The sequence below is a fragment of the Leucopleurus acutus genome, assembly GCF_964270905.1.
Source record: "Leucopleurus acutus genome assembly, chromosome: 13".
Classification (NCBI taxonomy): domain Eukaryota; kingdom Metazoa; phylum Chordata; class Mammalia; order Artiodactyla; family Delphinidae; genus Leucopleurus; species Leucopleurus acutus.
The window spans coordinates 39,954,909-40,099,087 of NC_139155.1; the positions used below are offsets into that span (position 1 = coordinate 39,954,909).

Genomic DNA, 144,179 nt, shown 5'->3' on the forward strand with positions numbered 1-144,179 from the left:
GAGCAGTTCTCCTGGGTTCCCTTACCCTGCTGCTCTCCACCCGGGCACCCGTTCCCAATAAAGTGGACATATGAATTATATATATTCTCTCCACAGCTAGATTTTGCTCTCAGTGACATATATGTTGATATGTATAATTATAAATAACATAGACTAGTGGTGTAAGTACTAAATAAGTCATTCAAGTCAGTTAATGACATAGAAAGGAAATTCTCACATGTATTGGACTGGTTGGGAAAGAAAAGAAGGTAGAATTCAAGGTGGTCTTTAAAGTTAAGGTAGACTTGGGGCTTCCCTGGTGGTGCAGTGTTTAAGAATCTGCTTGCCAATGCAGAGGACACAGGTTCGAGCCCTGGTCCAGGAGGATTCCACATGCCGCAGAGTGGCTGGGCCCGTGTGCCACAACTATGGAGCCTGCACACCACAACTGCTGAAGCCTGTGTGCCACAACTACTGAAGCCTGTGTGCCACAGCCGCTGGGGCCCACGCACCTGGAGCCCATGCTCCGAAACAGAGAGAGGCCACCACAGTGAGAAGCCCATACACCACAACAGAGAGTAGCCTCCACTTGCTGCAACTAGAGAAGGCCCACACACAGCAACAGAGACCCAATGCAGCCAAAAATAAAATAAATTAATTTAAAAAATAAAGTTAATGTAGATGAGATAGAGAAGGAGGGAGTGGGAAGAGTTGGAATCTCAGGTGAAGACAATTTGGGAGAAGATATGAAGCAATTTTGGTGGCTTCAGGGCTCAAGGAATAGTGTTGAAGATACTGTTAGGTCTTGGGAGACAGGTTAAAGTTGGACTAAGTTAAGGCTTAGAACTAGACTAAGCAGATAGGATAAAGAAAAGGATGTAAAATGAGGGAAAGAGAAGAATGTAGAGATAGGAATTGATATTGGAGTGAGAGGAAGAGGAAGGAGAGTTACCTCACCTCTTGAGGTACCTCTGAACCTCAAGCTGTAGTGACATTAAAAATGGGAAAGAGAAGCTATACTTATAATCAAACAAACAAATAAATAGGCAAAGTTCTTGAACAGTGTTTCCCAAAAGATGGCTTAGGAATTCCTGTGGTTTCTTATATACCTTTCTTGAAATTTCTTGTATTAATATTTAGAACATGACAGCATCTGTCTTCTGTTTCTTTTGTGAATTATCATAGTTAAGACAAGTGCTATGTCCAAATGTGCTGAATTAATTATGAGATTTCTGAAATTAATTTTTAACTATGGAATATATGAATATGTTCTTGTAAAAAATGAAAACAATTCAGACACAGCTTAAGGGCACCAATTCTTATCCTCTCTTATTTGCATACTTATGAATTCTTATAAAATATATACTTTTATAAAACAAACATTATACTGTACTTATTTTTTGCAACTTAAAATAAAAACAATCCACCATTGGATTTATGAATCTTTTAAACTGCTGCATGTATTCTGTAAGATGAAGTATCACAATTGATTTAGCCATTTACATGAAGAAAGTCCCAACTCTTCACTGTTACTGAGCTGGACCACGCAACTAGCATTTGGCGCCTTGTGCAAACACGCTGGTGTTTAAGGGATTTTTAATTACCCCTTGGTAAATACAGTTTCTCCCAGGAGGAGGGTTCTAAGCCTGGCAAACCCCGCCCCGCCTCCGGCCCAGACACAGGCGGCACGCCCCCCGACCGCCTCTCCAGGGCGCGTCTCTTCCCCGCCCCTTCCGCTCGGCCTCGGCAGAGCCTGTTCGGTGGGCGGGGCGTGGGTAGGCCGTGACGTCACTGCCGGCTGGTCGCCATCTTGCTGGTTTGCGGCCGATCTTAGAAGTGGCGGCAGCGGTGGTGAGGGCGTGGGGAAGGGTGGGGTGAGGGGGCGAGGCCGCGGCGGGGGCGGCGAAACTCTCCTCCCCCTCAGCCTCACCGCGTGGGACGGCGTGAGCACGGTATCGGAGGGATGTCCGCCTTCTCTGAGGCGGCGCTGGAGAAGAAGCTGTCGGAGTTGAGCAACTCGCAGCAGAGCGTGCAGACCCTGTCCCTGTGGCTAATCCACCACCGCAAGCACTCGCGGCCCATCGTCACAGTGTGGGAGCGGGAGCTGCGGAAAGGTGAGTCGGCCGCGCCTCTCGGCCTCTCCCCGCCGCTCCCTGCCGCTCCCCGCCACCCGGCCAGTTCCCTGGCATCCCTGGGACCACCCCTCTCCTTAGGAGCCCCACTCCCCTAGCCACCCCAACTCCCGACTGCCCCGCACGCCGCCTCCCCAGGGCCCCGGGCTTCCTGGCGTCGGTGGTATGCGGGCCAGGAGGAGCGGCGTGTACTGCGTTTCCTGCAAAGTCTACATTTAGTAGGTGTTGTTGAAGAAGGTATTGTATAAAGAATTAACATTTCTATTGGTTTAACGCGGAAACAGTAGCCAGGGGCTCAGCACTCCGCACCTAATTACAGTCAGAAATTTAGGCAGTCAGGTTTTTTCATTGGGTACATTATAATGGAGGATAGAGGAGGGGAAGGATTGGTATGGGGAGATACTTCCATTATTTCTATAACACATCAACTCAAACTTGTGAAATTAAGGGGAAACATAGTTTTAGAGCTGGGGAGTGTAAAATAAGATGCGTGATGCAATGGAAAGAACTCTGAATTTGTAGATTTCAGAGGAGATGGATTAGGGAGATTTCTTAATTTCTGGATTGCAAGTGCCTCACCTGAAAATGAGGGAATTAGATTAAGTTGATCTAAGGTCCTTTCTTGCTCTATGATTACATGCCTCTGGGGCAGCGTCTTTATTTTGCAAAGCATTCTATAGTGCTCCTGTAAATGAAGTTAACTTTTTTTCAGCTGTAGTCTGCTGTCACTAAAATATCTAGAAGAATCATTTCACTGCTGCAGAGCAGATTTATCCGTAAGAACTGATTGTATGATGGTACGACTGAAAATTAAAATATTTCATTTGCTTGGTCTGAATTTGTACCTTAATTCTTATTTCATTCGGTAAAGAGAATGGGCACTCTTAATTGTTGTTTCAGACATCCTAATGTACCTGATACGATGGTTATTATTAATTGTTTTAACAAGCCGTTATTAATCAAGTAGATGCTTGTGTACTGATCCGTATGAAAGCCACATGATGATTAATATCAGAGCCAAAATGTGGCATTGGCTATATAGAGTGGAGACATTCTGTATGTTTTCTTGTGTATTTGCTTGTGGTTAATCCCTTAGAACAGTGGTCTCCAACCTTTTTGACACCAGAGACTGGTTTCATGGAAGACAATTTTTCCACGGACCTGGGAGGGAGCAGGATGGTTTGGGGATGATGCAAGAGCATTACGTTTATTGTGCACTTTATTTCTATTATTATTACGTTGTAATACATAATGAAATAATTGTACAACTCACCATAATGCAGAATCAGTGGGAGCCCTGAGCTTGTTTTCCTGCAACTAGATGGTCCCATGTAGGGGTGATGGGAGACAGTGATACCCTAAGTGTGTTGCTTATGTCCAGTCTACTCCGTAAGATGCAGCTTAATTGTCACTTGCCACTCACTGATAGGGTTTTGATATGAGTCTGCAGGCAGTTGATTTATTATAGTCTCTGTGCAGTCAAACCTCTCTGCTAATGATAATCTGCATTTGCAGCCGCTCCCCAGCGCTAGCATCACCGCCTCAGCTCCACCTCAGATCACCAGGCATTAGATTCTCCTAAGGAGCATGCAACCTAGATCCCTGGCATGCGCAGTTCACAGTAGGGTTCGTGCTCCTATGAGAATTTAATGCTGCTGCTGATCTGACACGAGGTGGAGCTCAGGTGGTAATGCGAGTGACGGGGAGCAGCTGAGCTTCGCTCACTTGCCCACTGCTCACCTTCTGCTGTGCAGCCCAGTTCCTTAACATGCCATGGACCAGTACCGGTCTGTGGCCCAGCAGTTGGGGACCCCTGCCTTAGAATAAGTTGATGTAGAGCCCTGTTTTTCACTTCATGTGTAAGGGTATGTGTATTGGCTGTCATGGAGGAATTCACCTGTGAGTGGCCGAAAAGGTTTGAGAAACACAGATATAAATGTCTGGCAAATAGCTGTGAACTTTGAGAAGGCAGGAATTGTCTTTGCTTTTCTACCTTACTAGATATGAAAATCAGCAACAGGTTTATATTTGGGGGTGGGGTGGGGAGGGAAGAAAGAGCTTAAGGATTGGTACCCAAATTGTTCTTAAGAACTACCACAAATCAGTAGAAAAATGGCCGTACTGTTAAAGGCATTTTACGTAAGCGGAAACCTGAAAGGCCAATAAATGATACTCAATCTTACTAATCAAGAAAAAATAAATCAATGAAGTACCACTTTAGACCCTTTGGTTTGCAAAATTAAAATTATGATAGGAAATGCCCTGCCAGTCCAGTGGTTAGGACCCGGCGTTTTCACTGCCTGGGGCCCCAGTTCGATTTCTGGTTGGAGAAGTAAGCTCCCGTGGGGTACAGCTAAAAAAAAAAAAAAAAAGAAAAACAGGTGTGACAGTACCTAGGATTGTGAGGATGACAGGAAACAAGAACTCTCTTACACTGCTGACTGTAGTGTAAAAAAGGAGATGTGTTTCCATTTGTTTCCGTTTGTTTCCATTTGTTTCCAACTCTAAAGAAGTTGGAAACAAAGATATGTTTCCATTTGTTTCCATTTGTTTCCAGCTCTAAAGAAGTTGAAGGTATATGTCCTTTGGCCTACCAGTTCCATGAATATATCCTGGAAACTCAAGAAATTATGTTTATTGTAGCCTCTTAATAACAAAATTAGATAAACACTTTAAACATCTCATTAGTTAGAGTATGGACAAATATATTTTGTCTTTCATACAGTATAATATAATACTGTCCAACAGTTTTTGTGAATGAACTAGAGCTGCATGAAACAACATGACATGAATGTTGGGCTATTTGAAAGCAAGGTGCAGACCAATATGCTATATAGTGAAAGTTTGAAAACATGCAGAACAATACTCTATATTGTTTACAGGTATCTGTAGCTAGAACATGCATAGAAATGATTAACACCATAGTCCAAGATAGTGGCTACCATAAGGAAGAGAGGGAATGAAAATGGATCTGTGTTAGCTTATAGTACATATATATGAAACATTTTTTGAAACAAATGGAAAATGATAAGATGTTCTATTAGCTGAGTTTGGGGATGTTTTCATATGTTAAAATGTTTCATAAATAGAAAGAGTTAAAGGCATATAAATAGATGCTTTAGGAGGAGAGTAGTGTTGGGTGATGATGGTGATGATAGAAATGGTAGTAATAGTGGAGGTGATGATCATGCTGCTGCTGCTGCTGCTGCTGCTGCAGCTGCAGTTCTCAGTGTGCTCTAGGCTTTTCTGCCAAGGGTTTCCTTTCCTTGACACACGATTGTGCCTTTGTAGGGTGTAGCCATTATGTCCTCCCCATTCTCTGCAGTTTTGCTCATCAACTTTAGGATCCTCTCTTTCCTTTAGCATAATGATAGTGACAGTAATTTACTGAGTACAAGGCATTGTTTTAGACATCTTACTGTGATATCTTGACTCCTCACATTATCTCTGCAAAGTAAGTATTTTTGAAAGGAATTGATCAAATTTGAAACGTCAAGAAATTAAGGAAAATTAGTTGAACATTTTGTATTAAGCTAGGCATTCTTTAGTTTCTTGAAGTGTTTAAAGAAGACAAAAATGTGACATCGGTAGGAAAAATTACTGCTCAAAATATGAGAATGAGTAGGTAAAATGATACGTCAGATATGGTAATCATGCAGTTGTGAAGATTTCCCCTTTGTCCACTTTTCTTATTTTTGTCTCCTTTAAAGAAAGATAATTTCTTTTTGGAGGAATATACCCCGTGGCCCTTATGAAGACCAAAGTAGCTATAATTTCCCTGATAAATGCAATAGAGTGTAACCAAAAACATAAGTGACCATTTTGTTGTTTTGTAACAGCTCTATTGAGTTTTAATTAAGATACCATACAATTTACCCATTTGGTTTTTAGTATATCATATATTGTAAAACCATCACCACAATAAATTTTAGAACATTTTCATAACCCATGCCTTTTAGCTGTCATTCCCGCTTCCCCACCTCTAGGCAACCACTAATTTACTTTGTTTCTATAGATTTACCTTAAATGGAATCATATGATATATAGTCTTTTGTGACTAGGCTTCCTTTGGTTAGGATAATATCCTCTAGGCTCATTCTTGTTGTAGCATGTATTTAGTACTTCATCCCTTTTTATGGCCAAATAATCCATTGTATGCATTTATCCATTCATCAGTTGATAGACATTTGGGTTGATTCCACTTTTTGGCTATTATGAACAATACTGCTATGAATATTTGTGTACAAGTTTTTGTGTGGATGTGTTTTAATTTTTCTTGGATATATACCTAGGAATAGAATTGCTAGGTCATATATGAACTCTACATTTAATGTTTTGGGGAGTTGCCAGACTGTTTTCCACAGTGACTGCATCATTATACATTCCTGCCTGCAGTGTATGAGGGTCCAATTTCTCCACATCTTTAACAACACTTATTATTATCTGTCTTTTTGATTATAGACACCCTGTTGGGTGTAAAGTGTCTTGTGGTTTTGATTTGTGTTTCCCTGATGACTAATGCTGTTGAGCATATTTTCATTTGCTTATTGGCCATTTGTATGTCATCTTTGGAGAACTGTCTATTCAGATCCTTGCCCATTTTAAAATTGCATTGTCTTTTTTTTTTAATTTTAGAATTTTATTTTTTTTATACAGCAGGTTCTTATTGTCTTTTATTATTAAGTGTTCTTTTATTTTTTAAATTTATTTTTTAAAATTTATTTTTACATCTTTATTGAAGTATAATTGCTTTACAATGGTGTGTTAGTTTCTGCTTTATAACAAAGTGAATCAGCTATCCATATACATATATCTTTATGTATTTTACATACAAGTCTGTTATCAGATCCATGACTTGCAAATATTTTCTCCCATTCATTGGGTTGTCTTTTCACTTTCTTAATACTGTCTTTTGAAGGTGATTGTTTTAAACTCTGAACTTCTCAGTAGTGGGCTAAATTATAAATTAGCCCACTAATTAAATTATATGTTGCATTAATTGCTGTAGAAATATCATCCATGAATGTACCAGAATTTACGAAACAACACTGACAGGCTCTTTCCTACATGCAAACACTAGGCTCTTTCCTACATGCAAGTACAAGAACAACAAGTCTCTGCAAGAGTTGTAGAAAGAGAATAGATAGGAGGAAGTTCTTTGCAGTTGATTAGAGTTGCTGCTTTCAGTAGTCTAGTTGATTGAGTCGTTTACACTTGCCTCTTGTATATTATTCATATTTGAGTCTTAACAAAATCATAATTGTCTCAACCCTTTAGAGTATGTTAATTCACCCTGTATTTATTATCTTATATATGTCTAGCATTGGATATATTCCAGTCATAAAACAACATGTTTTTTTGGTTTTGTTTTGGCCATGCCGCGTGGCTTGCGGGATCTTAGTTCCCTGACCAGGGATTGAACCTGGGCCACAGCAGTGAAAGTGCCAGGTCCTAACCACTGGACCGGCAGGGATATATTTATATGTCAAATATATTTCAATTAAAAAAATAAATAAAAAGAAAGAAAGTTAGTCCCTGCCCTCATAGAATTTGTAGTCTCGTGGGGAGGGCAAACAATGAACAAGAAAATTGTAAATATAAATTTTGTATTAAGTGCATTTAAGGGAGGAGAACCTTAAGTAGTTAGATGGTGAGGGAAATGATCTCTGTAAGGTGACCTTCAATTAAAGACCTCTCTGAACCAGCTATGCCATAAATGGGGAGGAGGTATTCAGCTACTGGGATATGTGAAGATGCTGAGGCAAGAAATAGCTTGGAATGCAAAGAGCCAAACCTGGGAATGTTCAGCCCTTGAGTGCTCGTTACTGTTTTTCCCCAGCTGGCAACAATTAAAATATTAAAATGCCTAAAGTTTAGATTTTCCTTCTATTTGTAATCACTTGTTAAAATCAGTACTTTGTTATCAATAAACTGTATTAGACATCTTTCAGGGAACTAATTATCACTTTATATTGTATTATAGACTGGGGGGTTATGTGTTGGTTATGAAGTAGATAGTGGGTTCCTATAGGTGGTTGTTTTCCAAGTTTTAGCCTGCATAATCTCAACATATTGCCTTTGATAAAGGTTCTTAAATATGTCGAATTAACATTTATATTCATGAATATGGCTTTAGGTTTGTAAGTGGTGCTAAAATAAGTATATTCTTAGATACTCTATTTGGTTTTAGAAAAATACAAAAGGTTAAAGAACATTTTTCATCCTCTTTAAAAACATGTAGCCATATAAATCCTTAAAACGAAGAGATTCTGTTTTTGAATTGACAATTCAGTGGCTTTTATATTGTCTAATACTGTTGTTTTGGAAATACTATACTTTTTTGTAGTTAGAATTAAACAAGTAAGTTAGACAGTGTTTATATTTTGTTAATTACACTAAGAATTTGTTTTTCTCAAATCTGTATGACTTTTATGTACCTCAGTGTAGTCATCATCCAGCTGTAACAGTTATATTCTTTGTTAACAACTTTAAAAAAGTTAATTTCTTAAAATATCATCAAATATCCAGCTAGTATTTGTTTCCTTGATTGTCTCACATTTTTAAAATTTTAGCCAGTTATTTGAATCAGGATGCAAGTAAAGTTTCTTCATTGCATTTGATTATTATATTTAAGTTCCTTTACATCTATGGATTCCCTCTTTTATTTTAAATTTATTGTTTGAAAAAATCACATTGGTTGTTACATAGATATTCTCAGGGTCTAGACCAGGGATTATCGACTGTATAATTAAAGGATCCCTTTATTTTTGTAAAAATTATTAAAGGCCCCTGATCTTTCATTTATGTGGTTTATATTTACTGGGAGTTATATTAGAAAGTGAAACCTTGAAAAATATTTATTTAATAATTATTATTTTAAAACTGTGGTACTAAATTGATTTTATGTTAACATAAAATGACATTTTTAATGAAAAATAACTGTTAAAAATATTAGAGAAAGGAGTGATTGTTTTACATTTTTGCAAATCTTTGTCTGTCTTAATTAAAGACAGCTGAATTCTCACGTCAGCTTTTCCATTCAGTCTTCTTGTGATGTATATCACATAACCGCAGGAATATAACACTGTACACAGGTGAGAGGATGAGAGCGAAAAAGACAAATAATGTCTTAGTATTATTGTGAAAATAGTTTTGAGTTCATGGACTCCATGAAAGGGTTTTGAGGACCCGCCAACAATTCACAAACCAGATACTAAGAGCTAGGCCATTTCCTATTATTGGTAGTTAGATCAAGAGGCTAGCACCCATTGCTTTGCCTTAAGCAGACATATTCCCTCCAAAATGTTAATTCCTACTCAGTGTGAACTTAAACCAAATTTATGAAATTTCCCTTTGGGTTATAATTTTCTTTAGGTTCTCTTTCCTATAACATACAGCTTTTTAAAAAATCGGTGATTTGATGTTGTTTTTATGGCTCCAGAATTTAAGGAAATTATCCTTAAATTTCTAATAAAAATAAAGGTGTGCGCCTGCATTAAACAAACATAATTATAGTTCATAATTTTACAAGTGTATTTTTGAATAGAACGAAATTTTCATTTGATATGTAAAAGTTTCTCCTGTTGGTTTCCTTTACTCAGCAAATACCTATTGAGCTCCTGCTCTGTTGCTAGACCAAGGATGATTCAGTGGATAAGGGAGACATAGCTTACATATCAGTCAGGGCAACAGACTCTGCTAAATTAGTAACTTCATAGTGATACAAAGAGAAATATCAATATAATTGGGAAACTAGCTTAGTCTAGGCAATTGATTTGAGATTTGAATTTACTAGGAGCTGTACAAAGTATGTAGACATAGTTTTTACTGTTGCTTTAATCGTTTGAATGTCGTTTTATGTCAAACAAAGGTTATTTGACATTTTAAATGTAACATTTCAGTTCACAACTCCTTTTTGGAACTAGACAGGATAATAAAGTAAATATTTTAGGTAGACTTTTAATGTTTTATGTCTGCAAAGAACTTTAAGTGATTTAAGATTTTTAAAATCCTTTTGTTTGTAAAAATGTATGAAGAGGATTATAATAATGAATTATTTATGTAGTCACCTTGCAGTCATCTAGGTTATTTGGTCATTTTTGGTTCTCTTGGCTTTTATCAGGTACCTGTTAGTCTTGTTCTTCTTCTTCTTTTTTTTTTTTTTTTTTTTTGCGGTACGCAGGCCTCTCCCTGTTGTGGCCTCTCCCATTGCGGAGCACAGGCTCTGGACGCGCAGGCTCAGCGGCCATGGCTCACCGGGGCACGAACCCGTGTCCCCTGCATCGGCAGGCAGACTCTCAACCACTGCGCCACCAGGGAAGCCCTCTTGTTCTTCTTTTTATAGCTTTTCCTTAGTCCCTTTTATATCTATAATAACTGAGAAACTAAGAAAAAAATTACCATTCTATATACTTTCCAGGTGTATTTTTTAAAATACAGTATATTTTAGTAGGTAGTAACATGCATGTAATACGAAATTGAAAAGTCACAAAGGCTCCTTTCCACTCTTCTCCCCCTGCCATCCATTTTCCTTACCCAGAATCAATCTGTTAAGTTTATTCTTCCAGAATTTTCTATGCATATATAGTCATCTACATATGTTACAGTTTCTTTCTCTCTTTCATGTTTAGACAGATGGTTGGATATTATATAGATTTCTCTGTGCTTTTGCTTTTCTTTTTAATATATCTTTCAGATTATGATGTATTTATATATATGATGTTGCCTCAATTAAAAAAATGACTGTACTGTATTCCATTTTATGGATGCACCAAAATTTATATAACTGTTACTCTGTTGATGAACATTTAGGATGTGTCAGTTTATCTTATAGTTTATAAGTATTAATTTATGTTACTAAATATTCTTATTTTCTTAACGGTTTCAGCTGATAGAAGTGGTAGGCATTGGTTTATCACACCATTTTTTTTAAGTTCTTTTTACCTCCACCCATTTGAAATGCCTCCTTTAACATACACTCATTTTTCATATATATTTGGCATATTTGTAGACTGTCATTCTGCTCCATTCATCGGACTACTCATGTATCACTGTCACACTCTTTATTATGTTTTCACATCTAGTAGGACATCCCGCTCCAACCCCCCGCCAGCCTGCAAATTGCTCCTCTTTTTTTTTTTCCCAGAGTTTTCTTGTGTCTTCTTGTTTTGTTTTTCCATATAAACGCTAGAATCAACTTGTCATTTGCAAGAAAAAAATTATTTTGGTATTTTATTAGCTCAAAGAGAATTCACATCTTTTTTTTTTTTTTTTTTTCTTCATGGCATGTGGGATCTTAGTTCCCTGACCAGGGATTGAACCTGTGCCCCCTGCAGTGGAAGCTCAGAGTCTTAACCACTGGACTGCCAGGAAATTCCCGAGAATTTACATCTTTATGATGGCTAATCTTCTTAGGCTGAGAACCGTGCAGTCTTATTCTAAATGTATTTGTTGTAATTGTTTAAGTAAGTGGTTCTCAAACTTGTTCAGGTATTCGTTCATGATGCCTTGTAAAGCCCTGTGAAGACCATCACAAAATGCACATTTAAGTTTACAGTAACTGTATAACTTTGCACTAAATGTATCTCATTTAATTCTAGTACAGGCTAATAGAAGAAGGTGTCAGAGGATTGTCATGTTATGCGAAAGCACTTAAAACTGAAAACGTTTACATTCATTAAGGTTTTGTTTTTTGTTTTTTTCTTTGTAAATTGGGAAAATGGTTTGCATTGGTTGATTTTTGTGATGACATTTTGGTCCAGTTCAAGGAATATTCTTCTTCAAGAGCATGGTTTAAAAACCTTATCTATTTATGAATGGATGAACAAGATGTACGTATATGCAAGGAATACTACTCAGCCATAAAAAAGAATGAAATAATGCCATTTGCAGCAACGTGGATGGACTTAGAGATTGTCATACTAAGTGAAGTAAGTCAGAAAGAGAATGAAAAATGCCATATGATATCACTTGTATGTGGAATCTAAAACATAACACAAATGAACCAATCTATGAAACAGACTCACAGACCTAGAGAATAGACTTGTGGTTGCTAAGGGGGGCGGGGGAGGGATGGACTGGGAGTTGAGGGTTAGTAGATGCAAACTATTATATATGGAATGGATAAACAACAAGGTCCTACTGTATGGCACAGGGAACTATATGTGATAAACCATAATGGCAAAGAATATAAAAAAGAATGTATATATATGTATAACTGAATCACCTTGCTGTATAGCAAAAATTAACACAACATTGCAAATCAACTACACGACAATTAAAAAAAACCTTTGTCTATTTAATTCAACATGCTGTTTTCATCTCTTTAGTATTGGAATAAATCATAATGTGTATGGTATTCTATTTTATAGATTATTCTTTTAAACAAGGAGGTTTGGGTAGTTAAGGACCATATTTTTCCTGAACTATCAAAAAATTCAGTTTTCTTCGTAGAAAATCATGAGTTATCTTGAAGAGCACTTGTGATGGTTAATTTTATGTGTCAAATTGACTGGGCCACAGGTGGCTTTAGATATTTGGTCAAACAGTATTTTGGGTATGTCTGTGAAGATGTTTCTGGCTGAGATAAAACATTTTAATCTGTAGAGTGAGTAAAGCAGGTTGTCTTTAATGTTGATGGGCCTCTTTCAGTCAGTTGAAGGCTGGAATAGAACAAAAAGGCTGATGCTTCTGTGAGTAAGAGGAAACTTGTCCTGCCTGACTGCCTTCTTTCCTTCCTTTGGACTTAAAGCGAAACATGGGCTCTTCCCGGATCTTGAGTCTGCTTTCTGACAAGTGCTGTGCCATCAGCTCTCCTGGGTCTCCAGTTTGCTGACTGCAGATCTTGGGACTTGACAGCCTCTATAATCACATGAACCAGTTCCTTATAATGTCTTTCTGTGTATGCACACACACCTTATTAGTTCTGTTTCTCTGGAAAACCCTGAGTAATGTATACATAATCCAGATTTACAACAATTTAATTAGTAAATCAACTAATACTTAATGTGGATTTAATCAAGTTTATTGTTTTAGAATTTTAAAAATGCAGTTGATGTGCTATAACTAGCACATAGAAAACGCTTAATGATTAAGAATAATTTCACTTTATATATTTATTTTTTAAATTTTTAAAAATTTATTTTTATTTATTTTTTTGGCGGCGTTGGGTGTTCATTGCTGTGCACGGGCTTTCTCTAGTTGCAGCGAGTGGGGGCTACTCTTCGTTGCAGTGCACAGGCTTCTCATTGCAGTGGCTTCTCTTGTTGAGGAGCACGGGCTCTAGGCGCGTGGGCTTCAGTAGTTGTGGCACGCGGGCTTCAGTAGTTGTGGCTCACAGGCTCTAGAGTGCAGGCTCAGTAGTTGTGGCACATGGGCTTGGTTGCTCTGCAGCATGTGGGATCTTCCCGGATCAGGGATTGAACCCATGTCCCCAGCATTGGCAGGTGGATTCTTAACCACTGTGCCGCCAGGGAAGTCCCACTTTATATATTTATAATTGACACTTTAGGTGTAATTTTTGCTTTCTTCCATCAATATGCTGATGATTCAATATTCTTTTTTTTTTTTTTAGCAGTCTCAATGTCACTGTATTTCTTGAGCACCTCAAACTCAGCATGTACAATGCAACACTTTGTCATCTTTCCCCACTCTTGTCCCACTTCCCTGTTATTCTTCCTGTATTTCCTATTTGAGTGAAAGGGATTACCGTCTACCAGTTGCCTAATTTCAGAACTTCAAGATTATCTTGACCCCTCTCTTTATACATACCTCACCTGCAGCTTTTTTATTGCTATTTTAGCAGTATTCTGTTTGTCTCTGCTATCCCATCCCACTGCCTAGCTCCTCATCTCTTACTAGCACTCTTGCAGTAATCCTACTCCTAGGTATATATTCAGAAGAATTGAAAGTAGGTATTCAAGCAAATACTATACAAGAATGCTCATAGCAGTGTTATTCACAGGACTCAAAAGGTGGAAACAACCTGAACGTCCATTAGTGGATGAATAGATTTATGTGGTATATCCATGCAGTGAAATATTATTCAGCCATAGAAAGGAATGAAATACTGATTCATGGTACAATGTGGATAAATCTCAAAAACATATGAAGTGAGGACTTACCTGGTGGTCCAGGGGTTAAGAATCCTCCTGCCAGTGCAGGAGACATGGGTTCGATCCCTGCTCCAGGAAGATCCCATGTGCTGCGGGACAGCTAAGCCATTGCGCCACAACTACTGAGCCCATGCTCTAGAGCCCATGAGCTGTAACTACTGAGCCCACGCGCCACAACTACTGAAGCCTGCACGCCTAGAGCCTGTGCTCTGCAACAAGAGAAGCCAATGCAATGAGGAGCCTGAGCACCACAATGAAGAGTAGCCCCTGCTTGCTGTAACTAGAGGAAGCCTGTGTGCAGCAACGAAGGCCCAACAGCAGCCAAAAAAAAAAAACCAGAAAAGAAAGGAAAAATGAAGAGCAAGAAGCCAGACACAAAAGGTCGCATATCGTAGGATTTCATTTTATATGAAATATCTGTTGAATACCAATAGAATAGATGATTCCACAAAGGGAGAAAGTCGTTGCCAGAGACTGGGGGGGAGAAGAGTAATGGGAAATGAATGACTGTTTAATGGGTATGAGGTTGTCTTTGGGGGTGACAAATGTGTTTTGGAAATAGATGTAGGTGATAGTTGCACAACTATATGGTAAATGCTCCTGGATTATACACTTTAACATGGTTAATTTAATGTAATGTGAACTTTCTCTCAATTAAAAAAAAGATGATATAGGGAATTACCCAGCGGTCCAGTGGTTGAGAATCCGGGCTTTCATTGCCAAGGGCACAGGTTCGATCCCTCGTTGGGGAACTAAAATCCCACAAGCATTACAGTGTGGCCAAAAAAATAAATAAATAAAAATATAAAAATAAAAAAACGTGGGGCTTCCCTGGTGGCGCAGTGGTTGAGAATCCGCCTGCCGATGCAGGGGACACGGGTTTGTGCCCCGGTCCGGGAAGATCCTACATGCTGCGGAGCGGCTGGGCCCGTGAGCCATGGCTGCTGAGCCTGCGCGTCGGGAGCCTGTGCACCGCAACGGGAGAGGCCACAGCAGTGGGAGGCCCGCGTGCTGCAAAAAAAAAAAAAAAAAGTGATATAAACACATTGCACTTTTATGTGTCTTTTTTGTTGTCACAAACTACATTTTTTTTTTTTTTTTTGGCTGCGCAGTACACCATGTGCGGTATGCAGCATGCGGGGTCTTAGTTCCCTGACCAGAGATTGAACCTGGGCCTCCTGCATTGGGATCGTGGAGTCTTAACCACTGGACCACCAGGGAAGTCCCACAAACTGCATCTTATATATGTTGTGTGCCCATCATCAGACTTATTATTATTTTATACATTTCTATTTTAATTCACATAGGAAACAAAAAGAGAAGTTACCAACCAAAAAATAAAGTAATACTGGCTTTTATATTTACTTACGTAGATACTTTACTGATGTTCGTTATTTCTTTATATGGCTTCTAGTTATGATCTAGTGTCCTTTCATGTCAGTCTGAAGGACTCTCTTTAGCATTTCTTGTAGGAGACATCTACTTCCAATAAAGTCCTTCAGGTTTTGTTTACCTTGAAATGTCTTAATTTCTTCTTCAGTATTGAAGGGTAGTTTTGCCAGATTTAAAATTCTTGGTCGACATTCCCCACCTCACCCCCACCCCCTTTAAATATGACATCTCATAGCCTTCTGGCCTCCACAGTTTGATGAGAAATTGTTAATTTTATTGAGGCTCCCTTGTGTTTACATGACAATGAGTCGCCAATTGCTGTTTTCAAAAATTCTTTGTCTTTGGACAGTTTGATTATAATGTTTCTCAGTGTGGGTCTCTGAGTTATTCCTACCTGGAGTTCATTGAGCTTCTTAGATTCGTAGATTCATGCCTTTTTTAAAATTTGGGGAGTTTGGGGCCATTATTTCTCCATATATTCTTTATGCACCCTCTTCTCTTTCTCAGACTCCTATAATGTGTGTTTGTTAGCTTGGTGGTGTCCCACAGGTACATTTCACTCTGTTCTCTTGCCTTTATTCTTCTTCTTTCTGCTCCCCAGACTCCATTTCAATGGTCTTATCTTCATATTTGTCAGTTCTCTTTATTCTTGACATTTTCTCTGGTGTCGCCTCCATGTACTTTTTATTGCTATTATTATAGCATTTAACATATAGTATTTTAGTGGTTCTGTGTTGAGTTTCTTATTACTGGAGGACTGAGCCTATTCCTTTGTTTCCTCAACGTAGCATACAGTAGATACACAGTAAGTATGTGTTGAGTGAGCTACTGAATGAATGTTGCAAAGTATATAGAATCTGAGACTTTTAGAGCTAGAAGGAGTATTACAGAATGTTTTGCTGTTTTTTTTTAAGAGTAGTGCCTGAATTTGGAACTTCTGACATCTTAAGGCAAATATTGAACTCCATTTATAAACATTTACCTGATTGAGAGAAAGACTTGAAAAATTTCCAGCTTTTTCAGTCTATCATATTGTTCTGCTCTTGCCATATTTATCCATCTTTAGAGAAGTGGTTCTTAAAGTGTGTTAACTGGATCGCCCTTGGTGGATCACCAAGACCCTTTTAAGAGGCATATGGGACAAGGTAAAAAATGTTTTCATAGTACTACTGAGATGTTCTTTCTCCTCTGGCCCTTTTCACTGTGTTGGCATGTTCTTTGGTGGTGTAAAAGCAAAGGTGGGTGAAAACTGGTAGTGTCTAATCAGTAGTCAAGGCAGAGACACCAGACTGTACCAGTAATCATTGTATTTTTCACACCACACGTTCACAGCTTAAAAAATACATCACTTACCTGACAGTGCTCATCAGCGTAGCTCAGATTACTAATTTGGTTAAATCTTGACCCTTGATTGCATGTGTCTGTGTGTGTGTGTGTGCGTGTGCACTTTTTTCGTTGTGTAAAATATACATAACATAAAATTTAACGTTTTAACCTTTTTTTCTTTCTCTTTATTGTGGTAAAATATACATAATATAAATTTACTATTTTAACCATTTTTTAAGTGTACAGTTCAGTGCAGTTAAGTCCATTCACATTGTTTTGCAGCTGTCATCACCATCCACCTCCAGAACTTTTTTCATTTTCCCAAACTGAAACTCCCTTCCCATTAAACAATAATTCCCTTTTCTCTCCCAGCACCTGGCAACCACCCGTCTACTTCCTGTCAGTTTGAATTCAGCTACTCTAGTTGCCTCATTTAAGTGAAATCATACAGTTTATTCTTTTGTGACTGGCTTATTTAACTTAGCATAATATCTTCAAGGTTCATCCACGCTGTAGCATGTGTCAGAACTTCTTTCCTTTTAAAAGGCTGAATAATACTCTTGTATGTATATACCACATTTTATTTATTTGTTGATGACATTAGGGTTGCTTCCACTTTTTGGCTATTTTGAATAATGCTGGTATGAACATGGTTGTACAAGTATCTGTTTGAGTCCCTTCTTATTTTGAGTATGTACCGAGAAGTGGAGTTGGTAAATCATATGGTAATTCGATGCTAATTTTTTTTAAAAATAAATTTATTTTACTTATTTATTTTTGGCTGCATTGGGTCTTCCGTTGCTGCACGCAGGCTTTCTCTAGTTGCAGCGAACGGGGGCTACTCTTCGTTGTGGTGCTCGGGCTCCTCATTGTAGTGGCTTCTCTTGTTGCAGAGCACGGGCTCTAGGTGCGTGGGCTTCAGTAGTTGCTACACATGGGCTCAGTAGTTGTGGCTCACAGGCTCTAGAACACAGGCAGGCTCAGTAGTTGTGGCGCATGGGCTTAGTTGCTCTGCGGCATGTGGGATCTTCCTGGACCAGGGCTCAAACCCATGTCCCCTGCATAGGCAGGAAGATTCTTAACCACTTTGCCACCAGGAAAGCTCTCTGTGTTTAATTTTTTGAGGAACAACTGTACTGTTTTCCATACTAGCTGTGCCATTTTTCATTCCTACTTGCAGTGCACCAGGATTCCAATTTCTGCACGTTTTCATCAGTGCCTGTTATTTTCTGTGTTTTTTTTTTTGTTTTGAAAAAAGACATTCTAATCGGAATGGAGTGGTATCTGTGGTTTTAATTTGCGGTTCCATAATGACTAGTGATGACTATATATGCAAGAGTTTTTTGCTATGCTCGCTCTTCCATTTTATTGGTCTATATGTCTGTCCTTATGCCTATACTACACTATTCTGATTACGATAGTTTTCTAGTAAGTATTGAAATCAGTAAGTAGGAGTCTTTCAATTTTAATTTTCTTTTAAAATATTGTTTTGGCTATTTGGGACCATTTGGGAATCTATATGAATTTTAAGATGAGTTTTTTGATTTCTACCAAAATGCCATTGGGAGTTTGATAAGGATTGCATTTAATTTGTAGGTTGCTTTGAGCAGTGTTATCTTAGCAATATTAAGTCTTCCAATCCGTGAAAATGGGATGTATTTCAATTTATTTGTATCTTCTTTTATTTCTTATTATAGTTTTCAGTGTACAAATCTTACACCTCTTTGGTTAAACTTATTCCTAAGTATTTTATTCTTTTTGATATAATGGTAAGTAGAATTCTTAATTTCTTTTTTGGATCATTCATTGTTAATCTATAGAAATGCAATTCATTTTTGAATGTTTTGTATTCTGCAACTTTGCTGAATTCATTTATTAGCTCTAACAGTTTTTTTGGACTCATTAGGATTTTATACAAGTAACATCTGTGAACAGAGATAATTTTACCTCTTCCTTTCTAATTTGGATGTCTTATTTCTTTTTCTTACCTAATTGCTATGGCTGGAAGTTCCAATACTGTGTTGAATTAAAGTGGTAAAAGTGAACATCCTTCTCTTTTTCCTGATCTTAGGGGAAAAGCTGTCAGTCTTTGACTATTGAGTATTGCATTAGAGGTAATTAAATATCTTTTTAATAATCTGTGTGACAAAATGGGAAGTCTACATAAAGTACCGTATACTGAACATTCTGGAGGAAATACGCCTGTCTGATTGAGTTGTGAGCTAAACCAGTTGCTTTTTTCATGGAGCACCATTTTATTTGAAAAAATGACAAGAGAAACTGTGATTATTCAGACACGGATATTTGGCAGATGTTTTCTCAAAAAAATGAATATAATGAACCTGTTTATCAAGGAAGACAACTGACAGTATTTGTTGTCCATTATAAAATTCAAGTTTTCAAGCAAAAATTAGAATTTTGAAAAACTCAAATGTGCCATCATGAGCCTGACAACTTCCCAATGCTTTTAAACACTTTTCCAGTGAAATCAATAGTGATACTTACAAATGTGATTTTTTTTATATTGCCTAATAAAATGTTTCAGCAGTTGGAATGTTTGTGTAACTCAGCAAACCAGTATTTTTCAAAAGACTTATGCATGATGTTACAAAATTATACAGGAGTCAAAGATCCATTTAAAGAGCATGGTAGCTTAAAGTATTTTAATGTAAGAGGGTTTTAGCCATTCATTGATATGTTTTCAGATTCCATATTACAATTTAGAATCTTCTTAAAAACTACAACTTGTTGGATTTTGGTGTAGTTTCAAAGAATGTCCACAATTATCTGTAAAGACTGTTAAAACATTTTTCTCTTACCAAGTTTATATTTGGATGTGGTCTGCTTTATTTTTAACTTTACTTTTACTAAAACAATATATTGTGGTATGTTTAATAGGAAGCACATATGAGAATCCAGCTGTATTCTGTTGAACTGGAGATTTGCAAAAACGTAAAACAATATGATTCCTCTCACTTAAAATTTTTTTGGTGGAAATATATTTTTTAAACAAATGTTATTTATGTTAACATATAATTTTAAAAATTGTTTTTAAATGAACTAGCACATGTCTTAAGAATTCCTCTGTTTTAATTTTTAATAAGGTAAGTATTGGTGGATAAACAAAAGTTTTTTGGGGTTCTCAAGAATTTGTAAGAGTATGAAGGGGTCCTGAAACCAGAAAGTTTGAGAGTTGTTCTCAGATTAACAGAGACCATGGGTGCTTTGCATTAATTTTCTTTTAGTTCATCTCTATCTTGCCTAGTTTAATGTAGTAATTGTTTTCATTTTTAAAGCTTTAGCTTTCAGATTCTTTTGGAGTTAAGTCACTGAAATTGATATTAATGTTTATAAATAAATATGTAGAGTGAACACTGGATTTTGTTTCAACCACCCTCTTCTGGGACTGCTTTTGTAGTGATTTTTTAGCTTCAAAACTAGAGGACTTAAAATGAAATTTTTGAAAATACTGTTTATTTTTCTGTAACTACAGATTCACATTCATTTGTAAGAAATAATACAGAGGGGTCCTGTTTACCCATTTCCAGCTTCCCCCAATGATAGTATCATGGAAAACTAGTTTAAAATAAAATCTCTATAATTATAGATATTGCAAAACATCATAACTGTAATATTGACATTGATATAGTCAAAATATGGAACATTTCCATCACCACGAGGAACCCTCATGTTGCCTTTTAATAGCCACATCCACCTCAATCCCGGCACACCCTTATTTAACCCTAGTTTATTGAATTTTTCTTTTATGCGTTATACTTTTAGTGTCAAGTTTAAGAATTCTGCTTAGCCCTGGATTCCAAAGATTTTTTTCCCTGTGTTTTGTTCTAAAATACTTATAGTTTTGCATTTAAGTCCATGATCCATTTTGAGTTAATTTTTATATAATGCGTGAAATTTAGGTCAAGGTTCAAATGCTCCAGCACCATTTGTTGAAAAGGCAGGCTGTCTTTCCTTTATTGAATTGCTTTGCGCCTTTGTCAAAATTGACTTGAGTGTATTTGTGTGAGTCTGTTTCTGGGTTCTCTGTCCTATTCCATTGATCCATGTGTGTCTCCCTCCACCAATGCCACAGGTAATCTTGATAGCTATATGATAAGTCTTGAAATTGGGTAGATTGATTCCTTCCACTGTATTCCTTTGCAGAATTGTTTTAGCTACTCTGGTTCTTTTGCCTTTGTCTATAGACTTTAGAATATAATCTGGTCTATATCAATAAAAATTATTTTGCTGGGATTTTGATAAGAATTGCATTAATCCTGCATATCAGTTTAGGGGAAATTGACCTCTTTATTATGTAACATCTTCTAATCCATGAACATGGTATATTTCTCTATTTATTTAGATCTTCTTTGACTTTTTTTATCAGTATTATGTAGCTTTCAGCATACAAGTCCTGTACTTGTTTTATTTACACTTAAGTATTTCAATTATTTTGAGCAATTTAAAGGGGTATTTTATTTTTAATTTTATTTTTCTCATATTTATTCCTAATATATTGAAATACAACTGATATAATAGCCAAGACATGGAAACAACCTGAGTGTCTATCAAGAGATGAATGGATAAAGAAGTTGTGAGATATGCACACACAAACACACACACACCACACACAGCAGAATATCATTCAGCCTTAAAGAAGTGAGGAAATGCTGCCATTTTTAACAATGTGGATGGACCTTGAGGACGTAATGCTATGTGAAATAAATCAGAGAAGGAAATACTGTACAATCTCACTTATATGTTGAATCTTTAAAAAAAAAAAAAAGCCACAAACCCAAACTCAGAAAAAGAAATCAGATTTGTGGTTGCTAGAGGTCGAGGTGTAGGAGGGGGAATTGGAAGAAGGTGGTCAAAAGGTACAAACTAACAGTTCTAAGATAAATAAGTAGTAGGGATGTAACGTACAACAGGATGACTATAATTAACACTGTTGTATGATATGTATGACAGTGTTAAGAAAATAAAGCCTAAGAGGTGTCATCACAAGGAGAAGAAAATTTTTTTATCTTTTTGTTTTTGCGCCTATACGAGATGATAGTTAACTTACTGTGGTAATCAGTTCACAGTATATGTAAACCAAACCGTTATGCTGTACACCTTAAACTGATATAGTGCTGTATGTCAATTATATCTCAAAAAACTGGGGTGGGGGAAGCAGCTTTTTCTTTATTTTTATGTGTCAATTTCATTTTTTCTTTTTTTTTACTTTTATTATTTCCTCATGCTTCCTTGTGTTTATTTTGTTCTTCTTATTCTAGGTTTTTGAGGTGGGAGCTTAGATTATTGATTTTAGACTTGTTCATCTTTTCTAGTGTGTGCATTTAGTGCTGCAAGTTTCTCTCAGCACTGCTTCAGCTTTATCCCACAAATTTTGTATTTTCAACATATTTGCATATGCTAGTTGAAGCATTTTTATGATGGCTGCCTTAAAATCTTTGTCAATAATTCTCAAATCTCTGTCATCTTAGTGTTGGCATCTACTGACTGACTTTTTTCGTTCAGTTTGAGAGCCTCCTGGTACTTGGTATGATGGAAATTTTGCTGATCCATAGATTTTTTTGTATTATATTATGTTATGAGACTCTGGACCTTACTTAATCCTGTTTAAGCTGGGTTTCTCTGACACTACCCCATCAGGGGAAGGAGGTGTTCTTTGTTACTGTTGGGTGTGAGTGGGAGTTCTGGCTCCCCACGAGACTTCCACTGATACCACAGAGTTGCTGGGCCACGGTGGAGGTGCTGACTTTCCACTAGGCCTTCTGTGACACCACCCCAGTGAGTGCCTCCTTACTGCTGAGTGGGGTGGAAGTCCAGGCTCCCTCCTTTGCCTTCTCTGACACTACTCTGGAGAGGTGTTGGGCTTCCACATTACAGCCTTTGCTGGTGTGGATGTGAGTGGGGTCACAGATTTTTCTTTTTTCTCTTTTCTTTTCCTTTCTGCGGTGTGTTTGGTTGGAGTAGATAGGGTATTTTCTAAAAGTTTTTCTGTCTTGCTAGGCTGCCCTTTTCCTGCTCCTTTGACGAGAGTGAGAAGGCTTTCGTTGGAACTTTTTATATCTGCACCTGTTAGGATCTCTGGGGTGCTCGCCTCTTCAAATTTGAATCTGAGATATATGAGGCAAAATGAAAACTCTGGGAACTCACCTTGTGTTGAACTCCCAAGTTCCCTAGCCAGTCTTCTGCCTTTTCTTTTCCTGTGTTTGGTTTATTTATAATGTCTAGGATTTGTATTTGTGCTTTGCAGGAGGAATAGGGAAAAGTATGTCTGCTCTATCTTCTCAGAAGCAGAAGTCCTCTACAAATTGGGCTTTCTATTGGAATTGGTACACATCATTTGGAACTCTGAGGCTAGTGTGTTCTACCAGTATTTTCTTGTCTTTGATATTATAAGATATTTTCAGGCTTGCCTGTTGTGTTAGTATTTTAACAAGCTTATTTTAATGTAACTGTATGCTAAACACTAAATTTTACTTTTTTATCGGTTTAAAACATACATTTGTTGTATGTGTTTTAAAGTACAGTAGTATGTAAAATTGCTAAGTAAAAATTGATTGCAGAGAGGTCAGATATTCCCAGATTAATCTGTAAATTCAGGGCAGTCTGTAAGAAATGTAAAACTAATTCTATAGATCATTGGGAAAAGTGAATGTGGAGGAAGAGCCAAGGCAATCTTTGTCTTGTGAATTTTGACAGTTTTGAAGGGAAAACAATAATGAAAGTAGTGTGCCCTTTTAGGTATCCACGTAGACTGTAAAGACATTGAAATTAGAAGAGTATGATGTTGGTAGAAGAAGAGAAATATATATATGAAAGGAACAGAGTAGAGATTTGTGAGAAGACCTATTTTATGTGGGCATTTGGTAAATTAGACACTTGAAACTCATGTGATAAGAGATGGAATATTAATAAATGATTCTTAGATTCCTAACTAATATCATATGAAATTAATCCAGTTGAATTAAAGATATAACATTGAAAAGAATCAACTATGGAGTCATGTAAGAAAAATACATATTTATAATCATTTCTAGTTTTGGATCATGAAAGGACTTTCTAAATACAATATAGGCCATGAGTCATATAGGAAATAGATTTGGCTACATAAAGTTACAAAATCCCTGAATGCAGAAAATATCAAATTTTAATTTAAGCAACAGATTTGGAGAAAATATTTGCACTACCTAAAACAGGAAAAAGCTAATATGCATAACATATAAAATGCTCCTGTGAGTTGATAAAAAAAAACAAACAGCTCAGTAGGAAAATGGGGAAAATGATGTGAGTGGGGAACTTGAATTGAATTCCTACAATTTACAAAAGAAGGAATATAAATGACTGAGAAATCAGCTTTAGTAATATATAGGGAATTGCAAATAAAAACAGGATCATTTTACTCCCGAGAGATTGGCAAAGATCTTAAATATTAATAGTATTATGTTGATGTTGGGAAATGAGCATTTTCACGTGGGAGGAGTTCAAACAGTTGGCCTTTTTGATGGGCAACTTGACAATATCTGTCAAAATTTAAACTGCATACCTTTTAACCTATCACCTCTGCCTGTCAAAATCTATCCTATAGAAATACTTGCTCAGGTTTACAAACATAAAAGATATTAAAGATTTGAAACAACTTTTATATATATATATATATATATTTATCATGTGACTAAGTAGTTATTAAAAGGAATGAGGCTCTTAAAGAGAGTTTGTAACAGATCTGTTTATGAACACAAAAATGCTTTGGATATGTGAAGTGTGAAGAAAACTGTAAAGCATTATGTGTAACATGATCTTACTGAAGAAAAAATTCTGTGTATGTGTGTATCTGTGAATAAGTATATAGTATTTGCAAAGGCACATTAAATGGTATGAAAAGGATACGCATACTAAATAATTAACTCATTCATGGTGAGGGTGTGGAGATGAAAGGAGATTTCACTTTTTATGCTCAATTTTTATTTAATTTTTAAATTAACTGTTTATCATAGACTTAAAATTATATACAAAAGTAAGTAAAGACAATAAGATTTTGAACTTCCATGAACCCATCACCCAGCTGCATTGTTACTAACGTTATACCTTTCTGGTTTCATCTACCTAAATCTTTCCTACCCTGATACCTACTTATTTCCCTGTTTTTTTGTTTTTTTAAAGCAAAACCCAGACTTCAAACCATTTAAAACACATATGTCAGGATATATTTATAATAGATAAATTAAGCCTTATATTAAAATTTTAATGTAATGGTAAGAGCTCTGTCACACCTAACGAAGTTAACTTTGATTTTTGTTGAACCTAGTCCATGTTCAGTATCCTAGATTCCTTGAAAAATGTCTCTTTATAGTTAATGTTCAAAGTAGAATCCAAAAAGTTCCACTCATAACATTTGGTTAACAGTTCTCTTTAATTTGTGTCCCCTCTCCCCCTACATTTTTTTCATGTAGTTTACTTGTTGAGGAGACTATGTCACATGGACTATAGAATTTCCCTCCTTAGGCATTTGGGTATTCCATCCTTATGGTGTCATTCCCAAAGAATAATGCATTGCCCTGTGTTATGCACTTCCTGCTGCATCACATTAAGAGATACCTAATGTCAAGTTGTTCTATATTTAGGGATGAGATTGATCAGTGGATTCAGTTGTTATCATTATGAATCCATTATGAAGTTCCTCATCGCCTTTCACCCAGTGATTTTAGCAGCTTCTGATGGTGGTTGGTTAGACTCCTTATTTTATCAGGAGTTGCAAAATTATGAATTTCTAGTTCTTTTATTCTTTCTGTGTTTATTATGCAGAATTCTTTTCTAACAGTGGCTCTCAAAAAGTATAGGCCTCTGCAGCATCAGTATCACCTGGGAATTTGTTGGAAATGCAAATTCTTGGGTCCTATCCCAGACCTACATCAGAAACTATTGGTAGGAACCAGTTATCTGCGTATTAACAAGCCCTCTAAGTGGTTCTGAGGCATGCTGCAGTTTGAGCATTTGTTGCATAATAACTTTCTTCATCAGCCATTGTTGACTCTGAAATTCAGTTCATCCAGGAAAAGGAGGATAAATGGCTTATTTTTTCCCCCTTGTCAGCTAAATTAGTTCTTTAGCAACCTTTTTTTTTAAGTATTTTTTATGAACTTATGGATTTTTAGCTATTTGTGTTTCAGACCATTGTAGTCGTTCTTTTTGATACTCTTTTGCCAGTGGCAGCATCTTGGGGCATTGCTTGTGTCCTTTGGATACAACCTTGGTAGTTTTTAAAATAATTTTCTTACTTTCTATCACGACGAGATGTTACAGGCTCATCTTATGTAGTTCCTGCTTTTATTAACAAAATGTTATTTAGGGACCATAGTATGTGTTGATTGATTTCAGTGCATTTCTTTGAGTGCGTTTAATTACTTTAGTACTTCTTTCATTGGTAAATGGGGATAATAACTTATTCTGTAGGGTTGTTTTGAAGACTAAATGAGATACGTAATAAACTTTTAGAACAGTGCCTAGGTCATAAGAAACTAGTCAGTATTATTTTAAAGATATTCTTAATAGGCCAAAAAAGTTTCAGTTTCAGTTCCACTCTATAAGCATAATGCGAATATACAATGTGATGTGTATTCTTTAGAACTCTTCCAGTTCACAGTGTCTTTTATAGTGGTGTAATGGTCCAGGATGAAGTTTGTGCTTTTCAAGATTTTAAGAATTCATTTGTTGTGTATACCAAAATGAAGGTTTTTAAAATTTGAGGAAGCAGAATTGCCTTGGGCCTTTTAGAATGGGAAAGATGTCCATTTGTCTGGGCCTAGGTGGAGTTTTTTTTAAACCAGACATTGAGACAGGAGAGATCATGGGTAAATGCCCTTGCAGGACAAAGTCAGTTGGTGGAGCACCAAGTCAGTACTACCCAGAAGCCCTTTCAGCATGGAGGCTCAAGTTAATCATTTAATATATAGCTCATATGTTTCCATGTTATGACTTCTTTGTTGGTAACTCTTGATCCCCCTCAAATTCTTTCTTGATCTTCCTCCAGAGTAAAGCTATCTACTATGTGTGTGTTTGTTTGGATGTGTGTAATTCAATACTATTAGATATCTTTCTATATTTGTATATAAATCTATCTCATTTTTTAACAGCTATAGAGTATTGGATTGTATGAATGTACCATGATTTAATTAGTTCTATCTTTTGTGTTTTATCATTAATATGCTTAGTGATTTCTTTGTGCATTTATGAGAAGATACCCATAGGATAAATTCCTAGAAGTGAAATTTGCAGGGTCAAGGGATTTGTGCATTACATTTTTCATAGATATTGCCAAATTATTTTTCTAAGAAGTCACACTAATTTATATTTTAATTACAATGTCTGAAGGTATCTAAAGGTGATAATCTTACCCATATTCTTGCCAACTTTAGTTAGTGTCAGACGTTCATCTTGATCAGTCTAACAGGTAGAAAATGATAGTTGGTTTTAATTGCTTAACATTTGTACTTTTTGACCTTCCCCTTCACACTACTTGCATATTTTTCAATGGGGTTATGATTTGTGAGAACTCTAGAATGGAGGAGGGGAAAAGAAGATATTTGAACTCAATACACTGAAAATAAGAAAGAGTGCTAGATCTGTAAGAAAGTAAAGTTTGTCTTCCATAATCAGAATTTGAAGTTGAGGTTTCTGAAAGTAGTGTAATTTTACATGTGTTCCTCTTTCAGCTGCTGGGTGAGGTTAAGACCAGAAGCTAAGCTAGTAGAACAAATAATTAAAGACATAAGTTTAGGGCAAAATTGATTGATTTAGTAAATGTTGAGCAAATTATGAATCAGCTGCTAGCCTTGATTCCATAGATTGGTAGATGAGACTGACAATTGTTGCTTTAGATGGAATTTAGTTGGGAAGCACCAGATTAAATTAAAACAATTATAGTTGGAGTAAATGCTCCATAGGAAAAGTATGAGGTGGTATGAGAGCATATCAGGGCTGCCTAACCTATGTGTAGTGGGTGGTCAGGGAAAAATTAGAGGAAACCATTTAACTGAGGTCTAAAGCATGGGTAGGAGTTGGGGAAATTGGAGGAGGAGTAGTGTTGGGCATGAAGAGAGAGTAGTGTAGAGGTGGAGACAGACCTTTTTGGGCCTTTGGTTCATGTTAAGGATTTAAAATGTTATCTGGAGAACAGTAGAAAATCTTTGAAGGATTTTAAGCAAGGGATGGGCTACCAAAAGTGTGAGGCATCCTGGCAGTGATACAGGAGTATGCCAGCTCTATCCATTTTTCACCCACCTCAGCCATTAAGAAGCAGCCGTCTGTGTCTGACTGAACTGTTTGTCCTGTCTGGGATTGATAGGATCCATTCAAGAACCATCTGTTGATTATGCATTTTCTGTGGCAAAGAATATTACTAAGTTAAAGCAGTTTCTGCCTTACAGCCACCTATCCATCCATATGAACATGTTTTCTAGTCTGTGATTCAGTTTATCAGGGAAATAAATAAATAGGGCTGTCCAACAGTTGTTAATAAATCCTTAATAGGTTTTTGTTTCAAGATAATGGCTTTTCTTCTGATGTCCTTCTATAAGAACTGCAGTAATGCTCATTGGTGCGTGTGTGTACGTGCATGTGTGTATATACATATATATATTTGTTTATTAAATTTTTTTGCTGCTTCTCTATATAGAATGCTTCCCTTGGAAAGAAGGTTCCTGTATTTACAGATAAAGCAACATTTTTTAAGCTATTTTTTATGTTTATGAGCATTATCATCTACTGTGGTTATAAATTTCAATCTACATAAAAACACAGTGATTAAATTAGATTATGATATTCTGTATCATATCAAAACAAGTAGGCATATGGTCTGAACAGTGTAAGAAAATAAGTAATGATCCTATCACTTTCTGATTATGAAGAAATAAAACTAGATTATGAACTCAGTATGAATTAGTGAGACTAGATGGCATTTCTGTAATCCTTTGAATAAGTTTGTTTCCTATTGTTTACTAGTCTGGATTCTTCTTTCTGAAGCTTTGTAATTGATCCTTATTTGAATTGTTTGTGAATTATTGTGAATCCATTTCTTACTTGTGTGATGAACTAAACTTGTATCGCCCTTTTTGGGGAGTATGCTCAACTTTTCAGGTAATACTATGTTCTCTTATATTAGCCAGCCAGACTTTATTATTATTATTATTTGTTTTGATGTACCTATTCATATACAAGGCCCCTGGAAAAGGGCTATACTTAGTACCTACAGGAGCTTAAGATTTAGTTCAGTGAGGTGAGATATAAGAAAATGGTTTCTCACAATACGTTGACTAGTCCTTACTTGGCTTATATTGGTACAAACATAGCAGTATACACAGACTAATGGGGATATAATATTGAATTTATGGTTGCTTTCTCTGGTGGTGTCATATATTAGTGAAGACAAAGAATTAAAAAAAGAGAACTAACATACTTAGTCATGTCACCTATCATGTGCCAGTTTGTGTGGTGCTTGCAAACTCCTGATTGAACAGGAAAGGTTATTTTTGGTCTGTGCCCAGCATGGTCCCTGGCACATAGCAAACATTAAATAAACACTAGTTAAATTGAATGGAAGATTGAGAAAGTAGGTGTCTTTATAAGGAAACTGTGAACTGTAAAAACGTAGAAGTTGATTACATCAGACCCATTATTTAGCCTTATATTCTGTTGCCAATAGAGTTATTTCCTTAAGAAATTATGAAATGGCTTGTTTGCCCTTTCTGTTAACTTTGCATGTCTTTGTAACAATTTATGGCTCTGTTATATATAACTTATAAAAATTTATTTGAAAATCATTTTTGTGATTTTCTTCTGGAATTGCTTGTTGTGATTTGTTGCATTAGTTTATTATTTGTTCTACATAAAGTTTTAAATGGAAGTAAACTTTTCTCTGAAAATTTGGAGAAGGGTATAATTTATGGCAATTTCTAGTTTTTCTCATATTTTAGCCTGGGTTCCACAAGGAAAGAAATGAAAATTATGTTTTGGTATTTGGATTCCATACTAAAGCCATGCTGCTGGTACAGAGTTCGTTCTTTGGAATATACTGGGAAATGTGTGTTGAAATCTTGAAAATTTTTACTTTAGTGTACATTGCAGAAATGATTCTGAATTATTTTCAAGAGATTAGTAGCTCACAAATTTTAAAAAACAGTGTAAAATGTATACTTTTAAATGTTTGTGGTAAAATAAACATAACAAAAAATTGACCGCTTTAATCATTTTTAAGTGTGAAGTTTAATGGTATTAAGTACATTTATCCTGTTATGCAACTATCATTAGCATCCATTTCCAGAACTCTTTTCCTATTATAAAACTGGAACTCTATACCCATTAAACAGTAACTCTCCATATCTCCCTCACCCTAGCCCCTGGCAATCACCATTCTACTTTTTCTTTGAATTTGACTATTCTAGGCACCTGATATAAATGGAATCACACAGTATATGTCTTTCTGTGACTGGCTTGTTTCATTTAACTTGATGTCCTCTGGGTTCATTCATATTGTAGCATGTGTCAGAATGTCCTTTCTTTTTAAGGCTGAGTAGTATTCTATTTGTATGTATATACCACCTTTTGCTTATCCATTCATCTTTCGACAGACACTTGGATTGCTTCCACTTTTTGGCTGTTGTGAATAATACTGCTAACATTCTAAAATATTTTTGTTGAGTTGCTACTAAATCTTCTCTAAAGGTAGTATCCTCTTTCATTTATGACAGTAGGCATAGTCCAGTTGTAAAGAGGGAATGCTTTGGAGTTGGACTTTTAAGATCAAATCATGGCTGATCCCTTCCTGTCTGTTTCACTGTGGGCAGATAACCTTTTTGACGTCTATTTTTATTCAACTGCCAAATGCAGATAATAATGGTACCTTACATTATATGGATAAATTAGGTTTTATATATATATTTATCTATATATATATAAAGTGCTTAGAACAGATTTGAGTATTTAAACTCATTTTGATGCTAAGAAGGCAAATACTTGGATTAAATAATACTTCTAATACTTGGATTAAATAAGGCCTTTTTTTTGTGTGAGGTGTTTTGTGGGCAGAGGCAGAGGTAGGTACAAAAAAAAAAAAAAAAGATAGGGTTGAATACTGGGAAAGTTACCATTATTATCATTTTCATGGGAAAGGGTCCTGGTATCTTAACCAGTTATACTCTATGGCTTGACTAACCAGACAAGCCATAAGAATCAGAAATTGGTCTTTGTTATTGCCATCTCTCCCTTATCTTTATTCTATGCCAGCAACTTTCAAAAGCATGAAAATTGGTGGGCTGCAACTTTAGACAGGCAAACCAGATTATGCAGTGGGTGGCACAGGTTTGTAAGGTCCGATCAGTTGTGACTCAGTATTTTACAGTTTCTTATGAGAAGGTTGGGATGCTAGTTTCCCCTAAAAGAAAAATGTGAACTCAAAAGTGGGTTAAATTTTAAATTGAATACTCAAATCTTGAGGACCAAGTGCACCTGGCCCAAATATTTGTCTTAAATCCAATAAACTGGCCCACATGAATAGTGCACTGGATTATCAGTCCTGATCATAAGTCCCCTACACCATCGTAATGTGGATGCCACAAAGTATGTTGTTTCTGAATATAATTGTACAACTTTGAATGATTCAATTTTAATTCTAGTAAAATTGAATTATGAAAATAGTCAATATAAAAGATTGTGTTCAACTAATAGGTTTTCCTTTTATATATGAATCTTAAGTCATATTTAATACTACTATGCCACTTAACATTGTAACCAGTAAAAAATGGATTCTGGTCAGCAATTAGTGAAATCTTATCTGCTCTTTTGGGAGGATGACTATACCCACAGAATATAGTGAGTAGGGGCATATTTTTGTCAAGATGAATCAGTTATTTAAGGCCATGTAATCCAAAGGGGGGAAAAAATCTAAACTTTGTCCATTTGGTTTCCCTAACATTTACTCTATTAGCTTGGCAAATATTTCTTTCATAAATAAAAATATGTAATTGACTGAAGTGATATCTCTTTCAACCTATTTTACGTTTTGTATTCTTTTATTTGACAATAATATTGAGTTTTAAATCAACATGGGTATTAAAATAGTCATAAATTCAGTTAAGATTTAGGGTACCATTTTAATAACATGACCAATCATCATCTTAAGTGGCTGTATTTCATGTAGTGTTTAATAGTTTTAATAAAATTTAGTACAGGATAGTCAGATGTGAGGATTTCTGTGTATAAAACTATTAGTTTGGAAATAATTAAGACTAGCAATCAAGGATCGCTCAGCCAAGATGGATTCTAGTGAGAAGGATTCTGGGAGGTTGGCAGGATGTATGGACTGGCATCTCCTCTCTCTTTTGACCTTTCCCAAATTCTTCTGGTTTGTGGTAACTTGTTAGTTCCACGTTCTGAACCAGGACCTTCTGTTGTGAGATAACTCATGCAAGTGGTTACTATCTTGCCTGAACAGGGCGGGCGGTTTTGGTCAGTGTTTCCCTTAACAGTCTCTTCGTCTCACACTGGCTCTGCCAGACACAGGCGAGGAGGGGCCAGGGCCTTCCTCAAGCTGCGGCCTTGGCTTCCTCCCCGCCCGCCTGCCCACCTGACAGCTGGTCCATCCCTGGCCCTATGGTGCTCGTGTCCACGACACGAGGTGGTAGTATTTTTATTTTTAAGGTTTGATTTTTTTTTTTAATATAGAATTAGGCTTTTTATCTTGTGTCATGTAACAGTCTATTTCCTTACCACCAATATCTTTTTAATTTTGGATTAAATAAATAATTTGGAATAAATAAATAATTTTGTTTTGGGAAAAAAAAGACTAATCAAGGATAAGTGGTTTGGGCGACTTAGAACTGTAAGGAAACAGATATTTCATTGACTATCTCTGCCTCTTTAGTTCTCTTTTTTCCTCATATGAGTGACCTTCAGAAACCAGAGTAGTTATCTTTTAAAGAATAATGACTTGCTAAGTTTGGTAGTAGAATGAGAAGTTAGGGTTGAACATAATACAAAAAGGTTAGTAAGTTTGTCGTAGTTCTCAAACTGCTTAATTCAGGTATTGAGAAAGTTTGTCTAAATTAAGTGAGGATATTTTAATTAGGTTAAATTTTTTTTTTTTTTTTCAGCCAAACCAAACAGGAAGCTTACTTTTCTCTACCTAGCTAATGATGTCATTCAGAACAGCAAAAGGAAGGGGCCAGAGTTTACAAAAGATTTTGCACCAGTTATAGTGGAGGCTTTTAAGCATGTTTCAAGGTATGATAATTGTTTTGGGTACTAGGTAACCTGTTGTAAATGCCTAATGTGTCCTTTTGCTAAAACTTGCCTTAAGACATTAAAATAAAACAAAGTATATATTTCTTTGAAGTTTTCACTTGAAAAGACTTACCTGTAATGGCATTTGTAAACGTGTTAAATACTTGCTGTGAAGGAAACATTTTTTGAGCTGTTACTAAGGTGGGCATTTGGAGTACCTGAATTTCACCTTTTCCTTAAGTAACCAAAAGCAACTGCCATTTTGGAATGAAATTCATTGAGAATGAATGAATGTGTTGAATTGAAAATTTGTGTGCTTATAAAACTATCAATCTTCCAACTAATATTTCTGGAAAAACTTAGTACCCCTTTCATGTTGCTTATAATGATTTTAAGGTTTTCTAGTGTGTGGGTGTATGTCATAACATTTTTTAATGCTTTGGAAATATAGAATATTTAAAATAATCGTAAGCCTGTTGAAAATTTTGCTACAGAAAAATTCTGAAGGTAGAAATCTGTACTTTTAAAATGCTTATTTCCAAACATTATATGCAAATATTTGGTAGATTACTGGGTAAACATTATTGGGGTAGGCGATTAAATCAATCTAAAGTATAGAATTCAGTGGTGAATGATGATCTGTGTTGAATGATTTAAGGATGAAAATATACTTACCACATGCCCTGCAGGTTCAGTCACAGTAGAAGCATTTTTTAAACAAATTATAGAGTGTGGAAAAAAAAATTACAGAGTGTGAAACGCTGCAGTATATTGCTTTCTTAAATTAATATTATTTATCCTTCAATTTAGATACTCTTACCATCTTTTCAGGTGCTGGTATTTCTTAGAGTTTAGTCCTGGGCCTTCTTCTGGTGTCATATTCTTTACTAGCCCTCTGGGTGATTTCATACATTACATGTATTTATTTATTATCCATACCGTAAAAACTGGCAATCTTATGCTTCAGTCCAGATGTTTTTCCTTTTAGTCCTGTATATCCAATTGCCTTTTGATTTCTAGTTGTATGCCTCCAAACATCTCAGACTCACTGTGTCTGTTATTGAACTCACTATGTCCTTCCTCCCTGTCAAACTTGCTTCCTCTCTGGGTTCACTCTGTTGATGAATGGCAACTCCATCTATCCAGATGCCCATGTGAGAAACTAGGTGTTATCTTGAACTCTCTGTGATATAGTGATTTATAATATATCAACTGTCCTTTCTCCTTCACGCCCCTTATCCCTTATAGTACATATAGTTCCCTCGGTTCTTTAGATTTCTTTCCATTCCAATTACCATAATGTCATTTCTGTATAATTACAGTAGCCTCCAGTATTGTTTAATCCACTTAGGAAACTGTAGCCAGAGTTGCAGAGCTGATACAACACTCTCTTGCCTTTGAGTGGTTCTCGTTTGTCCTAGACATCAAGTCTCAGGTCCTGAGTAAGACTTCAGGTGTTCCTTCATGGCCCAGGCTACCTGTTCAGTCTCCTGTCTCACATTCCCCCTGGCCATCCCCCCCCACCACACTCTCTCACACACACTCTATACACTATACAGTTTAAGCTAACTGAATCTCTTTTAGTTCTTTCTGCCTTAGGCCTTTTAATATATGTTGCTTCTCCCTAGAATTCAATAAAATATTTATTGACCGCCTACTATGTGCTAGTCAGTGAGGATACAGTAGTGAAAGACAAAGTTCTGTTCTAGTAGAGCTTACATTTTAGTGGATGACAAAGTAATAGACAAGTGAATATATATTAAAATGTCAAAAGATAAGTACTGTGAAGAAACTTAAAGCAGGGAAGGAGCTAGAGAGTGTGATGGTGCTCAGTTGTTTTATGAGATAAAGATTGACTGTTTTGGGGAGGTAGCATTTGAACAGAGACTAAAGGGAGGGATGAAACGAGCCATTTGACTCTAGGAGGAAAGGATCCTAGGTAGAGAAAAAACTTGGCAGAAACAGTGAGATAGCCATGTGCTGGGCATGTTTGAAGATCAGCAAGGAGATTTATATTTAGGAAATGTGGACTGAGAGGTAGCCAGGAAGCAGAATATGTCCACTTTGTGGCCCAGGATAAGAATTTCGCTTTTATTCTTGGTATGATTGGTGGTTCTTAGAGAACTGAGAGCAGTATGATATGATTTACTTTAGTAGGGAATAGAATGAAGGAGATAATTGTGGCTCATTCTATAGTGGTAGTGACGAAGGCGGTGGGAAGTGGTTGGAAGTAGTCTGTTTCCCACTTCCCTGTATATCCAGTCTTTAGAACTCAGATTAAATACATCATTTCCTCAAATACCCCTCCTCACATATCCTTCCTGATCTCTCTTGAAGTGGACTGTGTCTCTCTGTTAAGCCTGTTTTTAACACCCTGTTCTCTTTTGTGGCACTTATAAAAATACAGCTGCCATAAAGCTCCATTTGTATCTCCAGTGTCAGAGATAGTACCTTGATCAATAAATATTTGTTAAATAAGTTTAAAAATTACCCATTAGAAATCTTCCTTAGCTTTATGTTCATCCCCCATTAGGTTAGGGGTATCTTCTTGATAACCCCTAGTCACCAGTACTAACACTTTCATCATTTTTTGTTTAATAATATGTCTCTAAGCTCTTTAAGGGAAGCAGGGAATATGTCTATCTTAGTCACTTCACCCCTGAACTGCTGGTCACATAGTGGAACTCAGTAAACATTTGAGCAGCTTTTTTCAGGGAATGAGTGTCATTGTATTTAAAATCACCATTTTCTTTGCACTATAGCACTATGCATTTTACTGTTAATATTTTTATCTTTCTTTAGTGAAACTGATGAAAGTTGTAAGAAGCACCTTGGAAGAGTGTTATCTATTTGGGAAGAAAGGTCTGTTTATGAAAATGATGTATTAGAACAACTTAAGCAAGCTCTGTGTAAGTATATAATCTTTTATCATTATCTCTTCATTAAAATGTATTCTCTGATTAAAACTTAAATGTTCTTTCAATTCAGATGGCGATAAGAAGCCTAGGAAGCGAACATATGAACAGATAAAGGTGGATGAGAATGAAAACTGTTCCTCTCTAGGATCTCCAAGTGAACCACCACAGGTAGTGGCTTTTCTCTGTTAAGGGAGTTAATTGCTAGTACTTCATGTAGCCATCAAGCTTTACTAATTTCAGTGTTTTACTTCTGTAAATTGACTTTTATTATAATTCTGGGTACAGGAAAGAAGCTATGTAAATAAGTCTTATTTTCTGATTAATACATTGCTTATGTTTAATGTAGTGTGCTGTATATTGTATATTAGGCACTTACATTTTGCGTAGAAAGAGTATTTGATTGCTAAGTATGATTAGGTCTGATGAGATATCTACCATTTAAACAGTTTCCTTTTAAATAAATAAAACATTATATGATAAGACTATTTTGTTGTTTGATTTAAGTATGCTAAAAATTCCATGCCTAGAGATAAGCACCACTCTTTTAAGTATTTTTGCTTTTAAACATGTAAAAATGCATGTTAGAGTTAACGAGTATGTATTCATACAGTTCTATGTAACTATATAAAACCATGTAGTTCCATGGTAATAAAATAAGATGAATCAGAATCATTATCTTAATACTCCATGTCCTCCCAGGTTGATACAATATAGCATTTTCTAACCATCAGATGATTCCAAAAAGACATTTTTACCTTAATTATGTGGGCATTGAGTCTTAAAGCTTCCTGCTTCTATGTTTCAAACATATAGGAGGGATAGATAAAATTTTAAAGGAGAAAATGAAGACATAACCATAGTCTTAAAACAAGGTAAATATTGCCATGGGCTACAAATGGTACAGAAACATAACTCAAAATGTGAGCCAGAGTATGGTTCCTGCTGAGCTTTTGTCTGGAAGCAGACATGGTTTGCATAAATTAGTATCCTGTAGAGTAACAAGAACTTAAGGAGTTGGAGACCTGGACCAGAACTCACTGCGTGAAACCTGAAGGTGGATGGAGCTCTTTCCACCATGAAAAGAGCTTGAAATAAAGATACAACCAATTACTGCCTGGAATTGTGGATTTATATCAGTGTTAGTACTTAGGAGGCAGAAAGATTTTGACTGAGGGTCTCAGCTAGTACCTGAGTCAAGCCCCTGTTGGGGCTTAATGACAGGAATGCTGAAGCCCATATGGTCACCATGGATAAGAGCTTGAATAGAAATGTAATAGGAACATAACATTTGGAACAACCAAACGCTAAGGCTTATATTTCTCTCTGTTTGGTAATAATTCAAGACAAGGAATCACTTTTTGCTAAGAGCCCCGTAATGACTCCATGAACAGTATTTTATCCCAGTTCTAAATATAGGGTCTTACCCTCTCGTATTCTGCCTCATGAAAGAGTAACCTAAGTTGTACTTCCTGGAGTTTCTGAGTAACCACCTGACTCTTCTCTAGTACTTGTTGTGTAAAATGCTATCACGTTTTGTTTTGTAATGACCATTTTCAGATTAGTTGTACTGCTTAATTCTCAGTGGTTCAGCTTTATAGTTACCATTTTATATATGTCATTCTTTATAAGAATGGCTAAAATTTCTCTTTATAGAATGTAGTTGAACTCATTTCATTCTCCTCTATCAGGAAGTCCTAGGCTAGTGTTGTTTCAGACAACTTTGCTTTCTTATCTGGATCCTTGACTGAGCATTGGGAGAATTAGCTCATGTAGGAGTGTGAAGGTGCGATGAGAGTAGGTTGTAATTAAAGCATGCGTACATCGTCAAAACCGTAAAGCCAGGTTTCTTCTTAGAACTCCAGAAAATTTTAGAACTTTCTAAGACTGATTAAAAAATAAAAATATATAAGTTATTTGGGGTACCATGAGAAACAAGCTTCCCGGTAATTGTCATTGCTCTTAAGCTCACTTTCATTGTAGAGGGGAAATATAACAAAATTATTTTTTTAAATATTGGGATTTTAAACATGTAGTGGTGAATTAAAAGCACACTTGGGATAGTATATTTCTTATTAGGTTCCACTCATTCTTATCATGTTTGATCATTTGCTATGTGCTAGACCCCAGTGATAGCATTTTTTATAAGGGAATAACTTAAAGAAAAATCAGTTACTGGCTGTCAGTGTCATCTAAATATATACACAGAATTTGAATATCCTATATGTGTCCTATATCCTATCATGTATGTGTGTAATTTCCTAGTGTTCTAGAATCTAGGCTTAGAGATGAAAAAAAGAAGGAAAAAAGAAAAAGGGAGGTGGGATGGGAATGGAGACTAGCAAAAAAAAATTTACTCCATTTTCTTTGGAATAACTTTAGATATATTATGAATTGTGAAATCATCAGCAGAGACTTGCCCTTCCCTCCTAGTTATAGCTGGTATGAAAACAGTGCAACTAAAATATTCTGATGATAAAATACTGGTTAAGCATTATATAAATATTAGTCACCAGATATATGGAACTTTGTAATATTTTAATGATCTTAGTAACAAACCATAGGATAGTTAAGGTGCCATATTTGAACATACATATTCCAAAATTACATTTCTCTTATGCTTTAACTACTTTATTGAGAAATGGAATTTGGGGGGCTCTTGTATGTTGTGGTAGATGATGATTTGTATCCCCCATCCCCGATATCCAATTTAATACAAAAAATTCTTATGTATAATGATAATACAGTGACTATAGCATATATAAACTTGTATTCTCCAGGTTGAAATTATAGCCTACCTTTTACCACTGTATGTATTTGGCTTATAAATGAATCACATTTTAATAGTCAGATAATTATTTTTACACTATCTGTCTCCACCACTAGAAATATCTATATGTTCCCAATTTATATATTTCCAATACCTAATATAGTGTAGCTTTTTTCTTAATATATGAAAGAAATGGACTCTGAAAGCAGTTTAAACTAATAAATAGCCCATAAGGATTAAGGAATATGAAATAAATTTCAAGCCTTTTATATTTGTTTAAGCTTCACTAATTTTGGTTCTAAAGTTGTATAACTTTTTAGACTCTAGATCTCGTTAGAGCATTACAAGATCTAGAAAATGCAGCTTCTGGTGATGCAGCAGTTCATCAAAGGATAGCTTCTTTGCCTGTTGAAGTTCAAGAAGTATCCCTACTAGATAAAATAACAGGTAAGAAAAGAAAATGTGATCTGGAACTTTTTTGGGAGTTGGAGTAAGGAAACCACATATGGCATTGGTTTTGTTGTGTAATAATTTTGTTATTCTGTGCCTTTCTTAGATAAAGAATCTGGAGAAAGACTTTCTAAAATGGTAGAGGACGCTTGTATGTTGCTGGCAGATTACAATGGAAGATTGGCAGCTGAAATAGATGATAGGAAGCAACTCACTCGAATGTTAGCAGATTTTCTTCGTTGTCAAAAGGAAGCCCTTGCAGAGAAAGAGCATAAATTGGAAGTGCGTAACCTTTTCCTTATTTAGTGCTTATTTATTTAATTTATTTTTGATAGGAATTTTAAAATAGCTTAATATTCCTGAACATTTTGCATTTTTTGGACATAGATCTTTTTAAACAATGGCCCAGGTAAGCTACTCCTTGCATTAATTGGTTTCTTTTTATTTGAACCAAATCAATCTGCCTAAGTAAATTTAGAAATTTGGAATTCGCAAAATTAGTTGCATTTTAAAATTATTCACGTGAAATTCCAGTAATAGTATTTCGTCTTCTGAGCTTAAACCTTTATCTTCAAGAACAAAAATAATGGGAAAATAACAGTTGGTATAAAGTCTGGTGTCAATACAGTAAATTATGGTTGGACTTAATTTCTGTCTGACTACATACAGTCTTTTGGGTATACAGTTATGAAATAAAGACTTTTTGCTATGAGTATCCCCAGTCTCCCTGTTCCTGAACATCATTTTTGTTTGGGAAGGTAGTCTTCAAGTTACTCCTTTATTCCTGTCCCTGATTCTGATGCTTAACATTCCTACCCGACTCTTGGCTCAGACACACCCTTAGGTAGAAAGTTATTATTGCTTCTTTAAATTGAATGATGATTGATACTGTTGATGAGAAGTCTGGACACCCCTGGAAGGTGCAGGGGTTAAAAGAAGAAACACTCAAATTTCCTTTGAGCAGAGTAGCCATTGTCAGGGGTGGATGAACCAGATTGGTTTTATTTAAAAGAATCTTTCATTTGATTAGTTCTTGTTTAAATTATTTGCTGCTGTAGCAATTTCTTTTTCAAATAATATGTAGGAGAATTTCTCATATGTCCGGATCCCTTTTTTAAGACAGTTCTCTTTAAATTTGTAGGTATGTTATGATGCTGCCTCTGTTAAGTTGCTTTTATTTATTAGAGTTTAGTTCTTGTTTCAGCAGTCTCTAATTGTGCCAAAGATGATTGCCATCTCTACCTGTGAAAGCAGTTAATTAGTATCAGCAGCAGAGCTCTCCCACCCCAAATTGTAGCACTGTTTAGCATTGCACCTTTTCAGTCTGCCCCTCCTCTGCTCACATATACACACTCATAGTTGTTGGCATTGTACTCTACCTTTAGAGAGGCTGCCCAATTTTACATAGAAAGGAAAAGATAGAATTTTTCAAAAAAGTACATTTCATAGTTAACTTGCCAGTTTTTGATCTTGTGATGGAACTTCAATCCTAAACATACTGTTACTTGTTTTATTGTTAGCAGAATTAAGGGTAAGTAATGTCATACAATTTTTGTCTTTAGTCTTTGGTATGGTTTCTTTAACTTCTATTGAGCTTCTGTTGCAGGTATTGGACATGGGCGCATCTTCTAACGATGTCATCATCATTAGCATATTCTTCCTGCTAAAAATAAATATCAAAATCCAAAGCCTGAATTGTCTCATGTTTTTGAAAATTGAAGACTGAAGCTTTGTTATTCTACTGCATACTGCTTTCTCACTTAAACTGGTTATATATCACTCGTTACAAAAATAGCATTTATGTTTGAAACGTGTAGAAAAAAGACCAGATACAATCCCACTTTAACTCCCTCTTTTCCCAGTGCCTTCCAGCCAGAGTTCATGATTGATAATTATAGGTGGTGAGGCTGATGATAATAATGGCAGTAAAATTTACCATGTGTCAGGTACCAGCTGGATTTCATGATTGATAATTATAGGTGGTGAGGCTGATGATAATAATGGCAGTAAAATTTACCATGTGTCAGGTACTTTTCTAAGCACTTCACATATATCAACTCATTTAATCCTATGTAGCAGGAAATGTTATTATCCAGATTTTACAGATAAAGGAAACTGAGGTACTGGGAGATTAAATAACTTGCTAAAGGTCACAAAGAGGTAGTGAGTTGTTTAGAACCTAGGGAGTCTACCTGCAAAATGACAATTTTGCTTTCAGTTTTTGCTTAAATGTAAGATTACAGCAACAGCTAAAGCCCTCTCTCCAACTCTGTTTCCTCCCTCCTCGGAGGTAATCACTTTCTTAAAATAAAGTGTTCTAGGAACTTTTTTGTTGTTTTTTAGCATGACTGGATTTTCATATTATAAATAAACCACCTAAATTATGTCAAACGTTTCTTACAAGTAAAAAATATTTAGATTTCTAATAAATTAGGAAGTTATTCCATATAACTCTTTGTAAATTATCATTTATAACTATGTGATTCTTGTGTCAGAAGATGTGAAAATGATTTGAGTTATTTAGATACTTTTTTGTACCAAGTAGGTGGTATCCCTTTGAAGTTGAGGCTGAGAGGTCAGGATTTATACTTACCATATCAGCTGTGATAGCATCACATAGTTTTCACTTATCAGACATCTTTGAACATCAACTGTGATTGACTAGGTATTGACATGTCATTAATTGCTCTTTAAAAAAAGAGATAAATTTAAAGTATCAGCTCAGGAATTGGCTATTTCATATTTCTTAAGGAAGCCACTGTTAAAGAATTTGTAATGAAAACATGAAGTGTTTTCAAAATTTTTGAAAATTATGAATCATTTTTTAAACTTGTAACTACCTTCAGCTGGTTATTAAAGCAGATAACTTAAAATAGACTAATAAACCTAATTAATAAACCTAATTTATGTTTAAAAATCTATTTCATAGATTGCTATGGGAATCATTCGCCATGATAACATCTTTGTTGCTCAATTTTTAATACTTTTTTCATGATTCAATTGGTATAAGAAAACATGCTTTTATAAAATCCCAATTTAGACTTCCATAGAAAATTGGAAATCAAAGTTTGATGGCTCTTAAAAGGAGAAATCAAATCATAGTTCCAAGTTCTAGAAGTCAGGATGGGAAAGCTGTCAGAAAGGATAGTGTTTATCTTTTGTAGTCTTACATCAGTATATTCAGAGTTACCTCATTTTAAAAAAAATGAGGGGGGCTTCCCTGGTGGTGCAGTGGTTGAGAGTCCACCTGCCGATGCAGGGGACACGGGTTCGTATCCTGGTCCGGGAGGATCCCACATGCCGCAGAGCGGCTAGGCCCGTGAGCCATGGCCGCTGCGCCTGCGCATCCGGAGCCTGTGCTCTGCAACGGGAGAGGCCACAGCAGTGAGAGGCCCGCGTACCGCAAAAAAAACCCAAACCAAAAAAATGAGGGCATAATCATTTTATGAATGTTGTTTGTTTATGTCAGTCCCTTCTCATGGTGTCAGATTGCATCCATTGAGTTGCTTTAAGTTTTGTGCATTATAGGTAGTACCAGAGAGAACATCCTGGTGATGCAGGTTTGTACAGCTGTGCTAGTATATCTGTTAGATTGATTCTCAGAAGTAGAATAAAATAGGTGGGTCAAAAAGAATGTCTGTTTAAATGTTGATAATGTACTCAAGCCCTCCAAAAGGTTTTGCCTTTTTAAACTCCTTGAAGTATAAGAGCATCTTTTCCTGCACAACCTCACCCAACACTGAATGTCAGTGATCTTTAAAATTTTTGCATATCTAATAGGTTAAAAAAATTTTTTTTTATTCACTCAGATTGGTCATTTAAAAATATTTATTAGCCTTTTTATTTCTGCTGCAAATTTCCTATATCCTTTGGCTACTTTTCTGTTTGGTTCTAAGTTTATGGTTCTAAGGCAAATTAATATTTGTCTTTGCCTTTATAGATTCTAGGTTTTTTGGATATAGTTAAGATCGCCTTCTCAATTCATAAATACAAGTTTTCTATAGTTTTTTTCCTAATAATTTTATCCATTAGGATTTTTTTGTTCATGGTATATATGATGTAGGGATATAACTAATTGTCTGAAAGTGATAGTAAATGTCCCATCATTTATTGATTAAAGATTAGTCAATTAATGACAGTCTATATTTTACTATATTGTAAAATGCCATTTCTGTCATTTATTTCTATATATACATGTGTATACATGAATGTGGTCAGTTTTCTGTTCTACTGGCTCATTTGTTTTACCCTCATTTAGCTGCTTGGTAGATTTTTGTTTTTATTTTCGGTATTTTTCATGTCTGTAATTTTAGCTAATCATGATTGTGCATATGAATTATATTTTCTTCCCACTTATTATCATATATATTTGCCTTCATAATTAATATTTTAAATGACATTTTGCTAAGTAGACTTTTTTTTTTTTTGCGGTACACGGGCCTCTCACTGTTGTGGCCTCTCCCGTTGCGGAGCACAGGCTCCGGACGCGCAGGCTCAGCGGCCATGGCTCACGGGCCCAGCCGCTCCGCGGCATGTGGGATCTTCCCGGACCGGAGCACGAACCGGCGTCCCCTGCATCGGCAGGCAGACTCTCAACCACTGCGCCACCAGGGAAGCCCAGTAGACATTTCTTAATTGGTCTTTGCAAGAGGGCTTGCTTTTATAAAATTTTGTTTTCCAAAATGTTCAATTTCCATTTTTTAAAAATGCTTAAAGATCAATTTTGTTTTGCCTGAGACATTTAGTGATTAGAAATGCTTAATGTCATCTCCCAGTATATGATATAAGAATGTTTGAAATATATAGCACTGAAAATGCAAATTTAAAAGTCGGTTGCTGAAGGTGGTGTTTCCATGTAGCTTTTTTGATGGTTATTGATTTATCAAATTACAAATACCATTCAAGGGGATAGTAGGAAGAATATGGAGAACTGCTTATGGAATCTTTCATCTGTGGTTCAGTTATTTCTTTATATTTTACTTTGTTTTTCCATTGAAATCATATTGATTTCATTTAAATATAAAATTAATTTGATAAGATGGAGCTATATGGATTTTTTAAAGGAGCAAATGTTACTAGTTTCTTAATGATTTCTTAGATAATTTTTCGAGATCGAAATATCATTAAGTCTAAAAACTTTTTATGGTTAATTTATCCATTAGTCAAGAATCATGTAATCTTGTAATTATTTTTATTAATTATGCAAATAAGCTGTTTTCATCATAGGAAAACTACATACGCAAAAGGCTTAGCGCCATGTATTGGGTCCATGTATTATTTTGCATATTGTCCTTTTCATGTAATATTTTATGTTCATCTTATCATGTCGGTGTTTTCCTTTTTAAGGTATGGATATATCATAGCTATCTGTTCTTTATGACCAGTTGCTTTCATTGGTTTGATATTATAAACAGTATTGCAGTGAACATCTTTTTTTTTTTTTTTTTTTTTTGGCCATACCACGTGGCTTGTGGGATCTTAGTTCCCCGACCGGGGATTGAACCCAGGCCCTCAGCAGTGAAAGCACCGAGTCCTAACCACTGGACCGCCAGGGAATTCCCAGTGAACGTCTCTTTTATTAACCCTTTACTCACTTATTTTTTTAAAATAAATAAATTCATTTATTTATGGCTGTATTGGGTCTTCATTGCTGAGCGCAGGCTTTCTCTAGTTGTGGCGAGTGGAGGCTTCTCGTCGTGGCTTCTCTTGTTGCGGAGCATGGGCTTTAGGTGTGCAGGCTTCACTAGTTGTGGCACGTGGGCTCATTAGTTGTGGCTTGTGGGCTCTAGAGCTCAGGCTCAATAGTTGTGGCGCACGGGCTTAGTTGCTCCGTGGCATGTGGGGTCTTCCCAGGCCAGGGATCAAACCTGTGTCCCTTGCATTGGCAGGCAGATTCTTAACCACTGTGTCACCAGGGAAGCCCCCTTTACTCACTTATATCATCTCTTGTGATAAATCCCTAAAGGTGAAATTGCTGATTCATGTTAAAGACTTTCAGTAAGATTATACTAGATCATTGTCTTCATGATTCCCAGATAATCATTATCTATATAGGTCTTCTCTTCTGAGCCATTCCTTTTCTCTAGAGAAAATGTTTTAAGTTTGCTGGGTAGCTAACATAGGGCATCTGTATTCAGAACCTCTTATCTGTGTGATTTGGATCTCCAAATGCAGATCTTTGGCTTAGTTTCTTATCCCTCATTTTTTGGCTCTATGGGATGAGTTTGAACAGATGGATGTAAAGATATCTATTTGATCTTCATTGTCAACCTTAAGACTCACCGTTATATTTCAAGGAGGTTGATGCCCCAAAGTCCTGAGACTTTCAGAATTACTCAGGGTGAATTACATTATTTTTGGTCATTATCCCTGTTTCAGTTTTTTCCATCTTTCAAAAATTTCAGAACATTTGTGTACTGTGGTTCCCTCTTCTCTGTCTTGGAGGGTTTCTGCCCTTATAAATTGTTTTATTATTTTAGTGACTTTTTGGGAGGAGTGGAGATAAACATGAGTTCACTTTGTTATATAAATGGAAGACCTTTTGTGTCTAGTTAAATAGAACTAATAATATGTTTCATAACTCCTGCCAAATTACTCTTGTCTGTTGCCTGGTTAACAACTGATATTCCTATTCCCTCTCTTAACTGTCTACATCACTGCAGCCAGATCTTTTAAGAAAACAGGTCTCATCATTCCCCTATGTAAAACTCTCCAATGCTTCCCATTACACTTCTGGATATTAAACTCCATATAAGGCCTATGAGATGACTAGTCTTGAGTCTCCATTTAACCTCATCTTGTAACCATCTCAAAGGCATCCATTTTGCTCTTTAAGCAGATGAAGCAAGTTCTCACACCAGAGCTTTTGCTTTGCTGATTGCTAACAAGGTGGCTGGAGTGCTCTTTCCTAATCTTTACTTAGCTGGTTCCTGTTTTCATTCAGGTTTAAGTTCCTCTGTCACCTCTTTAGAGCCCTTCTGTATCCATTTCATTTGATTCCACCTACTCTTCTCCTGTATTACATTGCTGATTCATGCCAATACATTGCTCCCTACCACTGTTATTACATTGTCATTTTTGGTTTTTTAATTTTTTCTTCATGGAACTTACCACTGCTTGAAATTTAAAACTTTGTATACTTAGTTATCATCTGTACCTGCCTGGAATGTGAGCACCATGAGAAGAAGAACTTTGTTTTGTTTTTCATGTTTATTGCTATATCCTAAGTGCTTGGAGCAGTCCTTTTCTCCTGGTAGGCAGTCAGGTGTTTTTGTTGAGTGAGTAAATGATAGTTGGCCATCGAATGATGCATGAATGAATGAATGCTAGTACAAATGTAGTTTGCAAGGAGTATGTAATGTTTATACTTTAAATTGGTGATTTCTTTTGTAGTTAAATTACAAAAGAATGATGCTTTGATAAAATGATTAAAGATACTTGAGGTTTTTGAAGAAAGTCGTATCCAGCACAAAATAGGTTAACTAATTTTTTTTTTTTTTTTTTGGTGGTACGCGGGCCTCTCACTGTTGGGGCCTCTCCCGTTGCTGAGCACAGGCTCCGGACGCGCAGGCTCTGTGGCCATGGCTCACGGACCCAGTCGCTCCGCGGCATGTGGGATCCTCCCGGACCGGGGCACGAAGCCATGTCCCCTGCATCGGCAGGCGGACTCTCAACCACTGCGCCACCAGGGAAGCCCGGTTAACTAATTTTAAGTCATGTTAGTATAGCCCAGTACTTTAAAAAAAAAGTGGTAGTGTGTTCAAGGACTGTGAATTCTAGAACTGCAGCTGAGCATTTTGAACAAAAGAATGAATGACCATTTTGAAATTTTAAAATTATTTTACCAGTTTGCCCTTTTTTCCCTTTAGTAGAGTAACACATTAACAACATGTTAGAAAACATGAATGACAAATGAACAGTAGTACTCATGAGTCCATAAGTGCAGAATTTGTAAGCGTCACAGTGCTACCTGGTGGAAGAACTGGAGCTACAAATGAAATCAGTCCTTAATCCTGTGTTTGTTCATTAGGCTCTAATTGCTCTCTGCTTGTTAACTCCTTCGTGGAATAGAACTCAATAGTAATATCCTTCAAGAGGGGCATTGCTCTCTCAGCTTGCTGTAGCAGCTGAGAATTACTAGGAATGAGATGAGATTGATAAGTAGGTTGGAACCAAATTGTGAAGGGCAGTGAATGGCTGGCCGAGCAGGTGGTTATAGTAGTCCAGAGGACAGAGAGGACTGGTAGTAGTAGTGTTTGGAGACCTGGTTATAGTTGCTAAGTGGATTAGAATGGCGAGAGATTTACAATAGGGAGACCAAGATATGACTTGATTGGAAAATTTTATATTGTGGGTAATGAAGGCCTGAACCATAGTTGATGATAGCAGTGAGAAAATAAAGGAATGGGCAGGTATGGGGAACAATTAAATCACCATAATTTGTTAATTGGGTCTGAGAAGTAGGAGGAATCGGTGATAAATGAGATATTGAAAATGATGGGGCACATAATTCTGGCACTGACTAAGAGGATATGGAACTAGGGAGCTAGTTTGGGGGGGGAAAGGATGATTTTGGTTTTAAGTAGATCAATAAATTTTAGTTCTCTAAAAAAAATTATAGAAGTAGTATGTGCTCCTCATGGTTTAGAAACCATTGGTAAGCACAGAGGCCCCCTAAAGTCTCATTACCCCTTAAATAACCCTTGACAAGATTTGGAAGATGGAATCGATTATTACGTTAGCATCTAATGACATTTTTACACATTGTCCTTTTTACACATTTACTGTAAATGTTTTCCCATGATTACAGATATTCTCATTTTAATAGCTAGATCATATTCTGCTTTAAAGAAGTATTTCTTTAGCCAGCTACCTGTTTAGCATTTGTATTTTCCAGTTTCTTGCCATTGAAAAACATTGTTTTGAATCACCTTTTAGCTAAAAATCTTCGCTTATCTGTGATAATTTTCTCAAATTCCTAGTAGGGGAAAACAAGAAAAAGTAATAAGCGATGTGATTTTCATGCTCAAGTCAGGTGGTTTAAGAAAATGAAATGAACATCCTCTGCAATGGCAAGGGAAGGTGGAAGTGGGGACTCTTACATTGTGGGTATAAATTCGTATATCACCCATTCTATGTGAAGGACAGTTGGCAATAAGTACCAGAGCCCTTATTTTACATGATTTTTTCCTGCTTTTGGCCTTCTACCAGATCATTTTAGATTGCATAGTACTCTAAAAGTAGTGGGACAAATTCTGGGAGCACTTAAAGTGATGGTATAGTTTTTTTTTCTTTTACATTAAAAAAAAATTGTAGTTAAGATAGACATACAGTTGATCATATTAACCATTTTTAAAAGTGTACAGTTCAGTTGTGTTAAGTATATTCATGTTCTTGTGTAACCAGTCTCCAGAACTCTTTTCATGTTGCAAAACTGAAACTATACCCATTAATCAACTCCCCATTCCCTACTGCCCCGGCTACCTGTCTCTATGAATTTGTCTATGCTAGGTATCTAATAAATGTGGAATCATACAGTATTTGTCCTTTTGTGACTGGCTTATTTCACTTAGCATTATGTTCTCTAGCTTCGTCCATGTCATACCATCTGCCAGAATTTTCTTTTTTAAGGCTGAATATTTCATAATATATATAATACCACATTTTGTTTTCCCACTTATCCATCAGTGGACACTTGAGTAGCTTCCACCTTTTGGCTATTGTGAATAATGCTGCTGTGAACATGGGTTCATAGCAGATATCTCTTTGAGTCCTTGCTTCACATCTTTTGGGTGTATACCCAAAGGGATTGTTGGATCATATGGTAATTCTGTTTTCCATTTTTCTGGGAAAATGTTATTACCATACTATACCATCTATAATGACAACTATTTTAGATTCCCACCAACAATGCACAGGGTTCCAATTTCTCCACATCCTTGCCAACACTTGTTTCTGTTTTTGTTGGTCAGTAGCCATCCTAATGGATGTGAGGTGGTATATCACTGTGGTTTTGCTTTGCATTTTCCTAATAGTGATATTGAGCATCTTTTCATATACTTGTTGGCCATTTGTTTACCACCTTTGGAGAAATCCTTTGTCCATTTTTTAAATGAGTGTTTTGTTTTTTCATTGAAAAGTGATGGTTATAGTCTTAGATTGATATTTGTTACTCGAAATAGTTTGGAGATCATCTAACCTACCCAGTGCTGGAAATTATTTTAGCACACTTCCTGAAAGATAGATAAATCTTTCTTCCCAAAAGATAGATTAATCTATCTGCTTGAATGTTTCTGATGTGAAGGGAGCATACGGTTTTGAGAGTAGTCTTCTCCATTTTCTGGGCAGTTGCTAGAAATTTATTATATACTTTTATTTATGAAATTTCACAAAAGTATTTGTTCACCTATATATGTGTGTGTGTGTGTGTGTGTGGTGTGTGTGTACATTCACATTTATTCGTTGGGGAAAACGTGGAATATACCAGAAATCCAGAATGGTAGATAAAAACCACAACCTACTATTGATATTGAAATTGCATAATTTGAAATAGTAGCCCTCTTTTAGTTTCTCCCTCTCTTTTTCTTCCTTACCAACCAGTTTTATTTATAGAATCCTAGATCCTTTTAGTGGTCTGTAGAGAATCATATTTTTCTTATTTTTAGATTTTATTACATTATTCATATATTATTTGTCATTAAAAAATTTACTTGAGGGCTTCCCTGGTGGCGCAGTGGTTGAGAGTCCGCCTGCCGATGCAGGGGACACTGGTTTGTGCCCCGGTCCGGGAAGATCCCACATGCCACGGAGCAGCTAGGCCCGTGAGCCATGGCTGCTGAGCCTGCGCATCTGAAACCTGTGCTCCGCAACGGGAGAGGCCACAGAGAGGCCTGCGTACCACACACACACACACAAATTTACTTGTAAAGCTATTCCAGTCAACTATGTCAAAATAAAGGACAGAGATGTGGAAGTCATGAAGAATAAGTGCAAGTCCTGGTGTGTCTGAGAGTGCCTTTCCTTTCTGCTCACCTGTGAATGTCTGCTTGGCTGAATATAGAATTCTTGGGTCACTTTTTTCTTTTGGCCTAATTACTGTATTTTTTCCTTTCTCATACACATTTAACAGTTTGACTATCATATGTCTAGGATATTGGCCTTTCATTAATTTGGCTTGATGTTGATATGCCCTTTTATCGGAAAAATGCATGTTGCCTTTTATTTTTGTTAATTTTTTATAGTTTCTCTTTAAATTCCTATTACATATATATTGAATCTTTTGAATCTTTATTCCACATTGCTTATCTTTTTTCATCATTTTTTCTCCTTTCTGTTATTTTCCTTCAGTTTTTCCCATGAGTTTTTGTTGATGTTGCTGTTGTTTTTGTTGTAGTTGTCCTTCCTCTCAGCATGCTTGTCTAATGGTGGGAGTGGAGAGTTTTGTCAGTTTTTTTATCAGTCTCTATTGAAAAAAAGAGATTTATTACAGCTTTTACTTGGCCAGTTCACAGATTCTGCGACTCTGAGGCAAGTGCATAGGAAACCAGAGTCAGAGGAGGTGTTAGGGCCAGAGTTTTGTGAGTTTGCCCAGTCAGCCCAGACCTCACTGGAGCTTTGCCTCTCTTTTGCCAGCCCACCAGCCACACCATACAGTACTCCTTTAGTCATTGTGGTGCTTGGACCCTCTCCGTGCTGCTGGGAGTCCCCACGGGCACAGGTTGCTTTTTTAAAGTGACACATACGAGAGTCTGCAGTATAAATATCTGTAACGACTGTAAAATAGTCCTGCATCCAGAGCTTGGTGAAGTCTATAGGAGTGTTGGGACCTATTCAATGTAAATGTAAAATACTGCTTAATTTGCTACTGTCTACTTTTTATAAACCTTAATATATGTTTCTTTGTAGGTTATCTTCTTATATTTTTTATTACTAGCAATGAGTGCTTAAAGCATTTTCTCTCCTTTTATTTTTGTAGCAAAATTCATTTTTTATTTGAATTTATTTATTTATTTTAAAATTTATTTATTTTTGGCTGTGTTGGGTCTTCGTTGCCGCGCACAGGATTTCTCTGGTTGCAGTGAGTGGGGGCTACTCTTCGTTGTGGTGTGCGGGCTTCTCATTGCGGTAGCTTCTCTTGTTGCGGAGCATGGACTCTAGGTGCGCGGGCTTCAGTACTTGTGGCTCGCGGGCTCTAGAGTGCAGGGTCAGTAGTGGCTCACTGAGCCACCAGTGGCTCACTGGCTTAGTTGCTCCGCGGCATGTGGGATCGTCCCAGACCAGGGCTGGAACCTGTGTCCCCTGCATTGGCAGGTGGATTCTTAACCAATGTGCCACCAGGGGAGTCCCTATTTATTTATTTTTTTATACAGCAGCTTCTTATTAGTTATCTATTTTATACATATTAGTGTATATATGTCAATCCCAATCTCCCAATTCATCCCACCACCACTGGCCCCTCACTTTTCCCCTTTGGTGTCCATACGTTTGTTCTCTACATCTGTGTCTCTATTTCTGCCCTGCAAACCAGTTCATCTGTACCATTTTTCTAGATTCCACATATATGTGTTAATATACTATATTTGTTTTTCTCTTTCTGACTTACTTTACTCATATGACAGTCTCTAGGTCCATCCATGTCTCTACAAATGACCCAATTTCATTCCTGTTTATGGCTGAGTAATACTCCATTGTATATATGTACCACATCTTCTTTATCCATTCGTCTGTTGATGGGCATTTAAGTTGCTTTCATGACCTTGCTATTGTAAATAGTGCTGCAGTGAACATTGGGGTGCATGTGTCTTTTTGAATTATGGTTTCCTCTGGGTATATGCCCAGTAGTGAGGTTGCTGGGTCGTATGGTAATTCTATTTTTAGTTTTTTTGGTTTTTTTTTTTTTGTGGTACACGGGCCTCTCACTGTTGTGGCCTCTCCCGTTGCAGAGAACAGGCTCTGGACGCGCAGGCTCAGTGGCCATGGCTCACGGGCTTAGCCGCTCCGCGGCATGTGAGATCTTCCCGGACTGGGGCACGAACCTGTGTCCCCTGCATCGGCAGGCGGACTCTCAACCACTGCGCCACCAGGGAAGCCCTAGTTTTAGATTTTTAAGGCACCTCCATACTGTTCTCCATAGTGGCTGTATCAATTTACATTCCCAGCACAGTGCAGGAGGGTTCCCTTTTCTCCACACCCTCTCCAGCATTTGTTGTTGGTAGATTTCTGATGATGCCCATTCTAACCAGTGTGAGGTGATACCTGATTGTAGTTTTGATTTGCATTTCTCTAATAATCAGTAATGTTGAGCAGCTTTTTACGTGCCTCTTGGCCATCTGTATGTCTTCTTTGGAGAAAAGTCTGTTTAGGTCTTCTGCCCATCTTTTGATTGGGTTGTTTTTTTAATATTGAGCTGCATGAGCTGTTTATATATTTTGGAGATTAATCCTTTGTCCGTTGATTTGTTTGCAAATGTTTTCTCCCATTCTGAGGGTTGTGTTTTCGTCGTTTATAGTTTCCTTTGCTGTGCAAAAGCTTTTAAATTTCATTGGGTCCCATTTGTTTATTTTTGTTTTTATTTCCGTTATTCTAGGAGGTGGGTCAATCTCTCCCAGCTTTTAGATTACTTTTCCTAATCCATGGGTTTAGGAAATGTGCAAGTAAATAGGTATTTGAAAGTATATGTTTGGTGAAAATAATGGGCTCTGAGAAAGGATCTTAAGGATCATTTCAGTAAGCAAAGTAAATATATAATGAGTCTTTATACTTTTTATTCTTTAAGTAAAGAATATTTAAATTATTTCCTGTAAATAAAATATTTATTACAACATAAATAATGTAGAGCTTTTTTGGCTGCATATAAACTTTTTTCTAGGCTCTGAGGGGTCTTTTTTTTTTTTTTTGGTGGCGTATAGTTTTGACAATGTAGCACTGGCATTTTTTTGCTCATGCTAATTTTGGGACTACCTCTAACTTTTTAAACGTCAGCCATTCTTTTTTATTTTTTTTAAATTTTTTAAAAAAATTAATTAATTTATTTTGGGCTGCATTGGGACTTTGTTGCTGAGTGCCGGCCGGCTTTCTCTAGTTGCAGCAAGCAAGGGCTGCTCTTTGTTGTGGTGCACGGGCTTCTCATTGTGGTAGCTTTTTTTGTTGTGGAGCACAGGCTCTAGGCCCGTGGGCCTCAGTAGTTGTGGCACACGGGGTCAGTGGTTGTGACCCGCAGGCTCTAGAGCACAGGCTCAGTAGTTGTGGCCCATGGGCTTAGTTGCTCCACAGCATGTGGGATCTTCCTGGAGCAGGGCTCAAACCCGTGTCCCCTGCATTGGCAGGCTGATTCTTAACCAACTGCGCCACCAGGGAAGTCCACGTCAGCCATTCTTAATCTTGGAGTTGTTTGTCAGATTCTTATGTAATTAGTTTTTAAAATATATATATGTCTATGTTAATTAATTGAGTCAATGTTTAAGCCTGTAGAGTTTTTTTGAAAACTTGACTTTTGTTATTTCTTGTTTTGGTTCTCTTGGCTTTGTTTCTTCTTCAGATTTCTTAAGGATATATTCTAAATTATAGATAAAAATCATTTTATGTGTTCAAGAGATAAGGCTAAAAACATGCCTGTGGTTAGAAATTTTTCTCCGTTAATTGACTTGGTCTTGGATTCGTGAACACATCGAGAGGCAGTTTAGCCTTGTGCTGAAGAGTAGGGACTCTGGAACTGGATTACCTGAGATTAGATTCTGGCTTCACCACTTACTAGCTGAGTGACATTCGGCAAAGTGTTTGACCTCTCTGTACCTCAGTTTCCTTGTCTGTAAAATAGAGATAATAATTACACCTGCTTTATATGGTTATTATGAGATTTAAATGATTTGGGTGCTAAACTGCCCAGCATATAGGAAGTACCTCAGAAGTTGCAGCCCAAAACGAAAAGACTTGGAGGTTTTCTAACTAGTTTATATCTGTTCTCTCATTTAACCAGTGAATTTATGTTTTATTTATAGGGATACTCTAAAAAGAGTATAAGATATCTGCAATGTTTTTATAGCTGTAGTCCTCTCAAAAAGCGTTTACAGTCCTCTCAAGAAGTGTTTATATTCCTAGTTATATTCTTAGCATCTCAGTGATTGCAGCTGGATTCCTAAGTTCTTTTAAACAATATGTTGAATCATTTTCTAAGATTCTGACTTAATCTGCACCAGGCCTACCTCTCTTGTTTATAGAGTCTACCTCTTTTCAGAATTAGGTACAGTATTTGCTGGTGTGTACCTTCTTGGTAGTTCTTCATGACATCTGAGATGTAATTGTCTCAGGAATCAAGTTGGTCTGAAGTGTTTTTTACCTTTTACCCCAGCATTCTGGAATGTAATTGATTCTGTTAAGAGACTTGGACTTAATTAAAGTGTGGTGTTCACATTATTTCCTTGCCTGATTTAGATTTTCACTCGATTCTGTAGAGAAAACAAAAGCAGAATAGATTTCTTTTTACGATGTTAGACCGAGTGGCAGCTTTTCCCACCTCCTAGAACTTATAGAAAAGATAATATATATTAAAATAAATTATAAAACCTAGTGTAGTCTGTCTTTATCATATAATTATATAATAAAGATGTATACATCTTATGTTACATATATATTACCTAAATATAAAATATAAAGATATAATGAAGAGAGGGAGATGAAACAGGAAGAGAAATGAAATGGAAGGAGAGAGATGAAATGAGAGGGTTGAGGTGAAATGTAGAGAGATAAGGAGCTGCACTGTTCAATAGGTGGCCACTAGCCACAGTGATATTTAAATTAATTACAATTAAATAAAATTTAAATTATCAGCACTAGCCATATTTCAGATGCTTAGTAGCCACATGTGGCTCTTGGCTACTCTGTTGGATAGTGCAGATGTAGAACATTTCCATTGTCACAGAAAGTTCTATTCATAATGATTGATAAAGATTGCTTAAAAGATAGATGTAGATAAAGTGGGGAAATTATATTTATTACATATGAGGTATGTAATAACTCCACTCTAATAAGAGAAGGAATGCTGTAGGTGCCCCCCCTCCCTCAAGTGGCAGTCTTCTTAGAAGGTGGATTACTGACAGGAATTGAATTGAAGAAATAAACCACATCCTGGCATGTGCCCTCTTAAAGGTGGGAGCATCTCATTTACACAAATGCTCTATGCTCAGAAGTGGAACACCGGGAAGAAGGAGGTTGGAACAACACAGTAACTAAGGGTGTTGCAGTGGAAACAATCAGGAAGGTCGACTCCTGTGCATTCCCCCCTTCCTGGGCCAGGTACCAGTGGTGAGGTGTCTGTGTCTTTGTAGGAGCTTGGAACAGGGGAAACGGGTAGTGTCTCCTCCAGGCTGGTGAAACCCAGGAGTGATGGGGATCATCTGTATCTGGAAAACCATTCCCTGGGATAATTCATGTTGGATCTTGTCCACTTTACTGACATCCCAAGTAGGTTGTACATACAGTCTAATTACATAAAGATAGTAACATCACTGGAACCATCAAACATTTTTGAAAGGACAGTGCGTAAGACAGCAGATTCAAGGGGGAAGAACTTTTCCCCTAGGAAATAGTTGATAGAGGATTCAGCACAGTAATGTAAACTACTGAAAATGCCTAAACACCTCGAGATCCTGTCCCATCCCTAATTAGTATTCATCAGAAAACAGGGTGTCCTCACAGCCATGTTATGAAAAGCTCTGTACTGTTTTGTTCTGATCAACAAAGGAATGTTTGGGAATTCTAGGCAAGTAAGCAAGGAAACAATGTAAGCAATGACATAAAAACCTCAATGGCTATGAAATGAGAGTAGGTGAGAGTGGAACAGTCGAACAAGTGAGATACTTTGTGAGATTTTGCAAAACTAAATTTGTGCTGATGAAGTTTAAACATAGTGTAGTAAGTCAGTGCTCCATTGTTGGCACATGATGCATTCCTAAAAATGTGAATAAAAATAAATTATACTAAATTTTAGCAACAAAAGCATATATTAAGAGGGACAATTTTTGCCCAGAGAGATTTTTTTAAATTACAAACTTCCTTGCTGTAGTTATTGATGTTTTTTAAGCCCCCATGTATTATTTGAGATATAAAGTTAGTAAGGACATAAATTAATTATTAAATATAGACAATGCAATTTAAAAATAATATAGTCAGGAAGAACTGATCTTCAAGTTGAAGGATTTAGTTTTTATTGAACTGGATATTGCAGTGCTGATTTTGACAGCAGTCTCATCAACTTCTATCTGTCACTCAGAAGATGTGTAACAATTTGTCATCTTCTCTTGCTTTCTTATGAAATGTAAAGAAGCATTATCGTCCTCTCTTTGGATTTGTGAAATTCCCTTTACTTTTGGATTACTGGAGTTTTTGATGTTGAATCCCAATTCAGAATAGTAAAATTCTGTTTTCATTATCTTTTAGCATGGAACACACAGCAAGCCAGCCAAAGTCCAGGGAGTGTCTGTGTGGCAAGTATTCGCCACTCTTAGCATGTCTGATTTTTATCCTTGTATTTTTGTTGTTGTTTGTTTGTTTGTTTTTATCACAAGTATCAGCACCCACGTACCTCCTCAGACTTCTGTACAAAACTGAAATGTTGACAGTAGTATCATGATAGGGTAGCTTTGACCTGTTTGCTAACGAATGTGTGAAAATCTGAATTTGGTGTCACAAAAGCTGTTTAGGATTATCTGTATATAGTGTATATACGTAGGGAGTATTAGGTATACTGGTATATAGTATATATACAGTTCACACAAAATGAACTTTGTGTTGTAAATGATAACAGAGTTAAGAGTTTCCTTTGACAGTAGAACTCAGCATGAGGCAAAGGAACAAAAACAGAGGAGAGAAAAAAAGATGGAAAGAAGGAAAACTGGGAGAAAGAAAGAAGATAGGAACAAAGAGTACAGCTTTCTTCACACCTGCCAGAATTTAATGTTGGTTCCTATCCAGCAGCTGCTATTGCCAGATGACTCTTCTTCTTCAGCTCGCTACCTAGACCTGTCCGAGAATTTATCTGTAGGAAGGAGTGGAGCATCTGGATGACTAGTGCTAGTGAGGTAGATTGACTTTTAGGACGTCAGCTCGGGCTCTGCCTGCTAGATTTCATTCTCTCTGCAATCCCATGTTGTTACTCCTTCCTGACTCATCAGTGAGCACCATTTTCCGTCATTTGAGTGTCTACACTCATAATGAAAACAACAAAAACTCCTATTCATCAAGAAACCCTGCTCTTGGAGCCTCTAAGAGATTATTAGTTTTTAGATTCCCAGAATTTTTTGGCCTCTTGAATGCAATATCCCAATCCTGCATAAGGGAAACATTTCCATAAATTATGTGGGTGAAAAATTACCAGTGCCTAACCTCATACCTGCTATTGCACTTAAACTCCATTGTAAGGGAGATCATTTAAATTTTTATCATAAAATAATAACTGATACTTAGCATTTACTCTGTGTGAAGGTACCATTCTAGGTACTGATCGTATTTTTATTTGTGACTATATGAGGTGGATTACTATTATTATACCTGTTTTATGAATGAGAACACTGAGTCACAGAAGTATTAACATTATCTTCAAAGGAAATTTGAAAAATACATTAATTACATTAAAATGAATACATTAAAACCACTTAGCTCCTGATAACACTTCAGTGTATTTCCTTAATCTTATAAAAATCATAGATTAAAAACACCATTGTAAGCGTAATTATAAAAATGTTAAACAGTTGTAACCATACTGTATGTACAAATTTACATCCAACTCAGGTATTTATCTTGGTTAGTCTTCAGTGAGTATGGAGTATGGATTAGAATAATGAACTGAGAGTTATGGGTTTTAGAACTTACTGTGTGAACTTGAAGAAATTGTGCAATATCAAGCCCTTTTTTTCAAAATGTAGATATCAAACCTAATGATTTGTGAGATCTATTTAAGTTCTAAAATTCAGTGCTTTTGACTTTTCTCCTATTCCCTTCTTATAGTTAGAAACTTCTGAATACTTCAGAAATTCATCTCTTGAAAGCAATATGCAGAGTTTAAATTTTTTTCCTTGCCTTTTATTCCTAAAACACTTTCCCATCATAAAAACAATACATGCTTATTATAGAAAATTTGGAAAATACTGAAAAAAAAAAACAACTCAAAAGTTTACACGAACCTCTGAAAACACTTATTAATATTTTAATGTGTTTCACTCCACTCTGGGTTTTTTGTTTGTTTTAAATAATTGTGTATATTCAGTCTCATCTTTTAAAAAATGTTTGTGAAAGTGATTTTTTAAAAACATTATAGGTGGCTAGCATTTATTGTATCTTTTGTTTCCTTTATTTCAAACAGGGGTGGAACTTTAAAAAAGGTCCATTTATCCACATCAGGATAAATAAGTTGTACTTACTGGATTTACTGAAAGAACTAGGTCCATGTGACAGATTGGGGTGGGGGGGGATATTTACTATCAAGAATATTGGAAGTTATCTATTTACTACAAGTCATTTCCTCTCTAAGTTCAGTCCTTCAGTACACCATTGTAATTTATTGGGGGAGTGGTATTTTTGTTAGCTATACCTTCTAATTTATTCACTCCTTACTTTTGAAGTAAGATTCATGTTAGAACTAGAATTTATCTTGTAATTTTCATATCATTGCACACATAAGATTTGATAAAGTAAAATGTGAACCTCTTAGATAGTTAAATCAATCAAAATTTTAAGGAGAGCCTTATGTCATTCACACCAACAGTCTCGCAGAAAGAATTCTGTCAGGCATAACTTCCTAAAGCAAAAATTCTTTGTAAAGCATCTGCCAAATTTGGTCATGCTTAGATCAGGTTATGGAGAAAGGCACTGCTTCAAAGTAAAGCCAGTTCCATTCTTGGGATCTTTCTAATATCAGTGATCGTATTCCAATATAAAGTAATAGTCTTGGGTGTTTTTTAGGATTAATAAACTTAGTACATTTTAAAATTGAGGTAATTTGCATACAGTGAAAATGTACATATATTAACTAGGCAGGTCATTATCAGTAAATTTGATAAATTCTGATAACTTATTAGATGCTAAACACATTTTGCTACAGTAATGTGCTTTATATTCTAATTCCTAATGAGATTGTAGTTACCTTTTGACTTTCGGGACCATAGCTAAATGTGTTCAGTTTTCTTTGATTAAAAAGGTGTATTCATGAAACACCAGAAAGATTGCAGAAATATGAGAACATGGCCCTTTTTAACCTTTTTTGAGTTGCCAACAGGTTTGAAAAATGCACACGCGCACAAATTTGCTTACAACTTCAGTTGAATTAGGGCTGCCTCTAATATGCGTCTTTGGCTCACAGTTTAATAACCGTTGGTCCATAACTAGTGCAAATTGAATGGGAATCAATGTGAATCTTGCATTGCTTTCATTATCACTTTTCGCTGCTTAAAAATTTCTACTGTCAGTTCCTACATTTAGATTCCTCTAAGCTAACTGCATCAACATGATCAGGACCTGGCTTGGCATCACTTCATGGAAGAAAGCAGTGGTCATGTAGCTGTTAGTCAGCATGGTGATATAGCTATGGTAACATAAACAGTGTTAAGCTACACTAAGTGTTCAGAATATGGAAAGTACGTTCTGTTTTATTGGATGCTGGTTAAACAACAGCCGGATTCATGTATTGAACTCAGGCTGAATTCTGCGTTAGCAAAGGGAATTAACTTAGCACAGTGTTTATTCAGAGGCAGAGGCCAGGATGGCAAAGGAAATGGAAACAAAATACATTGGAGAACAGTTGAACAAATGGGGATATCAGAGATCAGACTTGAGGACAGGCATAATTTATGTGCTACCTGTCTTCAGATGCTTTGAAAGCTATCAGAAGAGAAGAGTTGGGTTTACATAAGAAGGCAGAACCTAGGACCAGTGGATATGTTCCAGGTGACAAGCAAGACCATTCTGGCAATTAGAACTGGCCTAATGTGAAAGGATTACTTAATAAATGTTTCAGCCTCAGCTATCTACATCTACAGCAAACCGTAAATACAGCCCCAATCCTGGCCAGATTAATGTAAAACCTCTCAATAAAGATTTATTTACCTCAGTTTTTATTGCCTGGTAATCACGTTCAGCTTTTGAAAAAATTACAAAGCATGCCAAAAGGCAAGAAACAGCCTGAAGAGACAAAACAAGGATCAGCAACAAATTCTTGTATGACACAAATTCTGGAATCACCAGTTCAGGAATTTAAAATAACTGATTAATATGTTAACAGCTCTAATGAAAAGTAGACACCATTCAAGAACAGATCTAAGTAGAGGTGAACATGCTTAAGAAAGAATCAAAAGCAAATTTTAAATGTTAGAAATAAACACTGACAAATGAAAAGTGCCTTTGATGATCACCTCAGTAGACTGGACACTGCTGAGGAAAAAATCAATGAGCTTGATAGTGGAAACTTTCCAAACTGAAATGCAAAAAGAAAATAGAACAAGCAACAACCTCCCCTCCCAAACAAAACAAAAACCAAACACAGAGCATTCAAGAATTGTGGGACAGTTTGGAAAAGTGTAACATACATGTGCTTGGAATACCAGAAGAACAAATGAAGCAGAAGAAATATTTGAAGTAATAATGGCCAAGAAATTCCAGAGTTAATGACAGACATCAAACCACTGACCCAGGAAACGCAGAACAAACACCCGACAGGATATCAAAAAATCTAGTCTGCACTTAGGTGTGTCATATTCAAACTGCAGAAAATGAAAGGCAAAGAGAAAACCTTGAAAAAAGCCAGAGGGAAAAAACATCTTACTTGTAGGCTAAGAATTACAGTGCACTTCTCAGTAGAATCACACAAGCAAGAAGGGAGTGGGGTGAAAACTGTTCAAGGAAAAACAACCTAAAATTCTATATCCAGTGAAACTGTTCTTTAAAAGTGAAGGATAAAGTATTGTTTGCTGTTACTGGAGTTGGTCAAGAAGAGGTTGAATGACAAGGACAAGAGAAATGTTGGGTCTAATGTTTGCCTCACTGTATTCTATATATAAACAACTGGCTCTGGGAGATGGTAGTATATATTCAGCAAACATGTATTTCAGGTTTTTGAGGAATGTTACAAACCAGATTCCCTTCTTGGAGCTTCACTCTGGACATGAGCATATTGGAGATTGGAGCAGGGATGTAGCAGAGAAACTATGTGTGCTCCCAAACAGCCCAGAACCTCTGATTTATGGCCTGCCTGTTAAAGCCTTGTGTAACAGTGTTCCATGGGACACCCAATTTGGGAAATATCAAATTGGCTGACCTCCATGACCCTGAAATAGTGTGATTCTTTAGAAACTGGGTAATACATACTAAGGGAGTGAGACCAGAAGGTCACACAGAAAATGAAAATAATTTAGGCTAAAAGGTCACACAAAATGAAAATTTACAGAAAGCATAATCAAGTCTACTTCCTAACTTAAATATCAGACAAGTAGAAAAATTAATTTGTTATAGCTCACTTCCTTAAATTCCTTCTTCCCACTTGATTTTGAAGTTGCTTACAAATAAATGACCTCAGTTATATGCTGCCTATCAGCTCCTGGCTCCCCCTCCCCCTCCAAGGTCACAACTGATGATTAGTGATAGGTTCAACTTTCCTGGAATATTGGTCATCGTTCCTGATTGGACTAGCCCCTTGCCTTTTCTTGTTTCTTTTCCCTTGTGTCTTCTGTATGTTGCTGCTATTATTATTAGTCCTTCTTTTGTTTGTTTGTTTGTTTTTAAGTCTCTAGGCCCATATGCTATTATTCATGAGAAAATGACGGCTCCTCTCCATTACTGGGGATTCCAGAGATGTTTTTGGCAGAATTAGACTACCTAATACAAGTCACAGTTTGTTTCCTAAACATGTTGAATTTTGAGTTTTAGGGACATAACCGTTAGTCCTGTGACTGTGGTGGTCCTATATTTCATGTAAGGTAGATTTCAGTTGGATAACACACTTCTAAAGAATACCCATCCCAATAACAATTCCAAGATACGAGAGGCAGGATAGCATAATGGTTAAGCATGAGGACTCTGAAGCCAGACTGTCTGGGTTTCAAGCTTTTTTGACCTTGTCTGTTGATTTAAGAGGAAGTTTCTTAATTAGTGGTTAATTGTGCTTTAGTTTTATTATCTGTAATGCATAGATAATAAGAGTCTCTACCTATGAAGATTAAATGGACCACTTAGAACAGCATTTGGCATTTAGTAAGCACATCAAAATCTTGGTTAGGGTCACACTCAATCTAGAAATTTATAAAGCTTATTTATAACAGTATCTACTCTCATTACAATTTAGCATTTTTGATTTTTTAAAACCCATTCGATAGCCAGGTAGGCATTGGGTTCCTTGCAGAAAACTAATTCCCTGAGAAAATATTAAATCTTTTTTCTACTTGTTAATCCAGAAGGCTAATGAGCCTTCATGGTAATAGAATTATAATTTACTAACAGGTGGGAATTACCTATTCCAAGAATATTTTAGAAGTAAAATCTGCTTTTATTGTAGAATACTTATTTAAGAGAATGATAGTAAGCCCTCAAAGGAACTGCAAGATATAAGACAGTCTGTTAGATGACATTCATTTACACTAAAGTATTTCCCACTAAAAGGTAACTTTTCTGCAGATGGACAAGGAAAAATGGTTCCATCAGAGATGTGTGGGATAATGTGAAAAGAAATGAGAAAGGATTTGATATTTTACTTTTAAAATACTTTAATTATATATACAATAGTTTTTAACAATTGCAGGACTAGATCCCAAGCTAAGTTTGGGTATTTGTTTTCTAGAAGACAAGTTAGGGCAAATCACTGAGATCTTTACCTGCTTTACACTCTGTTACCTGGAGATGGCAACAGACTTGACTAATCTCCCCGACATCATGGAATTTCTTGGCCGCCTTTAAGAAAATAAGTGGTATTTTTAAAATATTGATTGATACTTCAATTAACTTTTCCTGTCTAATCTAGCAAAGAGCCCCAACCCCAGGGTAAGCAAAATGAAGTAAATTATGGTGGATCCTGAAAAATGAGAATCAGAGCTTCTAAATAGTTACATTGAAGAAAGTCACTTAAGGAAGACTTGTTAACATTTAAAGAGAAGCAGAAGACGTAATGAAATACATATCAAAGAACAAAACCATTTAGAGGTCTGCAGAAGAACCAATAAAATGAACCAGGATTATGAAGATTACCATCAACCTAAGGGGTTCTATAATATGTTCTGAAGATTATGTCTTGATACTATTTTGAATGAAGATAACTAGCTCCACCTTCAACGTTAATTTGTGCTTTTGTGACCCAAGGACCAACTTATTTTATTCTCAAACATGTAGTTACTATGACGACTGATTAAAAATGATGTAACAGGTAAATTTTAAGTAGCCAAAACTGAATCAACCAGATTTCAGACTAAGAATACATATAGTGAGATATAAAGGGAGAAATTAAATTGCTTAGGTGTTTGCATAGATACAGCTTGTGGAATACTATAGAAATAGATGTCGTATGGAAATACTACATCACTCCATCTTTAAGAAATGCTATTGTGGAGAAAGTTTGTTTTTTTTTTTTTTTTGGTGCGGTACGCGGGCCTCTCACTGTTGTGGCCTCTCCCTTTGCGGAGCACAGGCTCCAGACGCGCAGGCTCAGCGGCCATGACTCACGGGCCCAGCCGCTCCGCGGCATGTGGGATCTTCCCGGACCGGGGCACGAACCCGTGTCCCCTGCATCGGCAGGCGGACTATCAACTACTGCGCCACCAGGGAAGCCCGGAAAAAGTCTTTAATACTAGGATGTCCATGTTTTTTTGGCTGAAAAAAATATCCTCATATGTCTTTTAAAACTGGGGGTTGTCCAGCCCATATTGTTATACTTGAAAGGCACCCTAAACATTGATTTCACAAATGAAAAGTGAGAGAGAATGCATTATCAAAGCCTTGTTTTCAGAGCATTCCGGAATCTGGATTACACTCAAACTTGATTCCTACAAAAGCTACACAGCTTGCTCACTAGAATCAGGATTGGGCTTCCTAACTTGATATAATCCTCTTTCTGCTGCAGCAGCTGTCTCTCAGGAAGTGGGTAGGAAGGAAGGGGCAATAATATGGTAGGCATGATGCTTGAAATTGTTGACCACAGCCCTTAATGGCCACTAAAGATGCACATGTGGGTATAGTTGAATTTCTCCCAGTTTTTTTTTTTTAATTCAGAGTCATGTATGAAAGAAGAGAGCAGAATTATTAGTAGCATGTGCAAGGTAATGGCAGCCCCTATATATATATATATATATATATTTAAATTCAGAAATAGTTAAGCTATTTATTTTAAGCAACTGAAATATTAGAACAACTGTATCTGGATCAGCCCTAAAATGAATAAGAACTCCAAATTTTAGGAAATTTATCCTCTTAGCTGTTTTTGGTGCAAGATGGTTCTGATACCATCCCCGAATGATAACTGCAGTTCTGTGGCACTTCATAATTTGAAAACTTCCACATTAACTTATTTAAGCCTCACAGCCCAATGAAATAGATACCCATATTTTACAAAGGAAGCAGCTGAGGCTTAGATAATCTTAGGGTGCCCTTGCCTAAGATTACAGGTAGTAAATTGAGGAGGTGGTACTTGTATCCAGATCTTTTGACCTAATGCCCAGGAGAATCGACTGGGGACCTCTTCACACCCAGTGTTCTGCTGAACACTGTAAGGAATATAGATACACACAAAGTGTGTTTCCCCCTAATTATGAAAACTAGAAAACAGTATAGTAGTATTTAAGTTCAGAAATAACTTGAATAGTAGCAGATCATAGGAAGTTAGTATGAAACTAAAGTAGGAAAAGTTTCTATGGCAAAGTTTGGTCTTAAAATAGGTCTTGTAAAATGGAGATTTGGACACAATGTATACTCAACATTAGCTGTAAAGAAAAGCATTTCTAGTGGTGGTTCAGATTTCAACCTAGCTCTAACCCACTCTAACTGCACACAAGATAGATAACACCTCCTGATTCATTGATGTTGAAATATAGTCAGACGAGGGTTTGCAGTTTTAGGGTGGTGGTGGTGGTGATACTGGCAAGTAAACAAAAATACAGACCTTGTTGAATGAGGGGGGAATAGTGAGGGAGAAGTAAAATGACTCATGTAAACAGTCAACAGGAAATGAGGTGAAGCATTGGTTCCCCAAGTGGCAGCTGATCTTTCAGCAGAAATTCCGCAGGCCAGAAAGGAGTGGCATGATGCATTTAAAGTGACAAAAGGGAAGAACCTACAACCAAGAATACTCTACCCAGCAAAACTCTCATTCAGATTTGATGGAGAAATCGAAAGCTTTACAGACAAGTAACAGGTAAAAGATTTCAGCACCAGCTTTACGGCTGTTCATGGAACTTTTCTGGGTAAAAAAGAAAAGGCCACAACTAGAAACAAAATTACAGAATGAAAAAGCTCACAGATAAAGGCGAACATACAGTAAAGGTAGGAAATCATCCATACACAAAGCTAGTAGGGAAGTTAGACAAAAGTAGTAAAATTATCCGTCCACAATAAGGAGGTAAGGGATGCACAAAACAAGATGTAAAATATATCAAAAACAGTAATTGTGAGGGGAGGAGAGTACAAATGCAGGGTATTTTTAAATGCATTTGAAATTAAGAGATCAGCAACTTAGAGCAATCACGTATATATATAGACTTCTATTCCAAAACCTCAAGGTAACCGCAAACCAGAACATCTATAATACATATGAACACAAAAAGGAAGGGATCCAAACAACACTAAAAATAGTCATCAGATCACAGGAGAAGAGAACAAAAGAAGAAAGAGACCAAAGGGGACAGGGCGGGAGGGATAAATTTGGAATTTGAGATTAACAGATACTACTATATATAAAATAGATAACAAGGACCTACTGTATGGCACAGGGAGCTATTCAATATCTTGTAATAACCTATAATGGAAAAGAATCTAAAAGAATATATATAGATATATTCTTTAAATATATATTATATATAACTGAACCACTTTTGCTGTACATCTGAAACATTGTAAATCAACTATACTTCAATTAAAAAATTTTAAAAAAGACTTTTAAATACACAGACTAGACAGAGCATGATACCTTTGCAGTAGAAGCAGTTCAGTATTTATTGCTGAGGGAAGGGGCTTAATTTTTTAATGCTTTGGCTTTTCAGCAGTTTTTTTTTTAAACTTAAAATTAGGTCCTTCCCCTTCTTTGGGACTGGAACAGAGCTAAATTCTTTTAGGAAAAAAAAAAAGGTTATTTAGGTTAAAACACAAAATAAGTCTTTTGAAAGCTGTTTTTGCAAAATGCAGGTTTAGTTAGAAAAGAATGAGAACACTGAAAGAGACTTATGTAGTGGCCTTACCTATTGATGTGTTTATCAGATTAGACTATCATACCTTTGACTTTCCCTGATACATGCATGCCACTGGGTCCACGTTTGTGTTTTCTCTTTCATGCTTAGGGTAATTTTTCTGGTTTACTGAGAATAAAAAGATATTTCTTTTCTCCCACTCCAGCTTTATTGAAGTAAAATTGGCACATAAAATTGTATATATTTAAAGTCTACGATGGGATGATTTAACACATGTATTTGTGAAATTACCACAACCAGGTTAATTAATATATTCATCACATGGCTACTTTGGTGATGAGAACACAAGGTCTACTCTCTTAGCAGTGTATCAAGTGTACAACAAGTGTACAACACAGTATTATTAACTATAATCACCATCTGTACATTAGATCCCCAGAGCATATTCATTTTATAACTGAAGGCTTGTACCTTTTGACCAGTACCCATCTCCCACCCCCGCTCCACCCCAGTCCCTGGTCACCATCATTTTCTGTTTCTGTGAGTTCATCTTTTTTTTAAGGGTCCACATATAAGTGAGATTATATAGTATTTGTCTTTCTCTGTCTGGCTAATTTCAGTTAACATAATGTCTTATAGGTTTGTGCAGGTTGTTGCAAATGACAGAATTTCCTCATTCTCATAGCTGAATGTTCCATTGTATATATGTACCATGTCTTTATCCATTCACCTGTTGACAAAGAGTTGGGTTTTTTCCATATCTTGGCTATTGTGAATAATGCTGCGATGAACATGGGAGTGCAGGTATCTCTTCCAGACACTGATTTTGTTTTGAGGTCAGTGTTAGATATTTGTTCTGACACCAGGAGGGCGCTATCTGTTTTATTACATGTTTCTCATGCAAAATCTTTGAGTCAGGTCTGTGGAACTAGGAGTGGGACAAATGGCAAGCTTTTCTTTAAGTGATGCTCCTGCTATAGGAGCTTAGCTGTTGGTGAAGGGAAGGGGTGCAGGAGCCTGTGTTCCTCTTGGCTTGCCTCTTCTCGTGAAGACCACCACCTCCTGAATCGGGGGCAAGGGTTATCCGTGCCCCAGTATTCTCAGCTTCTGCATCTAAGGTAGAGCCTGTGTTTCACGGAGTGGGGCTGAGCAGAAGGGCGCCCTCAGGCTCTTAAACTTAAAATTTTTGAACCCTTAATCCTCTCTTTTTTTGTTTACTTGTAAAGTAGCCTTGACTTCCCCGCCCCCCCCACATGGCTGTATTTTATTCTCCTATTGCTCAACTTTATTTTCTTCATTTATACCTGAAATAATATTGATATTTATGTTTTTTTATGCCTCCTTCCCCCTGAAATGTTAGCTTTGTAAAGGCAAGAGACCTCATCTGTTTTGTTTAACACTGTTATCTCCAGCGCTTAATAAATATATACTAGCCATATGCTGGGGACTGCCGTCACAACACTCCCAGTCTTGTAGGGCAGAGAGGAGGATTGTAAATAGACAGTCAACAACATTTTTCTAAAGGTGTGCATTCATGGTGCTGTGATGATTCTGACCTAAGAGAATTACTATCATTATTGTACATCAGAATCAAAACAATATACATATCTTATTGTAAGCATTGTTGCCATAGGAAGCCAACTTGTGGAATCTTGGAGCCTCTTTCTAGACCACCAGTGAGGCAAGTGAAAAGTTTTGGGACTATGGCCTGGATCATAGTAGATCGTCAGGTTTCATCTGGTTTTTTCTTCAGGCTAACATCAAATAGTTAACCAGGGCTACTTAAATCTTTTGTCTTTCAGATGAAAGTCTGCCTGTGACAGTAGCAGAAAGCTTTTGATTACTACTTTTGTTCCTAATATAGTAAAGCACGATTTTACTTGCTTATGAAGGATAATCACTCTTCTCACAGGATTATTGAAAGGATTAAATGAGTTTGTATTTTAATGTGTGGCATATTATGGACATTCAATAAATGGCAGCTTTTGATTATGTTTACCAAATTTCTTGTATGCAGTGTTGCCAATTGGTAGAAGGCTTTTATCAATAATTGCCACAGATCCTTTGAATCAAAGGATTAATATAAACCTTAATAATTGAAGTACAGCCTATCTGGATGCTAGAAACTAGAAATTAGGGTGAGCAGTAATGACCACTAAAGGCACATAAGACATTTCTCAAAACATCTAGCCTCGAGAGGAGCAGAGAGTAATTACTTCTGAGCATGTTTGAACAGCATCTGGATATGTCATGCTGACCCCAGAGTACTTTAGGTGTTACTTATTAGAGAATGATTTAGTAAGAACAGAAGGACAGATGGAGATATGTGTTTGCCCCCCTATCAGCATGTGCTGAGGAAGACACGTATGCTAAATGAGGTGTGTGGAGATCCGACTGAAAAGTATGCATCTAGAATGAAATACTCTGGTGCTTCTCTTTTGTTTGCCACTCCAAGCTGTTATGCTGAAACCTACCTGATGTTCCAGTGTGTCACTGGCAAAGGGGAAAAGGGAACAGGAAAATCTTACCTTGAGGTTATAGACCCCAATTAAACTCTCTTTTACTCAACCTTGATCTTCGTGATGGATTAGAAATTCAGGAACAGGCAGACATGGCAAAGATTGACCCCTCTCTTGTGTGCCCAAAGCTCTCCTAGAACATGTCCAGCTTTCAACCTTGTCTTCTTTGTCTGCCATTGTGCCCAGTTCCCCATGCTTCAGAAATCTTCTCCTTTCCCTTAGAGCAGTTGCGATATAGTAATTCTGACAAACTCCTTTCCCCAGGTGTAGTTATTCTTTAAAAGAGGAGGCTCAGTAACACAAAGTTTGCTAACTGATTTCATTTTAGACAGAAAAACCTTAGAGAAGTAGCTCACGAGTTGGCTGTGTATTAGCATCCTTTGGGGGAGCTTTTACAAAATTTGAGAGCTCTGGATCCACTGCCAGAGATTCTCATTTAATTGATAGATAGTGAGGCTGGAGTTCTCTTGAAAATTCTGAGTTTCTTCAAAAATTTCCTAGGTGATTCAGTCAGAGTTGAGAAACAGCTAAAGAAGAAGGGCTCTTTGTGGAGAGACCCTCGACCCCAGATGAAAGCTTATCACTCACCTGGTCTGTCTTGAGATCACCCTTGGTCAGAGGGAAGGAGAGGGCTGTAGGCTTTATAGAGGGAATAATACCCACTTTCTAGGTTCCCCTCTTCACATCCCACCTCTGCTAAGTGATGGAGTAAAGAAGGGTCCTCTCTCCTTGTTAAAGTCTGGAAACTTCAGTTAAAAGATATTTCCACTACAGAGAATGGGCTGTTTCCCCCTAAGCCAAACATGATCTTAATTAGTTTCCAGTCTCTGACTCCTTAGGCTGCTGTTTGCAGGGTTTCCTAACCTTCTTTTTGTGGCATTGTAATCCTTTGGTGATCTGGCAAAGCCTTGGACCCCTTCTCAAGTTAAATATTTTAAATATAGAAAATAAAATGCATAGCATTACAATGGAAACAAGTTATATTGAAGTAGAGCTTATTGAAATAATAAAAGTACAGTAATATATGCTTCTTTACTGATACATTAAATTACATGTAGCAGTTGGTCTAATAATTTCAAAGTAGTCATAAATGTAAACAATATTTTAAGATAGATGTGAAAAACTGTAAAGTAATATTGAAGCAACTGGTTTCTATTAAACTCACAGATACTGATAATGCTCCTGTGGTCTGCTGCCAACATTCAGAATTGAAAACAGTGCTAAATTTCAGTTTAAGTTTGTGAAAATAAATATATACTTTTTCTTATCCAAGCTCCTGTATCCCTGAAAATCTTATATGCTGTGGTTAAGTATATTAATATTTTAGTCTTCTCTTTACAAGTGTGAAACAAGAGCTTACGATTGTGATTTTTCATAATAATGAGTTTACCTACTTGAGTATTTCCCAAGTCCCTCTTTTGATCCTAAAGCTCACATTATAATCTCGTTATTCAGCATAAACTGAATGTTTAATGTAGATTTAATGTAGAGCATTAGCTAGATAAGATTTAATGTAGAGCATTAGCTAGATAAGCTAGATAGCTCTTCTCTGAACTCCCAGAAATGCTAATGAGAGTGGTTTGATGTTACAGGAATACAAGCGCAAGTTAGCCAGAGTTTCCCTGGTGCGAAAAGAACTCAGGTCCCGGATCCAGAGCCTGCCGGACTTATCTCGATTGCCCAATGTTACTGGCAGCCACATGCACCTGCCCTTTGCGGGGGACATCTACAGTGAAGATTGATGACCAGTCTCTTTCCAGGGCCCAGGACTTTGCAAGAGATGGAGACAGGTTAGGTGGATAGTCCTGTAGTGTTATTTTTGTATATTGTTGAGAGAGTGACATTAACAAAAAGAAATAAGTAATTTATAAAATTGTTTAAAATGTTGGTTTGTTTACTATTTTATTGGTAAGTTAACATGACTTAGTTTAAACAACGTGAATCTCTGTGTATTAATAAGCTCACAAATAGTGATTATTTTCAAAAGATCTTTTTGTAAATTTTTTTGATTCAGGGCCTTGTGAGAAATTCCATGTTTCTATTTCTTCATGTATTTTCAAATGATTTTCTTTATTTTCTTCAGTATCTAATCACTGTATAGTATGTAATTCCTAAAGAGTAAGAACTAATGAGGAGTTTGTTGAGAATTTATTATGGTATAGTTAGGACTTGATTGTAGAAGGGACTAAGTGTTCCAACTTAATTTTCACCCTTCTCCCCAACCAAAATATCAGTTCTGTGCCTCTCAATGCCTTTGATTCCTATTTCCTAGAGGTCAGTAATTTAACAGTAAATATGGATGTCATTTTGAGAGTCAGATCAGAACCTAGAGAACTTTTCCACTATAGTACTATAGGGGTTCCATTCCAACTGCCACAGTGTAGAATAAAAGGAGTGTTAAATAGGGACCCCCTTGAATAAACTGTTTATTATTATTTGGATAGATTAATATGAAAATGCTTTGGAAATGTTATGAATTTTGACATTGTACCAAGAGAACAACTCTGATTCTAGAACTGATTTCTAGTTGTCAAATCAGGCTCCTTTTAACATAATTGATCCCTTTAACACAAAGCCATCTGTGGGATTAAAAGAAGTGTAAAATAATGATACTTTATTATTCTCTTAGCCATTTAACTTTAAAAACAATAGTATTTTTAGCTTTAATATCTCAAGAACACAATATTCATTAATGTTCAGTAAAGTAGCCTGGAACATTATTAATGTTTCCTTAAGGTTTTTGAATGACTGTATATTTGGAAATTAAGCAGTGCTACACTACAGGGTAGATCTGGTAAATATTATATTTGTATATTTAGAATTACCAAAACAAATGTACTTTTTTTTACCTTTTATTTCTAACCCTGTGTGTTAGAGCAGTTGCATGCTCTCCTGCTTTCTCTTTAAATCACATTGTTAAGCTGTGGATTTTGTACTCAGTGATGACTTAGGATGAACGTTTTTTTCATTCATTACTTTACATATTAGAAATTTTTCTTTTCGTTGTAAGAAGATTCAACTGAGATAGTCAATAAAACATCTTTTAGATCCCACAAGCCAGTTATGTCTCACGAGTCTGAATGGCTTCACTCTTTCTCAGTATTAGAGATTATAGCTAAAATGAATTTATATGTGAAGGAGAAGACAAATATTTATTTTTAGTAGCCAGTAGTTTTGGGAACAGTGCTTTTAACAGTTTGACCTCTCAGAAACAGACACACAGAGAAGTAGTTCCCACATATGGCTTATATTCCAAAGTTTTTTAGTCAACTTTTGGGACTCGGGGCACATTTTTTCACAGGAACGGTAGTAATTAGATTCCCTGTGAACACTACCACAGAAAGCTCACCCAGGAATCTAATCCACTTAACCATGAATGTACTTAACTTGTAATGTGGTTGATAAATTACTGGTAGTAGATCCTGACCAACATTTGTAACGTCACTAAGAAAATGGTGTGTAGCAGCCAGACTTACACATTGGGGTGTATGTCTGTCTCGTGTACTTCTGTCCCTAGGTGTAGGATATGTAAGAAAAAGATTCAGCATGATGGTGGAGGGTGTAACCAATGCACAATTATTAAAACCTGGTTATACCTGTTGTAAAAGTATGCCACATAAGTTAATTTTTGTTAAAGTGAAAGCAAAAGCTTGTGTATTAATTTATTTTCAGCATCTTGACCTTATTTATGATCTGAAGTGTTGATTTATCTATTCAAAATACATTTTTTCCATTTAAAACTAATTTATAAACTATGTACTCCTGGGAAGATTTGAAACCTATTAGAAGTTTGTTGAAATATTTTCACCATTAAAGACAGACTTCTGACATAGATACTGATTTTAATGCCAGTATCTGCTCTAAATATTTATGATAAAAATGCATTATTTTTTAAAGAGCTTGATGCGATTTGTGATAAGTGATAGTACTCAACCTGAATCCTACTCCCAATTTCACCCTTTGACCAATCCTCCACAAACGTTCAGTTGTTGGTTGATTTACTGACTGTAAACACAAATGATATGGTCTGGTTTAGAAGTTATGTTTTCAGCCTTATGATAATTAACATGGTAAGCCTTAGCAGTAAATAGCTTTCCTTCCTAAAAGGGAGACTACATTTTCTCAAGAAATGGGGCTAGCTGGGGGTACTATAATACCAGATTCTGAATCATGAGCATTTTCTTCACTGTGTACGTGAGGCAAATCATGCATTTTTGAGTGCAGCTTGGCCTGGCCCCTCAGGAGAAAAGCATGTCACCATACTTGCAGTAGGGGTATTTTGGTTTGAATGGATACCATCACTCTTTTCTCCACAAACAGTGCAGAGAGCTGTCTGGAGTGGCAGTTTGAACAGATTCCCTGGCGTTCCCTCTGCTCCTTCCATCATTACAGTAAGTAAAAGAACCACATGGGGGAACCCGGGAGTCTGAGAAAATGAGCTGTGCTTAATAGCCAACCTCCCTTTCTAGGAAAACCAGTCCAGGTGCAGCTATTTTGGTACCTCTTCTCACATGCACTCTGCGTCAGGGTTTTTCTGTAAGAACTCCTTCAGGGTCAGCAACAGCCAGGATGACCTTGTCATCTTGACTTGCAAAATTAAAATAACAAACCTAGGTTGTCAATTGTCACTGTAGATGAGCAACTCATCTATTATCATTATTGAACAGGTTCTGAGAAATCTTTAGAAAGAAAACACTCAAAAGTACAAATTAATAAGGAAAGTTAGAATGTCCTTTCTGAATTTTCCATTCAAAAAATTTATATTATATGAAATAACATAAAGCTCTATACTGCTTTGATTTCTATTAAGAAGTAGCTCCTAAGATGTAGTCTTGTTTAATAGTTGTTGCACTGTATCAAAGCTTTTTAAAGTGTAAATCCAATTCTTCTCTGTATAGAAAGGGAGCATTGTGTTACTTACTGAATTTATTTATACAGAGCATTTGTTGCCATCTGTAATTCCAGCCATCCACACATGAGTCTGTTCTGAGGTGGCAGTAGCACACGGGAAGATGAAGTTTCCCTATTTCTTTACCCCTTTTTCTTTGGTGGTATCTGATGAAAATATAAGATGTTCTTAATAAAGTTTTACGTTCTTTTTGAGATGTGTAGATTATTTTTGTGAATTTGTTTAATTGGATATGGGGTGGGGAGGGAGACATTGATGGACTGGGAGGGAAACAAAGTACTAGAAGTGTCCAGCAATATTACCGTGGAGAAACTGCCAAAGGAGATTCTATTTGCATGGTCAATGGGAACCAAACTTGAGCGAACATCCGAATCACCTGGAGGGCTTATTAAACTATAGGTTGCTGGGCCCCACCCCCAGAGGTTCTGGGATAAGGCCTGATAGTTTACATTTCTAACAATTTGATGCTAATGCCACTGAGTTTAGGGACCACATTTTGACAACCGCTGCTCTAGAGTAACTTTCAAGTCCGTGACTTGCTTCATGATTTAAAATTCCAGGTAATTTCAGGCAATTCCAAGTAATAAGATAATAAAGTATGGGTTTTACAGTTCCGTATATAGCAGGTTCCTTTGGGCAGAGAACGAGACCATATCTTGTTTTGTGACCTACTGCACAGAAATAAATAGTGCTTTCTTTTTTTTTTTTTTTTTTTTTTTTTTTTTTTTTGCGGTACGCGGGCCTCTCACTGTTGTGGCCTCTCCCGTTACAGAGCACAGGCTCTGGACGCACAGGCTCAGTGGCCATGGCTCACGGGCCCAGCTGCTCCGCGTCATGTGCAATCTTCCTGGACCGGGGCACGAACCCGTGTCCTCTGCATCGGCAGGCGGACTCTCAACCACTGCGCCACCAGGGAAGCCCAGTAGTGCTTTTGAGTGAACAAATTCACTTGGTACCTTGAAATCCCTGGAGTACAGGTCCTCTCACCTCATCTTGAATTTAAAGCAGAATTGGAAAATACTAGAAATCTGAGGGAATCTCTAGGGCAGTGTTTGCCAAACTCCTTTTATAAGACTCACTTGGGACATGTGCAAAAAGGGCACATACCTCCTGAATCAGAATTCTCTGTGATTCTTATCTAGAAAGTCTGGGAGGTCTAGTCCTTAGGCTAGTGCCCCTGGTTTTCCATTCCTGGATGGCCTCTGGTCACTTTATCTGTATCCGGGTGCTTCCCATTCCCATTCCCATTCCAATCTTCCCCCCTTGCAGCAGTAGGTTTTATACAGTGGGACCTGCATCCAGAGATTCTGTTTCTGAAGATTTGGGATAGATTTGGAAATTTGCATTTTAAACAAGCTACCAAGATGATTCTGATGCAGGTAATTCTTGACTGTACTTTGAGAAACAATGCCTTGCAAAGCAAATTATGGTCTATAACATACAATGATGGTAGGTCATGCATTTATGGTACTTACCGTACACCAGGGCTGCTCTAAGCACTTCACATATCCTTTACGATAGATGCTCTGATTATTCTAGTTTTACATATGGGGAAGCTAAGACACAGTGTAAATTCTGTGTGACCCTGAGCAAGTCAAATGGTGAAGCTGGGATTCAGACCCAGCTCCAAGTCTGACTCTGAGCCTGCGCTTCTGAACCACTACATAGTGCTGCCTGTTATACTGATATGTTGTGTAGCAGCTCCATCATCACCACATCCACATTTTGCATAATGTGAAGTTATAGTGAAATTATAACATGCAAATATTCAAATTAAAAAGTAACATCTTAGCTAGAAGTGTGGTGAAGGAGGGGGGCTTTTGAAAAGATATTATACGCAGTTGTCTTGTGTGTTGTTTTTATTGAGGTAAAATGTATGTAACATAAAATTCACCATTTTAAAGTGTACTCTGGCATTCAATACATTGATGATTAACACTGTTGTGCAACCATCACCACCATTCATCTTTAGAACATTTTCATCTTCCCCATTTAAAACTCTACCCATTAAACTATAACTCCCTATCTCTCCAGCCCCTTGCAACCATTTTACTTTCTGTCTCTATGAATTTGACTTCTCCAGGTACCTCATATAAGTGGAATTATGAAATATTTGTTCTTTTGTGTTTGGCTTATTAAACTTAGCATAATCTCCTCTAGGTTCGTTCATGTTGTATAATGTGTCAGGATTTCCTTTTTTTTTTTGTGCGGTACGCGGGCCTCACTGTTGTGGCCTCCCCGGTTGCGGAGCACAGGCTCCAGACGCGCAGGCTCAGCGGCCATGGCTCACGGGCCCAGCCGCTCCGCGGTATGTGGGATCTTCCCGGGCCGGGGCACGAACTCGTGTCCCCTGCATCGGCAGGCGGACTCTCAACCACTGCGCCACCAGGGAAGCCCAGGATTTCCTTTTTTTTTTTTTTTTTTATAAAGTTTCTCACCACAGACATTCTTTTAAAATTAATTTATTTATTTTTGGCTGCGTTGGGTCTTTGTTGCTGTTCGGGCTTTCTTTAGCTGCATCGAGCGGGGCTACTCTTCGTGGCAGTGCGCGGGCCTCTCATTGAGGTGGCTTCTCTTGTTGCGGAGCACGGGCTCTAGGTGCACGGGCTTCAGTAGTTGAGACACACGGGCTCAGTAGTTGTGGCACGTGGGCTCTAGAGCGCAGACTCAGTAGTTGTGACTCACGGGCTTAGTTGCTCCGCGGTATGTGGGATCTTCCCAGACCAGGGCTTGAACCCGTGTCCCCTACACTGGCAGGCGAATTCTTAACCGCTGCGCCACCAGGGAAGCCCTTGAATTTCCCTTTTTAAGGCTCAGTAGTATTCCATTGTATAGATATAGAATGGAATATTTTGTTTATCCAATGGATATTTTGTTTATCCACATTTTGTTTATCCACATTTTGTTTATCCATTCGTCTGTTGATGGACCCTGGATTGCTTCCACCTTTTGACTATTGTGAATAATACGACTATAAACATGGGTGTACAAATATCTGTGCAAGTCCCTGCTTTGATTTCCAATTGGTTTTTTCAAAGCAATTATTTATATTAGTATCAATGAAGTAGAGTTAGAATGAACTATTGATCTGGATAGTCTAGACAACATTTTAATGAATACCTATGTTTAAGGCTTGGTGTTAAATCTTGTGAGATATACAGAGATTATTCAACTGCATGGCTGCTCTCAAAAAACTTACAATCTAGTGGGAATGGATACAGTAACAATTTTTAGAATTGACCAAAGCTTGCTTTTATTTTTAAACTAGCATATTTTTTCCAAGCCAGTGGTTCCATAGGCCAGCATTAGCCTCAGCTGGGAACTTCTTTGAAGTGCTGAAGTCTCAGGCTCCAGACCTACTGAATTAGAAAATCTAAGGCTGGGGACCAGCAATGTATCTTTTAAACAAGCCCTGTAGGTAATTCTAATGCACACTCAAGTTCCAGGTTTGTTTTGTGTACCACTGTTCTAGGCATCCAACACCTTACCTCAACACTTTATTCTCAAGTATGGGAAAACTTTAGAGGGAATAAAAGGACTTGGTCCAACAAAAGCAATTGTAAAAAAGTGTGCTTTTCCTGACAAGCCAAGGAATGCTTTTTATCTGCCTTATTTCTACTCTTAGGAGCCCCACTCTGTCTGCCCTGGCAAATTTCTCCATATTTTCTTATTTCATTTCTCTGTCTAGTGCATCTCTTGTCATTCTTCTGAGGCGGGTAGAGTGAAGGAGAAACAGTAATGCAGTCTGGGCTCTGACCATTATCTGCCTTATCTAAAAGACTGATTAGCCCTTGGTATAATTACACCACCACAGGTTTAGCCATTTTAATTGCTGAAGTCCCTGTGATTTTATTTCCAACTTATTGGATGCCATCAAAAATGAAAACTGTATTTTACTGCCCTTTTTGTAAATGAATTACTGACTAAAATGGAATGACTAAAGTGAATTTTAGAATTACACATTTCACATTTGAATTTATGCATCATGGAAAAGGTAAAAAATTGAAATTTTGAATTAATTTAAGTGAAATTGTTATGCAGAGCCATTAGCTTATTCAGATGTATCTAGAAAAAATCAGTTGTATCAGTATTGTTTAGTTTGGTTGATTGTCTTAAAGTCATATTTCAAATATACAAAGAAATATTTTTTAAAAATGTGTTTATTTATGGAAATACAAGTTAAACAAGAAATTCTGAGGTTTAAGTCATATTAATACATTATTACATTAGTATTTAGTGTCTCCTTTTTCCAGCTCTTGATATTTATGTTATAAAATCTTGTAATACTCATGGGATTGAGTTACTAGCAGAGAGCTCACAATGCTATTTGATTCTTAAGGGTCTTTGCATAATTTAGTGATAACTGCCATAAGGTGCTTGTGGTTTTGGTTGTGGTTTTGTGATTTGAACTGTTAGACCGCTTAACAGAGGGAAATTCAGTTTTCATTCTTCTTTTTGAGCTGGTATTTGAGCTCTGCAGGACCTCTGGCACACTTCATGTCCATGTCCAGTTCCTTGTGCCTTTACCTAATTGATAGTTCTTGATACCCTATCCTAGTCATTAGTGCTTAGCATTCTCCCTGTTAGAGTTGCTAGTTCCTCCCTACCTTGGCTAGCATGAGGAAGAAAGACTAACTTCTTTCTATTTCCTTTGTCTTTTCTTCCTTGCTTTTATGTCCATTGATGGACAGAGCAATTACAATTGTGGTAAAGTTTTACATCAATAGAATAAATCTCTTTTACTAGTTGGGTGTAATTTTCCCACCAGGAACCAATAAAAAGCAAACTACTAATGATGGAGCTTATTGATTGGTTAAAATATAATTTTTCCTTAACCAGCAGGTTTTGCAACATGGCTTAGAGCTTTTTTTTTTTAAGGCTAGTATGTTTTTCAAAATGTATGACTTAGAAATAATATTTAAACAGAAAACCTAATTATTTTAATATAGTGGAAGTGTTTTAGAAATAATATGTAAACAGAAAACCTAAGTATTTTAATATAGTGGAAGTGTTTTTAAGGGCGTTTTGTTTTGTTTTGTTTTGTTTTGCGGTACGCGGGCCTGTCACTGTTGTGGCCTCTCCCGTTGCGGAGCACAGGCTCGGACGCGCAGGCTCAGCGGCCATGGCTCACGGGCCCAGCCACTCCGCGGCATGTGGGATCTTCCCGGACCGGGGCACGAACCCGTGTCCCCTGCATCGGCAGGCGGACTCTCAACCACTGTGCCACCAGGGAAGCCCCTAGGGCGTTTTTAAAAAGCTCCATATTATTTAAATTAGTTTTAAAATCCTTGTAGTTATACAATGTAATAATTGGTAATTCAAATAACCCAGGGCAATAGGTATGCAATTTTATTTTTAGATGTTACTTAATCATAGTCATATATGAAATTTAATCTTTACTAGATATATATTTTGCAGCTTAATAATTACCTTTGAATACTTTGATGAGGTTAGATATAATGAAGAGATTTCCCAAGTGCTTGTTTGCTGTCATTTTAGAAATTCTAAACAGTTACTTTTATCATAAAAAGTTAGAGGGAGTGTTAAGCATCATTTGGTTAAAATATTCCTCTATTTCATATTTGTTTTTGAACATTGATTTGGTTTCCATTTTTGTTATATTACTGAGTGCATTACATGGATATGATAGCATTCTGTAGGCACTTTATAATTTCTTGGTACTGTAGTAGAAATCTCATTTGTTGTTAAAGTATAGTATTAAGGATATATAGACTTGTTTCATTGTATGCCACTTAGTGAAATTGTAATTTGTATTTTATGTCCTCTAAGAATGCACAGTGTACTTTTCTAAAGGATGAAAACTGTCAGTAGTTGTTTGCAGAGGTCTTCAGATTAAAAAAATTAAGCAGTCTTCTATTTCAAAAGACATACTATCAAGAGCCAACAAAATTCAGCTGGAGTTGGAACAGCAATTGAAATATATTTCTTTGCTGTCTAGGAAGAAGTTTAATGAGTTCTTTACAGTTTCAAAAATGGCGCCAACTAAACTGTAGTGACTAGTAAGAGGAAGGTGGTCTCAGAGTTTGTAGATTCCCAAGAAAACAGTAGTTTCCCAGTCCAAAATTCCCAGTCCAGCTTTTCAAGATTTCATTGACCTAAGTTGTCAGAAGCCCAATTAATAGGGATGTATAGTGTCTAAATAAATCCCTCCTTTCCATTTAATACAGCAAATGTAGTTTCTATGGTTTTTGAATGAATGTGTTGAGCCTTTAATATATGGAAGTTACCATACCAGAAGCTGAGAGAATTCAAACATGAGTAAGATGCAGCTCTGCCCTTACAGAGCTCAGAATCTAATGTGGGAAACAGATACTGACTATATTATAATGTATTAAATTCTACACAAGTGGTATGAAAAATGTGGAACACTGAGAAAAGAATGGTTGATGTCTCTGGGGAACCGTTGCCTAGAGCTTTATAGAAAAGATGAAGGACATTTGAATTCATCTCTGTTAACTAACCATGCGTCAAATAAGCAATGAAAAAGATTTTTTTAAATGTGTTCTGTACCTGAACACAACAATACTGATGAATTAAATGAAAATTAAGCTAAATGAAATAATATATATAAACATACCTTTTGCTCAGTGGAAATCTGAAGGCATTAGATCTTACTCATGTTGAATAACATGGCTAGGTTTAGAGTAAGTCTACTGGAAAGAAGGGTAAGATTTTAAGGAAGAACGTAGTTACCTGATTTCAGCCATGTGCTGCATGGGCCAAATGACAGAAGCTGTCTTCAGGATTGTTCCTTGCCCCCCCAGCCCCTACCCCAAGCCACAGCTATATGTGTAAGTACACGTATGTGTGTATGTATATATACACACACACATTTCTCTGTGGCTAAAAAGGTGATGCAGTTTTTTTTATTCTATTCATGTTGTTGGAAATTCTGTGATAGATAGAACATGATGTTTAGTTTCATAGAACCCAACTCTGTGTCTGAAGTGTATTGCAACAATTGTTAAAGTATAGACCAGTAAAATAAAGACTCTAGCATATAGAAATGAAACATGATGTGCAGTCTGATTTCTTTCACTATATTGTCATGACTGGGATTGACTATCTGACAGGGAGAGTGGAACAGATTGCAGCTATCTGTCTGAACTGTAGACCAAGGAGCATGCCACTTGTTCTTGCTGCTAACTAGCTAGATTTACTCTTGGGTAAATGCAGCAGCTCGTTTGTTTAACCACATAGTTTGAGGAATGCCGTTTCTGACTGTGTAAAGGATCTGAGGCAACAGCCAGGACTACGTACTGGCTGAGGTAAAATATTTGAATTCTCCTTGGAGGAGCATCCCTCACCCAGCTTTGGCTGTGTCGCTCAGACCTGGACCTTTAAGTTCAAGACTCAAGTGAGGGTTCTGTTCACCGATTAATCTAAGGACTGATTTGTTAGAATCTACTATATTTTCCTGCTTTTATTGAATTAATAATTCCCCTGCATGAGCCTAAAGGCTTACATATTTAATTGAGGTTATGAAACTCCCCCAGGTTTCATAGCCTCAGGTTTCATCAGGCTTACTGATCTGAGTAAGTAAGTGTTTTTCTCTTGTCAGAATTTAGGTACTATAGTTTTCAAGGAAGTGCCTAGAGAGAGTATTATCATATTTGATGTGTGTATATAAGACTGTGGTAAGAAAGTTTGTAAATTCTTTAGAATAGAATTGGTACGCCAGAAATAGTTTAGGTAGACCATTCTCTCTGAGCACTTTTATCCTAGACGAGATGCTGTACCTTAGAGAGAGAGATACTTGAAGCTCAGGGGATAGTGAAATTCTTACTGAATTGATGTGAGGGAGCAACACAGCACTGATTGGAACCTTACCGGTGGAGTGTGCTCTCCCCAAACCCAAAAGTCAAGTTAGATTTTTATTTTTTGGCCACACTGTACGGTTTGCAGGATCCCAGTTCCCCGACCAGGGATTGAACCCAGGCCACAGCAGTGAAAGCCTGGAATCCCAACCACTAGGCCACCAGGAACTCCCCCAAGTTAGATTTTTAAACAGAAGTTTGAAGTCAGCCACCCAACTGCTCCTTTATATTCCATTTGTCAAACAGTCGTGTCTTTCATCAATACAACAGCAGAAGTTTAGGAGATATTTAAAATTCAGAAGCATTGCCTGTATTGACTTGGGAGTTCAACAAAAACTGCTTTAAACCTCCCCAAAACAGTCACTATTAAATAAATAGTCCTGCTTTTGGCCACAAAATTAAAAAGTTAAATTTTACCTACCTAAAAAACTTTTGTCTCTTTTCATTAATCATATAATTATCAATTATATTTAAATACCAGGTATCCTGCCTGGTGTGCCCCTGAGCGTATATGAAAAAAAGTAGCTGGTACTATAGCTAGCTAGTAATACAGGGAGAATTATTTAGATCTATACACTGTAAATGTAATTCCAAGATACTGAAACGAAAATCCCAAATACAGATATTTAAGACCACTACCCAATCTTTGTGCAAAGTTTCCCTAAATTCAGAGTGAAATTTTGGAATAACTAATCTGAAATGAATTAGATCTAATGCTATGACTGGTGATTTTACATTTTTAAAAGTTAAGGATTCAAAGACATACTTTAAATAGTGTAAATCATATGTATATTTGATGTGTGTGTGTGATTGCATATTAAATTTAGTAAGAAAATATTCTCTAAAAAGCCAATAGTTCTAAAAAGATAAATTTTAAATATTTCATATCAAGAAAAGGTTAAAAAGACGTAGGTTGAATTGAATATATCAAAAACTATATACTTTAAACACCTGTACCATTGCGTTCTCTTTTGTCTGTTAACTTTAATGACAATTGATAATTGACCTCAAGATTTTTAACCAACATTTTGGGGTGCACAATATATAAGAGAATATGTTGATTCCACAAGTGTTGCTACAATTTCTGTCCTTGAGAAAAGTAAAAGATGATTTGGAATTATTCTAAGCAGACATGTATATAAATCTTGTATTTACAAATTGTAGAGCCATTACAGGAAGACCCAGTTGAGGCTGTAAGGGCCTCTTGTACATAATTCTGGAGGTTGAACTACTTGGAGTTTCTGCATTTCATGAAATGAATTCATAGGTCAGACTTCCATTAACCTCCACTACCTACATGCCACCTCAAGAAAGCAGTCACCAAAGTAAATCTGTCACTTGTTAGAACACCAAATTGCCTTTAATTGAACCTGAACTTAGACTGAAGATATATTAGACAAGTGTTGATATTGTTAAAGAAAAAAACAATCTAACACTTGTTAAAAGACTTTATTCAGGACCTTTGTGATAGGTATCAAGACTATTCCAATAGGGGAGAAAGTTTGAGCTCAACTCTGTGCTAAAGACAGCTGGGGATTTATGGCCAAGGAGCAGAGTAAGAGGATCGGTGGATGGAAAATTACTAAAAGGAGATGTTGAGGGTGGGGAAATTCTTGCTAAACTGACTTAGCAGGATTTTGGCTAAAACTGGGCTAGGCAGGCCAAATACAAAGCCCAAGGATGAGGCCTAGTCAAAAAGAGGGCTCAGAGAAGCTTGTCTAAAGTTTGGTCAAGAAGAGGGTCTTTGTCCATATAATTAAAACCAAAAAATGTTTACAAATACCTCAAAACAATTTGCCTACATCATTAACGAGATGCTTTCAAAGGACAACCACCACAGGGCAATGCTAGATCTTGTTATTCATCTAGTGGTTTTATTGTTGGTGTTCATAGTTTTTCATTTTTTTTTGATCAATTATGATAATACCACAAATTTCTTGAGCACTTTCAACATGCCATCCACTCTTTTAGGTGTTTTTCACGTACCATCTCATGGAGTCCTCACAGCACCTTTATGTGGTAAGTACTATCGTTACCCTCATTTTACATATTAGGAAACAGACTCAGAGAAACTAAGAATTTGCCAAAGATTACACAGTTAATAAATGGCACAGCCAGGTTCTGAAAGGCAGGACCACAAAGACTACAGTCTTAACCAGAAGGTTGTACTTGTTTTTAAGAACAAACAAGTAATTCTTAGAATTAATTTTATTTAAATGAACAATATATGGCTTATCAGATTATAAAAGAAAAGATACTTATATTTGGTTGCAGGGTTAAAACATTCAAATAGGCATTTGGTAATATTAGAATTAAATTTTAAGTATAAGAACTCAGGATTTTTAAGAATTTATCTTTTCCAGCTCTGCCTCTGCAGTGGTCTAGGTACTATTACTATTCCTCAGTAGAAATATCACCAACATCCTATTTCTGGCATCACTACTAATTTGTGCTCAAAAGTAGTAGGGTTTCTTGGAGAGGGGCTGCTTCCACATCTTATGACTGAGAGAATGAAGATAGTCTGGAACTTTTCTTTGCGAGAAAGCAAGGCAGATGCTTTCAAAGTTCTGATGGGGTTGAAAGAAAAAAGAAGGCAGCTTAAAAGGGCCTCTCATTGGCCAAGATGTAACAATTTAAACATCAAAATACAAAATAGAGACTAAATTAAAACAAGTAGTCTATAGAAAAATTGGGATTTTCTTTTCAAATAACTAGTATTATATGCAATTGATTTTTATTCAGAAAAATTCCTATTTATATTTAATTGTACGTTTAGTCCCAGGACAGATGGAAGCATACTGAACACTTTCTGGCTGAGTTACACCCAGGGGTTACAGCCCGCACAGTTCAGACTGGGAGGCACACAGGCACAAGTCTCACCAGGCTCCTGTGTGGGAAGAGCTGTGCAAAGGCTTGTGATCAGGGCTTTGAGCATTTCTCTGTGTGTTATACATCAATAAATGGCTTACTAAAAGCAAATTAAAAAGGCTGAGAGTAAGGATCCAGTAGAGGGAGAAGATGAAGAAGGCAGGGCTATTCCACTGGCCAACTGCCCTGGGTCAGAGAAGGGGCAAAATCCAGGATCGATGGCCAGACTGGCCTTGCTGGGGAGGAGGAAGGCTGCCTCTTCTGGAACAGGAGGGAAGCAAGAGAGACACTGGTGAGAAAGTGAGAGAACTCAGCTTAAAAGTAGAGCAATGTGGGCTTCCCTGGTGGCGCAGTGGTTGAGAGTCCACCTGCCGATGCAGGGGACTCGGGTTCGTGCCCCAGTCCAGGAAGATCCCACATGCCACGGAGGGGCTGGGCCCGTGAGCCATGGCCGCTGAGCCTGCGCGTCCGAGCCTGTGCTCCGCAACGGGAGAGGCCACAACAGTGAGAGGCCCACGTACCGCAAAAAAAAAAAAAAAAAGTAGAGCAATGTCTCAAATGTGCAATTGTACTTTGACTGACCCACCTAGGAACATTACTCAGAGTCCTAAAATCTGAGTAGGGATCACATTAAAAGTCACCATTGTGCTTTTGCAGTTGCGGCCCAGGGGCTGTGCTGAGGGAGACAATAGTGGACAGCATGGAACCAGGGTATATTGAAGATGATTTTGGTCTACAGATTGTCAACTATCTGGTGCCAACGTTCTTTGTGGACGCAAATGAGGCAATATTAGATCTTTGTCTCCCCTTGCCCCTTTCCCACCCATTCCTGTTGGTTTGATTTTCCCTCTCAGGGTTCTGCCCACCCCATCCCTCTCTGGCTGGTGAGGGCCTCCAATTAGGCTTGCTGCAGTCCACAGGATCAGTGGTTCTCTGGTCACATGTTCCAGTCTCCACATCCAATGACTAGACAAGTAGCCCAGAGCTAAGCGAGCTGTGTTCAGGAAGCACTGTGGTAGCTGGGAGGATTCATCAGCATATGAACAAGTGCCATGGCAACGAGATGGAGGTCCAGGAATCAGAACTGCTCGTAGTCTGAGCCCTACATTGCACATGTGCTGCTTCTCTTTATAAGACTATCATTTTCACTTATCTACACTGTAATATTTAAAATATTTTATTGAAGTATACTTGATTTACAATATTGTGTTAGTTTCAGATGTACAGCATAGTGATTCAGTACTTTTGCAGATTACACTCCATTATAGGTTATTACAAGACTCATGGTATAATTCCCTGTGCTGTACAGTATATCCTTGTTGCTTATCTATTTTATATAGAGTAATTTGTGTCTGTTAATCCCATACCCCTAATTTGTCCCTTTCCCCTTTCCTCTCCCCTTTGGTAAGCACAAGTTTGTTTTCTGTATCTGTGAGTCTGTTTTGCATATACATTCATTTATATTATTTTTTAGATTCTACATATAAGTGATATCATACATTATTTGTCTTTCTGTGACTTATTTTACAAAGCATAATATTCTCTAGGTCTATCCACGTTGCTGTAAATAGCAGTATTTCATTCTTTTTATGACTAATATTCCATTGTATGTATATGTATGTGTATATATGTCTTATTAATCCAGTAATCTGTTGATGGGCACTTGGATTACTTCCATGTCTTGGCTATTGTAAATAGTGCTGCTATGAGCATTGGGATGATGTATCTTTTTGAATTAGTGTTTTCATTTTTTCCAGAAGATACCCAGGAGTGGAATTGCTGGATCATATGGTAGCTCTGTTTTTAGGTTTTTAAGGAACCTACATACCCTTTTCTATACTGGCTGCACCAATTTACATTGCCGTCAACATACGCTGTAATATTTTTAGGTAATTTTTAATTTTCATTTTTAAAATAACAGCTTTACCACATCTTTTTTTATCTTCATCTGTTGATGGGCACCTAGGTTGTTTCCATATCTTGGCTATTGTAAATAATGCTGCGATGAACATGGGATACAGGTATCTTTTCAGATCAGTGTTTTTGTATTCTTTGGATAAATACCAAGAAGTGGGATAGGTAGATCTTGTGGTAATTTTATTCTTAATTTTTGGAGAAATCTCTATACTGTCTTCCACAGTGTCTACACCAATTTACATTCCTACTAACCAACAGTGTACAAGTCTTTCCTTTTCTCCACATCCTTGCCAACACATTGTTGCCTTTTTTGATACTTACATTTCTGACAGGTGTGAAGTGATATCTCATTGTGGTTTTGATTTGCATTTCCCTAATAATTAGTGATGTTGAACATCTTTTCATGTGTCTGTTGACCATCTGTATGTCTTCTTTGGAAAAATGTCTATTCAGCTTCTCTGCCCATTTTTTAACAGGTTATTTTTGCTGTTGTTGCTGAGTTATATGAGTCTTTTATAAATTAATCCCTTATCAGATATATCATTTGCAAATATCTTCTCCCATTCAGGTTTTTTCATTTTATTGATGGTTTCCCTTGCTGTGTAGAAGCTTCTTAGTTTGGTGTAATCCCATTTATTTTTGCTTTTGTTTCCTTTGCCTGAGGAGACATATCTAGAAAGATAATGCTAAGACTGATGTCAAAGAGCATATTGCCTATGATTTCTTCTAGGAGTTTTGTGGTTTCAGGTCTTAACATTCAAGTCTTTAATCCATTTTGAGTTCTTTTTTTTTGGTGGTAGGCGGGCCTCTCACTGTTGTGGCCTCTCCCATTGTGGAGCACAGGCTAAGGATGCACAGGCTCAGTGGCCATGGCTCACAGGCCTAGCCGCTCCGTGGCATGTGGGATCTTCCCAGACCGGGGCACAAACCAGTGTCCCCAGCATCGGCAGGCGGACTCTCAACCACTGCGCCACCAGGGAAGCCCTTGTTGTAGTTTTGATTTCATTTCTGTAATTAGTGATGTTGAGCATCTTTTCATGTCCCTCTTGGCCCTCTGTATGTCTTCTTTAGAGAAATGTCTATTTAGGTCTTTTGCCCATTTTTTGATTGGGTTTTTTGTTTTTTTGATATTGAGCTCCATGAGCTGTTTGTATATTTTGGAGATTAATCCTTTGTCCGTTGCTTTCTTTGCAAATATTTTCTCCCATTCTGAGGATTGTCTTTTTGTCTTGTTTATGGTTTCCTTCTCTGTGCAAAAGCTTTTAAGTTTAAGTCCCATTTGTTTATTTTTGTTTTTATTTTCATTACTCTAGGAGGTGGGTCAAAAAAGATCTTGCACTGGTTTATGTCAAAGAGTGTTTTTCCTGTGTTTTCCTCTAAGAGTTTTATAGTGTCTGATCTTATATTTAGGTCTTTAATCCATTTTAGGTTTATTTTTGTGTATGGTGTTAGGGAGTGTTCTAATTTCATTCTTTCACATGTAGCTGTCCAGTTTTCCCAGCACCACTTACCGAAGAGGCTGTCTTTTCTCCATTGTGTGTTCTTGCCTCCTTTGTCATAGATTTGGTGACCATAGGTATGTGGGTTTATCTCTGGACTTTCTATCCTCTACCATTGATCTGTATTTCTGTTTTTTGTCAGTACATACTGTCTTGATTACTGTAGCTTTGTGTAATAGTTTGAAGTTGAGGAGCCTGATTTCTCAAGTTCCGTTTTTCTTTCTCAAGTTTGCTTTGGCTATTTGGGGTCTTTTGTGTCTCCATACAAATTGTAAAACTTTTTGTTCTAATTCTGTGAAGAATGCCATGGGTAATTTGATAGGGATTGCACTGAATCTGTAGATTACTTTGGGTAGTATAGTCATTTTCAAAATATTGATTCCTCCAGTCCAAGAACATGGTATATTTTTCCATCTGTTTGTGTCATCTTTGACTTCTTTCATTGGTATTTTATAATTTTCTTTTTTTTTAATTGGAGCATAGTTGCTTTACAATACTGTTAGTTCATAATGTACAGCAAAGAGAATCAGCTAAACATATACATATATTCCCTCCTTTTTGGTTTTCCTTCTCATTTAGGTCACCACAGAGCACTGAGTAGTGTTCCCTGTGCTATACAGTATATAGTTTTCTGAGTACGGGGTTTTTTGCCTCCTTAGGTAGGTTTATTTCTAGGTATTTTATTCTTTTTGTTGCAATGGTAAATGGGATTGTTTCCTTAATTTCTCTTTCTGATCTTTCATTGTTAGTGTATAGGAAAGCAAGAGATTTCTGTGCATTAATTTTGTATCCTGCAACTTTACCAAACTCATTGATTAGCTCTAGTAGTTTTCTGGTGGCATCTTTAGGATTTTCTATGTATAGTATCATGTCATCTACAAACAGCGAGTTTTACTTCTTTTCCAATTTGGATTCCTTTTATTTCTTTTTCTTCTCTGATTGCCATGGCTAGGACTTCCAAAACTATGTTGAGTAATAGTGGAGGGTAGACACACTTGTCTTATTCCTGATCTTAGAGGAAATGCTTTCAGGTTTTCACTATTGAGAATGATGTTTGCTGTGGGTTTGTCATATATGGCCTTTATCATGTTGAGGTAGGTTTCCTCTATGCTGACTATCTGGAGAGTTTTTATCATAAATGGGTGTTGAATTTTGTTGAAAACTTTTTCTGCATCTATTGAGATGATCATATGGGTTTTATTCTTCAATTTGTTAATATGCTGTATCATATTAATTGATTTGTGTGTATTGAAGAATCCTTGCATCCCTGGGATAAATCCCACTTGATCATGGTGTATGATCCTTTTAATGTGTTGTTGGATTCTGTTTGCTAGTATTTTGTTGATTATTTTTGCGTCTATGTTCATCAGTGTTATTGGTCTGTAATTTTCTTTTTCTGTGATATCTTTCTATGGTTTTGGTATCAGGCTGATGGTGGCCTCGTAAAATGAAAGTGGGAGTGTTCCTCCCTCTGCAATTTTTTGGGAAGAGTTTCAGAAGGATAGGTGTTAGCTTTTCTCTAAATGTTTGATAGAATTCTCCTGTAAAGCCATCTGGTCCTAAACTTTTGTTTGTTGGAAGATTTTTAATCACAGTTTCAATTTCATTACTTGTGATTTGTCCGTTTATATTTTCTAATTCTTCCTGATTCAGTCTTGGAAAGTTGTACCTTTCTAAGAATTTGTCAATTTCTTCCAGGTTGTCCATTTTATTGCCATGTAGTTGCCTGTAGTAATTTCTTATGATCCTTTCTATTTCTGCATTGTCAGTTGTAATTTCTCCTTTCTCATTTCTAATTTTATTGATTTGCGTCCTCTCCTGTTTTTTCTTGATGAGTCTGGCCTAAGGTTTACCAATTTTGTTTATCTTCTCAAAGAACCAGCTTTTAGTTTTATTGATCTTTGCTATTTTTTTTTTCTCCATTTCTATTTCATTTATTTCTGCTCTGATCTTTATGATTCCTTTTACTGACTTTGGGGTTTTTTGTTTTTGTTCTTTTTCTAGGTGCTTTAGGTGTAAGATTAGATTGTTTTGAGATTTTTCTTGTTTCTTGAGGTGAGATAGAATTGCTATAAACTTCCCTCTTAGAACTGCTTTTGCTGCATGCCACAGGTCTTGGGTTGTCATGTTTTCACTGTCATTTGTTTCTAGGTATTTTTTTATTTCCTCTTTGATTTCTTCAGTGATCTCTTGGTTATTTAGCAGCACATTGTCTAGCCTCCATGTGTTTGTGGGGTTTTTTACAGTTTTTTTTCCTGTAATTGATTTCTAATCTCATAGCGTTGTGGTCAGAAAAGATACTTGATACGATTTCAATTTTCTTAAATTTTCCGAGGATTGATTTGTGACCCAAGATGTGATCTATCCTGGAGAATGTGCTGTGTGCACTTGAGGAGAAAGTGTATTCTGCCACTTTTGGGTGGAATGTCTCATAAATATCAATTAAATCTATCTGGTCTATTGTGTCATTTCAAGCTTGTGTTTCCTTACTAATTTTCTGTCTGGATGATCTGTCTGTTGGTGTAAGTGGGATGTTAAGGTCCCCCACTATTATTGTGTTACTGTCGATTTCCCCTTTTATAGCTGTTAGCACTTTCCTTATGTATTGAGGTGCTCCTATTTTGGGTGCATAAATATTTATAATTGTTATATCTTCTTTTGGATTGATCCCTTGATCATTAGGTAGTGTCCTTCCTTATCTCTTGTAACAGGCTTTATTTTAAAGTCTATTTTATCTGATATGAGTATTGCTACTCCAGCTTTCTCGTGATTCCCGTTTGCATAGAATATCTTTTTCCATCCCCTGACTTTCAGTCTGTATGTGTCCCTAGGTCTGGTCTCTTGTACACAGCATATATATGGGTCTTATTTTTGTATGCATTCAGCCAGTCTGTGTCTTTTGGTTGGAGCATTTAAGTCATTTACATTTGAGGTAATTATCGATATGTATGTTCCTATTACCATTTTCGTAATTGTCTTGGGTTTGTTTTTGTAGGTCTTTTTCTTCTCTTGTATTTCCTGCCTAGAGAAGTTCCTTTAGCATTTGTTGTAAAGCTGGTTTGGTGGTGCTGAATTCTCTTAGCTTTTGCCTATCTGTAAAGCTTTTGATTTCTCTATCAAATCTGAATGAGATCCTTGCTGGGAAGACTAATCTTGGTTGTAGGTTTTTCCCTTTCATCACTTTAAATATGTCCTGCCCCTCCCTCTTGGCTTGCAGAGTTTCTGCTGAAAAATCAGCTGATAACCTTATGGGGATTCCCTTATATGTTATTTTTTGCTTTTCCCTTGCTGCTTTTAATATTTTTTCTTTGAATTTAATTTTTGTTAGTTTGGTTAATATGTGTCTTGGTGTGTTTCTCCTAGGGTTTATCCTGTATGAGACTCTCTGTGCTTCCTGGACTTGGGTGGCTATTTCCTTTCCCAATTTAGGGAAGTTTTCAACTATAATCTCTTTGAATATTTCCTCAGACCCTTTCTATTTCTCTTCTTCTTCTGGGACCCCTGTTATTTGAATGTTGGTGAGTTTAGTGTTGTCCCAGAGGTCTCTGAGACTGTTTTCCATTCTTTTCATTCTTTTTTCTTTACTCTGCTCCTTGGCAGTTACTTCCACCATTCTATCTTCCAGCTCACTTATTTGTTCTTCTGCCTGTTATAATCCTGTTGATTCCTTCTAGTGTGTTTTTCATTTCAGTTATTGTGTTGTTCATCTCTGTTTGTTTGTTCTTTAGTTCTTCTAGGTCTTTGTTAAACATTTCTTGTATTTTCTCAGTCTGTGCATCCATTCTATTTCCGAGATTTTGGATCATCTTTCCTATCATTACTCTGAGCTCTTTTTCAGGTAGTTTGCCTATTTCCTCTTCATTTATTTGGTCTTGTAGGTTTTTAACCTTGCTCCTTCATCTGTAGTATATTTTTTTGTCATCTCATTTTTTTGATGGGTGAGACTGTGTTCCTGTCTTACTGGTTGTTTGGAATGAGGCTTCCAGCACTGGAGTTTGCTGGCAGTTGGTAAAGCTGGGTCTTGATGCACAGATGAGGAATTCTGGGAGACCTGACTCCAAGGAATATTCCCTGGGGTCTGAGGTTGTCTGTTAGTCCAGAGGTTCGGACTCAGTGCTCCCACCACAGGAGCTCAGGCCTGACCCCTGGCCTGTGAATCAAGATCCCACAAGCCACGCAGCAAAAAAAAAAAAAAAAAAAAAAAAACCCAACATGGTGCATAACAGTAACAAAGAATAAGAAATAAAATTAGAAAACTAACAGATATATTAGAAACAATAAAGGTATAAATGAAACAACAACTGGAAGAGAAAACAGAACCATAATAGCAAAAAAAAAAAAAAAAAAAAAAAGGCCAGAAAAGGCCTTGGCTTAGTCAGGGCATGGGGCTTAGGCAAGGGTGGGGTTTAGGCAGGGGGCTGGGGCCTATGCTCAGGACCCACGGGGCCAGAAAAGGCCCAAGTGGGGGGCGGGGCTTAGGCTCAGCGCAGCTGGATGGGGCCCTGGAGTGCTGCTGGCCTCAGAGTGCAGAGTATCGGGGCCAGGACCTCAGCAGGCTCGCCAGGGCCCAAGTGGGTGTGGGAAATGATAGCTACATTCCCCCCCAATCCTCATACCCCCAAGGATCCGTCCCCATTCACCTCTACTCTTCCTCCCCCATCCTCCAATGCCCCCACACAGCCAGAGGGGGCCCTGGAGGGTGGAGGACAAGGCCCATGACCCCAGCAGGTTCCCTGGGGCCCAAGTGGGCAGGGGAAATGCTAGCTGTGCTCCCCTCTGATCCTCTGAATCCCTGAGGGTCTCTCCGCATCCCTGTTGATCCCCTCAGTGAGTGGGCCTCTTGAGGCGTAGGAACCCCTCCCCTACTGCCACCCCTCAGGGGTGCCAGTCCCATTCCACCTCCACCTCTCCTCCCCCCTTGCTCCCCCGCCCATGTTCTGCCTTATCTTTTGGGGGTTCCTCCCATACCCTTGGGTGTCGAGGTCCCCCACCAGCATCTGGTAGGTGCCCTAGTTGTGAGGAGACGCGGACTCTGTGTCCTCCTACTCCACCATCTTGACTCTGCCTTCTCATGTTATGTTCTGATATAAATTTTAGACCTAAAAATAAGTCTTCACCAGAGCAAATGAAGTGCCACTTATGGTGAAATATTATACTTTATTGTTTTTCTGAATTATCAATAAGGTTACAGACACCTAGAAAGGAGTAAGCACACCTCTCATAAAGATCTCAATTTCCTTATGAAAGAATATGACATAATGAAAACTTAAGGGAGGAGAAAATAATAATGTAACCACTCAATTCCATATATATCTTTACTACTTACAAGGACCTTTCATATATTTTTGATCCTCACAATCGCCTGGTGAGGTAGGCAGGTTTCAGTTTTTCATTCTTATGAGGTATTTTCTCCATAAACACTGAAGAATGCCAAGAAAAGTTTGCTCTTGAACCCTAGTTTCCATGTATTTTAAGAATAAATAAGTTCTTTAAAAGTAGGTTTTCTGACTAACTTTAGTTTCAGAAATTACATTAAACATTTCTTATTTTCATAGTCCATCCTTTACAAAGAAGACAAGAAATTTCTGAAGTCCACCTTTGGATTCTTTTCAGATTCACTCTGACTAAGCAACATTTTTAGTTGAGAGAAGTGTTTCTTTGTTTTGCTCACATTCTTTGAGGAGCAAATGGGTGTTGACTGTCCAGATTTAGCTGTTCTGAAAAGAAACATAAAGCCACACTTAGGTATACTGACAAACAGTTCTTCCTTCTTAGCCTAGATACCTGCTACTAGAATCGTTTTCTACTCTTCCATAATTATGGCCATATATGAGCAGTGGCTGTACCCAGCAAAGTCATTCCAATTTTATTTAAAAATCTCCTCACTAAACAGGCTACAGGCAACATTTAGGAGGTATAATGAGGGTTCTGGAAGCTTCTTTCACCACCTGAAAGAGAAAGCTAAAGGCAAAGTGTCATCAGGTCTGAGTTCCTTGTAAGTCTGACACCAAGATTCATGACAGTTCTAAGCAAGGACTTTAAAAATGTATTTTTTCTTCACAGCTCAAGACCATTTCTTTCTCAAAAGTGAAGAATATCAACCTACCCATATAGGTACCATTCCATTGTATTTTTGCCCCTACAATATAAGCTCCATGGGGCAGACACTTTGTACAACTAACTCTATATTCCAGTGCTTTTTAACAGTGCCAAGCACAGAGGACGCCCTCTAAAAATATCCACTGAATAGATGATACCCCATCTGGTATGTGTGTATTTATGCCTCGTTCTATTTCCTTCCTTCTAATTGTGTTCATCCCCCCAAACAATATTTGGGGTTTGTCAGTCTCATCCCTCTTCTGACTCCCTATCCACGATAAATGTGAAATAGCTTTCTCTTTCCTGCATATATCTAAGAAGGAGTCTGGTCTAAATGCAATTGAATTATTTTAAATATGCCAAATATTCTTTTATCTGCACATGTCCAATAAAGTAGAAACTTCCATGATGAATTCCTATTGTACCAAACATCAAAATAACTAGGAATATAGAGAAAACTGGACTTGAAATTTTAAATGTCAAACCCAATATAAAAAAACCTCAATTCAGTAAAAACAAATAATCCAGTCCGTGCTGAATTTTGTTATTGATTTTCAAGAAACTACCAGACTCTTTTGTAACAAAATGTTTAAAAATTCCTTTCACAGTTTCTATGGAGCTAAATTTATTGATTAGCATAGTGAAGAGTGTATTGAGGATTATTAAAAATAAAACATGTGCCCAGTCACACAGTTAACTTAGTATCATTTCACAAATCCCTATTCAGTTAGATTTCCACAGGAATTTCTGATACAGGAAACAGCAAGAACAAAGGTTTAGAGCAGGAAAGTAAACTGAGTGCTTCAGTTTTGCTGACACATAAGATGAATTAAGGCAAGTAAGAGAGGCAGACAGATTGGTACCAGGTAGTGGGGGCTGGAAATCCATGCTGGAGTATTTGTTCCATATGCTACAGAGTGAGGTGCTAAAGCTTCTAATCAGAACTGTGCTTTTGGACTTCCTGGTGGCACAGTGGTTAAGAATCCGCCTGTCGGGGCTTCCCTGGTGGCGCAATGGTTGAGAGTCCGCCTGCCGATGCAGGGGACACGGGTTCGTGCCCTGGTCCGGGAAGATCCCACATGCCATGGAGCAACTAAGCCCGTGCGCCACAACTACGGAGCCTGCGCTCTAGAGCCCACGTACCACAACTATTGAGCCCACATGCCACAACTACTGAGCCTGCACTCTACAGCCCATGAGCCACAACTACTGAGCCCATGTGCCACAACTACTGAGGGCCTCATGCCCAGCACCCATGCTCCGCAACAAGCGAAGCAACCCCGTGAGCCTAGAGCCCATGCTCCACAACAAGAGAAGCCACTGTAAGGAGAAGCCCACACACAACGAAGAGTAGCCCCTGCTCGCCACAACTAGAGAAAGACTGCATGCAGCAACGAAGACCCAACACAGTGAAAGATAAGTAAACAAATAAATAAATTTATAAAAAATAAAAATAAAAAATATCAGACTAAAAGGGCTTGAAACTAGGAGCAGGAAGACTCAGGGCATTATTGTAGTAGTCCTGGCAAAGAGTGAATAATGACCTGAACAGATAGCAGCAGCAGGGAGAAAAAGGAAAGAATAGCTGCAGACACCTTGGAAGCAGGATGGGTAGAAACTGGCGACTAACTGGACCAAGACTGAGCAAGTAGGATTGTCAACTATACTCACCATTTCAGGTCAGAATGTCTAGAAGGACATGTTCATTTACAGAATAAAGAACTTAGGAGGATGGGCAGGTTTGAGTAGTTACCTGTGGGGACATGTAGGGGTGGGAAGTGGATATATTTAATAGGCAGCTGGGAACAGGCCCAGGGAGAGACTGGAAGTAGAGGAATACACCTGGAAGTCAGTGCAGTGATGACTTCCTCAACTGCATGGCAATTTCAGGGAGTGTATTAATAGAGAAATTAGAACTCATGGGTTAACACTGGTAATTTAAATAGCTTAATGGATTAATATACCTGAAAATCAATGCTGGGCTCTTGGCTTTGGAACCAGACATATCATGATTTAGTTTTGCAGAACTTAGAGTCTTTCTCTCTGGGGTCTTTAGGCTGAGTTTACTCGCAGGAGTGGTAGGATTGCTCTTCAATGTTGATAGAAAGCTTCTACTTTTACCATGATGTTTAACTGTTCTGTTGCATGTCTTACAAGTAATCACCTGCCATAAAAAGAAGAAATAGTGGGTCTGATTTCTCCTGTAATTTAATCCAATAAACTGCATGCTCATTAAATTCATATACATAAGGGACTAAATACCTGGTTTACCAGGTACTACAGGGTGAGTAACAAAGGCTGCCCTCAGCAAGCTTGTAAACTAGCAGCAGGAATCAGACAAGACACAAACTTAAAAGAAAATCTTCAATAAAAAGTTAATGGCTAAACATTTGTATATAATTTAAAACACCTTTTTAAAGATGATAAAGTCTTTACTTTCTCAATGTAAAACCGTGTTCGGCGGGGAATGGAGGAGACTGGGAATGATACCCTTTAACATCTGGAAAGTTGTTCTTTATAACAATAGTAGACATTTAGCATTTTTTTGCAGACAAACTCCAAGCCTTTTCCCAATACAACATGGTAAAATATCACTGAAAATTTAATTGACTCGTCACACCTTTATTCTGTAAATACAGGTCTAAAGCAATTTATAAAACCAATCAAATGAATCCTCACATTCTCATACTTCTTCACTTCATTAGCGATAGAGGTTGACTTTCTTTTCAGGATTCATTTTTCAACACATGGTTCATTTTATAGCTAAATGCCTTTCTTCTACATATCTGACTCACAAGGCACAGGATTCAGCCCAGGCTCAACAAAATTAACAGAAACTAGTTTAGCTGAGAAGTACTCTGATGTTCATGAGCAGGTAAAAATGCATTTATAGAGGTCTATTTAGGTTACTTTATGCTTTCTATAAACAATCAATTTTATGACATAGCAAAATTCATTTACCTGTCCAATTATGGTAAACTCCTAAATATGGCAGTTCCAATCTAAGTTATTACCAACTGTAGTCTTGGGCCAGACATAATCTGTCATAATGTCCAGAATGCCCAGCACAGTGCCTGGTAGTAAGCAAGCACTCGAATAGTTGATGAATGTTAATACAAAACATGCAGATAAAGTGTATCTGATACTGGTCTCTATACAGTAAACCAGAGTAATTTGCTTTTGGTTGTTTTATTGCACTTAACATCCCCAATACACAGCACTGTCTGGCATAAGATAGATCCTCAATAAATGTTTGATGAATGAACATAAGATGCACTTACCTTTGTTGGGCATAAACTTAAATACATACTCTGACATGGAGCGGAGGTGACTGAAGAAGTAACACTGGTACCTAATGCATAAGGCAAGAGCTTTATGTATACCTAATACATACTGTTGCTCGAAGAAAGGAACCAGTAGCTGAAAAAATAATTTAGTGGTAACTGCAGTTCAGGTGAAGTCACACTGGTGAGCTCAAGAAATTCTCAACTTTGTGAAAATAACTGTGCTCAGCAATAAGATCTGGGCAATTGAGAGTTCACGATGTTTGGTTTTAGGTAATTGTGAAAAACAAAAATAAGCTGTACTCTTGATGAAACAGTAATCACTAGAAAGAAATCCTATGCATATATTTTGACAATCTAAATATACTACTACAAACCTCTGAGTTATATTCAGGCTAATTCTTAACCTCATCTTAAGTGAAAGAAAAGAAAATTCTGGTTTACTTATACATACTGGAATTGAAATCTTACCAATACACTTGTGGAGTCTTTGTACTTTTTCAAAATTTTTGCTTCTTTAAAACTGAGTGTATAATTTCTTGCTTCTCGATTAAGAAGTTTCTGTATTTTGGGTGTCAATTTGGGTTTGGGTTTGAGACGTACTCGAGACTTATCCTGAACCAGCAACTGGAAACAGTATGGACATGTTCCTTCAAAAGTGCTTTTACCATCTAAAATTATACAAATGAAACTCACGAGTCAGCAAACAGAATATTTTGTTACTGTAAACTATCAATATTATAAATGCAAGAGAGTATATTATTTAATACAAGCAAATATACATTTTCCTTAAGCACACTCAAAATATGAGAATTTACAAAAGCATAAATCAGCAATAATTTATTTTATAAAACACTATAATTCTATCCATTCACTCCTTTTAGCAACAGATATGTAAGTCCCCACCCTTTGCTACATTGTTCATTACTTGCTACCAAGTAAAAAAGGCTGTATTTCTCATCAATTTTACAAACACATTTATCACAAAATAACAAATTATATTGTGACTTTTCTTTTTAAAACAATTAGCACAATTCTGTGGTTGTGAGCTGGGCTTTGTCTGCAGTACAAGGTAACAGGACAACAGACTTGCCCCAGGACCTTTATGCAATCAAGAAAGCATTCACTGACCATCTACCATGCTAGGCTGTGGAGACATAAACATGGAAGTAAAGGAGTTGCTACCTTTACAGAACTCACGCTCTTGGGGAGCCCTAAACAAATAAAGATAAGATTGGTAAAAACTGCAACAGAATATAATTAAAACGCCCTGAAAATTACTAAACTCTGCATAGACTAGCCAGAAACACTTCCAACAGGCTTGAAAAAAGTCATCACAGGTGACTGTAAACTCTTATCTGTATTTGGAAATGGCATCTATTATTGGTAACGGGCTTTCAGGTACAAGTACAGTGAAAAAGCAAGCATGGTTATTTTGGGAAAGGTGAGGTGTGAAGGTGATGCTGCTGAAAAGGAAGGTGGGCACACTATCTGTTATTCAATAAATATTTATTGGTGAGCCCTGTGTTAAGTGCCAGGGATAGACAGCACTACAAAAAGCCAAAGACCATGTTCGTAACTTAGCTCTGCCAAATGTAAAATTCATTCATATTTACTGAGTGACAGTTAAGTGCCAAGCACTGTTCTGGGTGTGGGAAATACCACAGAGAACAAAGGACAATTCATGCAGAGAGACAATGAATACAACAATGCCAAATGTTAAGTGCTGGGGAGAAAAAAGAAATACAGGAAAAGGAGAATGGGGCATAGCGATGGAGCTGCTATAATCTTAAATAGGGCAGCCAGTGAAGGCTTTGTGGGGTGACATTTGCAAGAGACCAGAAGGAAGTGAAGGAAGAATCCAAGGAGATAAGTGAGTAAGATTTCCAGGTAGAAGGAAGGGCAGGTGCAAAGGCCGTGAAACAGCACAGGGGCCTGGCAGTGGTTGGAGTTCAGTGAACAAAAGGGAGAGCAGGTCGGAGAGGTAATGCAGACCTATGACATAGGGCCGTGAAGTCCCTTTAAAAGATTTTCACTTTTACTCTGAGATGGGCAGTTATTTCAGAGTTGGTAGCAGAGAAGTGACATGATCTAGCTTAGGTTTCTATTAGGCTCACGTTGGCTGCTGGATTGAGAATGGACTGTAGAAATGCATGGGAGCTATTGCCAATAATCCAGGAGAGAAACTGATGGCTTGGACCACGGTGGTAAGTTGGATGTGGAGAGAAGTGGCTAGATATTGGATATATTTTAAAGCCAGTGGGATTTCTGGCGTACTGGCTTGGGGAGGAAGGCTGTTAGTGAGTCAAGAGTGGCTCCTAGGTTTGAGGGCTAATTCTTAGGGATGGGGTTACCATTTACTGAAATGGGAATAACTGGAGGAGGCGGGTTGTCGTGTTGGGGGATAAAGCTTGAATTTTCGCCTAGCATAATATTCAAAAAAAGTTGTCAACGTATCTGGATGAGTCTAGGATTCGCGGGAGTGGTCTGGACTGGGGATATAAATTTGTAAGTCCTCAGTATGCACAATTTAAAGGCCATGAGAGTGGATGAAAAACTGTCACCAAGGAATTGAGTGTAGCTAGAAAAAACGTCCAAGGGATGAGTCCTGGGACACTCCAACATTTGTAAGTTGGGGAAATTAGAAGAAACCAGCAAAACAGAAGTACTGGCTAAAGAGGTAGGAGGTGAACTTTGTGATGGTCCGGAAGCCAAGTGAGGAAACTATTTCGAGTAGACTGATCAATGCATCAAATGCCGCTAATAGGTCAGGCAAGAAAAGGCACGTTAAGGAATTTGGATTTTTTACGAAACTGAGAAGCCTCTCGAGGGGGTTTATTATGGCAGTGGGTCGATCCGATTCTTTTGGATCATCCTGAGCGTTGTGGGGAATGAAGGCGAGCGGGGCGACGACAGCCTGACCCACAACCAACGGGCGTCCTCCCTACCGTGTGACGAACTGTAGGCCCAGCTGCAAAAGAGAAAGAGACTCATAACGGACAAGGAAACACCCCCTAGCGGCTAGCCTCCCGCTCCCCCTCCCTCCCTCTCTTACAGGAGATAGCGGGCCTGGCCCGGGCAGCTATCTTGTAGTTTCCACGCCGCAGCCTCAAGGTAGTGCTTCTGCCTCATAGCCACCGCCACCTCCGCACCGCTGAGACCCGGTCACAAAAAGGGACTCCGGAAACCGGATTCCCAACGTGGCGGACTTTGACGTCGGGATAAGAGCTCCCTCCGGAAACAGGTGCCCTAGGCTGAAGGGTTCCGGTGCCTTCGCGTCCGGTCCGGCGCGCAGGCGACCCTCCCCCCGCCGTTGGCCCCGCCCCCCGGGTCCCACCCCGTCCCCGCGGGCGAGGCGGCGATCACCTCAGACGATAGTCTGGGTGCAGCAGCTTGACTGGGCAGGGGTGGCAGCGTCAGGAGCCGAGGGTGCCGCCCGCCTCTCCGTCTTTGTCTGGTAGCCTCCTTTACCATACCCCTGTTGTCATTTCATCAGCCCCCGTCGCCCTCTAAATTTGCGGGCTGGGGTACTGATTTGGGCCGCGGCGGGCGGAAGCGCGGTCCGCAGGGGGCAGCTGGGAGAAGCGAGGCCTCGAGCTTCCTTCCTAACTTCCGTCAACTGAAATTCAGATGACATAACGTTAACCAATTTTAGGTGAACAACTCAGCGATGTTTAGTACAATGGCAGTGCTGTGCAAACACCACTGTTACTAGTTTGGAAACATTTCTGTCAGCCTACCGGTACCCCATTAGCAGTTACTCCCCATTCTTCCCTCCCAGCCCCTGGCGACCACTAGTCTGCTTTTTGTCTCTAGGGATTTACCTATTCTGGGTATATCATATAAATGGAATCATACGTGGAATCTCTGGTGTGAGGCTTCTTCCATTTAGTATAATGTTTTTGAGGTTCATCCACTTTGCAGCCTATATCAGAACTTCATATCTTTTTATGGCCGAGTAATATTACGTTGTATGTATGTACCATGTATTCTTTATCCATTCATCCATTGATAGACATGTGAGTTGTTTCTACCTTTTGGCTATTGTGAATAATGCTGCTATGAACTTGAACATGTATTTGCTACTGTATCTGTTTTCTATCCTTTTGGATTTATACCTAGCAGTGAAATTGCTGGGTTATACTGTAATTCCATTTTTAACAAGGATTCCAGTTTCTCCACATCCTCACCAACACTCATTTTCTGGTTTTTTAATTCTAACCATCCTAGTAGTGTGAAGTAGCATCTCTTTGTGGTTTTGATTTGCATTTGTCTAATGGCTAATGATGTTAAGCATCTTTTCATGTGTTGTTGGCAATTTGTATATCTTTGAAGAAATGTCTGTTCCACTTCTTTGCCCATGTTTAAATTGGATTATTTGCCTTTTGTTGTTGAGTTGTTAGAGTTTTTAAAAAATATATTCTGAAAAAAAAAAGAAAAAAAAATATATTCTGGATACTAAACCCTTATTTATCCTTCATTTTTAAGTTCAGGAAGGAGTCAAATGAGGCAAAAGTTTGTAAAGAGAAACTATATATTTACTCCTATATAGACATATTTTAATTTTTCAGAAGAAAAGTTATTACGTCTGCTCTTCCCACCTTTCCATCCTGGTTCTGTGAGGTGATCAACATTAGCAGTTGGGTCTCTTCTCCTTCTATGACCTTACACATGTAAGCACTTGTATGAATGTATAAATATCCCCAATTGCCATCACCACACAAACAACAACAAGAAAAAACCAAGACATACACAAAAACCAAAAACCAAAAATAGAATGTTAGTCCTTTACGATATAACTTGCCTTTTTCCTTAACAACAGGCCACAAACATCTCTCCAGTATACACAGTTCTCACATGTACTTTTTAATAGCTGACAATATTACAAAATGTAATGAACCATAATTTATTTTCCTATTGATGAACATTCAATTTTTTTTCAGTTCTTTGCTAGTTCAACTAGTATACCAGCAAATATCTTGTATATGCTAATGCTTTTTATTTCTTTTGTCTGAATTCCTAAAAGAGAAATCACTGAGTGGAATGATATCCATATTTTAATTTGCTAGAGCATTCAAAAAAGGTTGTAGCAATTCACACTCCCAGCATCAATATGTGAGAGAACTGGGTTAAACTGGATGAGTGAAAAGGCGAAGGTCATTAGTTCACTTAAATACCAGTGAGATAAAGCCTCTATTCATTTATTTCTTGATGGTTTGCATTTTCTTTTGTGAAAAGAAATCGTCACTGGGTTGTTTATCAATTTCTAGGAATCTTTGTATTTTGGTGAAATTCATCCTCTGCTTGTCATTTATGACGCAATGTTTCCTCACTTAACTCTTATCCTTGGCAAGGTTTATAGCATTTTTGCCACACAAGATTTTGTATGTGGTCAAAATCTGCACGATTGGGTCTGGGTTTTCTGTATAGTGTTAAAGGGCCTCGTTTATGCTGAAGCTAGACAACTGACTATTCATCCAAATGTTTTTCTCATACTTTTCTAGTTTGGTTTCTTCCATATACATCTCTTTTTTTTAAATAAATTTATTTATTTTATTTATTTATTTTTGGCTGCGCTGGATCTTCGTTACTGTGTGTGGGCTTTCTCTAGTTGCGGCGAGCAGGGGCTACTCTTCGTTGCAGTGCACGGTCTTCTCAGTGTGGTGGCTTCTCTTGTTGCCGAGCACGGGTTCTAGGTGCATGGACCTCAGTAGTTGTGGCACGTGGGCTCAGTAGTTGTGGCTCATGGCCTCTAGAGCACAGGCTCAGTAGTCGTGGGGCTTAGTTGCTCCATGACATGTGGTATTCTCCTGGACCAGGGCTTGAACCCATGTACCCTGCATTGGCAGATGGATTCTCAACCACTGCGCCACCAGGGAAGTCTCTCTTCCATGTACATCTTTAAACCGTATGAAATGTATTTTCACTTAAGTATGAGGTAGAACATATAACTGGAATTTTTTCCAAATGCACAGCAAGTTATGCAAAGATCCCTTACTAGCTAAACTAGTCTTTTTCTACTGGAATTGAAGTTTAAAAAAATATGCACTGAACACTGCATATGTGCCAGGCACTTTTTAAAGTGTCTTGTATTAATTCACGTCATCCTCACAACCCCGTGGCATAGGTGAAATGTCAGCTTATCTATATAAGTTTTTTTAAAATAAAGTTGCATCTGCTTCTAGATTTTTTTTGTTTCACTAGCCAGTAAAGCAGAAGAGGAGAAACGCACTGTATACGCATGTGTACATACTCCCCTGGCCCCCAGCACACTTTCCTTCAGCTATTTCCTTCTATCTGCTCTGAACACCGCACTCCTATAACCAGATGCCTCGTCAGCACCACTACTTGCATCACAACTTATTTTCTCAGATGCCGTGGGGCCCAGATAGCACCCTTGGCTTCCCCCACCAAAGAGCCATTGCTGCTGCTGCTTCCCACCCCTTGTAGCCACTCCACCCACAAGCTCTGCAGGCTCCCAATCAGAGGCAGATCACGACTCTGCCCACTTCTCCTCACACCTTGGCCATCCTCTCTTCTTTTGCCTGCATCCCTACCTTGGCTCCTACATTCTTTTCCTGCTTCCTTTCTCCCAGTCCATTCTTCACAGGGCAGACAAAGTGACATTCTTAAAATGTAAATCATTTGGGGGGACATGGAGTGTCCTCTGCAAGCTCCTCGTTGCACTTGGAACACAAGCTCCTTGCCCTGCTCTCCAGGGCCCCATGTGGCTGGTCACTGCCCCACCGCAGACCTCACCTTGTCTCACCTACCTATACTCATACTGCTCCTGTCTTGCCAGCCTTCTCTCTGTCACTCAACATATCCTGCTCAGACCCACCCCAGGGCCTTGGCTTTGAATGAGGATCCTTTCCATGGCTACTTGTCCTCCTCATCTTGGCTCAAATATCACTCTCTCAGAGAGGTGTTCCTTGACCACCCAATAAAGAACTGCTCCTGGCCCACCCACCAAGTCACTCTCTGCCGTAACTAGTTTTTATTGTCATAGTAACCTCACTATCTGAAATTGCCTTATTCATTCATGGTTTGCCTGTTCTCCTCCTGTTATCCTCCTGAATGCCTTGGCAGCAGGACTTGGTCTGTCCTTTTTGTTGCTCTTTACGTGGACCCCAGCCCAGGGCCTGGCAACAGAGCAGGGGCTCAATAAGGAGCTGCAAAATCATACTGGAAGGAAAGGAAGTTGAAGGGGTTGAAAATAAAACTAGATTGGCCATGAGTTGACAGTTGTTGGCAGTGAGTTTGTTATGTTTATTTATTTATTTTAAACTTTTTATTATGAAAAATCTCAAACATATACAAAATAATCACCATAATATAATGAACCTTCATATATACACCACACAGCAACTCTCAGCATCCTGGCATTCTTGTTTCATCTCTAACTCTCCCTAATCCCCTTCAATTATAATAACAATTGTAAACATTTTTAAGGGAAAATGTACTTATGTTGAAATGTACAAATCTTAAATGTACAATTTAAAAAGTGAGTATACTCCTATCAAGATATAGAACATTTCCAACCCCCTGGAAGAGGAACTACACTCTATCAAGATTTTCCTCATCCCGTAAGTCCCTGTAGTGATCTTTCCCAGTCACCTGCCCCTCAAAGAGGCACCACTTTTCTTCTCCTTCTCTTCCTCCTCTTCCTCCTCTTCCCCCTCCTTCTTCTTCTTCTTCTTCTCCTTCTTCTTCTTCTTTCTTCTTCTCCTCCTTCTTCTTTTTCTTCTATCATATATTAGTTTCACCTGTCCAGAATTTCATACAAGTGGAATCATATGATATACACTCTTCACATAAATTAGTTATGACTTTCTAGAACTTCACATTAATGGATTGAAATAGTATGTACTTCTTTTACTGTTTTCATTGCTGGGTGGCATTCCATTTTATGGTTATACTACATTTTGTTTATTCATTCACCTGTTGAACATTTGGACTGTTTCCAGTTTTTGTCTATTTTAAATAGAGCTGTGATTAACATTGTTACACAAGTCTTTTTGTAACCTATATTTTCACTTTTCTTGAGTAAATAATAGTAGAATTTCTTGGTCAAATGAGCATGTTTAACTTTATAAGAAATGGCAAATATTTTTCCAAGGTGTTTGGATCACTTTGGATTCTCATCAAGAATGTATGAGAGTTCCAGTTGCTCCACATTTTTGCTAATATTTGGTGTTGTCAGTCTTTTAACTTTTGAACAATTGTAATGGTATGGAGTGATATCTCTTTGTGGTTTCAGTATTCACTTGACTGGTGAATAATGGTATTGAGCACTTTTTCGTGTGCTTATTGGCCATTTGTGTGACTTCCACTGTGAAGTGTCTATTCAAGTCTTTTGCCCATTTAAAAAATTGTGTTTGTTTTTATTATCAAATTGTAGGAGTTTATTTTATTTTATTTTATTTCATTTCATTTCATTTTGCCACACCACGTGGCTTATGGAATCTTAGTTCCCTGACCAGGGATTAAACCTGGGCCCTTGGCAGTGAGTGTGTGGAGTCCTAACCACTGGACCACCAGGGAATTTCCCATTATATATTCTTTTTTTTTTTTAAATAAATTTATTTATTTATTTTTGGCTATGTTGGGTCTTCGTTTCTGTGCAAGGGCTTTCTCTAGTTGCGGCGAGCGGGGGCCACTCTTAATCGTGGTGCGTGGGCCTCTCACTATCGCGGCCTCTCTTGTTGCGGAGCACAGGCTCCAGACGTGCAGGCTCAGTAGTTATGGCTCACGGGCCCAGTTGCTCCGTGGCATGTGGGATCTTCCCAGACCAGGGATCGAACCCATGTCCCCTGCGTTGGCAGGCAGATTCTCAACCACTGCGCTACCAGGGAAGTCCCCCCCATTATATATTTTTAATAAAAGTCTTGACTACCCATTTTCTTAATGGTGTCTTTTGATGAGCAGAAGTTTTAATTTTGATGAAATCTAATTTGTTAATTTTTGTTATTTTTCTTGTATGGTTATTGCTCATCTAGCCTCAGATTGTAAGATATTCTCCTATATTGTCTTCTAAAAGCTTGGTAATTTTGTCTTTATGTTCAGGTCAATGAGATATCTCAAATTAATTTTTGTGTGGTGTGAGGGCAGGGTGTTAGTAGTTCCAGCAACATTTGTTGTAGAGACTAGCTTTTCGCCATTGAATTTATCTAACACCTTTGTCAAAACCAGTTGATCACTTAACTGTGGGTCTATTTCTGGACTTTCTAGTCTGCTGTATGGATCTATTTGTCTACCCTTATGTAGATACCATACTGTCTTAATTACTATAATTTTGTAATAAACCTTGAAGTCAGGTAGTGTAAGTGCTCCAGCTTTGTTCTACTTTCCCAAGATTGCTTTGGCTATTCCAGATCCTTTGCCTTTACATATGCATTTTAGAATTTTCCTGCCAATTTCTAAAAGGAGCCTATTGACATTGAATTTTAGGGAGACCACTGTGGGGAGAATTGATAGCTAAAAAATGTTGAATTTAAATCCATAAATGTAGTATATATCTCCATTTATTTAGGTCTTCATTAATTTATCTTTGCAATGTTCTGTTGTTTTCATAAAAGACATGTAAGCCCTGTAGAGTATAGGGCTTACATGTCTTTTATGAAATTTATTCCAAATACTTTATGCTTTTGATGGTATTGTAAATGAGATTATTTATTTATTTATTTACTCATTTATTTGGCTGCACAGGGTCTTAGTTGCAGCATGCTGGATTTTCATTGCAGCATGCTGGATCTTCATTGCAGCATGTGGGATCTTCATTGTGACATGTGGGATCTTTAGTTGCAGCATGTGGGATCTAGTTCCCTGACCAGGGATCGAACCCAGGCCCCCTGCATTGGGAGCACAGAATCTTAGCCACTGGACCACCAGGGAAGTCCCCAAGATTATTTTTTAATTCCACTTTCCCAAAATAGACATACTATTGATTTTAATATATTGACTTAGTTAATCTCACACATTAGTTTACGAGTAACCTAGTTAAACTCATGTATTAGATCTAGAAGGTTTGTTCCTATAGTTGATTCCTTAGGATTTTCTATACAAATGATCATGCCACGTGCAAATAGGGGTATATATAGTTCTTCTTTTTCAGTCTATGTGCCTTCTGTTTCTTTTTCTTCCCTTATTGAACTGGCAAAGACCTCCAATACAATAGAATTGGCAAGAGCAGAAAACTTTACTTTCTTTCTATTATTAGGGAAAATGTGTTTAGTGTTTCACCATTAAGAATTAATTAGTTGTAGGTTTTTCACAGATATCTGCAATCGAATTAAACAAACTCTCTTTTGTTCCCAGTTTACTGAGAGTTAAAAACATTTTTTTCATAATGAATAGGTATTGAATTTTGTCAGATGCTTTCTTTGCATCAGTTGAGATAGTCATATGTTTTTCTTTATTACCTAAATATGGTGGGTTACACTGATTGGTCTCTGAATGCTAAAGAAACTTTGTATTCCTAGGATTAAACCCTACTTTTTCATGATGGATTTATGTATTGTTATGTTTGATTTACTGATATTTTGTGAATAATTTTTGTATTCATATCTTATAAGGTCTTTGGTATCAGGGTTATGCTGATCTCATAAAACAAGTTGGAAAATGTGCCTTTATCCTTTGTGTTCTGAAAGAGTTTAAGACTGATGTTATTTCTTCCTTAAATGTTTGATAGAATTTACTAGTGAAACCATCTTAGGCTTAGGTTTTCTTGAGAGTTTTTGGTAATATATTAAATTTCATTGATAAATATAAAGTTACTCAGGTATTCACTTTTTGTATTAGTTTTGGTAAGTTGCATTTTTAAGCTATTTGTTAAAGGGTCTTCTTTAAGTAAAAAAGAAAAGGCCATAAGTAGAAATAAGAAAATATATGAATTATATTCCAATAAAGATGTTAAAAAAGAAAGAAAATATATGAAAGAAAAACTCTCACTGGTAAAGGCAAGTATACAGTAAAGGGAATGGACCAGCCACTTAAAAAGCTAGTTTGAAGGTTAAATGACAAAAGTACTAAAATCAACTATAACTACAGTAAGTAGTTAAGGGATACTCAAAATTAAAAGATATAAAATAAGACATCAAAAACAAAACATTGTGGCGGTGATGGAGTAAAACTTTAGGTGCTTTTAGAATGCATTCAAAGTTAAGGACTATCAGCTTAAAATAAACAACTATACATATAAGTCAATATTTAGGAACTTCATGGTAACCACAAACCAAAAACCTACAATAGATACACAAAAATGAAGAGACAGGAGCCCAAAAATAACAATAAAGAAAATCATCAAATAGAAAGGGAAGAGACCAAGAGAAGAAAATAACAGGGAAGAACTATGAAAACTACCAGAAAACAGTTAACAAGATGGCAAAAAGTACACGCCTATCAATAATTACTTTAAATGTAAATGGACTGAATGTTCCAATCAAAAGATGTAGGGTGGCTGAATGAATAAAAAAAGAAGACCCATCTGTATACTGCCTACAAGAGACTCTCTTCATATTTAAAGACACACAGAGACTGAAAGTGAGGAGTTGGAAAAAGATATTCCATGCAAATGGAAATGAACAGAAAGTTGGGGTAGCAATACTCATTTCAGACAAGGTAGACTTTAAAACAAAGTCTACAATAAAAGACAAAGAAGGACATTATATAATAATAAAGGATCAATACAAGAAGGGGATATAATATTTGTAAACATATATGCACCTAATACAGGAGCACCTAAATATATACAGCAGATATTAACAAACATAAAGAGAGAAATTGACAATAATAATAAGGGGAGTTTTAACACCCCACTTACATCAATGGAGAGATCATCTACTTATCCAATAAGGAAAATTGTCCTTAAATGACACATTATACTAGATGGAATATACAGAACATTCCATCCCCAAACTGCTGAATACACATTCTTTTCAAGTGCACATGATATGTTCTCCAGGATAGAACATGTTAGGCCCACAAAACAAGTCTCAAGAAATTTAAGAAGATTGAAATCATATCAAGCATCTTTTCTGACCACAATGATATCAAACTGGAAATGACTTACAAGAAGAAAACTGTAAACCCCACAAATACGTGGAGACTAAATAACATGCTGCTAAACAACCAATGAATCAATGAAGAAATCAAAGGGGAAATTTAAAAATACCTTGCGATAGGGCTTCCCTGGTGGCGCAGTGGTTGAGAGTTCGCCTGCCGATGCAGGGGACGCGGGTTCGTGCCCCGGTCCGGGAGGATCCCGCATGCCGCCGAGCGGCTGGGCCCGTGAGCCATGGCCGCTGAGCCTGCGCGTCCGGAACCTGTGCTCCGCAACGGGAGAGGCCGCAGCGGTGAGAGGTCCGCGTACCGCAAAAAAAAAAAAAAAATACCTTGCGATAAATAAAAGTGGAAACACACTTTTCCAAAATCTATGGGACACAGCAAAAGCAGTTCTCAGATGGAAGTTCCTACTGATACAGACCTACCTCAAGAAACAAGAAAAATCTCGAATAAACAACTGGACTTTACACCTAAAGGAATAGAAAAAGAAGAAACAAAGCTGCAAAATTAATAGAATGAAGGCAATAATAAAGATCAGAAATAGAGACTAAGAAATAATAGAAAAGATATATGAAACTAAGACCTGGTTCTTTGAAAAGATTAAAAAATAAACTTTTAGCCACACTTATCGAGAGAGAGAGAGGGATTAAATAGATTCAGAACTGAAAGGAGAAATTACAACTGATACTACAGAAATACAAAGAATCATGGGACTACTGTAAGCAGTTACATGCCAACAAGTTGGACAGTCCAGAAGAAAGCTAAATTCCTAGAAACATACAATCTTCCAAGACTGAATCAGGAAGAAATTGAAAATCTGAACAGACCAATTACAAGTAATGAAATTGGGGCTTCCCTGGTAGTGCAGTGGTTAAGAGTCTGCCTGTCAGTGCAGGGGACATGGGTTCGAGCCCTGGTCGGGGAAGATCCCACACGCCACAGAGCAACTAAGCCCATGCACCACAACTACTGAGCCTGCACTCTAGATCCCACGAGCCACAACTACTGAGCCCATGAGCCACAACTGCTGAGCCTGTGAGCCACAACTACTGAAGCCTGTGCACCTAGAGCCTGTGCTCTGCAACAAGAGAACCCACCACAATAAGAAGCCTGCACACCACAACGAAGAGTAGCCCTCACTCTCTGCAACTAGAGAAAGCCCGCGCCCAGCAATGAAGACCCAATGCAGCCAAAAATAAATAAATTAAATAAATAAATTAAAAACAAACAAACAAAAAACAAGTAATGAAATTGAATCAGTAATCCAAAAGCTCCCAACAAAAAAAAGCCCAGGATCAGATGGCTTCACAAGTGAAATCTACTAAACATTTAAAGAAGAGTCAACATGTATCTTTCTCAAACTACTACAAAAAATTGAAGAGGAAGGAATGCTTCTGAACTCATTCTACAAAGCCAGCATTGCCAAAGCCAGACAAAGACACTACAAAAAAAGAAAATTACAGGGCAATATCCCTAATGAACATAGATGCAAAAATCCTTAACAAAATATTAGCAAATTGAATTCAATAATACATTAAAAGGATCATACTCCATGACCAAGTGGAATTTATTCCAGGAATGCAAGGATGGTTCAGTATCTGCAAATCAATCAGTGTGATACACCACATTAACAAGATGATAAAAATCATATGATCATTTCAATAGATGCAGAAAAATCATTTGACAAAATTCAACATCCACTTATGGTAAAAACTCTCAACAAAGTGGGCATAGAGGGAACATATCTCAAAATAATAGAGGCCATTTATGACAAAACCACAGCACACATCATACTCAATGGTGAAAAATGGAAATCATTTCCTCTAAGATCAGGAACAAGACAAGGAAGCCCACTCTTGACACTTTTATTCAACATAGGATTGGAAGTCCTGGTCACAGCAATCAGAGAAGAAAATGAAATAAAAACCATTCAAATAAGAAAGGAAGAAGTAAAATTGTCACTGTTTGCAGATGATGATCCGATATATAGAAACCCTAAAGACTCCACCAAAAAACTATTAGAAATAATAAATTAATTCAGTAAAATTGCAACCTACAAAGTTAACATACAGAAATCTGTTGCATTTCTATACACTAATAACAAAATATCAGAAGGAGAAATTAGAAAACAGTCCCCTTTACAACTGCAGCAAAAAGAACAAAATACCTACCTAAGGAGGTAAAGATGTGTACTCAGAAAACTATAAGACATTGATGAAAGAACTTGAAGATGATGCAAACAGATGGAAAGATATACCAGGCTCACGCATTGGAAGCATGAATATTGTTAAAATGAACATATTACCCAAGGCATCTACAGATTCAGTGCAATCCCTATTGAAATACCAAAGGCATTTTTCAACAGATCTGGACCAAACAATCCTAAAATTTATATGAAACCAAAACAGACCCCAAATAGCCAAAACAATTTTGAGAAAGAAGAACAAAGCTGGAGGTATTATGCTCCCTGATTTCAAACTATATTGCCAAGCTTTAATAATCAAAACAGTATGGTATGGCAAAAAAACAGACACAGATGTGTCTTTCACACAAGGAAACAGAATAGAGAGCCCAAAGTGAACCCATGCTTATATTAATCTATGACAACCTACTGAATGGGAGAAGATATTTGCAAATGATATGTCTGATAAGGGGTTAATATCCAAAATATATAAAGAACTCATTCAACTCAACAACCTAAAAAACCCAAGCAAATTTAAAAAATGGGCAGAGGATCTGAATAGACATATTTCTGAAGGAGACATACAGATGGCTAACAGGTATATGAAAAGAGGCTCAACATCACTAGTCATCAGGCAAATGCAAATAAAAAACACAGTGAGGTATCATCTCACACCTGTCAGAATGGCTACTATCTAAAAGATAAGTAACAAATGTTGGTGAGGATGTGGAGAAAAGTGAACCCTTGTGCACTGTTGGTAGAAATGTAATTTGGTACATCCACTATGGAAAAAAATACGGAGTTTCCTCAAAAAATTAAAAATAGAACTACTATATGATCCAGCAATTCCGTTTATGGGTATTTATCCAAAGAAAACAAAAACACTGATTGGAAAAAAATAAATGCACTCCAATGTTCATTGTAGCATTATTTACAATAGCCAAGATATGTAAGCAGACTAAGTGTCTATCACTAGATTAATGGATAAAGAAGATGTGGTACACACACACACACACACACACATACACACACACACAGTGGAACATTACTGAGCCATAAAAAGAATGAAATCTTGCCATTTGTGACAACATGGATGGACCTAGAGGGTATTATGCTAAATGAAATGTCAGACAGAGAAAGACAAATACCTTATGATTTCACTTATATGGAATCTAAAACACAACAATTGAACAAAGATAAAACAGAAACAGACTCATAGATACAGAGAACAAACTGGTGGTTGCTAGAGGGGAAGGAATGGGGAGATGGGTGAAATAGGGCAAGGGTTCTAAGAGAGTTACAGACTTCTAGTTATAAAATAAATTAATCATGGGCACATAATGTACAGCATAAGGAATATAGTTCATAATATTGTGACAACTTTGGTAACAGATGGTAATTAGACTTATAGTGGTGAACATTTAGTAAACATAAAAATATCGAATCACTATGTTGTATACCTGAAACTAATATAATATTGGAAATTAATTTTACTTTAATAAAAAATATATATAAGGCTATTCAGATATTCCATTTCTTTTTGTGTTATTTTTGGTAAGTTTTATTTTTTATTTATTTATTTTTTTTTTGTGGTACGCGGGCCTCTCACTGTTTTGGCCTCTCCCGTTGCGGAGCACAGGCTCTGGACGCGCACGCTCAGCGACCATGGCTCACGGGCCCAGCCACTCTGCGGCATGTGGGATCTTCCCGGACCGGGGCACGAACCCGTGTCCCCTGCATTGGCAGGCAGACTCTCAACCACTGCGCCACCAGGGAAGCCCGGTAAGTTTTATTTTAAGCAATTTGTCTGTTTCATCTAAACTGTCAACTTTATTGGCATAAAATTATTTATAATACTAACTTATTATCTTTTTCATGTCTGTAAAATCTGTAGTGATATCCTCGCTTTAATCTTTGATATTGTGGTTCTGGGTAAGGATTGAGTGAGCACACTCCATTCTGTCCCTCCACTGAATGTAACTGTAAAACCTGGACAGAATGCATAGGGCACCTACAGGAAGACTGAAAAGTGAATAGTAGCAGGCTAAATGGGAAGACAACTTGAAGTACCAGTGAGCTAGATGTGAGTTTATCATTTTTGTTCATTTGGTGGCAATGTAGCCTGGGATGCATGTAGAGGGAGCTCCAGGGGAGGCCCTTTAGTTCTGGCTGATTATCAGGAAACTCCTAACACTCAGAGAGAGTGTGTGTCGAATTCTCCATGTTTTTTCTTCTCCCAATTTTCTGTAGCCCCAGCCCCTAAGCCTTCCTGTGGTGACAGCAGCAAAGGCCACAACAAGAACCAGCAGGAGCCAAAACTCTGAGGAAGGGGAACATTCCTCCCCAATTTGATCAATCCCTATTGCTCCTTTTTAAAAAACTTTTTAATTAATTAATTTATTTTTGGCTGTGTTGGGTCTTCGTTTCTGTGTGGGGGCTTTCTCCAGTTGCGGAGAGCGGGGGCTACTCTTCATCGTGGTGCGTGGGCCTGTCACTGTCGCGGCCTCTCCCATTGCGGAACACAGGCTCCAGACACGCAAGCTCAGTGGTTGTGGCTCACGGGCTTAGTTGCTCCGCGGCATGTGGGATCTTCCCAGACCAGGGCTCGAACCCGTATCCCCTGCATTGGCAGGCAGACTCCCAACCACTGCGCCACCAGGGAAGCCCCATATTCTTTTTATCCTCTTTCTGTCTTCTGCCACTTGGCCAAAGATGGCAGCAGTCACAGGAGTACACAGAGTGAAGTAACTTTCTGGCCATAGGATCCAAAGGGGGAATTGTAGAAAACTGCACAGTACTGGGGAGATTGTGTAGAAAGAGGTGCTCTTTCTTAATTTTATAGGAAAATCTCATAAAGTTGTATATGAATTTCTGGGCTCACCACTAGGCTCTGCACACATGGGTCTGATCAGGATAGCTGTGACTTTGAAAACTGAACTAACAGACAATCGACCAGGTTCCAGATGACTGAGTGTCACATGTTCAGGGTCTATCCAAATGGTACTGCAAGGGCTTTGAAAACTGAATTTACATTTGCCACAATCCACAGAAGGCAGGGTGAACTTGTAGCCCAAACCTAAGCAAGTCTATTGCCTAAGACAAAAATATGTCCATTCTCCATAGAATTTAAACAAGACCTAGAGTCTCATTACACAGTATTAAATTTTTCCAGGAGACAGTAAAAAAATTCTTGGTACATTAAAAAAAACGAGGAAATTCTCAACTCACATGGCCAAAAAATCAACAGACATCAAAGCTGAGATTGACACAGATGTTGGAATTATCTGACAAAGACTTTAAAGTACCTATAGTACAAATGCTCCAACAAGAACACTCTTGAAAAGTAGAAAGACAGCAAAATTTCCCATGAAGGGCTAGGTAGTAAATATTATTGGGCTTTGCAAACAATTTGGATCTGATTCATCTGCTCAGTCCTATGAAAACAGCCATAGATAGCCATAAACAGTACATAAACAAATGGATGTAGCTATTTTCCAATAACACTTTATTCATGGGATTTGGTCAGAGACCATAGTTCACCAATCCCTGGACTATAGTGTTTTGAAGATATTCTATATATTTACTGAGTTTTTGTGTCTAATTCAATCAATTATCAAAAGCAGGGTCTTAAAGTCTTTCACTGTGATTGTGGGTTTGCTTATTTCTCCCTTCAGTTCTGTTAGTTTTGCTTAAGGTTATTTTGAAGCTCTGACATTAGGTGCATAAAAACTTATAATTGTTAAGTTTTCCTGATGGATTAACCCCTTTTTAAACTGGAAGTTTAGTTGATGTACAATATTATATGTTACAAGTATACAATATAGTGATTCACAATTTTTAAAGGTTATACTCCATTTATAGTTATTATAAAATATTGGCTATATTCCCTGTGTTGTACAATATATCCTTGTAGCTTATTTTATACATAATTGTTTGTTATCTCTTAATTTCCTATATTGCCCCTCCCCCTTCCCTCTCCCTACTAGTTTGTTCTCTGTATCTGTGAATCTGTTTATTTTTTGTTATATTCAGTATGTATTTTTTAGATTCCACATATAAGTGATATCATACAGTATTTGTCTTTCTCTGTCTGGATTGACCTTTTACAATTATGAAATTTCCCTTTTTATCTCTAATAATATTCTGTCTTAAAGTCTATTTTGTCAAATATTAATATAGCCACTTCTGATTTCTTTTTTTTGTGGGGGGGGTTGTAAAAACACATAACATTAAATTTATCATCTTAACAACTTGCCTCTCACTGTTGTGGCCTCTCCCGTTGCGGAGCACAGGCTCTGGATGCGCAGGCTCAGTGGCCATGGCTCATGGGCCTAGCCGCTCCACGGCATGTGGGATCTTCCCAGACCGGGGCACGAACCCGCGTCCCCTGCATCGGCAGGCGGACTCTCAACCCCTGTGCCACCAGGGAAGTCCCACCTTAACAACTTTTAAGTTCAGTAGTGTTAAATATATTCATATTGTGCTACAGATCTCTAGGACAGTTTCATCTTGCAAAACTGAAACTCTATACCCATTAAACACTAATTTCCCCTCCCCCTCTCCTCAGCCCTTGGAAACCACTTATCTACTTTCTGTTTCTATGAGTTTTAACTGCTTTAGATATTTTGTATGAGTGCAATTATACAGTATTTTGCCCTTTTGTGACTGGCTTATTTCAGTTAGCATAATGTTCTTGAGTTTCATCCATGTGACAGCATGTTACAGGATTTCCTTATTTTTAAAGGCTGCATAATATTCCACCATATGTATATATCAGGTTTTCTTTAACCATTTGTCTCTCGATGGACACTTGGGTTTCTTCCACCTCTTGGCTACTTTAAATAATCCTGCAGTGAACACGGGTGTGCAAATATCTCTTTGAGATCTTGCTTCGAATTCTTTTGCATATATACCAAGAAGTGAGATTGCTGGATCATATGGTAATTCTACTTTTAGTTTTCTGAGATTGCTGGATCATATGGTAATTCTACTTTTAATTTTTTTAATGTTTTGCTCTACCTCCACACTGTTTTCCATACAGTTGCACCATTTTATAGTCCTACAAACAGTACGCAAGGGTTCCAATTTCTCCACATCTTTACCAACACTTGTCATTGTCTGTTTTTGTTTGTTTGTTTGTTTTTTAATAGTGACCATCTTAATGGATATGAGATGATATCTCATTGCAGTTTTGACTTTCATTTCTCTTATTATTAGTGATATTGAGCATCATTTCATGTATGTGCTCGTTGGCCATTTCAGATTTCTTATTCTTTCTGTTTGCATCGCATATCTCTTTCCATCCTTTTACTTTCCACTTCAGATTTCTTATTCTTTCTGTTTACATGGTGTATCTCTTTCCATCCTTTTACTTTCAATCTATTTGTGTCTTTGTAGTTAAAGTCCTTTTTTTTTGGTAGATAGTATACAATTAGGTCTTGTCTTCTTTGGTTTTTAATCCAGTCTTACAATCTCTGTGATTTAATTGGCATGCCTAGTGTATTTATATTTAATGTAATTATTGATATTAAGATGTGACATCTTTGAGGGATCAGAGGGCAGACTGTCATAGACAGCGTAATGGCCCCTTGAAGATGTCCATGCCCTAATCCCCAGAACATGTCCATATGTTACTTTACATGGCAAGAGGGATTTCACGGATGGGATTAAGTTTACTGACCTTGAAATGGGAAGATTATCCTGCATAATCTGGGTGTGCCCAATCTAATTACATTATTCTTTTAGAAGCAGAGAAACTTTCTGGGCTGGGTCAGAGAGATGAGACAGTGAAGAGTGTGAAAGGGATTGAACCAACAGTTGTAGGCTTTGAAGATGGAGGAAGGAGGCCTCAAGTCAAGGAATGTGGCAGAGGCCTGTAGGAACTGGGAATGGCTGACAGCCAGCAACAAGGCAGGAAACTCAGTCCTACAACTGCAAGGAACTGAATTCTGTCAAAAACCTGAATGATCCAGAAATGGATTCTCCCCTACATCCTCTAGAAAGTAGTGTAGCCTGTCAACACATTGATTTTGGTCAAGTGAGACCTGCACAGGACTTCTGACCTCCGGGACTGTAAGATAACAAATCTGTGTTGTTTTTAAGTCACTAAGCTTGTGGTAATTTGTTGTGGCAGCAATAGAAAACTAATACAACACATATTTTGGAGTTCATCCTCTCCATAGATTCCTCCGTGCATTTTCCCGCTAACTTTCCCATTCTTCTACTGGCCTTGTGTCTCCTTCAAGCCAGTCAGGCTGTGGCTCTCTTCAGGTGGAGCTGCTCATGGATTGGGGGTTACCCTCAAATAAAAATCCACAACCTCACAAATTTCAACAATTTCCATTCATCTTTCAAGGATGGTTTCCTCTCCAGCTTCTACCTTCTTTTGGTCAACCTCCAAGGCCTTCAAATATTTTTTTTAAATGTTTTGCTCAGATTTTAGAAATCTTATCTGCATGAAGATTAGTCCACCATCACCAAAAGCTAGAATCTATTATACTCTTCTGCATACTTTTATTCTGCAATTTTCTTTTTTTAAAAAATAAATTTATTTATTTTTGGCTGCATTGGGTCTTTGTTGCTGCACACGGGCTTTCTCTAGTTATGGCGAGTGGGGGCTACCCTCTGTTGAGGTGCATGGGCTTCTCATTGCAGTGGCTTCTCGTTGCAGAGCACAGGCTCTAGGTGCGCAGGCTTCAGTAGTTTTGGCGCAGGGCCTTAGTTGGGCATGTGGGATCTTCCCTCCCCAGGGCTCGAACCTGTGTCCCCTGAATTGGCAGGCGGATTCTTAACCACTGGGCCACCAGGGAAGCCCACCAATTTTCTATAATTACAAAAAGAAATAAAAATGGATTGCACAGGATTTTGTCTTAATTTTTTGGGTCTTAATTGTCTTAAATTTTCTAATTCGAAGGCTAAAAATGAGTTGCCTTCCCTTAATATGGCACTTAAAATACAGTAAAATGAATAAAAAGGAAAGTTTTCAAAAGTTTGATATGGCAGGCGTGGGGGTGGGCACGAACCCTAATCTTAACTGCTAGGAGGTTAGGAAGCCTTGTTTGCGGGTTTAATCCACCACATGCAGTTCCTTACAGTCACCAGCAGGGGGAAAAGGTAGTTTTCTGTTTCCGATGGATCCCGGCGCCTCGCAGCTAATTCCCTAACCAAAGGGAAAGAAGGGAAGAGCGCCGGGGAGATCTCGGTCAGTGTACAGAGGTAAGTGGCCTAGAGCAGTCACTCGGAACGCAAGGACCCGCGAAACAGGATATACATAGTCCCAGCAGCCCTGTCTTTCCAGGCACACGGGATAAGTTGGCTGGAACTCCCTGCTGACCGCTCAGCCCTGCATGCAGGGCTGCAGCAGCGCAAAGCCTGCTCCAGAGCGGCCGCAGAGGCGCGGGCAGGAGGGGGACCCAGGTGGGGCCGCGCGCCGCTCCGCGGGTGACCAGGTGAGCCCACGCCAGAGTCCGAGTGGGAGCCAGGTGAGCGTACGCCCGTGTCCGCCGGTGACCAGGTGAGCCCGCGTCCAGCGACTCTAGGGTCCCGGTCAGAGTCGGGTCATAGGACTCAAGCAGTCAGAGGGCAAAATGGTTTGAAGCGGACAGCGAAGCCGGCTGGTGATTCAAGATACCGGCCTGCACAGTTGTGTCTTCCAGGGCGGGGATCAGGAGATTGGAAAGGACATTCTCCTGCCAAGTGTGTTCACAGTATTAGCCTTAAAAATAAACCATGCTCCTGAGATGCTGTGTGTGGAAGGGGAAGGAGAGTGGTTATTTTATTAGCGCTAAATGTTAACTATTCCCTCCAGGATCTTGGCTAAACTCTGTATCTGGTGACCAGTCGTAGAGCCTGGGTCTGTGCCCCAGAGTAAATGCGTGGGCAAATGAGCTGGGGCTGGAAAGAAACAGCCACCACTTTCGAGATCTTTAACATGGAAAGTCAGTGGGTGCTGAAGCAGCGAGAGAGATTGGAGACGGAAAGCAAAGAACAGAAAGATAAGAAGCAAAGATATGGGAAGTCAAGGAAAGGAACCGCGTGGAAACAGCCGGGTGGACCCCGCAGCTCGGTGAGGCGCGCAGGTTAGCAGCAGGAGTGCGTCCGGGTTGACGTCTGTCTGTCGAGAGCCAGACCCTAAGCAGATTGTTGGAGTCAGAGGAAGGAGGTCATTGTTTCAGAACCCACTGGTTATCGCTGGTATTTTAAGGTTATCATGGTAGGGATAGAAACGTGTGCACCATGTCAGCAAGTTTTCTTCTGACAAATGGTCAAATGATAAGATGTACACATTTAATTGGATTAGGAGATAAATTGCCAGATGCTTTGTTTTTCTGCACCCTGATGAACATTCAAAGAGGAATCTCTGGAAAAGCCTTTCGTGTAAATAATTAGACTTTAGGATTAAAGGGTTGCAAAACAGCACAACAAATTTTTTAATTACTCTAAGTCTTAATAATACTGCATGTAGCAGCAGTAGTACTCTAATTATGTTTAAAAAATATTTCAACAATGTGTCCTTTTTTAAGATAGCTAATTACTAGTTTTAAATAGACAGGAATCTAAAATATTCCAATCATTTGAAATATATGCAAAACATCAAATAAAACATTTGCCAAACCCTACACGAAAATGAGTGAAATAATAACATAGCCAACTTCAGCTACTATTCAGAAGAGATGTATTAGGCTACAATGCAGCCATTTCCCCTGTCTTTGTATTTGAGCGCTGGGGGCTATTTGTTACTGCAGATTTGGTCTGTGTGCCCCAGTTAGGCCTGTAATACTTGACTGTCCTTCCCACTTCTCCTAGGGTCCTCCTTAGCACATCTGTTAAAAAAAAAAAAAAATCCCATTCTTGTGTTTTAAAACTTGCCTGTTTGCTTGACATTTAAGAAAATTTGGAATGGGGAGGAAAGGCTCATAAATCAGCCTCAATTGTTGGAGAAGGGATCATTTGACTGCATGGAAAATGAGAAATTAGGGGGTTTGGGGTAGGATATGGTGACCCCATTTGAACTTTACATACTATTTCTTCCTAAATGGGGAGGAGTTTAGAATAGGCACTCAAGCTTCGTTTTGGCTGAAAGACATTAAAAATATTTTTCTCAGGCACGGTTTACATGGAAGTATTAAGGAACCTCTTTACATTTTCTCATAAGCCCCCAGGGACTGATGCCTAGTACCTTAGAGGCACAAGTTACTTGCCACTAAACATTTACCTTTGCTTTAGTATATTTTATATGGCTCTAACGGAACTTAATGATTAATCAGGATATGTGCTATTAGTTATATATATATACGTACATATATATATATATTTTTTAATAAGAAATGTTGTGTTGTGGCCTATGTGATTCCTTCTGTTGGCTGTTCACATTTGAGCTGCTGCCCACTGGAAAATCCAAATAATCATAACTTAGGTAAGATAGAGGTCTATCTTTTTTATTGATTTATTTTTGGCTGCATTGTGTCTTAGTTGTGGTGCGAGGGGCTTAGTTGCCCCACAGCATGTGGGATCTTAGTTCCCCCACCAGGGATCGAACTCTCATCCCCTGAATTTGAAGGTGGATTCTTTACCACTGGACCACCAGGGAAGTCCCAGAGGTCTGTCTTTTTTAAATGTGTAAATACTCTGGAAGTAGGCAGTCCTTGGCTGGTGTAGCAGCTCCTGTATCTCACCAGGAACCTTCTTCCTTTCTGTTATCCTCAGTGTGTAGCGTCCATCTTCCAGGTTGCCTCATGGTTGCAAGGTGACTGCTGAAGTTCCAGTCATCATACCCACATTCTAGGTGGTGGGAGCAAAGAAGAAAGGGAGAAGGGCAGAGGGCACCTGGTAGCTGAGTAAGATTTAACAACTTCCACTATTTAGTGACGAGTACCTTGCCTCGATATATTTTGTGGTATATTGTCCACATAGATGGCTGCCAATCATTCTTGTATGCTCATGTCACTTTTCCCATCAAGGAGTGGAGTCTCTTTCTTTTCTCATTGTGTGGGGGCTGGCCCTGTGACTTGCTTTGACCAATGGAATGCATTGGAAGACCTTACTAGGCCTTGTTGTTTCTGTTTTTACCCTCTTGGGATCTAGCTACCATGTAAAGAGACTTGGACTAGACTACTTAATAATGAGCAACCATCTGAAGGGAGGCTCAGCCAGTCCCCAGCTATTCCAGCTACCCCAGCTGAGGTATCAATCATGTACATTAAGTCATCTTGGTTGTACCAGCACCAGCTGAGCTCCAGCGGATACCACATGATACACAAGAACCACCCAGCTAAGCCTTGCCAACCTACAGAATTGTCAAAAATGATAATCATTGCTGAATTGTGTTGAAACACAATCAGTTGGCCCCCTGCCTCCAAATGCCAGGATGGCCAAGATGTGAGGTTCATTATTTGGGTCCTTGGCTGCATTGGAAGTAGTAGAAGTCTGTTATTATAGAGGAAGGGGATGGCTATCCCAGGTGGGGTTGGGGAGGGGTGAACAGTTGTACACAGTCGCCAGTTACCTGGTGGCAGCTTGAAACAGAAAAGGCACATATGGGACCTCAGGAGCAAGGTCCTATGGGATCATTACTCTCAGACTTTGGCACGTGGGCCGTGCTCCTGTGTTTGGCCTCGACCCTCTTCCTCTGTTCCAAAGCTTCTGTCCTGCGTGACCTCAGGCTGCCTCAACCCCCTCTCTGTGTGCATTGTGAGCTGGCAGCTCCTCACTGCTGTCAGGCTGCCTGGCTCCTGTTCTCAGAGAGGAGGTCTGATCGAATCAGATCTCCATCCAGCCAGGCCACTGCACAGTCAGTGCTGCGCTCTGGATTGGCTGCACATCCCTTCCCCTGATCCCTCTATCCCTTATCCAGCCAGCCCTGTCAGGAGATGGCTGTGGCCCTTGAGCTCTGGAAGAACTGGATCAAGTCCTGGCTACACCCCTTTTCTGGCTGTGTGATCTTGAGCAGGCTTTATTGTTCTGCCTCAGTTTTCCCATCTGTGAAATGGGGTCAATGGTACCCACTTTATAGGGTTGTTGTGAAAATTAGAGAGAGTGCATGTGAATACTAGTGTGTGCTCAATAAATGGCAGCCATTACTGTTATTTTATTTTAACTTAACATAAGCAACTGTGTGCTCCCTTTGTGGAATCGATGATCTTGAAAAGTTAGCTATTCATCAAATGATATCTTCCCATAGATGTCTGTCATAAAACAAGAATCCTTTCCCACTGAAAAGTTTATTTTCAACGCCATTACTACATTTAAAAGCTTCTTTTAAAATACTGCAAAACTTTTTTCAAAATCATGAATTGAGAGGAACAGTATCTAATTATATACCAAAGGTAACCCAAAGTCTCTCCATAATATACGTACCTGTTTTTGCTCTGTTGGGGGTAAGTGAGGAGGTTGGAAGTATGGGGTGTTTGTTCCTCTGTGTTACATGATCCCCCAATGCTGCTTTTGGGTGGCACTTAGACTGCTCCTTTGGGACAAAGGCAGCATGAGAGAAAAACCAGTCACGTCTGGGTGCTCTTAAAGACATACTTTGAATTTGTTTTAGGCTGTGCCTTAACCAAAGGTTAAGTGTGATCTTCCACGTGGGGAGGGTTTTAAAAATATTGTAAAGTGAATTTTCTCATAATTGCTTATGTAATGGCTATAGGCAGGGATGTTACAGGTTGTTGATGTGTTTTTTGATATTTTTTGTGGCTGTTTACAGTGAGGACAGGCTTGCCATTCTGCTTGTGATAGACCTTTAAACTTCCTGCTTGCATTATATATTACTTCCATAAAGACAAATTCCTCACGGAGGACTTTTTGCCTTTCCTAGATTGTGAATCACTATATAAATGTAAGTGTCACTATAATTCTTTAAGCTGGACACACCTTTACTTGGTTATGACATGTCTTTTCATAATACCTGAGGGTCAGGTAGTACCACACGTAGAAACTGATGATTGACTTTGTGAGCTTGAGGCTGACCAGGGCTCTGTAACAGGGTAGAGTATACACTTACATCTTAGTGCACTATATTGATATGAGGCAAGGAAGAAAAACTGCTTTTCCTAAAACAATTAGTTTCTAACTTATTTATAAGCTAATCTACTCATAAATTTCAGACAGCTCAGGAGGGTATAAGACCTCCCTCCCATCCCCCATAGCTAGACAACCACTAAGAGTCTCTCATTCTCCAATTAGCAATTTTCTGTGCATACACACCCGAAGTTTGTAGTTTACACTAAGGTTCATTCTTGGTGTTGTACACTCTGTGGGTTTTGACAAATGTATAATGACATGTATCCACCACTATAGTATCATACAGAATAGTTTCACTGCCCTAAAAATGTTCTGTGCTTGACCTAGTCATTCCCCCCACCCTCCAATCCCTGGCCACCACTGATCTTTTTACTGTCTTCATAGTTTTTGCCTTTTCCAGAATGTCATATACAGCAGTTCCCCTTATCTGCAGGAAACAGCAGTTCCCCTTATCTGTAAGAGTTACGTTCCAAGATCCCCAGTGAATACCTGAAATCTTGAATAGTATCAAACCCTATATGTACTAAATTTTCTCCAATACTGATGGACGGGTAGCATATGCAGCATGGATACACTGGTCCAAGGGATGATTCATGTTCCTGGAGGGACAGAGCAGGAAGGCACAAGATTTCATCACGCTACTCAGAACAGCACACAATTTAAATCTTCAATTCATTTGGGTAAAATACCAAGGAGTCCTACATCATTTGGTAAGGGTATGTTTAGTTTTGTAAAAAACTGCCAAAGTGTCTTCCAAAGTGGCTGTACCGTTTTGCATTCCCACAAGCAATGAATGAGAGTTCCTGTTGCTCCACTCCCTTGCCAATATTTGCTGTTGTCAGTGTTTTGAATTTTGGCCATTCTAATGAGTATGTAGTGGTATCTTATTGTTGTTTTCATTTGCAATTCCCTAACAACAAATGAAGTTGAGCATCTTTTCATAAGCTTAATTGCCATCTCAATAACTTTTTGGTGTGTTATCCGTCCACATGCTTTGCTTATTTTTAAACCAGGTTGTTTGTTTTCTTATTGTTGAGTTTTAAGTGTTCTCTAACAGTTCTATATCAGATATAGCTTTGGCAAATATTTTCTCCCAGTCTGTGGCTTGTCTTCTCATTTTCTTGACTGGAATTTTTTTAATTACTGAAAAAATCATATCCATTGTAGCAAGTGTTACAAAGCAGAGATATTAAGAAAAACTCAATAATCATCTCTTTGCCTCTAATTGTATCCTTTGAGGTAACTGATCTAAAGAGCTTGATTTGTAACCTTCTGCATCTTTCTGCTCAAATGTGTTTGTGTGTGTGTGTGTGTGTGTGTGTTTATGGAAATGTACGTGGGCTTCTTCCTTATATTTTTGTTCAAGAATAAGTTTCTGTATACATTTCTTCATAATTTTATTTTATCCCCTCCCTCTAAACAATTCACCACTGGTATATGTCTAGCCAAATATGTATAAATGTGACGTTCTTCGTGGCTGTGCAATATTCCTTGGCATGGATATTATAATTTAGCCATTCCTCTAGTTTTAGGGTGGATATTTAGGATGTGTCCAATTTTATTTTCCTTTTCCATTATAAACAATGCTGGTGCTTTTATTCTTATAGGATAAATTCCCTGAAGTGGGACTCTTGGGTCAAAGGTGGCATGAATTTCTAATTTTATTGGATATTGCCAGAGTATCTTCCAAAAGATTGTAAAAATTCATTCCCTCACCAGCAATGTATGAGAAGTGCATTTCCCCACATCCTCATCAGTGCTGGATGTTAGCAGCCTTTAAAACATTTTCCCATCTGCTGGTATTGCTTTAATTTGCATTGTTTTTACAGCTAGTGGCCCTGGGTAGCTCATTATAGGCAAGTGGGTTCGTTGTTCATATCCTTTGCCCGTGTGGTTAATAAGTTTAAATGTGGTGGCCTTTCAAAGGCTGAAGTAGGACAGAGCAGGCAGTGCAGGCACCAGGTGGACAGAGGGTAGATTCCCATCCTCTGGGCAGCTGTCATTATCACAGTAGGATGGTGATGCCTACCATTAGCACCTCCTCCACCTACCTCTGTGTCCCTGGGTCACATCCAGGGCCTCTGGGTAGCACAACTCCAGGGGCCACATTCACCTGGTGAATGGACAATGGGGGGGAGGATTGAGATTCCCAGAGGCTCCCACGATTGTGCCGCTGGAGCTGTGCATTGCCAGGACCCTAGTCTTGCTTTGGTGATAGCACTTGCAGGGCTGCACCATGATCTCCACGTGACTGTCTGTTTGCCATCTTTTCAGACTCCGTGCTTACTTAACTTTGATCCCCAAAGCCTAGTATAGTGCCTGGCACATAACCAGGCCTGTTGGAAAGTGTTGGCTGATGGAATGAATAAAAGTGTCTGCAAGAGCTGGTAGGCCTCAGAAGGTGGTAGGCGAAGGTGGTGGTGGTTTGTGTGTGTGTGTATCTTTATATAAATATCAGGTATTGGGGCTGGCCTTAGCGTAGGGATTGCTGCCAGGAAGCTCAGTCTGCACCTGGATGAGAGGTACCCAACAGGTCAGAGACCCTACCCCCCTCTTTTACCCACTTCCATCTAAGACAGTCGCCCCTAGGACCCCTTTCTGTTGTTCCCTGTCTTTCTGACTTTATGTAGGAGTCACTGTCCTTTCCTGAGAACTCCTTCCCACCCACAGCTCAAGGGGATTTTGTATAAGAGGTCAAGGGTTGTGTTAGATGAAGCCAATTATTCCCCAGAATATTTCTCCCAGGGAACATGGGTCTGCAGACCAACCGTTGGCTTATGTGTCGTTTGAAAGGAACTGGCTGAACCCCGAAACAGAGGTCAGAAAGATCATGACGAGCTATTAATAATTACTTCCCCCTCCCCAAAGCTAATTAAAGCTCCCACAAAGCATTGAAATTTACTTAGTTGACTTGAGTCACAGTGGAACCATAAGGAGGCAGGGGATAGAAGTGTCTGTTGCCAGAGCACATGAATGCCAGGTGAAGATTAGAAAAACCTTATAAGAAAGATAAAAGGCAGCGTTTTCACTTTGAACTTGAAAAATATCCACGCTGCACAGAAGTAAGTGGCCGGAGTTAAACCTGACAAAAACAAACAGAATGCAGAACTATCATCATAGGCATTTAGAGCTGTGGGTCCTTCTTAGAAGGTGCATAATGCATTTACCCTCAGGGCATTCTTGTACATTTATTCCGTACTTTTGTCATGTTTTCCTGTCCTAAACCTAAACGTCCTCTTTATCATCATTTGATAGGAAAAGGCCTTGCAGGGCGCCTTCACCAGAGGCCAGGAACCCCTCTTATGACCGTGAGTGAGTCTGGGTCTGGTACAGCCACAAGGCCGGGAAAGGAAGCTGGGAGGTGGGGGGAGGGTCCTTCTCTCCATGGAGGGGCCTTGATTTCCATCCTGAGGTTTTCAAAAAGTCCTCACCCTCTCAGGCATTGGCTGTGAGCATGACTTTTCTCACTGAGCACATTCCTCTAGGGTTTGCTGACATTCTCTTCTCAACTGTCAGTAACACCTTGACTATCCAGGGTCTTTGAACACGACTTTCCTGGATTAACAAATGTCAATCCTTTACATCCACATATTCTGTGCCTTTGAACATAAATCATTCCAGAAACATAGCACACGTTTTGTCCTTATTCAGCTGAACGGACTGCTTTGTTTTGAGGGGATGGGGAGTGACCCCAGCAACTGCTGTGGGTTAGTTCCCTGGGAAGGAGCACAGGTGGGCTCAGAAGAGCTCCAAGCGCTGGCCTGCTTTCCACTTTGCCTCCTCACAGAAGTGCACAGGCAAGTGTGGGGCTGCAGACCTGGAGGCAATTTAATGAGGCTGCTTCCTTCAAAAAGTAATGTGTTACAAGCGGAAGCAGTCTTTCCCCACGATGCACAACACTTGTTTTTTTTTGCCTGCGCTGCGTGGCTTGTGGGATCCTAGTTCCCCGACCAGGGATTGAACCTGGGACCCCGGCAATGAGAGCATGGAGTCCTAACCACTGGACAGCCAGGGAATTCCCAGCAACACTTTTAATTAATTAATTAATTAATGGCTGTGTTGGGCCTTTGTTGCTGCACGCGGGCTTTCTCTAGTTGCGGTGAGTGGGGGCTACTCTTCATTGCAGTGGACGTGCTTCTCACTGCGGTGGCTTCTCTTGTTGCAGAGCACGGGCTCTAGGTGCGTGGGCTTCAGTAATTGTGGCAGGTGGGCTCAGCAGTTGTGGCTTGCAAGTTCTAGAGCGCAGGATCAGTTGTGGCGCACGGGCTTAGTTGCTCCACGGCATGTGGGATCTTCCTGGACCAGGGCTCGAACCCATGTCCCCTGCATTAGCAGGTGGATTCTTAACCACTGGGCCACCAGGGAAGCCCAACACTTTCTTAAATGCCAGAAAACTCTACCTTTTCCTTTTTCTCTGCCATTATCCACATCCTTTGATTTTCCACTGGTATCCCAAACATTGTCTCTTGTTTTTGCCTCTAACACAACACAACTCTTCAGCTTACCTCACTCATATTGAAGTGGCTAAAACATGCAGGAGAGACATCCCTCACCATCTTCAGGTTTTAACCAGAGCTCACCTTCCCAGCTGAGCGCACTTTTGCCGACAAAACACAAGACTACAGTTCCTCCACAGCTTCCTCGATATTTTATTTTTTTCACTGAATTCCAAGCACAGGAAATATTTGAAAACTAGGGCTTTAGTATTCTGAGGCTGAAAGTCTTATAGAGTGCTGTGCCAGTCATTAAGCTGCCTCTAACCTGCAAACCCATCCTGGGTTGGATGCTGGTACAGGGGCTCTGCAAACCTCATTTTTGCTTTTCCTGCTGACACTCAGGCTGTGCCAGTAGGGGGTGCTAGATGGAAAGGGCAAACTGCAGGAGGAAGGGACATGCTCCCCTCTTCTCTTGGCTTGTGGCTCCTGTGAACATTATTCCAACAATGGTTGGTCACTCTGGAGGCGGCAGTTCCTCCCACAGAGGCAGCTGGATCCTGATGGATCCTGTTTGTAGTTTTTCCAACACTTGCAAAGCTACACTCATTATGCTCCTCTGTGAGACCCAGTGTCTCCTCCTAGAGATCTGGGCTCCAGGCGCACTGGGACCTCCATCCAAGCTCAGAGACACCAGCACCAACTGGTCAGCACCCCTTTCTCAGAGTTTTGGGTCCCAGGTCTGGATCTCATTCTTCTCTGAGCAGCTCAGAAACACCAGCATCAGTGGAAGCATCTCTTGCCCTCTTGTGTCTGAGGAAACTTGCCTTCCCTTGCTGGAGAACTTTGGCATGAAATGTCTCATGAAATGATATTCTGAATAATGGCTTGGACCATAAGTTGAATCACTAAGGTAAGAGTGATGGATAGAAAAAAAAAAAAGCTTAGACTTTTTCCTTGCTCAAGGGGGGCCCCATGTCTTGTCTAGCAGTAGACTCATTTACTGTCTTCAGGCAAACCCCTGGTTCTGCAGTAACCATTGGATACAGTCGAATAAATTGAATGCAGTCATGAAAGGTCACTTTCTCAGTGCATTTGTTCATGCTTTGCAAACGGCTGGCAAAAATGTGGCACCTTTGAGAACCTGGAGAAAATTAGATTTCTTCCCAGGCACCAAAGTTTCTTCTTCTTTTTTTTTTTAAATGGGTGCCTGTAGCATAAGAATATGCAGAAAAGTCAATGTGTCCTTTTTTACTCTGTTTCAAATCAGGGGCACATGCTCCACTTATGAGGAAACTGACAAGTGACACTACAAAGACCCATTTCATCAGCCTTGTACAACTGCCCTAGAGAAAGAGTACTTTGAAATGCATCTATCTGAGAACGCCTCACATTGTCCACCAACTCCATGGTCTGATGATTCCTGTCATGACTCACTTTGAAATGGACAAGTCAATCTTCAGAAAATACATAGTGCAGTCAGACATACTTGTCTACTGAAATCTTTGCCTCTGGCTGAGCACTGAGCTGACCTTTCCTTGAAAACCTCTCTCTCCAGAGTAGGGCAGTGGCCAGTGGCTTTCACACTGAGAGGCTGAACCTGCTAAGAATATGATGCTTTGTCTTTTCCAATCTCTGATGTCCTAGATGCTGATGCCTTCTCCTGGTTAAGGCTGCTTTCTAGCAGAGCCTGAGACAAGGGCTTTGCTGCGGACAGTTCATTTGGGAGGTGATTCTGGGAGAGGAGAGGGTGAGTCAGAGAGGAGCGGGGGCTCTCTCTCTGGGTAGAGGGCTCAGTTCTGTCAGAACACCTCTCAGAGTTGTCTGCCGAGGGCCAGAGCCCAGAGCATTTCTCCACTGGCTCCTGTTGCCCATTGGTTGAAGGCTCCCTGGGCCTCTTCTCTGCCTTGCATCTCTAGGCTGCAGGTAGAGTGGGATGGTGTGGGAAAGCGGAAAGGTGCGGCATAAGCTGGAGGGCCTGTCACAGCTCACGTGGAAATGTCCCCTGCAGCTGCACCTCCTATTAGGGGGGATGAATGTGATGGACATCGTAACCAGAGGTGAGCAGCTTACTTTGCAGCCAGACCACCTCAGATCAGATCCCTGGCTCCAACGATGATTAACTGTGAGATCTTGGTCAAAAAAACCAAACATCACTTTCATCGTTGGATATTATTATCCTCTTGGGGGTAATAATAATACCATTACCGAAAGCAAGTTCATGTGCCTGACACACTGAGGCCCAACAAACTGAAACATAGGAGTTTGGAGCAAAGAAAGGTTTATTGCAGGGCCATGCAAGGAGAATGGGTGGCTCATGCCCCAGAAAACCCTGAACTCCTCCAAGTGTTTCAGCAAAGCATTTTTAAAGGCAAGGTGAGGGAGGGGCATGGTTGGTTGCTACCTCCTTGGTGTAGGAATCCTTTTTCTTGCAGCTGTCCAGGTAGGTCAGGTCATGATGTTCCTGTAAACCTCCCACAAGACAGATGTTATTCTCTGTTCTGCAAATTTTTATCTCTACATGAATGGAAAAGTATTATTATACCCTTAAAGGTCAGAGCCTTGAGAATGGGCTATCCTGTATATTTCAGGCTATAGGCAACATTCTTAACTCAAAGCAAACGCTATAAGAATACAAAGGTTAAACTAAAAGAAACAGATCTAATATGGAGTCTGATTTGTTCTTCCCTATTACGGTACCTCATGGAGTATTGTGCTCAATAAAGATTAGCTATCGTTACCCAACAACAGTCCCCTAGTCTAAATTGTGTCCAGAGTTCCCTTTTCTCTTTCAAGGTGAGCCAACTTCTCTGTGCTTCCATATTTCTCTCGGGGAAACGTGGAGACCTGTGTCAGCACACGCTGATGAAGCACGCCTTATGTCTCCTGCCGCATACCTCAGGGTCTTGCAGCTTAGCTGCCTCTCCAAGGACTCCCACATGGTCCCCCTTCTCCTTTTCCATCCCTCCACTTCTCTACTTTTCTGCCATCTTCGTTGTCTGGATACAGAGGGGCTGCAAAGCTCAAGCCCTCAACATGCCCTCCTGGTGCTGCTGGCTGCACCCCTGTGGGGCTGGTGTCACATTGTAATTTCTTCAAAAATTCACTGCAACTCGCTGTACTTTCTTGCAAGTGCTGATGTAAATGTTTCTCTGCCAGAATCTGGTAACATTCTAATACTTCCAGGACTTAGATTAGTGTCGACACTTTTGTTGACCTTCTAAAGACAGATAAGGTGAAGTGGTTCGGCTAATGTCAGCTTTCAGGGGCCTAATCTTTCCAAATTGACTACAACCATTCTAGATCTTACTTTCTGCTAGGAAAAACTGTGATATCTTCTGGCAAACAGGAATGTTTTTCTTTTTCAGATAATAAGAGTTATGTAAAACTTAAGCTACTTTTTTTTTTTTACTTTGGTTGCTAGGATGCTCTGAGTTAAATTGTATGTTCCAGTATAAAAATTATACTTCACTGTTGTTTTCTGATATATCTATCTTTTCCACTGGATATTTAATTCTTATTTTAATTGTCCTAATATGTAGGTCTTTGTATTGTAAGCTGACTCAAATCCTGCTAGAGGCAGTGCATAAGTAGAAAGTGATGTGTGAATTATTAGAATTGCCCCCATTAAAATACAGTCACTGTTGGTTGTTTGCTCTTCCTGAGTATAGCACCTTTCAAAGCCAGAATTTCTGAAGCCTGTTACGCAAGATGTGGTAGTTTCCATTCTATTAATCGTTTAATAATTCAGAAGACACATGACATTTTAGTTAGGACGTTTTGGGTTGCAGGTTACTGAAAATCCCATCTAATTCACAGGCCTTGAACATTAGAGGAGATTCACTGAGTCTTGTGACCCAAGTGCTTGATGGGTTTCAGGCATGGTTTGATCAGGGTTCTGCCTATGGATCTATTTCTCTTCGTTTCTCCTAGATTGCTCACCTCTGTGTTGGCTTTTTCTTGAGGCTGACTTCATTCATAGGGGTAGGGGCTGCCAGCTGCCTCTGTGCTTTACTCTGATTGGGCCACACTCTGTGCGAGACTATTCCCGAACAAAACACTGCAGCAGAGGAATAGGGGTGCTCTGATTGGGCTGGACTAGTCAGGTCCTACCTGCAGCCGCGACCCCACACAAAGTCCCCGGGGGCTGCATGGTAGGGTGGGGTGGAGTGGAAGAGAGAAAGGGAGGTTTATTGCTCACTCCATCTGACAGGGCCAATGAAAAGAGAACAAGGGAAGGACTTGGACCTACTGTGAGGAGCGCTACTATAAAACTGTGTGCATATGCGTTTCTTTGGGATGAACAATGCCAGATTGTGCCTTGGCAGGTCTTGTAAATTCTATCAAAACTCTCTCACTCTTTTGTTGGCCTCCAGAAAGAATTTGTCTTGCGATGCCTCTAGATTGGGGCAGGTGGAAAGCTTCCTGCAATTATATTCCTTATAGGTAACATTTCTCTACCAGACATTTGCAGTTTTGTAGGGTCCATCAATCCGCTAGGGTCCATAGCGGATTTGAGATGTGAGTTTAGTGCATCAGAGAAGGAGAGGCGGGTTCCATGTGCCCAGGGAGCAGCCTGGTGCTTGGCTCAACGTGTCCACCAATTGCTTTATAGGAGAAAAATCCCTAGAGGAATTAACACACTTCTGCAAAGAGGGCTCAAAAGGGTTCTGGATTCTTTTCCTCTTAATTAACCAAGGAATATTTCACTTCTTTTTAGAAATAACTGTTTTCTTTCCCAGTTCCTATATTTTGCTGTATCTGATTATAATTTATGTCTGAAGTAAGCATTTCATAGAGCACCATCAGAATTTATGGAAAAGAAGAAACCCCATGTGTGCACACGCAGGTACACATACACCCTGACTCACAGATGACTGTTTCCTTTACGCCAGCGTCTTTTTCATTGCTGGACTAAGGGTAGGACAATGGCCTCTGCCAAAGGCCTCTTTGTGGATGGGCACTGTGGCTTTCAGGTTCCCTTGCAGAGCTGTGGCTTGGCCGCATGCTGCAGCACAGGCATACATACTTTTGGTTTCGAGAGTAAAATGACCCAGGGTAGCAGGATGGGCGTGTTGGCCGGGGGAGGATGGAACCTGCCCCAGCAGACAAGCTGTGCCATTTCTGTACCCAGCTGTCCTGAGAGCCTGTTCGCTGCCGGGTGAGGCCAGGCACTTGAGTCTCACTGGGGCTTGTAGTGAAGTATGAATCTCGGTGGCTTTGTCCTCAGTGAGGAAAACCAGGCCAAGGTGGCCCAGGGCTCTCTATATAACAGGGTCGCTGCGTGTGTTCTAGGTGTTGTTGTCGTCCCTTCAGTAATTACTGTCAGCTGCTTAACACCTCTCCCCACCCATCTTCACTTCTACCTAAAAAAGCAGAAATGAGGAACTTGAAAAGGCCATTTGTTAAATCCAGTGTGTTTTGGGTGATGGCACGAGACAACCAAGTGAACGGGACTGTTTCTTGCCCTGAGAAACATTGCTGCGGGCCCATGTTACCAAAGGCAAATCCCCCCCAAAGTGGAGCCGGTTGGTGGAGGTTTGTGCGGGCGCTTGCTTGAGCTTAGCCCAGGAGTGCCAGGGAGGACAAGGGGAGGACTGGGAAGGGCAGGTCGGGGCTGGAGACCAGACCACATAGAGGGCTCACCCTCAAAGGGGGTGGTCAACCATGCAAACTACAGTGCCAAGGGTTGCAGGTAGCTCTGGATTGATCAGGCTGGGACATGACCTGACTCTGTTGAAGCTCTGGTTCTTGGGACCCAGTCCAAGATCAGGGCCTTGTTGATCAGGCCCCTGAGGCAGAAGCCCCATCATATGAATATTGTGAACATTGGAATTTCTAGAAAGACCCTTGGATAGGGAGATCTGCCTGGGAGAGCAGTTTCAAACTTAGCACACTCTGTCTTTAGCAAAAGCCCGGAAGATTACTCAAAGGCTGCGGAATGCAGCCACAGCTCCACCTGCCAGGGATTAAACTGGGAATGTGGGAATGCTGGTCCCGGACCCCGACTGTGCTCAGCATCCTGCAGAGTTGCTTTCACCTAACTGGAGTCTCAAGGTCAGCCTACCACCCTGATGTGGATGAGGGACTTCACTATGTGACACAGTCTTTGGTTCATGGGCATCCTCCGGAGAAATGTGACCTACTTGAAGAACAGGAAACTGGTACTTCTCAGCATGAGACTTATTTTTATCTTAAGGACACTGTGAATCAGGTAAGCTTCTCACAGTGTTGGAAGTTTCTTAAAGCCAAATGTGAGTTTTCAACCTGTGTATAGGGCTTTGTAGTATACATTTTCATGTTTACTAATTCCTGGCTCCATTTTACTCCTTTATGTTTGTTTCATTCCTTCCTTTTCACCTACTTTTTGCTTATGTTACCTTGATGCATTTTATGTACCCTTTTAGGTTGCCTTCCAGTGGTGTTCTAGAACCTTTGCAGTTGTTAAATATTCAGGCATTTTATGAGCCCCCTGTTAAACAGTTGATAGCTTGAAATCAGCCATAGTGGGAATATTTACACCACAGACATAGGCAGGCACTACAAAACAGGCCTTCCCCTCCACCCCCAGGGAACTAGTTTACCAGCATACTACTGTTTATATCTTATCTAGAAAAGGTGAAGTCTTAATAGATGTTTTTTTTTTAGGACCTAGAGATTATCATACTAAGTGGAGTAAGTCAGACAGAGAAAGACAAGTATCATATCACTTATATGTGGAATCTAAAAAAATGATACAAATGAATTTATTTACAGAACAGAAACAGATTCACAGACACAGAAAACAACTTATGGTTACCAAAGGGGAAAAGTGGGGAGGGATAAATTAGGAGTTTGGGATTAGCAGATACATACTACAGTAGTCTATATAAAATAGACAAACAACAAAGACCTACTGTATAGCACAGGGAACTAAATTCAATATCTTGTAGTAAACTATAATGGAAAAGAATCTGAAAAAGAATATATACATATAACTGAATCACTTTGCTATACACCAGAAACTAACACAATTTTGTAAATCAACTCTACTTCAACTTAAAAAAAATTTTTTATTGTGTTTTTTTACAAGTACTATGAAATTATCTATCTTATTTAAATATTGCCTATAATTTTAAATCTAAAGAACATTGGCACTGTTTTGGGTCCAAAAATGTTTCCAGGGTACATAAATTTATGAGATTATTTTTTAATGATGGCAAAGGAAAAATGGGATTCATCCAAACGTGCCTTCTAGTCAACTTGGCTGTTGTGCAGCTGTTCTGTAAAGGAGAATATTTATGTATGGGGACGTGGTGACAGCTGTTTACATTTCTGTTTATTTCATTTTAAGTTGTACTCTGGTAGAGCTAAGATTTTGGTAAATCTAGCAGTATTAGAAGTAAGTTGATATCCCATTCAATGTGGGATTGTTGTTAAGGGACCATTCAATGCAAATTAGAAGTAATAATAGCTCTGGTTTAAAAGGGCAAAGAATTAGGGTTGGGAAGGGAAAATGACTCCCTACAGAGGACAAGGGTTTTGCAGTGACAAATGTGGACGTTTGCTCAGTCCAGGAGCTGAGAGCCAAGGAGGAGTGGGGACAGAGCAAGGATGAGGAAAGCTGCATCGCTCCTGGCAGGCTCCTCTGGTCTCGGCTTGCCTTGGAATGAGTGTGAATAGCTGCAGGAAGCATGTTTGGTACCCAGAGTTGGCAGCCCAGCAATTGCAAACTTTGGCAACAGCACGAAAAGGGAAGAGAAGATCTCTGACAGTAAAACGGCAATTCCTGGGCCACAAATAATGATACTGAAGACAGCTGGAAAGTCCCCCAAACCTGAAGATTCCCCCAAAGGCACTGCAACAGAACCATTCATTGACCGCGGAAGAGCTAACAATGTCTGTGTGCTGACTGCCATGCACAGCAGTGTGCTAGAAAACACTTTCCTTGTAGCCCGTTTAATTCTCCAAACAGACTAAGAAACTGATACATAGATGGCTGAAAGTTACTTGCCCCAGGTGCTCAGTGATTAAGAGAAGGAGCCAGGATTTGTGCCTCTGCTCTCAACTGCTCAGATCAAACAGAAGGAAAAGATTTGCGTGGATGGTGATGATCTGAAATGCGGTGATGGGGGCACAGGGAGCAGGTAAGTGAAGAGGGACGATGTAAGCAGCATGAGAATGATCTCAGAGAGGCAGCAGTGAGTGGTGGCCTGAAGCAAGATCTTCATTCCCTGCCCAGGAATTGAACCTGGGTAGCCTGGATGAAAACCAGGAATCCTAGCTACCAGAAGCCCTGGCTCTTGCCTCCAGTGAAAAATGCATTTCTCACGGAGGCAAAAACTGTAAAAACAGGTACAAAGTTTATTATTAGAGACACAGCACAACAGTGGGAGAGCACACAGTTTGTTTAGTTAAGATAGAAGCAAGGCAGAGAGGCACACCGGGAGAGAAAGGATGTGGGCGTCCTCCCTAATGAGGAGGAACACAGCAAAGAGGCGGTTAAGTGATCTATATAGGGCAGTTCTTCCGGGTCTTTGTTTACCTTTGGTCAATTACCTGGTTTCTTTTCCCACACCAGACCTGCCCTAGGGCCCTCCCCAACAGGCGTGCGCAACTTTTTTCCAAGATGGATTTCAGCCCAGAGGCCTATGGGATGGCCTTAGCATCACATATTATGGGGTGGTGCCCCCTCCGTTTTGACCCCCAAGGAGCTTTTATGCACATGTGCAATGTCTCCCTTGCCCCAAGGATGGGAAACATGTGGCCTCTTGGTCCTTTACCCAAACAATGTTTAGCCCCTCTCTGTTCCTGCCATGACTGTTATCTTAAGGTGTCCACAGGAGACAAAGCCTGGCTGTTTACCTTGTTTCTGTTGTTACTTCCATTTCGGAGAGCAAACAGGAGGCTGATTTTAAATGTCTAACCTGGAGCCCATCTATCTCCTGTCTCAGGAAATGCAAACAGGAGACTAGTTGTAAGTGTCCGGCCTGAAGCCCACTTCTTCCTGCCCCATGAAATGTAAACAGGAGGCCAGTTGTAAATGCCTAGCTTGCGGCCCATCCATCTCCTGCCTCAAGAACAGTAAAAAAGAGAGACCACTGAGGGGTGGGGACCGGACAGGGCCCAGTTCCCAGCTCAGGAGACCTACAGCCTTCAACTACAGGGGGAGGAATCCACCTAGAAAACCTAGACAATCTGCTTTCTACTGGCCAAATAGCAGCACATATCAAGCTGTTGCTGAGCCTCTGTACTGTTAAAGGCGGCCATGGGTGTGGGATTTGAGGGGTTACACTGGTATAGGGCAGTTTCTAGAGGGGACCATGCATGCTGAGCTGCATGTCTGGAGGGTGGATTATCATCATATAGAGGACTTTATTGAGCAGGGCACTGGGACAGAGACTCAAAGATCCTAAGATAGGAGCAAACCCATAAAAACACGGATCTAAACCTTAAGGGGGAAAATGGGAATCTTCATGTCATTGGAACAGAGTGAGCGCCAAAAATTTGTTTAGATGAGCACAGCCATGCTTCTTCCTTGTGAACTCCACCTATTTGCCCTGAGGACCATTACTTTTTACCAAAGTGTCCCAGACACCGTGCTATTTACAAGCTGATAGAAATCTTTGCGGATTGCTGGTCAAGTAGCTATATATTAAAGCGCCACACAAACACACCAGAGGCTAGACCATGTTTGTTTGAGGAGCTCTTGGCTGCTCATTGGACAGAACCCGGACTTGCGCTAGGTGACTTTGGTGTTTCCAGATCCAACAGCACCGAAGGCAAATTCTGGCTCCCAAGAACCAGAGCTGGAGGGTTGAAGCATCCTCTCCCAAGCTCCTCCCACAGGACCCAAGTCTTAAACATACAGTTTCTCTCTCTTTAAAAAAAAGTTTTATAAGATATAACTTACCTACCATAAAATTCACCTGTTTTTTTTTTTTTTTTTTTTTGTGGTACGCGGGCCTCTCACTGTTGTGGCCTCTCCTGTTGCGGAGTACAGGCTCCGGACGTGCAGGCTCAGTGGCCATGGCTCACGGTCCCAGCCTCTCCGTGGCATGTGGGATCTTCCCGGACCGGGGCACGAACCCGTGTCCCCTGCATCAGCAGGCAGACTCTCAACCACTGCACCACCAGGGAAGCCCAATTCACCTGTTTTAAGTGTACAACCCAATGGTATTTAGTACCTTTAAAGAGTTGTACATATATGACGATCTAATTTTAGAACATTTCCATCATCCCCAAAAAGAAACCTCCATTTGTATTCACACTCAGTTTTTACCACCAGGCCTAGGCAACCACTTATCTGCTTTCTGTCTGAACAGTTTTATATGCGGATGAAACTGGGGATGTTTTGCAAACACAGCATCTGCCCTGCACCTGGGATGAAGCAAAACACAGACAAGTTGACAATTTTTGCATAGTCTCATAAAAATAAAAAATTCAGTAACTTTAATGTGTTAAAATTTAATGTGTTAAAAGATGCAATAACCTATTGCTTATCATCTTTGAATATATTCTGTGAAAGGTCAGTTATGAATTGTCGGCTGACTTGAAGGTCCAAACTTTCATATAGCTAGATGATTGTAGAACTCCATAGAGATAGTAGGGTACAAGCCTAGATTTGATTTTTTGTTACCATTTTCTTTTTCTCTGAAATTCATGTCGTTAATTTAACTTGTATTCTTGGGTGCTTCTCAGAGTATGAACTGCTGTGACAAAGCAGATTTCATGAAGAAGTTGGCCCAATGTTTGAACTCCTCAGAACTGGGAATCCAGAACGTCACAGCTGCATTTGAATCTCACCATGTGTCCTGTAGGATTAGATGGCTGAGTGTGGGCCCCTCCCTCTCCTCTCTCTGATAGACCCTTTCCTCCTGCAGTTTTCTCCTTTCTCTCCTGTACTGTTGAGTTTTCCCTTTACTGGACCATTTGTAACAGGATGCACACCTGCTGCAATTTTTTTCTGTCTACAAAAACCCTCTCTTTGCCTGGCTTCCCCTTCAGATACTGCCCATCATCTCTGATTCCCTTTTCAGAGAATTCTGGGATGGAATTGTCTAAGGTAACTCTCCCTACCTCTTCTTCAGTTCCCTCTTGAACTCAGTTTGGGCGGGGCTTTGTATCTGCCACTCCACCTAAATGGCCCACGGTGTCGTTGCCAGTGACCCCACATGACTGATCCCATAGTTGACCCTCAGCCTCTCAATGCAGCTTATCAGTTGCATTGACACGTTGATCATCCTCACGTTCCTGAAGCACTTTCTTCTCCTGGCCCCTGGTACAGCTCTGTCACTTGGCTTTTCATGTGCCTTGCTGGTCCTTCCTATTCAGTCTGCTGAAGGCTACTGCTCTTCATATCTCCAGCATATCTAAGTGTTGGAGAGTCCCAAGTCTTGTTTCTTCACCTCTTCTCTCCTCGGCCTGGGACCCCCTTCAGGTGATCTCATGTAGGATGGTGGGTACTTTAAATATTATATTGCTCCTGACTTCCAAATTTGTATCTCCAACCCTCCCATCCTAAAACTATGGGAGTTCAGGAGAATTGTTCATGGGGATGCTAGAAATGTGAGAGGGCTCAGTGGGCCCTGTCCTTGGACCTCTTCTCTTCTTTGCACTCTTTCACTTGGTGGTCTTATCCAGTCTTATAGATTTATTTTAATGAAGTCCAGCGTATCATTTTTTTCTTTCATGGATCATGCTTTTGGGGTTGCATCTAAAAACTCATCACTAAACCCAAGGTCATTATAGATTTTCTCCTATATTTTCTTCTAGCAATTTTATGGTTTTACATTTTACTTTTCAGTCTATAATCCATTTTGAGTTAATTTTTGTGAAAGGTGTAAGGAAGTCTGTGTCTAGGTTTATTTTTTGTATATAGACATCCAATTGTTCTAAGCACAATTTGTTGAAAAGACTATCCTTTCTCTACTTAATTGACTTTGCTTCCTTGTCAAAGATCATTTGACTATACTTGTATGGGCCTACTTCTGAACTCTCTATTCTGTTCCATATTTCATAACTTTAAGTATCACTGCTGAGGCTCTTGAATTTTTATGTCTAGCCTGGACTTCTCCCCTGAAGTTCAGACATATATATCCACTGCCGTCCTGTATCTCCACTCAAATGTCTAACAGACATCTCAAACTGACCACGTCCAAACGTAACGTGATCTCCTTCCCCGCTACCCCATCTGCTTCTCCTCCCATCTCCATGGCAACTCCATCTTTCCTGTTGTTCCGGTCAAAAATCTTGACTTCTCTTCACTCTCTCATACTTCTCATCAAATAGGTCAGGAAATTCTGTTGCTTCTACTTCAAAATACATCAAGAATCCAACCATTTCTTACCATCTACCCTGCTACCGTGCTGGTGCAAGCCACCATCATCCCTTTCCTGGGTCACTGCAACAGCCTCCTGACTGGTCTCCCTGCTTATTCCCTTGCTTCTTGATAGTCTATTATCCACAGAGCAGCTAGAAGGAAGCTGTTAAAGTCAGATCATGTCACTCTTTTGCCTGGGTCCCTCCAGTGTCTTTCCTTTGAATTCAGAGTAAATTCCAAAGACCTCATAGTAGCCCATATGGTCCTTTATCACTTGTACTACCCATTCACCACCGACTGCTCCTCCTGGCTCACTCTGCTCCAGCCACCCTGGCCTGCTTCCTGTTCTTTGAACATCCTACACAGGCTCCCGCCTCAGGGCCTTGGCACCAGTCCCTCTGCCCGGCACGTTCTCCCCAAGAGATCCACAGGGCCTACTTCCTCACCTCCTTCAAGGCTTTTCTCAAATGTCACCTTTTTTAAAAAAATTTATTTTATTGAAGTATAGTTGATTTACAATGTTGTGTTAGTTTCTGGTGTACAGCAAAGTGATTCAGTTTTATATATATATATATATATATATATATATATATATATATATATATAGTAGTTTGCCTCTGCTAACCCAAACTCCCAATCCATCCCTCACCTCCTGGCAACCACAAGTCTGTTCTCTGTGAGTCTGTTTCGTACATAAGTTCGTGTCGTATTTTAGATTCCACATATAAGTGATACCGTAAGGTATTCATCTTTCTCTTTCTGACTTACTTCACTTAGTATGATAATCTCTACGTCCATCCATGTTGCTGCAAATGGCATTATTTCATTCTTTTTTATGGCTGAGTAATATTCCATTATATATATGTACCACATCTTCTTTATCCATTCTTCTGTTGATGGACATTTACGTTGCTTCCATGTCTTGGCTATTGTGAGTAGTGCTGCTACGAACATAGGGGTTCATGTATCTTTTTGAATTAGAGTTTTCTCTGGATATATGCCCAAGAGTGGTATTGCTGGACCATATGGTAGGTAATTCTATCAAATGTCACCTTCTTCATGAGACCTTCACTGACAAACCCATTTACACTCTCCCTTGCCACTGGCACTTTTTATCCCCATTACCTTACACAATCCAACATATAATTTGCTTATTTGTAAGTTCCGTGAGGATAGGGGTTTATGTCTTTGCTATATTCTTAGTGCCTTGAGCTGTGCCTGCCTCATAGCTGGTTACTGATAAATGTTTGCTAAGTGAATGAATGATTGGAAAAAGGGGTGACTGGTATGTCCTTCTCCGGTTGGGTATCCACATGAGCATCATGCTTCTTGGGCAGGAGGAGAAGAACCTATGAGAGCTGGCATGGTAAAGAGACGGGCCGCCTACAGTGGAGTAGCCTGCAGGCCTGGCCTTCATTGTAGCCAAAATGATGGAGGTTCCTCTGGGTCAAGTGGTCACTGAGTTGCTCACATGCGACTGGTGACTGAGCTGGGCATGTGGTGATGAGGGAACTCTTGGAGGCTGGAGCTGGGGTAGGGTTGGAAGAGGCTGAGTGGGGCAGGTCTGCCATGGTCCCAGGTGAAAGAGGAGTATAGTGAGGAGGCCCTGCAGGCCTCTGAGGAAGCCTGTCCCCCGCTTCAAGACAGCCAGCATTTGGATAACCCCCACAGAGGGCATCAGCAGCTAGCAGGGTTGACCGGACATGGGAGGCCACTTGTCCAGCTCTGTCCGGCCCATTCTTCTACACACCCCTCTGCCCAGTGGAGACCCAGCACAGGGAGGGAGGGGAAGCAGGTGCTCCAAGCAGACTCCTCCCCATTCCTGCTGCCTCCAGCGAGCCTGGCCAGACGGGGGAGGAGGGAAGGGAGGGAGCCTTGCTGGAAGCTGCGAAGTGGACTAAGCTAAGGGTAAGGTATGAGATCTACCAGAATATCACTGAGGGAGGGAAAAGAGCCATTCCACTGAGTGTGACTGAAGGCAGTGGCTATGGGAGATAACAACGCGTTATGTTAGCTAACTAAAGCGTCTAAGGAAAAAGAAACAATGTTTTGAAGACTGAATTTGCAGCTCTATATCCATGAAAAACAGCCAAGAATTACCTTTGCTTCATGAGATAGCTTTACTTTAAGGTAAAGTGAGATAAATAAGCAGAACTTAACTTCCTAAAACTTTTTCACATGTTGCTCCAGGTTTCTTCAAACAAAATTCAAATCACTAGGTGAATTTGTGCACAGAAACCTGTTGAGAAGCCACAGGCCCTGGTCTCAGCCCCATGCTGTTTGGCTTCCACAGGGACATTTTACCCATAACCAGGGATACTGCACTTGACCTGAGCTCCCATCTCACCAAAGTACGCTGGTCAGCCCTGGATCACGGAATCATAGACTCTTAGAGCTAAGAGGCATGAACTATTTCAATTCTTTATGAGACACAAGATGAAGCAGGCTCAGAGAGGTGGATGGTTTGGTCAGGATCACACAGCAAGTTGGGGGTTGTGGTAAGCAGAATAATGGCTCCGAAGATGTCACATCCTTATCCCCAGAACATGTGACTATGTTCCCTTTCATGGCAAACGGGACTTTTCAGATATGATTAAGGATTTTGAGATGCAGAGATTATCCTGGAGTATCCAGGTATAATCACAAGGGTTCTTATAAGTGGGAGGCAGGAGGCAAGAGTCAAAGAGAGAGAGATGTGACCATGGAAACAGAGGTCAGAGTGATGCAGCCGTGACTTCTAGAAACTGAAAAAGTCAAGGAAACAAATTCATCCCTGTCACCTCCAGAGGAATCACAGCTCTGCCAACACCTTGATTATAGCCCCGTGAGACTCATATCAAACTTCTGACTTCCAGAACTGAAAGATAGTAAACCAGTGTTGTTTTAAGTTATTCGATTGGTGGTATTTTGTTAAAACAGTAGTAAATTAATCCTGTGGTAAAGCCAGCATTAAAACGCCCATCTCCTGGGGCTTCCCTGGTGGCCCAGTGGTTAAGAATCCGCCTGCCAATGCAGGGGACGTGGGTTCGATCCCTGGTCTGGGAAGATCCCACATGCCACGGAGCAACTAAGCCCGTGCGCCACAACTACTGAGCCTGCACTCTAGAGCCCGCGAGCCACAGCTACTGGAGCCTGCGAGCCACAGCTACTGAAGCCCGCGTGCTCTAGGGCCCACACGCTGCAACTACTGAACTCGCATGCTGCAGCTACTGAAGCCCACGTGCCTAGAGCCTGTGCTCCGCAACAAGAGAAGCCACCACAATGAGAAGCCTGTGCACCACAACGGAGTAGCCCCCGCTCACCACAACTAGAAAAAGCCCGCGCACAGCAATGAAGACCCAGAGCAGCCAAAAATAAATAAATTTATTTTAAAAAATAACATGCTGAAAGATGCCTTAAATAGCACCAAATCCAAGAAAATGACCTCATATTTTAGTTAATTAACAGCCTGACACATCTCTGTTTTTCCTATTTTTTTTTTTTTTTTGGCTGCATGCTCTTTGATCACCTATCATACTCAGTG

At 38.7% G+C, this 144,179-nt stretch overlaps 2 protein-coding genes across 2 annotated transcripts; one reads left to right on the forward strand and one right to left on the reverse strand.

Moving 5' to 3' along the window:
* Positions 1 to 1,895: 1,895 nt before the first annotated feature.
* RPRD1A (regulation of nuclear pre-mRNA domain containing 1A) lies at positions 1,896 to 71,020 on the forward strand. The gene is made up of 7 exons (XM_082852753.1): positions 1,896 to 2,093; positions 33,100 to 33,229; positions 36,032 to 36,138; positions 36,218 to 36,315; positions 39,235 to 39,361; positions 39,471 to 39,646; positions 70,838 to 71,020. The coding sequence occupies exons 1-7, from the start codon at positions 1,943 to 1,945 to the stop codon at positions 70,985 to 70,987; spliced, it is 939 nt and encodes a 312-aa protein (XP_082708879.1). The 5' UTR covers positions 1,896 to 1,942; the 3' UTR covers positions 70,988 to 71,020.
* Positions 71,021 to 93,481: 22,461 nt separating this feature from the next.
* On the reverse strand, positions 93,482 to 100,817 carry RMP24 (ribonuclease MRP subunit p24). The gene is made up of 5 exons (XM_082852654.1): positions 100,715 to 100,817; positions 100,608 to 100,630; positions 98,131 to 98,330; positions 96,340 to 96,539; positions 93,482 to 93,993 (listed from the first exon to the last, which is right to left on the reverse strand). The coding sequence occupies exons 1-5, from the start codon at positions 100,789 to 100,791 to the stop codon at positions 93,840 to 93,842; spliced, it is 654 nt and encodes a 217-aa protein (XP_082708780.1). The 5' UTR covers positions 100,792 to 100,817; the 3' UTR covers positions 93,482 to 93,839.
* Positions 100,818 to 144,179: the final 43,362 nt, after the last annotated feature.

Excerpts from the sequence above, each read along its gene's own strand:
- RPRD1A (XM_082852753.1), top strand. The coding sequence starts at position 1,943 with ATGTCCGCCTTCTCTGAGGCGGCGCTGGAGAAGAAGCTGTCGGAGTTG. Across the intron at positions 2,094-33,099 it reads GGAGCGGGAGCTGCGGAAAG|CCAAACCAAACAGGAAGCTT; the intron begins GTGAGTCGGCCG and ends TTTTTTTTTCAG. Across the intron at positions 39,362-39,470 it reads CCTACTAGATAAAATAACAG|ATAAAGAATCTGGAGAAAGA; the intron begins GTAAGAAAAGAA and ends TGCCTTTCTTAG.
- RMP24 (XM_082852654.1), bottom strand. The coding sequence starts at position 100,791 with ATGAGGCAGAAGCACTACCTTGAGGCTGCGGCGTGGAAACTACAAGAT. Across the intron at positions 100,631-100,714 it reads GGCCAGGCCCGCTATCTCCT|CTGGGCCTACAGTTCGTCAC; the intron begins GTAAGAGAGGGA and ends TCTCTTTTGCAG. Across the intron at positions 93,994-96,339 it reads AGCCCAGCATTGATTTTCAG|AACAGCTAAATCTGGACAGT; the intron begins GTATATTAATCC and ends GTTTCTTTTCAG.